Genomic DNA, 110,854 nt, shown 5'->3' with positions numbered 1-110,854 from the left:
TGTAAACATAAATGGATTATTTGTATCAGTCAAGAATTTTCTTTGGATTATTCCTGTTCAAGTATACCAGAGAGATAATATTTGTACTAATATATATAACTGTCTTTTAACTCAATGACAACTTTAAGAACATTATTCTGGAATTATTAGTAAGATTACAGTACTTTTAGCGCGTAATACAGTTCAGTTACTGGTACAAAAAAATTATTTCATCAATGAAGAATAAAAAGATTCTGAAAAAGCCACTAAAACAGACAAAACACACAATTCAACTTAATCATTATTTTGCAATGATTAACATATAGAATTAGAAAAATCAGATTCTTTCCCTAAATATATCCTAAAATTTTGGAACACTGCTAGTGAAACAAATACTTATATTTTTGTCTCCAAATTCACCATTAGCTCTATTTATAGTTTCCCACTGCAAATCTAATAATCTTCATTATGACCATAGATTAGTATAGCTCATTGCATTTATTCAAATCCTCATCTCAAATTATATCTAAGAGTAGGGACAAGAAGCGTATTTCTAAAATAATCAAGAATGGCAGCAAGGACTGTGATGTGGAGGCTATTGTACATCTTGGCACTAATGATCTGTCCCAAAAAGATGTACTCTCTGTGCAGAATGATTTCCAGAGCTTGGGGAAGGAACTTAGCAGAATAGGCTGTAGGCTTACTTTCTCAGAGGTTTTACCAGTGTATAAGGAGCAAAACGGCAAAGGCCAGCGCATAGCACAATTCAATATGTGGCTAAAGGAGTGGTGTAAAGGGGAAGGCTTCGGATATATTAGTCACGATGTCAGTAGCTGGTCCAATCAAAAGATGTACAAAAGAGATGGTTTGCATCCATCAAAAAAAAGGGACTGAGTTACTCGGCTATAAATTCACAGATTTTCTGGAGGGAAATTTAAACTAAACAGCGGGGACAGGGAGTTAATTGATACGGAACAACCCTGTCCCCTGCAATTTAAAAACTATAGGGCTATCAGTGCATGTAGCATAGATGTGTGTGTGGACAAGAATACCAACCTTGCTATCAAGCAAAATGAAGCCTCTAATAGCGAGTGCCACATAAAGTGCACTAACCAAATAGGTGGGAAGACAATAGGGGAACTCAGGCACCACACAGGTTATGTAGAAAGGAAACACAGGGCCACCCACAAAGGACTCAAATGTTTATACACCAATGCACAGAGTATGAACAGCAAACCGGGTGAACTAGAAATTCAGGTTAACGAGGGCAGATACGATATTGTTGCCATTACGGAAACATGGTGGGATGAAACTCACACATGGAACACCCAGCTAGAGGGATTTAAATTATTTAAAAGAAACAGACCAAATAAAAGAGGAGGTGGAGTTGCTCTCTATATAAGAAATAACTACATCTCCACAGAAATAAAGTACAACAATGATAAAACTGTCTTGAATGCATTTGGGTCAATATAAAAGGGGGGGGGAAATGACACTGCCATAGGTGTATACTACAGACCACCCAACCAAACAGAGGAAATAGATGAACTTTTTGCTAGTCAGCTAACTAAGGTATGTAGGAAGCACACCACAATAGTAATGGGGGACTTTAACTACCCTGACATCAACTGGGAGACAAACTCGCACCAATGGAGAATCAAACAGGTTCCTGGCAAACCATAGCAGACAACTTTGTCCTCCCAAAAAAGTAAGAAGGGAACTAGGGGGTATTAGCCATTTTGGATCTAAATTCTCACTAACAGAGATGCATTATAGACGGTTTTTGAAGCCATAGGAAAAAAACCCTGGGGAGGAAGTGATCATGCAATATTAAATCAACATTATAGAAGCACAACCATAGAACCAGTCAAACTAGAGTCTTGGACTTCAAGAGAGCTAATTTCAATAAACTTAAAGAGGGCTTGGGAAGGATTCCATGAATGAGAATCCTCAAGGGGAAAACAACTCAAGAAGCTTGGGAAATTTTGAAAAATGAGATAATAAAAGCACAGTCTAGCACAATACCAACAAAGAGGAAAAACAACAGCTCTCAAAAGAAACCAGCATGGCTGCATAAAGAACTCTCTGACAAATTGGAAGATAAAAAGGACAAGTATAGAAAGTGGAAAGAGGGGAACATAACTAAGTCAGAATATCAGCAAATAGCCCGAGCCTGCAAAGATGAAGTGAGGAAAGCTAAGGCTCAAAATGAATTAAGGCTTGTGACCAAAATCAAAAATTACAAAAAAAAAATCTTCTTTCAACATGTAAAAAACAAGAAAAAAGTGAAGGAAATGATTGGTCCATTAGTGGAGAAAGTGGCAAGAAGGTGACAAGCAACAGGGAGAAAGCAGAACTATTTAACTCGTGTTTTGCATCTGTCTTTACACAAAGGGAAAAAACAGACCAACCTATCAAAAATAGTGCCATAAAAAAACAAACAGAAACACAAGTTAAGATAGGCAAGAAAATGGTTAGGGAGCACCTGTCCAGCCTAGATGAGTTCAAATCGCCAGGACCAGATGGATTACACCCCAGAGTTCTCAAGGAACTGGCAGATGTGATATCGGAGCCACTGAACTATATTTTTCAAAGATCCTGGAACACAGGGGAACTACCAGAGGACTGGAAAAGAGCTGATGTAGTTCCCATCCTCAAAAAAGGAAAAAAAAATGGATCCAGGAAATTACAGACCTATCAGCCTGACCTCAATACCTGGGAAGATCCTGGAAAAGATAATCAAACAACGAATCAACGAACACCTAGAGGCAAACAAAGTCATTACTAAAAGCCAACATGGGTTTGTCAAAAATAGATCATGCCAGACAAATCTTATTGCATTCTTTGACCAAGTGACAAAATTAGTGGATCAGAGGAATGCTGTGGACATAATTTACTTGGACTTCAGTAAGGCATTTGATAAAGTAGATCACAACCTACTACTTGACAAGATAGAAAAATGTGGGGTAGACAGAACCACCACCAGATGGATCCGTAGCTGGCTGACCGGCCGTACTCAGCGAGTGGTCCTCAATGGAACTGCATCTATATGGAGGGAAGTGTGTAGTGGGGTGCCCCAGGGCTCTGTTCTGGGCCCAGTACTCTTCAACATCTTCATCAACGATTTGGATGAAGGGATAGATGGGGAACTCATCAAATTTGCAGATGACACCAAGCTGGCAGGAATAGCCAACACTCCAGAAGACAGGCTTCAGATACAGAAGGATCTGGACAGACTTGAACACTGGGCACTAACTAACAAAATGAAATTCAATGGTGAAAAAAGCAAGGTTCTACATTTAGGCAAGAAAAACCAAATGCACAAGTACAGCATAGGTGGCACCATGCTCAATAGTAGTAACTGTGAGAGGGACCTCGGAGTCCTAGTAGACAATCACTTAAATATGAGCCAGCAGTGTGCTGCAGCTGCCAAAAAGGCCAACACAGTGCTAGGCTGCATTAACAGAGGGATAGAATCAAGATCACGTGAAGTATTAATACCACTCTTCAATGCCTTGGTAAGGCCACACTTGGAATACTGCATCCAGTTTTGGTCACCACGATGTAAAAAAGATGTTGAGACTCTAGAAAGAGTACAGAGAAGAGCAACAAAGATGATTAGGGGACTGGAGGCTAAAACATATAAGGAACGGTTGCGAGAATTGGGTATGTCTAGTTTAACGAAGAGAAGGACAAGGGGGGACATGATAGCAGTATTCCAATATCTCAGGGGCTGCCATAAAGAAGAGGGAATTAAGCTATTTTCCAAAGCACCTGAAGGCAGGACAAGAAGCAACGGGTGGAAACTAATCAAGGAGAGAAGCAACCTAGAACTAAGGAGAAACTTCCTGACAGTGAGAACAATTAATCAGTGGAACAGCTTGCCTCCAGAAGCAGTAAATGCTCCAACACTGGAAGTTTTTAAGAAGAGACTGGACAGCCATTTGTCCGAAATGGTGTAGGGTTTCCTGCCCGAGCAGGGGGTTGGACTAGATGACCTCCAAGGTCCCTTCCAACTTTACTATAATTATTATTATAGTTATCCTTCTGTTCAGAAACAAATGACCTGAACTCTCTCCATCAAAAAATAAAACAGAAATAACAGCATGGAGAACCAGTTTAGTGTAGTGGTTAAGGCACTTGGCTAGAAATTGGGAGATTGTGAGTTCCAGTCCCACTTTTAGTCCCAAGTCAGCTGGGTGACCATGATCAATTCTCTTATTTTCAGCCCAGAAAGGAGACAATGGCAAACCACTGAAATTTGCCAAGAAAACTGCAGGGACTTGTCTAGGCCAGAGGTCTCCAACTTTTCCGGGCTCGAGGACCGGAGGGAAGGAGAGCAGCTCCAAAATTGGTGTGCATGCGCGCACACATGGGGCCATGCACATTGGCGTGGCACTAGCAGCCCCGTTCACACATGCAGCATGTGCTGGTGCCGTGTGCATGCGCGAACAGCTGTGCATCCCCCATGGCAGCTAGTGGCCCGTTCCCGCAGGTGCGAACGGGCTGCGCAAACTGGCTGGGCTAGCAGTGCATGAGCAAACAGGCTGCGGACACCAGCCCCGCCCCGCACTAGCATGCCTGCGCACATTTGCAAACAGGACCGCAGGGGAAATGCATGCCCATGTGTGCGCGCACCAGCCGTTTCTGTGGCCTGCTGGCCAAGAGCCCACAGCCCGGTCTCGGGCCGCGGACCATAGTTTGGGGACCCCTGGTCTAGGTAGCCTCCAGGAGTCAACACTGTCGCAAAGGGACAAAAAAAAAAAAAAACAAGCAAACAAAACATCTAGCATGAGGCACAAGGAGCTTATTAAAAAGAATCAAGCCTCATCACTGTGACAAAAACAATAGCATCTTTTAGTAGTTCAAAGCATAATGTATTCAGTGTAGCATAAAGGCTTGTGGATTACAGGCTATTTCATTAGGTGCATAAAATGCCTTCCTGAATTCAGATTACCTTAGCTTCAGATGGTAGTGGCAGATTAGCTCTTGATGGCTGCTTTGTCCTTGATGCTTTTGGTAGACGCTTAACTGGTACAATATCTGGTTTCAGTTGAATTTTGCTAGGTGATGAAACTGAGTAATGTCTATTTAGTATTTCAGTAGGTGTTCTTCTATGTTTTAATTTGTGCTTAAAAATTGAAGCTTTAAGAGGATGAAGTTCTCTGGATGAAGGACAAGCATCCGTGGTCAAGTAATTGATAATTTTTGCTGCAGCACTAATAGTAGTTTGTGGACTAAACCAGTTTGAAATGTCCATGCAATTGCTAGTAAAATTAGAAGAAGTTGCCTCTGGGATGTGTTGCCTGAGATATTTATTTACTGATAGTAAGTTGTTGCTTGATGCTAAATATCCATATGTAGGGAAGCATCGGCACTGGCTTATTATATGTGAAGATCTAGCCAGGAATCCCAATAGTTTCACTGCCATCTTTTCATTGAGACCTAAAGAAGAGAGTTACAGGACATTAATTTTCTAAAAAGGAAAAAAAATATTAAAAGTTTACAAAAGAAGTGGGCAGAGCATCTTACAAAAAATAATTATTATAGTCAGTTTGTATTTGTAATCTCAGTTTTAAAGAAGCCAGCAAGGAAACTAATTAAGGAGAGAAGCAACCTAGAACTAAGAAAAAAATTCCTGACAGTTAGAATAATTAATCAGTGGGAACAACCTGCCTCCAGAAGCAGTGAATGCTCCAACACTGGAAGTTTTTAAGAAGAGACTGGACAGCCATTTGTCCGAAATGGTATAGGGGGTTGGACTAAATGACCTCCAAGGTCCCTTCTAATTATTATTATTATTATTATTATTATTATTATTGAAGTATGTAGTGGGGTGCCCCAGGGCTCTATTCTGGGTCCAGTGCTCTTCAACATCTTCATCAATGATTTGGATGAGGGGATAGATGGGGAACTCATCAAATTTGCAGATGATACCAAGCTGGCAGGAATAGCCAACACTCCAGAAGATAGGATTACGATACAGAAGGATCTTGACAGACTTGAACATTGGGCACTATCTAACAAAATGAAATTCAGTGGTGAAAAAAGTAAAGTTCTACATTTAGGCAAGAAAAACTAAATCCATAGATATAGCATAGGTCAGGGGCAGGCAACCCAAAACACTCAAAGAGCCACTTGGACCCGTTTCCCACCAAAAACAAAACACCGGGAGCCGCAAAATCCTTTTGATATCTAAAATTAAGATAACACTGCATATATCCTTTTTTACCTTTATTATAGGTGTGTGTGTGTGTGTTTGTGTGTATGTATGTATATATATATATGTATATATTTGTTTTCTGACCTACATATGTATGTATGTATGTATGTGTGTGTGTGTGTGTATGTGTATGTATGTATGTATACACACACACACACACACACACACACACATGCACACACACATTAAAAATAAAAATATGACTTTTGGGAATATCCATACTATTAAAACAATGATCACCAAGAGAATGCTTTAAGAGAATAAAATTACATACACACACAGGTAAAAAAAGGATATTTGCAGTGTTATCTTCATTTTAGATGTCAAAAGGGTCTCTCTTTCTGTGTGTGTCTCTCTCTCTCCCTCCCTCTCTATCTGCCCTTGGTCTGCCACTCCTCTCCCCCCACTCTTTCTTTCTCTCTCTCTCTCCCTCCCTCTCTCTCCCCCCCCCCTCCTATCTGCTGCTCACCTGGCAAGCTTCAAGCTGTTGTCCAACAACTCAGGGGTAGGCAACCTCGTCTCTTTTATGACTCATGGACTTCAACTCCCAGAATTCCTGAGTCAGCCTAACTGGGCTAGCCAGCTCTCTCCTGCCCTTCCTGCTTCCTGCTTCCTGCAGAGACGCAGCAAAAGGAGGAGCTCCGCCCAGTAAGTTTTTCAGATCCTTGGAGAACACTGTGAGTGCATTCTCTTTTACACCTACACACACAAACACACACACACAGTGAGTGAGTGAGTGAGAGTGAGAGAGAGAGAGAGAGAGAGAGAGAGAGAGAGAGAGAGAGAGAGAGAGAGAGAGAGAGAAAAGCAGGGAAGCGCAATTGCCTCTCTCTGTCTCTGTCTCTCTCTGCAAAGGCAGAGGAGGCTGGGAGCCACAGGGGAAGGCTCAAAGAGCTGTATGCGGCTCCGGAGCCGCAGGTTGCCGACCTGTGGTATAGGTGGTACCTTGCTCAATAATAGCAACTGTGAGAGGGATCCTGGAGTCCTAGTGGACAATCACTTAAATATGAGCCAACACAGTGCTAGGCTGCATTAACAGAGGGATAGAATCAAGATCATGTGAAGTGTTAATACCACTTTACAATGCCTTGGTAAGGCCACACTTAGAATACTGCATTCAGTTTTGGTCACCACGATGTAAAAAAGATGTTAAGACTCTATAAAGAGTACAGAGAAGAGCAACAAAGATGATTAGGGGACTAATCATATAAGGAACAGTTGCTGGAATTGGGTCTGTCTAGTTCAGTGGTTCTCAATCTTTTTAATGCCGCGACCCCCAACCGGTCGTAAGTCGAGGACTACTCAACCGGTCGTAAGTCGAGGACTACTCAACTGGTGCAGCACCGTTTGCAGAATGGGACTTTTGGCGGGCTCAGCAGGGCAGAGACAGCCTGGACAATTCCTATTGGCTTTTGAAAGCCAATAGAATTAGACTCTATTCAAGAGAGTCTATTCTATTGGCTTTCAAAAGCCAATAGAATAAAAGGGAGTAGCACAGCTAAGGAAAAGGGGAAAAAAATGGCGGACTGCGTTGTTTGGCGACCCCCGTGAAATGGTCGTTCGACCCCAAATGGGGTCCCGACCCACAGGTTGAGAACCACTGGTCTAGTTTAATGAAGAGAAGGGCGTGGGGGGACATGATAGCAGTATTCCAATATCTCAGGGGCTGCCGCAAAGAAGAGGGAGTCAAGCTATTCTCCAAAGCACCTGAAGGCAGTACAAGAAGCAACGGATGGAAACCAACCAAAATTAGTTCCCAACTTATGACCATAATTGAACCCATAGTTTTGATCGTAAGTCGCATTGATTGTAAAGCGGGCCACTATGTAACCACACCTAATTTTATCTTTTTTGCAGTGATTGTTAAGCAAAAGCTATGGTCATAAAGCAAATGCCGCTGTCATTAAGTGAATCCATTGTTCTATATAGGATCGCTTTTGCCAGAAACTGGAAATAAAACCAGTTTCCAGTAAAAGCGATGTAAATCATGATCACATGACCACAGGGAACTGCAAATAGCTGTAATAACCATAGATGCTGTTTAAGGCTGTTTAAAAATAGCTGCTTAGAAAATGTCTATTTCTTCCAAATGTAGATTAAACACAAGTCTATTCAAATATACACATGGTAAACAATATCATGTATAATAAAATGTATAATATAAAGTTATTATAATATACTATAAATACAAAAGCATGTATGGGAGTACTAATGATAAAATGATAGAGTTATAATATAAAGTTATATAAAATAATATAAAGGAGTGCTAACAATATACAAAAAAGTAATATTGGAATGAGCGCTTTAAATGTTAGCACCAAGGAAGGAAATTATAAGAATGAAATTACATTTATGAGAATGTTAAAAAAAATCAAGTTTTTAAGCATAGTATACATCAAAGGTCCCTAACCTTTGGGGCACCAATTCTGTGGAGAGAGGTTTTTCCACGGACCGGATGGGGTATGGTTTTGTGTGCTGCCTGCATCCGGCAGATGGGGTTTTGCTTGTTTGTGCGGACCGGTTGCTGGTATGCCATGACCCAGTACTGGCCCACCGACCGGGGGTTGGGGACCCATGATATACATGGTTTAGCTGGCAAAAAATTTAAATATGGCCATTATGTAACTTGTTTGCGGCATAATAACTGTATAGAGGAATAGTAATAGCATTCTTCCAAAGGGAAAAGTAGGAAGAATTGATGCAAAAACTATAAACAAAATTGTTATGTAATACTGGAAAGTAATACTTGCAGAATTCCAAATGAAAGGGTACAGGAAATGACAATGAGCAATATTTTCAAGAACAGTCTGAATATGCTCCTCAGTAGGTTAATGAGAAAAGAAGTTTACTACATATTTACTGTTTTAAAGACAACATAGTCAGGTGACCAATCTTGAACTGTGAAATATTTTGCAAAAATGTCCCTAGAATGTAAACTGCTAAATCAGGTGAGATTGATGTATCATTCATTCATTCATCCATTCATTCTATATGCTCCATCTCACCTGAATAACACACAATAAATAAAAAACCAAGACTCTAATAAAAACTAGTTAAAAACAAATATACAGCATATAAAGCCATCAATAATCACTTAAAAATAACCATGGTGAGCAGCAATCCATCCTTGTGTCAGTTTAACACAGGCACTGTGTTAAGTGTGCTGCAGCTGCCAAAAAGGCCAACACAGTGCTAGGCTGCATTAACAGAGGGATAGAATCAAGATCACGTGAAGTATTAATACCACTCTTCAATGCCTTGGTAAGGCCACACTTGGAATACTGCATCCAGTTTTGGTCACCACGATGTAAAAAAGATGTTGAGACTCTAGAAAGAGTACAGAGAAGAGCAACAAAGATGATTAGGGGACTGAGGCTAAAACATATAAGGAACGGTTGCTAGAATTGGGTATGTCTAGTTTAACGAAGAGAAGGACAAGGGGGACATGATAGCAGTATTCCAATATCTCAGGGGCTGCCATAAAGAAGAGGGAATAAGCTATTTTCCAAAGCACCTGAAGGCAGGACAAGAAGCAACGGGTGGAAACTAATCAAGGAGAGAAGAACCTAGAACTAAGGAGAAACTTCCTGACCGTGAGAACAATTAATCAGTGGAACAGCTGCCTCCAGAAGCAGTAAATGCTCCAACACTGGAAGTTTTTAAGAAGAGACTGGACAGCCATTTGTCCGAAATGGTGTAGGGTTTCCTGCCCGAGCAGGGGGTTGGACTAGATGACCTCCAAGGTCCCTTCCAACTTTACTACTATTACTAAATTACATTCCCCACTATTACTGGAATACTAAGCACAGTAGAAAAGTCATATCTTCATGGCCTTCCTAAAGGCTGGAGGTGGGGGGTCTGGGCCAATCTAAGTTTTGGGGGAATGGTATTCCAAAGGACAGGTACCCCAGCAGAAATGCTTCGTCCTGTTTCTGCTAGATGATATTATTTCATACCTACTAGATTATACTCTTTCATAGATGGCACCTGTACCATGTTTCTCCTGTCAATCCTGAGATGATGGCTAGATATAACCATGAAGAGACAGTCCCTCAAACGAGGAAGTAAAACCTTTTTAGCTGTTTGATTTATTTGTGAACAAATATATAGTATAAGGGATACTTGAAGCCAGAAGTGTGTTAGTGGAGATATCTATGTATATGCACCTATCCATAGATGATGCCATGTTGTTGGCTGAAAACCTATCTTACACAAACTGCAATATCTTATAATAGGTTTAGGTTAAAAGATGCTGCATCTTTCTGAGGTTAAACGCCAATAGTGTTATACCATCTTAATTCAACGGAATCCATTCCCTTTAACCCATGTTCAGGACCAACATGACCCAAAATATTTCCTTGTATAAAAATTTAATCTCCTCTCCCTATAGTACTACTGGTACTTGTCCATATACTTAGATTTGTCAAATGTAGTTATCTTGTTGGTCCTGAGTATGGTACAAAAATTATTCCAGAGAAAGTTATCTCATAAGCCACAGCTTTCAATCTCCTATTTAGAAAATTCATTTTGCATATTTCTTCCTATCTCTAAAGCACTTCATCAGTATTTTCTTGATTTAAGGTATCTGCAGTCTTCAGTTATGACAGATACTTCATCATGTGGACTACATATCCATAACAAACCCAACTATCCATTTTTCTAATGAGTACTTGGAGCAAAGTAGTCATTTTTGGATTATCTGGACCTGTGGTAGTCTGGATTCCGGCCTCGACATAGAATGGAAACACCACTAGTTGTACTCACAGTTAACTTTTGTAGGACTTGTAGGGAGGAGCGTGACCGTCCTTGTACTGCTGGACCTCACAGCAGCCTTCAGTCCCGTTACCCATGCTTATTCTTTGTTTTCTTTCTTTCCTGAGTTGAGCCAATCAGTGTAGGGAAAGAGAGGCTGGACTCTTGGTCTCTGTTATAAAACAGAGTTTTATTCTTTATCCTATCCTGCTTAATATATACATGAAACTGCTGAGGAAGTCATCATTAATTTCATGATAAGAGATCATCAATAGATAGATGAAGTCTGTTATGTATCTCCATCTCCAACCCAAAGCCAGATGTTCTCATTTGATGTCTGGATGGGAAAAGATGAGCTCAGGCTCAACCCAAAGAAGATGGAGGAGCTGTTGATTTAGAAACCTACTAATTGCAAGACAATACTAACCATGACCCTAAAAGGGTTTAGTACAGAGAGAAATACTTGCAGTCTTGGGTCCTTCTGGACTTTCAGTTCTTACTAAAAGAGCAGATGGTCAGGAGGGCCTCAGCTCATTGCACTGCAAACAATTTCTCATGCCCTTTGTTGCAGAGATTATTGTAATTGACTTTACATGGAGCTGCCCTTAAAGACAGCTCAGAAACTTCAACTAGTGTAAAAACAGCACTCCATATGCTTACTAGGCAATCACATTACTAGCATATTACATCACTGCTGTGAAGCTACTTGTTATTCATACACTTCTGGATGTAAATCAAGGTGCCAATTTCCACTTTTGCAAGTTCATTGGTGCATTTCTGGGAGATATTGAAGATGCTGTGGGAATTCCCCCCCCAACAACCTCCCCAAGGATAACTCCCAGTGTCATGACCTTTGTATAAAGAGGTCACTTTTCTAGAGGATTTTTGGAAGTTTTAGTATTATTGCCTGTAGTACGGTAGCACCTGTACACAGCGATAGTCAGAACCAATGCAGTAGATAAAATGCACAATTAAATAAGTTAATTGAATTATTCTACACCCAAATGAACTACTCTCATTCTGGATCAAAGTTTGGAAGCAGTAAAGAACTGAATAAATGTTAAATGAATCTCAACAATACTGAAGTCCTATAAGTGGCTTGTTCTCAGGTACAGGGATTGGCTAATCATATTGTTTTGAATAGCGTTGCCCTAACAGTTTGAGGCTAATTATCCAAAAGAATATTTTACAAAAAAACTGAGCATGTTCTTAAAATTAGGCCTTTTTGCTGTTCCATTAATAGAAGAATGCATTGAATAAGGCCATAAAATAGATTTTTCTCAGTTGAGCAATCCACAAAGTTGAATGTTCTATCTAAAAACATTCTGTTGCCAAGTCACAGATCATTCAGTAAAAAGTGTAACTTTTATTAGATCTGAGGATCTACTTTAAGAATCTATGGTATGGGGGGTGTCCAATATTACAGGGATATATTTAATCTGTCACATGTTTTCATAAACAATAGATCCACATGAAAGTAAACCAATAGTTTAGCGTCATCAAAAATAGATCCACATGAAAGTAAACCAATAGTTTAACGCCTGCATTCTGAAAGAGTTTCAAGAACTGTTCAATGCAGACCTTATGGGAGTAACACAGTGGTTCTCAACCTGTGGGTCGGGACCCCATTTGGGGTCGAACGACCATTTCACGGAGGTCGCCAAACAACGCAGTCTGCCATTTTTTTCCCCTTTTCCTTAGCTGTGCTACTCCCTTTTATTCTATTGGCTTTTGAAAGCCAATACAATAGACTCTCTTGAATAGAGTCTAATTCTATTGGCTTTCAAAAGCCAATAGAAATTGTCCAGGCTGTCTCTGCCCTGCTGAGCCCACCAAAATTCTGCACCAGTTGAGTAGCCCTTGACTTACGACCGGTTGAGTAGTCCTCGACTTACGACCGGTTGGGGGTCGCGGCATTAAAAAGGTTGAGAGCCACTGGAGTAACATAACCTACAAAACATAGTGGGCTGTACTATATTAATGGCTACAACTAGTATACCGAACAGTGTGTCATCTTATCCTCTCTGAGCTCACATTTTAAAGGAAGCTTGATTAAGTCCCATCCAAACCTCTGCCCAAACCATCCAACTGGGTTCCCATTTAGTTCAACAGGCAAAGAATTTAGAATCACAATTTGATGTTCGAAACTGTATTGCTCACAATGCCTTGTCAACTGCAGGTAGAAAGTCAAACCTCAAAACAGCAGGGCACGAGCTTGCCTACTACCGATCTAGCTTTGTTTCGTCCGTCAGTTTGCTGACGCTATAATTAAACCTCACAGCTCTTGAATACCTCCTGGCCGAAAGGTATTGAAAAGGGAGGCCAACTCAACCCCGAAAACCTTTGCAGGCAGATATTTATAGGGAGGAAGAAACTTCGTAAATGTTATTTTCTGAAAATTCATCTCCTTGGGAAGCGCAGACCCACTAGCAAACGGTGCAATTGACTCGACCATGTCCGATTAAATAAAATCTAAAGCTCTTCCCGATTCTAATCGTGAGAGGGAAGCAGCCACGGCCCGGGGTGGGGGGCGCGGGGAATCATCCCCCTTCCATTTTAGCCATATATTGATCCCAACAGAAAAAGAGAAGCTAAGCAGCCCATCAGAAAAAAGGCGTTTCCTTCATATATATCTCCGGGCTCCAGCTCCGTTACCTGTCCGCCAATCCCGCTCTCGCCTCTTAAGATCGGCGAAACGCCACACCGATTTCGTCCCCGTCCGCCACGCGCTCGCTTCGTCCAATCATGTTCTCCGCCTCGCCTCTGTTTGGATCCACCCCCACCCAAGAGCGCGGAAGAAAGCTCGCGCTTCGCCGTCAGGTGACCTCACGTAGCTTTTCCGCCTGGCTTCCCTCCACTCACCCGCAGCCTCCCCGTGTCTCTCTCTCTTTTTTTTTTAACCAGTATATACGCACCGAGCCACCGACCAATAGGAAGGAGAGTTTGGCTTGGGAAGTTGCGCAACCGGAGTCTGCGGGGCTGAGGTCATAATGATTAAAATGGCGACGCCGCAGTTGGTGGGGTTACCGGCTTCTCTTGCGGGCAAGATCAAGGGGTGCGTTTCTTCTTCTCGCCGGCTCCTTGTAATTTGGAAAGGGGAAGGAGGGGGGAGAGAAGAGGCAGGAATAAAGCATTGGGATTGAGAAGGTTGAATTGTAGAGTGCCACAATACGAGGAGTTTCTGCCCGAGTGTTTTTTTTTTTTTTTTGAAATCCTCTTTCCTGCTCTGCTTTGCGGCTGCTTGTTTGAATTGCGAAGGCTTCCAGGAGTCCTAAAGCGTTGGGAAAGCATCAGGTTGCGGAAGACTGCGCCACTTTGCTATTTTCGGCTATATTCCGGTGACATGCTTAACTTACCCATGCTTAACCGAACAGGGTTCAATTTTTGTGGGTTTGCACGAGGCACTAAACCATAAACGAAACCCAGCAATTTGGGCCAATGCTACGAACTTTGCCTGATTTTAAAAGTGGCTACGTATAAATTTATCAGCTGTGTTTATGTTGTTCATTAAATTACTGGTGCTAAAATCGAGCAAATGTCATTATTGATCTTTTGCAGAAATTATAAAAATGCGACCCTGATATAGATAATAGCTTGGTCTCCATAATGTTCCCAATGTTATATTTGTATTTATTGAAAGTGTCAGGAATTTCATTATTCCAGTCAGCCAGTTCATTTTTCAAAGAGTTGCTTTGGTGTAATAATTAAATGTGAAAGGCTAGAAACACTCTTATAGTTCTACGTATCATAGATGCAAAACCAACTGGGGGACTTAGGGCAAATCATTCTCTCTGAAAACCTTGCTGAGAAAATTGCAGACACATATATATGACCTGTTCAGATTGAAGAAGATATATAGTGCATAATAAGCCCATAAAAGTAGTTATTTTTTTATTTTGAAAGTTTGGACCCTTGAAGGGTCTAAAATTAGTGTACAATTAAGACCAAACAATCAGTTCATAGTATCAGAGTCTTCCAGCTTTATTAGGCGCCCTTATTTTTAAAGCTGGAAGGCTCTGACACTGAATAATTGGTTAGACTTAAATTGTACACTAATTTCAAGCTTTTCAAGGACTCAAGCTTTAAAAATAAAATTGACATTCTAATTCATGTTGAATATTTGGTAATATTCAAGCTATTTACAAGCCTCAAATATTGTTTTTTATAGATCTTTTGCATATAATACAATTAAAGACAGGCTGCCTCTTATCCTGACTCGTGTTGTTGATACTTTACATCGACATAAACATGAATTCTTTGAAGAACATGGAGAAGTAAGAAACTCCCTTTCTGTTTTATTCGTGTATGAATACAAATGTTGACTTTGCTTACTGCTTTCTATAGTTCTGCATAACTGAGACATAACTTTCCTGTTTAAAATGTGAAGGATGTACTGGATTGGCCAAGGTTTGTCTTGTTGAGCATCATCTTCTCATTTATTTTTGAAATCTTTTAAAGTCTTCTAAACTAATCAACTCTCAGAATCTTGTGTAGGCCATTGTGCATAAACATGTAAGTGCCTTTTATGATCTATAATCCTTACTAATTAATTTAATTAAATGAACCTGAACACTAGAATCATTAGAAGAAGAAAATGTTTTTCTTTTCTTTCGGTGAATGCTGAACAATGCTATTATTTTAGAATAATAATTTAGAAGTAGGAAATACAAATTAAAATAAATTATCTTACTGGGTTATGCCTCTTTGCCAGCTTCTTCAAAATTAAAAAAAAATCAAACCCCTCTTTTCTATCTGTCTTTGGGATAGACAGCATCACCACTAGATGGATTTGTAACTGGCTAACAAACTATACTCAAAAGAGTAGTCCTTAATGGTACTACATCTATATCAGTGATTCTCAACCTTTCTAATGCCGTGACCCCATAATACAGTTCCCCATGTTGTGGTGACCTCCAAGTGGGTGTGGCCACCAATAAGAGGGAGTAGGACAGCTAGGGAAAAGAGAAAAAAATGGCAGACAGCATGGTTTGGTGACCCCCGTGAAATGGTCATTCGACCCAAATGGGGTCCTGACCCACAGGTTGAGAACCACTGATCTATATGGAGGGAAGTAAGCAGTGGGATACCACAAGGTTCTCTCTTAGGCCTAGTACTCTTTAATATCTTAATAAATGACTTAGATCAAAGAATAGAAGGAGAACTCATCAAATTTGCAGATGACGCTAAGCTGGCAGGAATAACCAACACCCCAGAAGACAAGCTCAGAATCCAAAAAGATCTTGACAGACATGAACAATGGGCCCTATCCAACAAAATGAAATTTAATGAGAACAGGAAGGTTTTATACTCGGGCCAGAAAAACCAAAGGTACAAGTACAGATTAGGCGAAACCTGGCTCAAAAACTAACTCTGAGAGGAACCTTGTGGACGATCACTTAAGCGTGAGCCAGCTGTGAGTGGCAGCAACCAAAAAAGCTAATACAATCCTTGGTTGTATAAATAGAGGCACAGAATCAAAATCACGTGAAGTATTAGTGCCGCTTTATAAAGCCTTAATAAGATCACATCTGGAATACTGTATTCAGTTTTGGTCTCAAAAAAGATGTTGAGACTTTGGAAAGAGTACAGAGAAGAGCAACTAAGATGACCAGAGACAAAAACATGAAGAATGGTTGGAGGATTTGAGTTTGGCTAGTCTAGAGAAAAGAAGGAATAGGGGGGACATGATAGCAGTATTCCATTATTTGAGAAGCTGCCACAAGAGGAGGGGGTCAATTTATTTTCCAAAGCACCAGAGGGCAGGACGAGAAACAATGGATGGAAACTAATTAAGGAGAGCAGCAACCTGGAATTAAGGAGAAACTTCCTAACAGTGAGGATAATTAACCAGTAGAACAGGTTGCCTTCAGATGTTGTGAGTGTTTCATCACTGGAGATTTTTAAGAAGAGACTGGACAGTCACTTGTCTGAAATGGTATAGGATATCCCGCTTGAGCAGGGGGCTGGGAACTCCCGAGGACCCTTTCTGTTCTGTTTCTGATTTTTCCTAGGAAAAGTCATTCCTTCATATACCAGTTTCATTAGGTTACATGCCATATATCCAATAACTCTTTATTGCTCAATGATCAGTACTTTATAAACCATTCTAAAATGTAAAGCTTGGAAGGAATCTTCGAAATAATTTAGTCCAACCTATCTGGCAGATATCCACTACTACAGCATCTTCAAGAGGTCACCAGTACCTACATCCTGTATTTTCCTTTAGTTTTCCCTATCCATAGGTGATACTTTGCATTGTCCTCATTAATATTCACATTGGCTGATCTTTAGTCAGTCACTCAGCTTCTAGATCCTCTTGAATTTTGGTGGAAGTTTTATGCAGGTGTTCGCTATCCCCCATCTTTGTCATTTGCAAATGTGATAATCCTATGTTCTGATTCCCTCATCCAAGTCAGTTATATATATGTTGAACAGCACGGGCCTCCAATAGTGGCCTGCAATACAGGTAGTCCTCAACTTATGACACTAATGGAGTCTGCCCATTACAGTTGCAAATCATTACTTTGGTTAAGCGAGGTGCCCATGTGATCACCTCACTTAATGACACCAATCACTGCTCTCCCCATTGTGATAATTAAGCGGAGCGCAGAGTATCTTGGGTGGGGAAGGCCCTGGGAGGTTTAATACAGACCCATGCCCAAACTGCAGCATCTTGCCAGTTCACATGCCTCAGTTCTCCCAGGATACTCCCCCAACTCTAAGGCTCCACTGGTTCCACTCCACTTCCGATCCCACTGGGTCCCTTCAGATCTTGGACCTGCTTTCCCACCCCACTGGGTCCTAAGTCTAATGCAGTGGTTCTCAACCTTTCTAATGCCGTGACCCCATAATACAGTTCCCCATGTTGTGGTGACCCCCAAGTGGGTGTGGCCACCAAAAAGAGGGAGTAGGACAGCTAGGGAAAAGGTAACAAAATGGTGGACAGCATGGTTTGGCGACCCCCATGAAATGGTCGTTCAACCCCAAATGGGGTCCCGACCCACAGGTTGAGAACCACTGGTCTAATGTCTTCCATATTTTGTCTAGCTCTGGCATAATTTTTCTGCCAAGCAGTAAATGTCTTTTTATTTCATGGCTACTATGATCTCCATTGTGCAGTTTTGAATCTAGGAAGGTCAACTCTGTTACCACTTCCATTTTTTTCCTATGTCTATTTGCACTAGTTTGTCTTTCCCTGTTGACATAATCTGTCCCTTCTCTTTGTTATGGAATAGCAGGCTGGCTTTTGCACCCCTTTTCCCCCTTCAAGAAGATATACAGTATCTTAAGCATTCAGCATTTCATTTCCTTTAATTATTTTCAATAAAACATCAGGCAGTCATTTCATCTTTTTACATTTTGAGGGAGTTTTGTTTGCTTCATCTTTAATGATGTTACATTAACGACATCTAAAGGTATTCTAATTATTAAAACCATTAAACCTATTCTTAGTTTCCCCCTAAAAGGATGTGGTGGAACATTGCTGAGATTGGGTCCTGTTGGTCAGGCAATTTTCTTTTGTCTAGTAGAGAAGGAGTCTGTGGCACCTCAGTTACAGACACCACTAGGTTTTGCTTTTGCTGATTTAATGGAGCGTCTCCAACTTTACTTTCAGAGTATATAGTTTATATTGGTGTGCTCCATTTAATGATGTCTATACATAATCTTTTTGGTTATTGGAAGAAGATATTTGTTATAAATAATGGAATCTTCTTAAAACACATGTTGGTTTCTCCCACTCTGTTTCATATTTTTTCTTTCTTCTTGTAATCCCAAATTTTAGTATTTCAATAACCTGGTACTTCCTCTTCGTTTCTGACTGAGCATAGATTTGAATCACTATAATAACAATTAACTTGCCTTGGACTCAAAATTATTCTATCTATTTTTGGGACTGTATCTGAGTAAAGGCAGTCCTCGACTTACAACAGTTCATTTAATGACCGTTCAAAGTTGCAATGGCATTGAAGTGATTTATGACCATTTTTCACACTTACGACCATTGCAGCATCCCCATGATTATATGATCAAAATTCAGATGCTTGACAACTGTTGCAATTTCCCAGGGTCATGTTTTGTAACCTGACAAGCAAAGTAAATGGGGAAGCGAGATTCACTTAACCGTGTTACTAACTTAACAACTGCAGTGAGTCACATAATAACTGTGGTAAGAAAAGTCATAAAATGGGGCAAAACTCATTTAACAAATGTCTCACTTAGCAACATAAATTTTGGGCTCAATTGTGGTCGTAAGTTGAGCATAGCACAAATATTTATTTGGTTATTAGTTTAATTGACTATGGTCACTAAAATGGTTGCCATACTGAGCTATGGGATCTTTTGTGTCTCAACTCCAATTTATTAAATATGCTTAAAACATATGTATAAAATATAATTTATTACAATGTAAATTTAGTAAGCACAAACACTTGAATTAAAAACATTTTCACTTTATTTTAGAAAGGCATTGAAGCAGAGAAGAAAGCTATAGCTTATCTCTCCAAGTTGCGGAATGAGTTGCAGACAGACAAGCCACTGATAGCACTGAATGATAATCTCCCCGATACCCATCTGTGGAACCAGTACTTAGAATATCATAAAAATGTATCAAATGAACCACCAAGCTGGTTTCAATCTCCTTGGTTGTATACAGAGTGCTACATGTATCGTAGAATTCATGAAGCGATTATTCAGAGGTAAGCTTGTATGATATTGTCTCTTTTTGTTTAAATATTTGAGGGAAAAGATACATAAAAATTACTCTCAAGTCAAGCTTGATCCATGCAATTCTCTTAGCAACAATTTCAAATAGTGCTTGTTGTTGCCTTTTTCCTGAAGGCTATCTGATTTTCCACTCCAGAGAACAGCCCTAAAATTCCAGTTGTAACCAGGTTCAACTTGTTTTAACTTTTGAGATCATTCAGAGTTCTATTAAGTATAGGGAGGGGGCTAATAAATATCATTAATCTTGGCAATAGCTTGCTACAAATATTGTAGTACTTTCTTCTATTTGTACAGATTGGTAAACAAATTTAAGCCAATTTCACTGTGGTTTCAGTCTTGTCTGAAATGAGCCTCCAAGTTTCATTAAATCCACTTCCAATCATGATGAACCTGAGCATGGACTCAAATTTACATTCACTCATTGCAACTGAACTAGAGAAGGATTTTGCCAGAAAACTAACCTGTTAAAAACTGCAATATCATTCAGGATTGTATGTGAAGTGAAGTTGTTTGGTAGTTCAAGTTAAAATAAAAATAAGAAATAATGAATTTTCTCTCTTGCTTATTCACTCATGCAAAGATGCTTTGTAGCCCTGTTTCATGTTCTCTTCTATATTAGAATACAGTGGTTGATCAGTAGAGTAACATGAGTTTATATAGGCCTTTTTTATCAACATATTTTTAGTTAAGTATTCCTTTAATTATTTTAGCCATTGAAAGCTGATAAGGAACAGCAGCAACATTAGGATGTGGGGAGAATTAAAAGTATTTTAACTTGTTTAATTTAAAACAATGTATGTCCATATGTATATATGAATGAGGGGAAAAAATTAAGAATAAGATAAGCCATTGTCAAACCCATTTCAACCTTCTTGTGATCAAATGAAAGATCTTTTGTCAAATATAGAATGAAACTGTATTTTCTCCCAATATAGATTGCTATTGCAAAATAATATTAGGTATCACTGAACATGTTAATTCTGTGCGTTTCTAATAAAAGGTTCATTTAGTCCAGTGGTTCTCAACCCATTTGGGGTCAAACGACCATTTCGCGGGGGTCACCAAACAACGCAGTGCGCCATTTTTTTCCCTTTTCCCTAGCTGTCCTACTCCCTCTTATTGGTGGCCACACCCACTTGGGGGTCACCACAACATGGGGAACTGTTTTATGGGGTCACGGCATTAGAAAGGTTGAGAACCACTGATTTAGTCAAAAATAGTTAATATGATGTTGTGCAATGTGATATACACTCTGAAGGAAAAGAAGTTTAATATGCATAGGTTTTAGATACTAATGATATCAGAAACTAATCTAAAGAACATATTTTGTTTAGTCCACCTATCAGCAACTATGATGTATTTAAAGAAGAAAAGAATCATGCTTTCTTTGAATCTCAGCAAGCCATGATTGTTTTAAGTACTTGTCTCCAAGAGATGTTGAAAAATAGAGATGACTTAGATGAAAAACATTTGAAAGAGGAATTTTGTAAGCTGATTCAGGTAAAAATTGGTGCTTGTTTATATTTCCATATTTTGAAAACTGTATGCAATACCATGTTTCCAGTCAGAATTGCTGCAAAACTGTACATACCATTAGAATTTAAAAAATATTTTTAAATATATTATCAAAACTGTTTAAAAACTATGGATATGTAAAGCATGTTTTAGAACAAGAATGGGATGTTCTGATTTTGTTTTGGACCACACTGATCCAGTACTGGTTCCATAATTTTTCAGCAGTTTGGGAGGAAGCTGTACAGTATGTCATTTCCTTTTTCTTTGCAAGAAATGCAGCTTGCTTTGACTGGCTATTGGATTAGATTTAGCAGATCAAAGAATCACCTGATTTCCTGAAAATTAACAAGCAATCTTTTTTTTTTTTTTTTTTTTTTTAGGTTTCATTATGGGGTAATAAGTGTGATCTATCCATTTCAGCTGGGGCGGATAATTCTCAGAAGTCTGACCCATTACAATCTGTGGAAGAATTAAAAAAGTTCATCTTGGTGGATCACATGGAAAAACTTTGGTCACTGCTTATAAACAAAAAGAAAAACAAAACACCAACTAGACTTGACGTAGTCCTGGATAATGCGGGTTTTGAACTTATTACTGATCTTGTTTTGGCTGATTTTTTGATATCCTCAGAATTGGTTATTGAAATTCATTTTCATGGGAAAAGTATTCCATGGTATGTGTCAGATACTACAAAGCATGACCTGGATTGGACAATTGAACAAATGAAGGCAGCTAATCATAAATGGATGTCTAGATGTGGTGTCTCCTGGGAGGGCTATCTGAAAAAAGGTGTTTGGATTTATCATGATCACATGTTCTGGACTTTGCCACATGAATTTTCTAGTATGGCTCAGATTGCTCCAGATTTATACACTGAGTTACAGAAATCAAGCTTAATTATTTTCAAAGGTGATTTGAACTATAGAAAGCTAACAGGTGATCGAAAGTGGGAATTCACAGTGCCATTCCATCAAGCCTTGAACAATTTTCAGCCTGCACCACTCTGTAGCTTAAGAACATTGAAATCTGATACTCAGGTTGGTTTGAAACCTAGGCAAGGTGAACAGCTCATGAATGTTGATCCTGAGTGGATGATAAGTGGTAAATATGGAATAATTCAGTTTGATGCTACTTCCTGATAGATTTGCAAAGTATGAAGAATGGCACTATGCTAAAAACTGATTTGATGGTCTAATTTGGAAGGCCACTGATTTTCAGTGTGCACTACTATTTTCTTCCAAGAGCCATGCTGTTATTTTAAAGTGATATGCAATTGTGACCTCTTTCAAATCATCAGAAAAAATCGAATTTGTCCTCTACCATACTTTATTTTTAACTAATATAGAACAAGAGGCAACAGCCAAAGCTACTATATTAGTTGACATGTGTTTGACTCTGCTGTGTTAGCATAAAACACCATGCTGCTTGAGCTTAATCTTGTTCAGAAAAACTGATGTTAAATAAAATGAATTCTGAAATGGCAAAATTAAAGGCTTTGAATTAAATTATCCAATATGAGAACTACATGCGTTGTTGCACGGTATTAAAAAGATATTAAAAAGAAATAATCCAGTCATGGGTTCCTTTGTCTCTTCAGGCTTGCTCTACCAATTAACATTGTAGGCAAACTGTGATCAGAGACACAGACTTTGTCACGATACACTATGTGTCAAGGTGATGGGTGGGACTACATCTTCTCATCTACCTGCCTTCTCATGCTAATTTATATTATTAATGGCATGTTGAAAAGGGTAAAAACTCCAGGAATGACTAAGAAGAGTGCCAGAAATGAGAGGGGAGGGAAGGAAGGAAGGAAGGAAGGAAGGAAGGAAGGAAGGAAGGAAGGAAGGAAGGAAGGAAGGAAGGAAGGAAGGCTTTATCTTGTCTGGCTTAAGTGGAATCCTAATTAACAACCGCGGAGGATATCTATTTATATATTGGATTGTTTATTATACATATTAGGTAATACATTTATAGTCTGTTGTTACTGCCTATTTTAAATAAATCTATCCCATGGCTATTATAATGATTCCACCTAAGCCTGGTTGGTGAGTTATAATGGGCCTTAGAGAATTGTTTATCACTGCCACTCATTTTTAACTGCAGTTTGTTCAAGTATTTTGATGGGTTTTTTAAAGACAAAGTTTGTTTCTTTTGAAGTTATTGTCTGTAGGCTTATGAGAATATTTTTATGTTGCTTCTGTCAATCCAGTTGATAAGGCAGATACCCTAGCACAGTGGTTCTCAACCTTTTTAAATCCGCGACCCCAACCGGTCGTAAGTCGAGGACTACTCAACCGGTCGTAAGTCGAGGACTACTCAACTGGTGCAGCACTGTTTGCAGAATGGGACTTTTGGCGGGCTCAGCAGGGCAGAGACAGCCTGGACAATTCCTATTGGCTTTTGAAAGTCAATAGAATTAGACTCTATTCAAGAGAGTCTATTCTATTGACTTTCAAAAGCCAATAGAATAAAAGGGAGTAGCACAGCTAAGGAAAAGGGGGAAAAAATGGTGGACTGCGTTGTTTGGTGACCCCCGTGAAATGGTTGTTCGACCCCAAATGGGGTCCCGACCCACAGGTTGAGAACCGCTGCCCTAGCAGAACTATATATTTAATTTTATATCTTAAATCAGAAAATATTTCTGAAGCAAAGTTTTATTTTACAGTGATCGTTTGATTATTTTAATGGGAGTCTTATTCTATATGTTGCGCCACAGGAAATGCTGAATGTACAGTCTGACATATAAAGCTTGGGAAGGTTATTTTGAAACAATATTCTTTGTTTTGGGTCTGTGCTCATCACCTGTTTTGGTCCTGTTTTAATTACTTCTTCCTTCACTTGGAAAAGAATACTCAGTTTACAAAATGATTTTGTTATTCTTAATTGAAGAAAATGGAACTGTGTTGGTAATTTTTTATTACTTTGATAGCCATAACAGGAGTGGGCAACTGTTTTGTTTTTTTTTTTTTTTGTTTTTTTTTTGTCTGTGAAGGCTCTGCTTCCCTTGGAGATAGACTGTTGGAGATTGTGGTGGGCAGTGCTGAAGTAAGCAGCAGATGGAGACAGAGCCTAATGGAGGTTTTGATACTATTCTTTTACTTAGCCCCCTTTTCCTCTCATCTTAAATAACAGGACAAGGATAAGAAACTCTTACCAAGACCCACTAGTTTTGTGCTTTATAACAACAGCTGAGAATGGAAAGCACTAACTTTCAAGTGTGCTTTATGAAGGAAGGAAGGGCAGGATTGCAGACCGAATTAAGAGTCTATATGAATAATCTACATCTTCCCTAAAAACAAAAATCCTGCCTGCCCTGAGTCTGAATTACCCCAGGAGCAGAAGAATATATAGGTTAAATAATAGTAGCAATTATTTCATTTTTCTTACGCTTTTTGGCATTTATTTTAACAAGTTTTTAAAAAATTAAGCAATCTTTATAAAGTGTTACAAAAATATGAGCATGAATTACAGTTAGGAAGATAAGTTTTGCCAGGGAGAATGCTTTTTGAGCCTATTAAAACTTGCCATCAATCCTGGTGCTTTGAATTCTTCCACAAAGAAATGCAACTTTAGAAAGCATTGTGATCACTCTAGCAGAGAACATGCACAAATCTTCAATAATTTCTGCGTTTTAATTGTACTTAATATGTCCAAAGGCTCTGCAGTAGAAGCAAAATTAATATTAAATGCCTCATATGCATTTGATATTAGTTTTCACTATAATGGAAGCTATTGTATGTGACTGTATACAAGACTTATATGTATGCTCACTTACCTGTTCATCACCAGAATGTGTTTTGACTATTGATTTATGCCAGTATTGTATGACAAGTTGTTATCTGAGCAAGACTCTTATCAAAACTCTTATCAATATTTTGCTTGTATGTGGCTATTGAGACAAAGAGGTTAGTTGAGAACAGAAACAAATGCTTTTTCTTCCTGGCTGCATTAGACAAAAAGCTTATAAACTCATATTTTTCGTTCGGCACTAATTTGTAACGGATTATATTTAGATAGTCTAATATAGGTTTTCCATGTTTTTCTTTTCAATTTTTTAAAACAATATAACTTCCTTTTATTTTTTGTTACATAATTTTTGCCACTTCAAGCTTTTTCATGTCAGTATTTCAAACAGAATTTTTCTTTAAATTTAAGTGCCATTGTTTCTAGATGACTTTTAGTAGTTACCATCTTTTCAATTTGCAGGTAGGTGGATTTTTGATTCAGGAAAACTGAATGCTAAGTGAGCTTGATATTAGGTTGGTATTCATGCTGCTGCAAAGTTTAATGGACACAAAAGCGTAAAATTAATTTTGTAGTGAAATTGTGGTGGAATTATTTTGCATCTTTAATAGGCTACAACTTTGCAGAAGTCCATAGAAGCAATCTATGTCTTTTCAATTATCTGAGTATAAATTCTATGTTTAGTATAGTGGAAAAAATAAATCTAAATAAATCTTTTCTCTCTCTGCCTTTTAGACATGAGTAGAGTTAAACCTAGTCCATCACTTTATTTAATTCTATCAGACCCAAATTGATCCTTCTTGCCTCAAGACAAAGCCCTGTGCAATGCCATCAAACAACAGACATTCCTCACTTCAGCCCAAGGGCAGCTTTACAGGGAATTGCAACATAGAGAAACCCAACCTTCCATCTGATCACCTCAACATTCCATCTCCTTCATCAATGGACTTCCCAACTCTACTGCCCTCCTGAAATAGAATGCCAAATATATTGACAAGATTCTGCCTAGCTTCCCCAAAAGGGCTAGCAAATCAGGTCCCTGGGGTTTCCCTCCTTGTAGCCCTCAATGTCTACAAAAATCTTTGCTTTTCCATCATTCAGAGTCCCCTCTTGTAAAGGTGGCACCCAATGATTGTTGTTGTAATAAAATCTGTCTCTCTTCAGTGTTGTGCTCCTTCAGATTGAATCTATGAAATTTACTCTAGCACTTTAGTAAATGCTAAAATTCTTTGTGTTCACTAGAAAAAAATAATAAAAGGAATTACATATTTTCTGCAGAAAATAATGCTTTCCTTTGACTCAACAACAACTTTCAAAACAAAATCTCTGCATAGTTTCTATGGTTACATTTGCATGGAATTGGAAAGCATAATTTTTGAGGATCATTATTATTTGCAAACATATGCACAAGGACCCATATTAGAACAGATTTGAATACAACAAATATGAAAAAGAGGTAAATATTTGCAAAGTAAATTTTTCAAGATTCTGGCTTACCCACAAATGGACAGCATGTTAATACAGTTGTGTGCCTGAACTTTTGGTCAACAGGCGCACTTAATTTTTTTCCCCAACTCTGTCCATGTTTTGTTTAGTTTGTCACCTAAATTAGAAACACTGGAGTATGCCTCTTGGAACAAGATAAGATCTGAAGATACAGCATGACAGCATTATATTCATTTGTTAATAACCAGAATTCTGAAAAATTCTCTTTTATTGTTCTCTGTAATTGTGACCTTTTATTTTTCTTTAATTTATTTTAAATATTTATGTAAACAGGATTCTTCATAAGTTTTGAGAGAAAGTAATAAATTCTGGATGCTGGAATGTTTACTAGTCATCAGAAACATTTTAAATCTGCTTGTAACATCCTCTCCAAAGTTCTGGCAATCGTCATACACAAGGCAAAGTGGTCCACAAGAGGAACAAAGGTTTTGTTTCATTGTTCTGACTTTATTAATAGGATGGATAGTTCTCCCTTGGGAAAGGAAATTAGCAGACTTTAAAAAAGTCAGCTGAAATATATCTAACAGGGTCATGAAAATCCCACACTCCCTCTACTAATAAATAATTAAAAAATAGTAATCTGTAGTGGAAATTTGCCAAAGTAGAAAATTGAAACTGCTTTCTAAGTTTCCACAAAAAGGATTAAAAGCTTATCTAAGATTTTTTTTTACTAAGTGCTCTGGATTTTACAAACTTTTACCAGTAGACTTTATAAGCTGAAAAATGATTTTTAAGGAAGATGACCTACAACAGTAATGCATTTCTTAGGCTGCTTTCACATTTGACTTGTGTAATTAAAATCACAAATAGATGCTGTTTTTTTTTATAACTAGATTGCTCCTAAGATCTTTTTTGATGTATTTTTCACATGAGTAATCATGAAGCATATAAATAAACACAGAAGTTTTGTTACAGAAAACAATTCCATACTGTTAATATCTCCTACATAAGACAACTAAGTCATAAATTCTCATTTACAATTCATTCTACTGAATTGTAGAAGTGAACAAAGAGCAAAGAGGCTGAATATTTCAGAAACAAATAACTTGAATTAGAATAGCTTTAAGAAATGCCCATTTTTGTTCTATGCACAAAAAAGTATTGATAAAATGTAACTTAGGATAATAATAATAATAATATAATAATAATAATAATAGTTGGAAGGGATCTTGGAGGTCATATAGTCCAACCCCCTGCTCAGGCAGGAAACCCTATACCATTTCGGACAAATGGCTGTCCAGTCTCTTCTTAAAAATTTCCAGTGTTGGAGCATTTACTGCTTCTGAAGGCAGGTTGTTCCACTGGTTGATTGTTCTAACTGTCAGGAAGTTTCTCCTTAGTTCTAGATTGCTTCTTTCCTTGATTAGTTTCCATCCGTTGCTTCTTGTCCTGTCTTCAGACACTTTGGAAAATAGCTTATATTGAAGAGGACAAAGAAGAATGAATTTTGAACACAACTATTAAGCACTCCTAATATGCTGTCAACTAGAAGGATGTTTAAAAATACAGCATGTGAAAAAATCTGAACTGAAAGTTTTTTTTTAAACTTGCTTTTTTATTCGATGGATTATGAGACATTGTACTGAATTTTATACGAAGTAGAAAAAATAACAATTGAAAACTATTCAATTATATCCTTAAAAGAGCACTAAATAATTCATATTAAAATGGGGGGGACTTAACATAAAAAGAATGAACATAGCTCTTTTTTTTACAATAAATAGAAATAATTTCTAACCAACAAATTAAACCTAAACTATAGAGTAGTTTTGCCTCATCTTGCCTTTCCATCAATAAAGCATCAGTTCAAAGGCTGAGAGCTCACTAAACTAACATTTCAATCTGATATGAGTGTTTCTTTCCAGGAACACATAATCACATATTTTTGCAACAATCCAAAAGCAATATATCCCAATATTCTAATGTTTGGGAATATGATTCAACATGATTATGTCTTTAAACCTTAAGATTCTTCAACTGACTGGTGTACCATAGTAATAATATCTAACCCAAAAAGAACTACCAGTGGAGAGACTAAGACACACTAAAATCAAATTTATTACATTTCCAGGATAGGAAAATAATATTTCTTGAAAATCCATTCAAGAATTCAAAAATATCCCCAAAAATATTTTGAGCTACCCTAATTTTAAACTGTAAAAAGCCAATATTATTAAATTCAGCAGCTACATGCAGGAAAAAGGATCTATAAAATATATATTCCAAAACATTCTGAAATCAGCCTTGGGATTTAGTGTATACAATGGTGAAAAAGTAGTGTGAATTGAGACTACTAATATGTATCAAATCTTGGTAATGTATAAGGGACAATTAAGCCAAGAGGCTGATATACTTTTACTATAAAAGCAACCCATCAGTACAGTATGTAACATATTAAAAACTAATGATTTTAAAAGAAGATTAGGAGGAAACATATTGAAAATCTCCTGGGAATAGAAAAGTTCCGCAAATGAAATGCTTCTCAGGATTAATATAGCAAAAGGGAATAAAGGACAGACCAGTTACATTCTGTTGGCAAGACAGCCCAAAAATGAATTAATTTGACAAGTGTTGCCAGAGAACTCTGCATTGGTCACTATTTAGCTCCCTGCCCCACTTTCCTTTAAAGCAGGAGAGTCCAAATTTGGCAACTTTAAAAATTGTGGACTTCAACTCCCATAATTCCCCATATAGCTACCTGGGGAATTCTGGGAATTGAAGTCCACAAGTCTTACAGTTGCCAAGATTTTAAAGACCCTTTTTTAAGTAGTGAAAATTAGCATGCTGTAAAGCGAAATACTTTGTTCATGGTCTTTTTTTATATCTACACATGGGGGGGGGGTATGCTGAGCTTAATGGGGGGGGGGGAAACAGCAAGGAACAGTTTCACCAGATGGTTTGATTTCAGACCACAAAACAAATAGATCTTACTCTTTTTGCTTTTTGTTAAATGCATTTAATTGACCAGGCTCAGTCAAAAAGGCTTTTTGGTAAAGCCTCTGAAAATCATAAAGGGCCCACTCAAATACAGCTAAAAAAAATTGTTTCCCCTCCCCCCCATTCTGGGATATTTAAATATTTTTAAAAAGGAGGTTGTAATGCCATTTCTACAAAAAAAATGCAGTATGCTATATATATATATATATATATATATATATATATATATATATATATATATATATATATATATATATTTAGGTAGGTTTTGCTAACAAAGAATAAAGAGAGAATGGTATAGCTATTTCGGGTTCCTTTAACCCTCATCAGCCAAACTTACTCTTCTGAGATTCGAACCTGGGCTATCTGCATGTTAGGCAGATGTTATAACCTCTAAGCCACGGGTTCTCTCCCACTTTGTTAGCTACCAGGAGAGAGACAGGGGGAGGAGATTTTTACCTTGAATGATTTTTATATATGTGTGTGTGTGTGTGTGTGTGTGTGTGTGTGTGTGTGTGTGTGTGTATATATATATATATATATATATATATATATATATATATATATATATATATATATATATTTAGGTTTTAGGTTTTGCTAACAAAGAATAAAGAGAGAATGGTATAGCTATTTCGGGTTCCTTTAACCCTCATCAGCCAAACTTACTCTTCTGAGATTCGAACCTGGGCTATCTACACGTTAGGCAGATGTTATAACCTCTAAGCCACGGGTTCTCTCCCACTTATATATATATTCTGAGGTTTTCACGAGTGTTTGTATGTAGGTCTTTGGTTATTCGGGTTTTCTCCCGCGTCAAATTGGAAGTGTCTTGGCGACATTTCAACGAAGTCCCATTTCATCTTCAGGCTGGTGTTTTCAGCTTCGTGCTTCTAGGAGCAATGTGTGATCATAGCTGTTTCTTCCTCTTAACTGCTAGTGGGGGTATGAACTGATTGGATGGGAGCTTGGCTGTGTTCTGATTGGGTGGAGGTGTGTTCTGATTGGTAGGGGCTTGGCTGTGCTCTGATTGGATGGGGGGGTTGGCTGTACTCTGATTGGATGGGGGAGTGTTCTGTTTGGGGGGCTTTGTTGTGCTCAGGTGGTCATGCTTCATCTTCATGGTGGGTGTCAGTTTGTTTCATGTATGGATTAGAGGGGTTTAAAGTGGCTAATGATGCAGCTGTGGTCTGGCTTCTGGTTTGTGGTCATGCCTCATCATCTGTGTGGGTTTGGGTTTGCTTTTTGTGTGGTGGTGACATCATGTGTGATTTTCGTGATTGTGGGTCTGGTGTCATTCTTTGTGTTAGAGACTCGTTTGTCAATAAGGGCGGGTTTCCAAATGGCTGGTAGGCGGGTGGTATCATCCAAACAACAGCAATGCAGCTCACCATCTCAAATCCCCCTGCAACTCAGAGCACAACAAAGCCCCCACCCAAACAGAACACTCCCCCATCCAATCAGAGCACAGCCAACCCCCCCATCCAATCAGAGCACAGCCAAGCCCCTAACCAATCAGAACACACCTCCACCCAATCAGAACACAGCCAAGCTCCCATCCAATAGCAGTTAAAAGGAACAAACAGCTATGATCACACATTGCTTCTAGAAGCAAGAAGCCAAAAACACCAGCCTGAAGATGACGAATGGGACTTCATCGAAACGTCGCCAAGACACTTCCAATTTGAGCAGGAGAAACAATTTTTCAAAGGTGTAAAAATAAAACATTGCTAGCATAAACCAAATAGATTCTCTCTAGAATAATACTTTATTAAAGAATAAAGGATTACTTTTAAAAATGCAGCTTTTGAATGATGAACACTATTCTTGATCATCTTTTTTCAGTTTCCTAAGGGAACCTTCCCTTCCCATTTTCTTGTAAGTTTGGCTGATTTCGGTTTTCGTGATTTGTTAATGTGGCCTTAGCCTCCCCAAGTCGATGAACCGAATGATCCCCCCACCCCAAGCTGGATGGTGGGGGGAAGCTCGCTGAACACCTAATAAAACCAAACTTTAGGATCCCGCTATTTTGAACACGTCTCGCGAGAATAAGCGAGCGGGCGTGTCCGGTCTAATCTACAGCCTGAGCTGTGTTATCCACGAGGCGGTTGACATAGAAACCCAGGTAGCCAAGCAAACCTGGCGCTTAAGGGACGCGCCTGGCTGAGTTATTCCGAACGCTGAAGTAAAAGCAGCCTCGCGCGCACTCGGCGGGAGCATGAGAAGCGCTAGCAGTTCCCGCGCGGGCTCTGCCTGCTCCAGGCTCATCGACGTGACGAGCAACGCACCGTTGCTGCGCTCGCCCACCAGCGTTTCAGCCTCTTCAGAAGCGGAGGTATGCTCCTCGGGCTTGCCTTCCCCATAGTCACACCTGCGGCGTGTCTGGAAGTCGAGTCGGGGCGACTGAACTTCTTTTCTTGTGGGTTCGAAATAAAGCAGCGCAAATGTAAGCAGCGCCGCTACTAAGCAGCGCCACGTTTCGAACCCGTAAGGGAAAGAAGTCCAGTTGCCCCGACTCAACTTCCCGACAGCTCTACCTGGTTGGCTGAGAATTTTCATCAACATCTGAGAGGTGGTTTGGCCGAATGGAGATTTCCCCCCCCCCCAATATACATTCGGTGCGTCGAAAACCCACTGGTAATTCTTCCTATGTAGGTGTTGCATCGAGCAGCACAAGGCTGCTCAGCGCTTTCCTGATCTCTCTCCACCCACCCCAAAAACTCCCGAAGTTCTGGATTTTAATTTGCCACTCAGAAGCCTGAAATCCAACCGGTGTCCCTTCTTACTCTTTTTTTTTTTGAAACTGGATAGGGAAAAACATGAATCTGAGACACATTTATCTGTTTATAAAATGTATAGCCCGAATTTTGTTGAGATACAAAGTAGCACATGGCTTATTTCCCAGATTTTAGCTGCTAAGAATATCAGTACAGTATAGTTTAAAAAAAAAAAAACTTCTGGTGAAAGTAACATTAGATAAAATCCGACTTAGTTTATATTTTTACAATTAGACAAGTACCTCTTGATCGATTTTAACTGCTACTGTTATACAAGTAGCCTTAATCAATCATGTCAGAATGATAGAACGTGGGTTACATAAACAGCCTTTTACAAACAGCCACACCATTCAGCAGAATAGGGGATGTCTTACCCACAGAAATTCTTCAGCAGATAAAAAGGTTTGACATCTAGTTAATATTCGAATTCATGCCTTAGAGAGGCCTCTCTGGGTTACACATATGCCTGGAAAAGAGAGCTGTGTTGAACCCAAGTTCCATCCATTTTCCATTATGACTAGTGGATCATTGGAGTTGTAGTCTGGCACATTTGAAGGATAACCATACTAAGCCTGCTTTAGCCAATAAATGGATGGGAGAGAGAATATTTTCACCTATAGTGATAATTTATCTAATTTGGTCTATTGCTTTATGATAATAAATATTCATAGAGCTAGTTCATTGTTGCACTGGATTCAGTACAACAGCATAATATTTTTTTTTCTTTGAAGTGTATGGAAGGTGTTGCAATGTCAGGCTGTATTTTACTGATTTGGACATTTTATTACAAGTGATTAAATATTTCCATAAGTCTTCCATCCTCATTCCTCTTTCTTGGGAAAAAAACCTGCAAACACTTTACGATTATTTATGCCTTGTCCAACCTGTAATGTTTCTGTATTTTCCCCAATCCCTTCCAGCCTTAAGGAATAGTTAGTCTTAGCTTTCTTTGATTTGTAGAACTTTTTGATCTTCTTTTAATCATCTCATGGCTCAAGAAGTTTCTCAATATTGGCAGCTCCCAGGAAAGTAATCTTACTCAGATCTAAGAATATTTGTCAAACTTCAATCTGTAGACTCAGAATGTTTTTTCAGAAATCCCTAGCATTATATCAAGAAATGAAAACTATGTGCTACATATTAGTTTTAAATCTTAGCATGTATAATCATGTCATATATGTACTTCAAATAAAAAATATACTTAAAAAGTGAGGTTGCCCAGTAATAAATCAGATTCTGCATTGAAAGACATAAACTGGAGGGTGGGCAAGCTATCAAAGTTTATTTTGGTCAAACACAGTGGTGGGATTCAGCCAGTTTGCACCACTTTGGCAGAACCAGTAGCTATTTTTTTTGGCCCAGAATGGACTTCCAGAAGCGGCACCCACACAGAGAACCAGTTGTTCACATATTTGAATCCCTCCACTGGTCAATATGTTAATTAAGGAATCCAGCAGCCAACAAATACGAAGTGGGTGGGAAGTCAATGAAAATATCAGTTATATTCTAAGAAAATATAAAATGTTTTTTTTTTTTTTTAATTTTCAGGGAACCACCAATCTCATCCTGAAAGAAAATATAAAATGTTGTTGGACTCTATTGCTGGCAAATAGTCATGTAACATTTGACATAATTGGTCCCATCCAATCATAGCTTTGAGATAATAAGAAAAGCTTTAATATGTAACATATTATTATTGTAAAGATTTACATACTACAAGTATTAGCTGCTATGTGAGGAAATAATTTAAATGTATTAAATTTATAAACTGCCCAACTCCATTATATGACTCTGGGCAACATGCAGTACTGTATACAATATTTAAAATAAAACTTCTTGATTTATTTTATTTATATATTAGTTTACCCCACCTTTATTACTTTATAAGATGTCAAACATACAGAATACTCCTTCCTCCTCCTATTTTCCCCACAATGACAACCTTGAGGGTGGGTTGGGCTGAGAAAAAGTGACTGGCCCCAAGTCATCTGACTGGCTTTCATGCTTAAGGCGAGACTAGAACTCACAGTTTCCTGGTTTTCTAGCAAGATACCTTAACCAGTGAACCAATTGGCTCTTTATTACAATTAACTCTCAAATCATTTTATTTTTCATTTTTCCTTGTCACCTTAAAAAAATTCTCATGATCAATTTTGGAAGTCTGTGAACTACATCCAGGGCACTCAGAGGCCAGACATGGCCCTAGAACAGTGATGACGAACCTTTTAGAGACCGAGTACCCAAAAACCTGCCTGCCCCTGCTCCCCACCTGCCCCTACCTGCCCCCCGGGCCACCTACCACCTCCAGGACTCGCCACAGCAGTTCACCCAGGCGGCCCTGTAGCACCATGGTGGCCACACCCTCCACCTGCACCCTGCATCATCTGTGCGTGATGTCCCTACTGCCCAGCTGCCATGTCCTTGGCTGTGCTGCTCCGCATGGGCTGCGCCTGGGGGCAACTCTCTGGGGGGGGGGTTGCTGGTGAGGAGAGGGCTCTGAGTGCCGTCTCTGGCACGCGTGTCATAGGTTTGCCACCACTGCCCTAGAATTTTTACTTCTAGGTTTAGCCACTGTATTATTATCCATCCATAAGAAGGAACGAGGAAGCTGTCCCAAAGGTGCTTTTCCAAAAAGCTACTGGACTTTCTTGGTTTCTTTTCTTTGAAAACATTTCAATTCTCATCCAAGAAGCTTTTTCAGTTCTGAACTGAAGAATCTTCTTGGTTGAGAAGCGAAACACTTTAAAAGAAAAAAACAAAGAAAGTTCAGTTGCTTCTTCTTTGGGACAATCATGACCTGGATGATGGAGAATCTCCCTAGAACGAGGAAGTTGCTTAGCTACTCTTTAGTATAATTTGCTTCATTTAAATTTCAGTAATTTAGACAATAACAATAATCCCAAATTCTGCTGTCTCCAACCATGGGACCTTTGGAGATATTGATTGGGGATGTATGAGAGAGATGGTCCAAAGTATCAGGTAACACAAGGTTGGGGAAAGCTGTTCTAATGAAAGTATTGGAAATAATGAAAAAGGAATTGCCTACATTGCTCCTTGAAGTTTCATTCTACATCAGTACTTTTAGATTAAACATTCAGTTCATAGGACACTATTTCAACAGCTGTGATACCTTACACAATGCCCTAACAGTTATAATTTCAATTATATTTCGGTACAGTTTTATCTTTTGGCATTCAAGGACTGAGCTGTTTCTTATTAGACATAGCAAAGGGAGTACGTGTATTAAAGATTTCTGGTTTTCTGCTCTTTATCTTTCCTTCACCCATGCTTTGATCTAAAGTTCAGAGAAACAGAGGAAGATTTTTGCATAGCTTCCTCTTGGGATCCTTCCAGGTCAGGGCCCTAAAATCAGGATGTTAAGTATAGGATAAGGCAGGGCTTTTCAACCAGTGGTACGGGTACCACCTGTGGTACATTGGCACCTGGCAGGTGGTACGCAACCATCCTAGAAAAGTGATAGCGGAGGAGGGGAATGAGCTGAACTGATGGCAGCACTCACAAGCCTGAGCGAGAGATGGCTGGAGCTGCAGGGCTGTCAGGGCTCAGCGGAAGTGCCAGGATCAGTGCTTCTTTGGGGCTGTCAGGGCTCAGCAGAAGCGCCAGGATCAGCGCCAGGCTCCAGCTGGAGCTCGGCACTGATCCTGGCGCTTCTGCTGAGCCCAGAAGAAGTGCCGATCAGCTGGAATGTTGCAGCATCTCCAGGGTCTTGTGATTTACATTCAGATGCCTGGCAACTGATTCATATTTATGACAGTCACAGTGTCCCAGGGTCATGTGAAGTGACCAAAACCTGCTGCAATGAAAACCTCAGACAGGAGGAAGAGCGTCACTGGGTGGGCAGGCAGGTGTCTTGCTCGGCTGTGGCTTGGGGAACACTTTTTTCAGTGCCATTGTAACTTTGAACAGTCACTAAACAAACTGTTGTAAGTCAAGGACTACCTATACTTAATCACTTTTTTCCTTTTTTTTTTTTTGATCATCAGGTTTTTGACACCTTGCTAGGCGACTGGTGGTACTCGGATATTGCTGTATCCTAAAAGTGGTACAATGGGTAAAAAGGTTGAAAAGCACTGGGATAATGCACCCAATACTTGCAAATACTTCTATATAGCTCTGAATAAAAGTGGAGTAGGGATAGTCAACATAGTTGAAAAGTGTATTCCCTTTATCTAAATATTGCATTTTTCTCTATTTTTATAGGAAAAAATACATGTTGAATGTTGATAAGTGGTAACTTCCATATTTTAAAAATAGTATACCAGATATAGAAACATGTTTATTTATTTGGCCTTATTTCAACTTACGAAGGCATTGAACAACTTCAACTGATTATATGTGACATAGTTTATATCAATGGTGCCACAGGCTCAGAATAGATATAATGCCTATGTGGGAATGCTGTGGAAGACGATTAGTAATTCTGGCATTGAAAGTTGTACAATAAAGCAGTTAATATGGATAATGTGTATGAGACTAGGTAATATTCAGATGTTAGGGACAAATGTGCTGACTGTTTCATGAATCACCTCAACAATGTAGCTCAGTTTTTCTCAATCTCAGCAACTTGAAGCTTTGTGGATTTCAACTTCCAGAATTCCCCAAACCAGCATGATGGCTGAAGAATTCTGGGTTGAAATCCACACAGCTTCAAGATGCTGAGGTTAAGGTACACTGATGTAACTTGTTTAATTTCCTCAGTGCACTTTTAAGTTTTAACAGAATGTTAAACAGAAATTCAACATGCATGCAACGAAGTATTCCCTTTTGTGATAAGCAATTTTATGCAAAATGCAGAAAACGAATAACCAATATTAACCCAAAGAAATTGAAGGCATGAGGTAAGGAAATGAAATATGGTTAAATCTGGTTTATCCTAACCACATTCATTCTATCTCTCCATAGCTTTCTGTCCTTATAAACCATATACTATTTTGATTCATTGCCTTTTGTTCTTTGAAAAAGAAAAAAACATTCAGCAAAGAGGATTTTTCCTAGGGCTAAACGTGGAAGAATCTCATTAGTTGAAATAACATTTCTTATTTTTGAAAAAAAAATCTTTATTAGAATTGTATTTTTATTGTGGTATTTGTGGTTTAGTGATGCCTCCAGAAGCAACTAACCTGAAATCATTATCAGCACTGCCCTCAAAACTAAGGACTTTATGATTGCTTATTGTAAAACTCTTAAAGGCATAGGAGCCAACCAAGAAAACATCCTGGAATCATTTCTAATACATCTAGTCCTCAACTTACAACAGTTCATTTCATGACTGTTCAAAATTGCAATGACCCCAAAAAGGTGACTTATAACCATTTTTCACACGACCATTGCAGCATCCCCATGATTGCATGATCAAAATTCAGATGCTTGGCAACTGATTCACATTTATGACGGTTGCAGTGTTCCAGGATTATGTGATCACCTTTTGCAGCCTTCTGACAAGCAAAGTGAATGGGGAAGCCAGATTCACTTAACAACCACGTCACTAACTTAACAGCTGCAATGATTCATTTAACAACTTTAAGAAGAAAGGCAAAACTCCCTTAACAAATGTCTCGCTTAAAAACCTCCTGTCTGAGGGTTTCATTACAGCAGGTTTTGGTCACTTCACATGACCCTGGGACACTGTGACTGTCATAAATATGAATCAGTTGCCAGGCATCTGAATGTAAATCACAAGACCCTGGAGATGCTGCAACATTTCAGCCGATCGGCACTTCTTCTGAGCTCAGCCAAAGCGCCAGGATCAGCATGGAGCTCCAGCTGGAGCCTGGCACTGATCCTGGCGCTTCTACTGAGCCCTGACAGCCCCAAAGAAGCACTGATCCTGCTGCTTCTGTTGAGCCCTGACAGCCCTGCAGCTCCAGCCATCTCTCGCTTAGGCTTGTGCTGTGCTGCCACTGCTTCAGCTCATTCCCCTCCCCCGCTACCACTTTTCTAGGATGGTTGCGTACCACCTGCCAGGTGCCAATGTACCACAGGTGGTACCCGTACCACTGGTTGAAAAGCCCTGCCTTATGGCCCACGGACCATTTGTAGTCTGTCAAAATGCAAGAATTTATATTTCTTTAGGAAAAATGACACAATAATAATACATATAGCACATACAGACTGTTTATATTAATCAGCACATATTATAGTAGTAATGGTAGCGAGTCTATTCGTTAATCATAACTAAGTGCATAGACATAGAATAAAACCACAATACAAATTATAGATAACTCAAAGGTTATACAAACATTAATTATTCTTAGGCATATCATTTTCTAAGGCTTTAATGTATTGTTTAAACCAAAATTTGTTTAATTTTATGTACATTTTAAAAATATGCATCTTTCTTGATTTGTCTACATTTTTTGGGTTACATTCCTTTTTCATGCTTTTTTATAGTGATTCGGGATTTTTATCTATAGCGAAGGAATTATCAGAGATGCTGAATAATTTAAACAGCAGTTGGCACAATGGTCAACAGAAGGAGAGGCCAGAGTTATGGTCCTAATTCAATCACTTCTTCTATTCTGCCTTAAAAACCACAGAATGGGACGGTATCAAAGGCAGAATACTGAACAATATATTAAGCATGTGTTTCAAACAGCGGTTTGAATGAATTACAAATGGAACTGAAATTTGATTTAAGCTCCTTTGGATAATGGGTAGAAAAATACCACAACTCTTTCAAACAAAACCACACTTCTTAGATAGGTTACATGTGAATGGGTACGATTGTTGTAACAACAGTGCTCTTTCCTCTTTGGCCTTCAGCAATATGACTAGTTTCCTGCAATTAGGGAGGGGGTGAGGGTCAAGTCAGGGAAATGGTAGTCACAGCTTTGTGTTACCTGGAAGATTTACATACCTAAAGGTATACTTGGCATAAAGCAATGAAATTGAAACCATTTCTTCAATGCTCCTTCCTGAAAAAGCAGTCAAAATTCAGGCAGTATCTATTCAGTAACATTTGCACAATCCAACCTTTTCGGGGGGGAAAAAGTTGCCCTTTGCGCATTGGCTGACTAAAAGGCTAATTGCCTCATTGAATCCTGGCTATGGAGACTGGGTGATGCTACTAACTTTCCAACTTCTACAACTAGGCTCTTTAAAAGGCTGCATTCCCAACTCGGGAACAACAATCAAATATTGCAATGAAAAGTTAAATTCTCAGCTTTGTGCTGAAGTTTTTGCACAATTTGAACAGCACTTAAAGATGAATCCTCAATCCCATCCCTCTGCATTAAGTCAGAGTTGCACTGTTTATGCTTTCTTGTTAAAGTTAAATGAATAAATAAATCAAATTCTCTTCTGAAAACATTTTAAGCTAAAGGTAAATAGACAAGTGTAAAAGCTGGGCAGACATCATGTTAAAAACTCATTTAGAGCACACAATGTTGATTCTTCTCACTTTCCTCTTTTCATAAATCCTTGCTTTATTTAAGGTAATTGGGCTTTCTGGGATAAGTGCTGCCAGCTGTTCTCAGAATAGAAACAATATTCAGGATTCTGACACCGAAGAGCAAAGTGGGAGAACGGTACACACATTGAAATACTAGCCAAAACCCTGATCGCAATCAGCATAAAAAGGATGAGTCCGAGTACATATGTTGTATATTTTGAAGTATAAGCTAACTTCCATATGCTACAGTTGAAAAAAAATAAAGCATGTATTTTTTCCACTTAATTTTTACTGTTGAACAGTAATAAATAACCCGACAGCAATAATCATCTGTGTCTTACTTTTATGTTGCATTTGGTTTGTGACTCACTCATGGAATCAGGGAAGTCATTTAAATTAGTGTGATGCAATAATTTCTGATTCAAAGAAAAAAAGATGCAGTTGCTCTAACGGATTGTTGTCAGGTGCTCCATAAGCTTCTCTGTACACCCCAGAGCATCTTTTCCCCTTCAGATCTGAAGCATTGCACAGCCCTAATATAAGTCATAGTAATAAGAAATAAAGCTCAGCAGCAGACTGTACAATTCTGACTGGAACATACATTATATGTATTGCTTTAAAATAATTCTTCCAACCTTAGTGATCACCAAAGCTGCGAGTGTTGACATATTCACTTCTGAAGCCTATCAAACATTAGGCTGCAGGCTGATCAAACTTCCCCCTCCCACCCAGTCCATACTGAAAACAGTAAAGAGGAATTCTGATTAATAATACTAGAAGGAAAGAACAAGTTAACCATATTTTCAAATAAGGCAGCTGTGTATAGACCAGTGGTTCTCAATCTTTTTAATGCTGTGACCCCCAACCGGTCGTAAGTAGAGGACTACTCAACTGGTGCAGCACTGTTTGCAGAATGGGACTTTTGGCGGGCTCAGCAGGGCAGAGACAGCCTGGACAATTCCTATTGGCTTTTGAAAGCCAATAGAATTAGACTCTATTCAAGAGAGTCTATTCTATTGGCTTTCAAAAGCCAAGAGAATAAAAGGGAGTAGCACAGCTAAGGAAAAGGGGAAAAAAATGGCGGACTGCGTTGTTTGGTGACCTCCATGAAATGGTCGTTCGACCCCAAATGGCGTCCCAACCCACAGGTTGAGAACCACTGCTATAGACAATATTAAGATACCAAGCTCTTGTCCAGTTCTTCAGAGAGTATGGCACAGCCATCTTCTGGGGGCTCCATCTGATCCCATCCTTGGGAACCGACATCCATGTCAGCAGTGTAAGAACTGATTGCCACAATCAAGCCCCTGGAGCATCCTTTGGAATGGATGCCTAAGCAATGGTAACTTGTTCAGTTTCCGTGTTAAAAACTATGCAAAGCGATAATTGAAGAAGTAACAATAGTTGTAGCTAGATCAGGGGTAGGCAACCTCGGCTCTTTTATGACTCATGGACTTCAGGAATTCTGGGAGTTGAAGTCCATGAGTCATAAAAGAGCCGAGGTTGCCTACTCCTGAGCTAGATTATAGATGGCTCCCTTTTATGTTTATATATTTTCTAAAGTTGGATACAACTGTTGGTTGAATCAGAGATTACTTGTGTTGACCCAGGACTGATGAGATTCAGGCTCAAACCTCTACTCAACTGGGAAACTCAGTGGGCAATTCCTGTCTCTCCGCTTACCTTATTTACGGTATCCCAGTCTTTTCTGGAGAAAGCTTCAGCTTATTGGTCTTCAGACACCTACTCAAGTTTTCTACCACCTCTATGAGAGTACTTGAAGGAAAAAGAGAGAAAAGAAGTTGGGTGTTATAACCGCGGATCATCAGCTCAAATTCCAGGTGGTGTCCCAGAAATTCGTATAGATTTCAGTGCTGGGTTCCTGAAGTTTAAACCAGCATTTATTGACCATGAGGAAAACAGAAGTCTTCCATACAATACGGACTCTACTACAGATGAGAGCCATGATCATCCCACTGTAGTAGAACTACTGTAAAAAAAAAAAATATTAGTCAAGAATATGAAAGTTAATAAATATTCAAGCAAATTAAATCCATTGCGCTCTATTGTCTTGTGCCAGTTATCTTCCAAGGCAGTTTTCCTTCCCCACCCAGATTGGAAGGAAGATCAAATTTAAAGTTATCTGAATTTAAAACTAAACTGATTTAAAACAATGCCTTTTAAAGAACTGAGCAAAGCAATAAAACAAGTAATAAGAATTCTGATTGTTTGCCATTAACCCTTGTTTTTTTGTAAAGCAGAGAACTCATAATTATTTGCTACTGGATGTTCCTGACACTCGAGAGCAGCTAGTCCATTATCGGAACGCAGCAGAAACAGCCAGCAGTGAGCTTGCCGCACTCCTAGTGAAGTACGAATGTGCCCAAGCAGAGGTATGTTTTGAAACAAATGTTTTCTCCTGCATGAAAATATTGGTTAATAACAGAGTATGTTTACTGCATGGTACATACAATTAAATGTTTAATTAAAGCTCTCTTCTTTGGCCCAGTACTTATGCATTCTAGCTATTACAACCTGCCTGTGTTTAAAGATTCTTTTTAACACTTCCAAATTTTCCATCAGGTATTCTAGAATCAAAGATATGTGAGGATCGAAGAGGTCAACTAATCCATTCCCCTGCTTGGTGCAGGATCTTTTAAAAATATTTTTGGGCAAGTGCCTGTCCAGTCTGTCTCTATTCCAGCGGTTCTCAACCTATGGGTCGCGACCCCATTTGGGGTCGATCGACCATTTCACAGGGGTCGCCAAGCAAAGCTGTCTGCCATTTTCCCTCCCTTTTCCGGCGGGTGCCTTATCTTCCTTGGGCTGGGCCAGCTGGTGGCCCAGCCGGTGGTCGGCCTGCTTCGTCTCTGCCGCTTGCCAGCTACGCCTCGGCCGGCGCAGGGGGCAGCACCACACGCAGGGGGCAGGGAAAGTCCTCGACTTACGAGTGGTTGGGTAGTCCTCGACTTACGACCGGTTTAGTCCTCGACTTACGACCGGTTTAGTCCTCGACTTACGACCGGTTGGGGGTCGCGGCATTAAAAAGGTTGAGAACCACTGTTCTATTCATTCCCCCTCCAATGAAAGGGGCTTTACTACTTCATGAGGCAACCTATCCCACACTTTCTTAGTGTCAGGAAGTTCTTAGTAACCTGCCTGGATCTGCTTCTCTATAGTCTCAAACCATTGGTTATAGACCTATCCTCCAGAACATTCCTCTTTTTATGTGACAACCTTTTAGATATTTGAAGTCTTACCTTCTGTCCATTTGTCCTCTTCTGTAGGCTAAAAAAAAAAAAAAAAAAAAGTCCAGTTCCGCAGGAATGGGTTTTCACTTCCTTCACCATCTTGGCTTCTCCTTTTAAACCTGCTCCAGTTTGTCCATGACCCTTTTAGATTGCAGTTCCCAAAATTGGACACATTCCATGTGGAGTCTGTTCAGCATAGACTAGGACAGTTATTTCTTGTTCCTCTATCACAATAGTCCACTGATTTCCTCCTTCTCATAAGTGTTTTGAATTTGACTTGTGTAACACTCAGAAATATCTTGCATGTTCTGCATCTGTGAAGTTTATAGTTCCTTTCCCTTCTTTGCTTCTTACATATATTTTATAACCTGCTTCAATAGTGAGATGGGTGGCATATAAATTTAATAAATGTGTACCATTAGCCTCTTCCAATGGCAGATTTGCAATGGGTTTTTCTTTGGTAGCTCACCCGTACTCAAGGAAAGAACATGACAAAATGCTTCACCTGTTGCCACCAACATGTTTTCTTACTAATTGTGGCATACAGCTAAACAAGGGTTGCATAATGAGGTTTGTTTTATTTGCATGGTTTTACTAAATAATTTCCAATACAGTTTTTAAAACACACAGCTGTGACGGCTTGGTTTTAAAAATGAATAGAATGATCCCAAAATTAATATTATTAGTTTTTGTATGTGTGAGTGAATTTTCTACTTAGAATATTTCTGAGACTTCTGGCTGGACAGAAAGATACCCTGCTCTGAAAAGTATAGGAACATTAAGCAGCAGGCATTAAAGCAGTATTTTAAAGCAGAGCTCCCCAACCTTTTGGGCACCAGGGACTGGTTCCGTGAAGAAAGGTTTTTCCACGGACCGGGGGGGGCATGGTTTTGTGTACTTCCTGCATCTCGTGGATGGGGCTTTGCTTGTTTGTGCGAACTGGTTGCTGGCATGCTGTGGCCCAGTACTGGTCAATGGACCGGGGGTTGGGGACCCCTATTTCACAGAAATGAATTCAGCATTCTCAGTAATCAGCTTAAAACAAATTTCCAGTCCTTCAAACTGAACCAAAAGCTTTACGGTATGCATTGTGACGTCTGAGCTAGTCCTTACTTTCAGATATATTTGTTTTGGTTTGGAGTGCTAGTACAGTTTCAACAGCGACTCTTCTTCCATTTGGTCCTTTTTTGATAGACGAGCCTTGTACTGTAATGTTCTTGTGCCACAGCCCAATCTTATGCAAATAATGTCTTCACAACTTCTCTTGGCCTTATACCTAGATCAGTGGTTCTCAACCTGTGGGTCGGGACCCCATTTGGGGTCGAACGACCATTTCACGGGGGTCGCCAAACAAGGCTGTCCGCCATTTTTCCCCCTTTTTCTTTGGCCACGCCCCTGGCACCCGGTGATGTATAAGTGGTTGGGGGGGTCACCACAACATGGGGAACTGTATTATGGGGTCGCGGCATTAGAAAGGTTGAGAACCACTGACCTAGATTCATGGATCTGTAGCCTAACAGAAGGACACATTAATGTGCCCATCATGTTGAGGAGTGGAATCCTAGCCATCACAAAAGTAATACTGCATAAGAAAAGAGTTCTGAAGTTTCTTAAGTTGGCTCTTTAAAAAAAAAAAGATCTAGACTATTTCTGAAAGAACAAGTGCTGCGAAGGATTGGTTCCTTGTCTAGGTTTTTTGTTTGTATGATTTTTGTCTGTGTGATATTTTGAACATTATACTAATTCCTAGATTTACTGCATGAGTCATTAATTGTGCATTATGTATGCAGTTGTTCTTGGCAGACTCTTAATTCATTTAATTAATGTGAGAGTCAAAAGCAATTATCATTTTTTATTTCATTCTGTTAACAGCTCCCAAAATTTCAAAGAGAAAATGTAGCTTTCAACATAAAGCAAATGTTTATTATTTGTTTTCAAGCTTTTCAAACTCCCGCCTTTGCCAATTCTGTTAATTTCTGTAAACAATATATTCATTTATTGCCCAGAATAATGTTTAATTGCTTATGTTGTGAAATACAAGGAGTTTGTTATATCTTTGTTTCTAGTTCCCTTTTTAAATCTATTTTTGAACTGGACTTTGTTTGATTACACACACACACAAACACACATATGTCACAGTTATATATTTAATTCATTTTCATTATAGTTTCAGAAAACAACCCTTATCGCTAATTCTTGGCCCTGATCCAGACAGTCCAATAAGAGATAAGCCTCAGCTTATGGTTGAGCAACCATTTGAAGTTGCGAATGAACTGCAGCACCGCTGCAGTCATGTGATCACCTTTGCCCATCTGGCTTCTGCATTCCGTGGCCCTTGTTACGATAGGTTACCTGTGTGGTCTACTTGCTTCCACTGCTGACTAAGCCTGACCAGCCTGGCCTTTCGCAAGGCAGTTGCTAGCTACACGGGGTTTTCTTCTCAAGGTTGCACATCGTGGTTTCCTTGTGAGACCTGGAGAAGATGACCTCATGGGGCACCTGCCATTCCCCAAATAGTGCATCCTGTTCTTGTGATGCTTTGGAAGACTTCAGAAGCTTTCCAAACATTTTCTGAAGGATCACGAGAATATAGCGCACTGTTTGGAGGACAGCACATTTGAGAATAGTGTGCATGGCCTCATGAAGAAGGCCTAGCACGACCAGCACTGCATTACAGAAAGCAGGCCAGGCATGTCTAGTCAACAGCAGGAGGAAGATGGCAAAGGTCAGCTGGGTGTGGTAGACTCTGTGGAGTGCAGGGCAAGAAAGTAGCTGGGGTTCTTTGCTTATGGTACTGGAGTGGCTGGCCATGGTGTGGTGAGGCTCCTCAGCAGTGGGGCTGCCTGCACTGTGATTAAAGTAGAGGTGAAAACAATTTGTTTTTACCTATTTCCAAAAAGTTATGATGTCTTCCTTTCTCTTCCTGATGCTTATCCATCTTAATTATTTAATTAATTGATTTACCACCCATTTCCAAAATTTCTAATGACTGACAATAAAAAAAAGTATTAAAGGAACCATTCCAACAAAAAACCAACTCCTCCCCAATAATGATAAATTCTAATAACCATGAAAAAAAATGAAATCCTATGTGCTCCAATGCATTCTGGCATTCATAATGTGCTTTTCTTTGGGCCCAGATTTTGTGGGAGCTTTGAGAATAGTCCTGAGTCCTGAAAAAGACTTTAAGGTTTGAGTAGATTCACAAAGAAGACACTTAGTTTTCCACTAAGGTTTCTATCAGAATCTATTTACTATGAAGAGCTACTTTTATAAGAAAATAGTTATTCAGATTGCTTGTCCTTGTTGTTGTTGTTGTTAATTGTGAAGTCGTGTCCGACCCATCGCGACCCCATGGACAATGTTCCTCCAGGTCTTCCTGTCCTCTACCATCTTCTGGAGTCCATTTAAGCTCACGCCTACTGCATCAGTGACTCCATCCAGCCACCTCATTCTCTGTCATCCCGTTCTTTTATTGCCCTCAATCTTTCCCAGCATTAGGCCCTTCTCCAGTGAGTCCTTCCTTCTCATTAGGTGGCCAAAGTACTTGAGTTTCAACTTCAGGATCTGGGCTTCTAAAGAGCAATCACGGTTGATCTCCTCACTTTTCCTTCTACATTTTATCTATTCAGTCTGATAATTGTGCTCTTTAATCACATTTGAAATATTTAAGGAACATATAAGGAACGGTTGCTAGAATTGGGTATGTCTAGTTTAACGAAGAGAAGGACAAGGGGGGACATGATAGCAGTGTTCCAATATCTCAGGGGCTGCCATAAAGAAGAGGGAATTAAGCTATTCTCCAAAGCACCTGAAGGCAGGACAAGAAGCAACGGGTGGAAAGTAATCAAGGAGAGAAACAACCTAGAACTAAGGAGAAACTTCCTGACAGTTAGAACAATTAATCAGTGGAACAGCTTGCCTCCAGAAGCAGTAAATGCTCCAACACTGGAAGTTTTTAAGAAGAGACTGGACAGCCATTTGTCCGAAATGGTGTAGGGTTTCCTGCCCGAGCAGGGGGTTGGACTAGATGACCTCCAAGGTCCCTTCCAACTTTACTACTATTATTATTATTATAAGTGAAAATTCAATTGCTTGAGCAATACATGGGATGCCCGCGTTATAATGCTATTAATCTGCCTTTGCAAGAAAAATACAACCAAGTAATATTTTTATTCCTATTATATTTTATTACCTATTTTTATTTATAGATTCTAGAACTTAAATCCAGAACAGCCTCGCAGGAAGTAGCTATACAAGAATTCAAAGCCGAAATTGGGGGCTATAAGGAGAATGATGCTCGCCAATCTTCTCTCCTTTCTTCCATGCAACACAAATTCCAAGAACTTGAGAAGGAATCAGGCACAATTGCCGTTTCCAAACATCAGGCAGAGCTAAAATCACAGGCTATTCTCCAGGAGAACTTGGAGCTAAAGGAGAAAATCCATGAACAAGAAGAGCAGATCAGGTAAGAACAGCAGGAGACACTACCTTTTAATATAAAATAATTGCCATGGAGCAGTAAAAACAGTACTTGTTATGATTGTTAAGTGAGGCTGCTGGGCTGAAATAGTTGAACTCGTTTTCATACATACATACATACATACATACATACATACATACATACATACTGAGTTTGAAAGTATTGCGTGTATTTTATATTTGTATTGTATATTTGTAACTCCTCAACCCTTCAGAATTGCACAAGAGAAATTTTAGCTAAATGAAACAAACTGAAACTTGAGTTTCAACCCAGGTCATTAAAAAAAAAAAAGCCATTTGGATTTGCTTTGTTTCTCTGATGGCAGTGGGAGATATCTCATTACTGAGGAAAGGAAGTATTTTATTGTGATATAAAAGTCTCTTTCAAGGCACCGTATGTTGCATCATGAGCACCTGTTTAGTATTAGTTACATTTCTGATGTAAGGTACGAGATTTAGGTTTGGAGACTTTTATTTAACTTCTTTGAATACTCTCCTCTTGTTCTGTTCTCAGGGCTTTTTAAATGGAAAATTTTGAACTATTTACAGTCATGAGAAACTTAGATGGAGTGGGAAAATAAAAAGGGATTTGGGGAGAGTAGGGAACTCCCATTTCCTTATTGCTACATTGAGGTCAGTATGTAACTGACTCCTCCTTTCAGTGATTCGGTCTTTTCTCACACCTCATTAATTTGTATGCTTGAGAATCCCACAGAGGGCATTTTAATTTTTTGGAATGACACCTGCCTCTGCAGCGGACAGTAGGGTCTACCCCACGCTGGGCGAGGAGTTCTTGAAGTTGAAGTCCACATCTTAAAGTTGTCAAGTGTTTGAGAAACACTGCTCTAGCAATGCAATTGAAATTATCCAAATTATCCGGAATCTTTAGAGCAGTGGTTCTCAACCTTTTTAATGCCGCGACCCCCAACCGGTCATAAGTCGAGGACTACTCAACCGGTCATAAGTCGAGGACTACTCAACTGGTGCAGCACCGTTTGCAGAATGGGACTTTTGGCGGGCTCAGCAGGGCAGATACAGCCTGGACAATTCATATTGGCTTTTGAAAGCCAATAGAATTAGACTCTATTCAAGAGAGTCTATTCTATTGGCTTTCAAAAGCCAATAGAATAAAAGGGAGTAGCACAGCTAAGGAAAAGGGGGAAAAAATGGTGGACTGCGTTGTTTGGCGACCCCCGTGAAATGGTCGTTTGACCCCAAATGGGGTCCCGACCCACAGGTTGAGAACCACTGCTTTAGAGCCCTGCCTATTGGAAAAAATGGTTGGGTCATGAACTTGTAAGAATTTGCAATAGTATTTGATTCATTTATTCTCTTCCTTTTGTTAACTTAGTGTCCTCTCCTCTCTCCCCCTCCCCTCCCCCCTCCCCCCTCTCTCTCCTCTCTCTCTCTCTCTCTCTCTCTGAACACATCCAGTTAGGGGACTAAGTATCTCACAAGGAGATAGTCTGATGGGCTATTCCTTGTCTGGCTAACTAGGGACAGCAATCTGATTATGCTATGCAGAAAACCTGTTCCAACCAAACCAGCTGCTTTCATTCCTCCAAGGATCTCTTCTGGGCAGTTATTTCAGCAGTAAACCATAGAGGCAGTGATCTTCCTGAATATGAAACAGCTTTTATTCTCCCCTTCCCAGCTAGGGAAGTTATTGGATATGAAATCACACCTCATTAATCCTTGTAGACCTGACTGAGCATAATGAGAGCGGTAAGGGCAGCACATATAACACCGCTGTTGCATGAGTTGCATTGGTTACCAGTTTGCTTCCGGATCCCAATTCAAGGTTTTGGTTATTACCTTTAAAGCCCTATATGGCATGGGTCCAAGGTATCTGAGGAGTTGTCTCACTGCAATGGGGCTATCCCACACCACACACACCAGCAAAAGAGGCTAACTACCAACCCCATCTGCTAAGGAATTCTGGCAGGGAGAGTCAAGGAGAAAAGCCTTTTCTGTTGTGGCCCCATCCCCGTGGAACACTGTACCACCAGAGGTGAGAACTGCTCCCACCTTTTTGGCCTTTCAGAAGGGTATTAAAACTTGGTTTTGCCAATTAGCTTGGGGCTCTGGGGGGACATTTACCACTGCAGGTGGTTGATAGGGTGAGCAGACCTCATCCCCGTGCCCTCTGTCTCTTACGCCTGGTTTCTTTTGTATAATTTTAAATTTTTATTATAATAAATTTTAAATCTGTAAGTCACCCAGTGACACAGGGGAGATGGGTGGCATAAAAATGAAACAGATGATAGATAGATAGATAGAGTTCCAGCACCATCCCATGAGAAGAAAGCATGAGCTGGATATATGTTCTTAAACATGAGAAAAGGGGTGAAAGTAATATGTGATCAGTTCCAGGAGGAAGGTCACACCAGAAGACTTATCAAGGATATAGTTGTCCAGGAAGGCTCAGAGAAGTACAAGAGCCTTCTAGTAAATCTAGGTGTATTTCTTTCTCCCTCCCTCCCTCCCTCCCTCCCTCCCTCTCTCTCTCTCTCTCTCTCTCTCTCACACACACACACACACACACACACAGAGAGAGAGAGAGAGAGAGAGAGAGAGAGAGAGAGAGAGAGAGAGAGAGAGAGAGAGTACAAAGGAAGAGAAGATAGTCCAGGCTTTTCTTCTGAATCCAAAAGAACGGCAGGTCTCTTTTTCTTCTACACCTAGCAAGTCCAAAAGTTATCTCCTAAGAAATCTAAGGGTGACCAGAAGAATACAAATCTGTAACAAGTCAGGGATCTTCCCGTTCATTATTTTCATGCTCAGCAAGTCTCGTTAACTCTGATTTAAAATTGCATTACAGTTTGGTGGCCATACAAAAGGAAAGAATCAACCTCTAATCAGTCTTTTCTCTGCCATTTTTTTTTGTAACTTTGCTACACTGAGTTACAGTCCTTATGTGTGCAAAGCAAGCCTGAGATGGAAAAAATAATAATCCAGATGCTTAACCAAGAGTTAAGGAAGTTCCTGGGGAGTGAGATATCCCTTTTCCTGGATGATTTGACAAAAGTGTCGAAACCTAAATGGGCAATGCTTGCTCAGAACAAATGAATATATAAGCTGGTTAACATGGCCTACTTCCTGTGTAACAAAGTCATGGAGCTTTCAAGTTGTATTGGTAGATGTTCTGGAGTTATTCTTGTGTTTCCTGCAGTCATCCCTCCAGAAAGAGGAGGAAGCCCCAAATAGTTTTAGATAAGATAAGATAACCTTTATTGTCATTTTTATACTGTGGGCACAATGGCACACATAAAAAATGAAATTTAGTTGCCCACTCTCAAAGTGAAACACTACATGACACACACTAAACATACTATGAACAACATATGTATAGACCCACTTCCCTACATATACGTAGCAAATAAATATTAAATATTGTCCATCTTGAATATATAACGGAAGGAGGAAGCTTGAGAGTTCGCAAGGTTAATGCTGTATGGAATGAAACTCAAGACTTCAAGGAAAGCCTGTGTGGCATCAACTTCAAACTGGCTTAACGTATGGGCAAAAAAATCTACCAGTCTGCAGCCTAAACCAGTGCGCTCACAAAAATTTCTTATGCAAAATCCTTTATGGCTGATTCTTTGCTTGATATTATTTAATTTGGCACAATGGCTATTAACATTCTGACCAGAAGTTGTATTTGGCTGAGGAACTGTGAGATAAACCCATATTTATCTGTCAGATTAGCAAGTTCTTCCTTTATGGAAACTATCAATGAGTTTTTGAATATAGTGCACATTGAGACAGCAGATTGTTAATCCATACTCCCATCCAGAATATAAAACACAAGTCCAGATTCCTTCAATCTTTTAACTCCTTATAGGATTAAACCTCTGGATAACAAGGTGAAATTCAAGAATTATAGTCAAAATCTCTGCTCCTCCCTCCTCTGCTTATGTTTGGAAATGCACTAAGATATACAACTCTGTATGATGCCAAAGCAGTCCATGGAGCAATAAGCAACCTTCTCCTAGACTTCGCACACATTTACCTGCAAATCATTTAAAATCAGTGGGCAGAAGATACAAATTCAAAGGATCATTCACTGGAATTTGTTCTCCAGTTGCCAGATTTCTCTAGTCAAGTTTCTGCTACTTTAGATCTCTGCTACTTGATTTGGCAGATGTTTCAAAAACATGGCTTATTTAGATAAGAATTATTACTGCAGACAAGACTTCAGCCAAGAAAAATACTTGATTGTCTACTGTCAATTTGCCAGTTCCTCTTGTATCTATGAAAGTTGAAACCCCTAGTTCTTCCCCCTCCCCATAAATTAATGGACTCTCGGGACAGTGCTTGGTGGCCTTGAAGTTGCCAGTTGTGCTTATAACTAGTGTAAGAACTCCTGGCTCTCGGCTTGACACTCCATCATCTTGTCTTCCATTCCTTTCTCCCTGTGTCAAAACACGTCTGGAAATACTTGGTGTCTGTTCCCTGTCCCAACTTCAACTAGACAGAATGGAGTGCTTCCTCTCTCCGCATCACTATGGCCCAATTGTGAAAATCTCACACATTCATATTTCTCTATCCACCAGTTTTGGATGTTGCTTTGCCTGTCTCCCTCATCTGTTATGTAAAGTTTCTCCTCTCCCTGTCACCCTCGCATCAGAACTGCTAGTAGCTGTAAAAACATTATGGCATGGCCTTTCCAGTTTCTTGGATTTGTGAAAATACTTAGAATGAAACTGCCAACAGATGTTAGGACATATTGGAGCAGCATTGTTCTTGTGGTGAAGGACAAGCAGGTTGATGGCTACATAATCCTGAATACTTTGTCCCATTATGACCCACCTCGCCAGAAACTTTGTCTCCCATTCCATCCAGACTGTTTCAGCTGGGAGACTCTGGAGGCAGGAAGATAGATTCCTGGATTCACCAAGCATTTGTACTCAGTAACAAGACTTGTATTGATGACCTTCCAAATCAACATATCCCTTTCCTTAGGAACAGGAGGGAGAATTGCAACCCAACAGCCAGCTGTACATTCTTCTTGCTTGAGGGAAGAAATACTGACTCTCTGCTATAATAGCAGGCCAGCTGGACTTTTGGCTTATTTAAACTACAGGATTTTTGGTGGTCTCTTGTCTGAGTAGATATCACATCCAGTGTGTTTTCCTAGTCCCTTCTATTGCTCTGCCAAGCATTTACCAACCAAATCAACTGATCTGTTGTAATTCCTCTTCTTCTCTGAGGGCCATACAATACTATTTAATTTCCCTCCCTAATCTTCCATCAGTCAAGAGTTTAGACATACAGTTGTCATGGATCCCATTTTGAAGATTGCTTATCTTATTCCATGCTGAAGCTACCTTCTAAATCAGAGAGTGCTTCCTTCTACATCAGCCATGTTTATCAGTCCCGAGGGATGTCCTCCATCTTCCCTTACATAGAGGCACCCAGTTTATGGTCCATTTTTGGAGGACTTTTTCCCCCAAATGTTACTTTGGAGCAACGTGGTTTGTGTGTTTGTATGTGTGTGTGTGTGTGTTTTATTACATACACACATACACATACATATACATATAACCTGACTGCTATCTCAACTTACAACACAAGTAAGCCCCAATTTTCTGTTGTTAAGTGAAGCAGTTATTAAATGAGTTTTGCCCTATTTTACAACCTTTCTTGCAACTGTAGCCAAGAGAATTCCTGCTGTTGTCAAGTTAGTAACACGTTTGTTAAGTGAATCTAGCTTCCCCGTTGACTTTGCTTTTCCGAAAGTCGCAGAAAATGATCACATGACCCTGGGACACTGCCATAAATATGAGTCAGTTGTCAAGCATCTAAATTTTGATTATGTAACCATGTGGATGCTGCAATGATCGTAAATGTGAAAATCCATCATAAGTCACCTTTTTCAGTACTGTTGTAACTTTGAACAGTCACTAAACAAACAGTTGTAAGTTGAGGACGATCTGTAGTCTGAGCATCAATAATGTAAATTGCCTGGCAGAAGCTACAATGTTGAAGTGTGCAAGGGAAAAGATGTATTTTTTACCCATATGAAAAGCATATGTATAACTTCCTTAGATGGAACCTCAGCTGGGCTCTTTTGACACTTAGGAGGAACTTTTTAAATCTATGACTAATGATCTCATAAACCGTTAGGATTAAAGACGGCTTTACAGCTTGCTGAAATTTCTCTTAGATAAGTTGCATAGTTGGAACCACTTTCTGCTAATTTCCACTTGTGTATTTTTCATAATGATGAAGTGGTTCTTAGGCCAGTTTTCTCCTTCATTCCAGTGTTGCTGCTTAGAACTCAAGAAATTTCTCTTCTTCAGTCTGCTTTCATCAGTCTGACCTTCAGGAGCATGCCCGATATAAGTGGGTTTTTGATAGCAGACTTTGCTCTTATTTGGACAGGACAATTTCAATTGCAGAAATCTTTGCTTGGTAAAGCTATCGAGTGAAATGGGGGGGGGGGGAGAGAAAGGCTTATTTTTCCATGGACAGGAAGAATGCATAGAGAAAGCATACAAGGCTCTAGGGAACAATTTCTTCTTGGAGGAACAGTTACTGTGTGCAGCACTTTTATGTTCATTAACTTGTTTTAATGGTGGGCAAGCTTGATCATCAGCTTTCTTTGAGCTCTATAATATCGGTTGGTATAATTTTATTTTGGTTGCATTTGGGAGAAGATCCTGCAGATGTTAACTGAAATAGTATTGTAGATTCTAGGCCAGTGATGGTGAACCTTTTGGAGACCGAGTGCCCAAAAACCGCCTCGCCCTTGCCCTGTCTCCGTGTCTCCTGCCCACAGGGCCACCCACCACCTCCATGGCCCACCACAGCAGATCGCCCAGGAGGCCCAGCAGTGTCATGGCGGCCACGCCCTCTGTCCGCGCCCTGCAGCATCATCTACACGCGATGGAGCATGAGGGCGGAGTCTTTGCCCAGCTGCCATGTCCTTGGCTGTGCTGCTTTGTACCGGCTGCACTCAGAGTGAGTCTCCTCCAGGGGGGCTGCTGGTGAGGAGGGGGCCACGGGGGGGTGGCGGGGCTGGGGCGACAGCGTGCATGCCCACAGAGAGGGCTCTGAGTGCCGCCTCTGGCACCTGTGCCATAGGTTCGCCATCACTGTTCTAGGCTCTCACTCATGATACCTTACTGTTTTTCAATCCTATTTATTGATGGTATGTATAACAATCCTGACAGTACAATTAATTAGTTAATAATAAATACTATATGAATGAAACGTATCATATTCTAAGTTACATATAATTGATTATATGGATACGCCGCATATATTTTATATCAACATTTATAAAAGGATGCTTTTCTATATATGTACAGCATTTTTGCACTTTTATTATGATTTTTGTTTAGAAAGAAAATTCATTACTGTTTATTGGTGTTCTCTGAGTCCCATGAAATATATTTTCTAATTTGAAAATAGTATTTTTACTGTAAACAGAGATTCATTTTGACTAGGACCCCTTTCAGGGAGAGACTATTCCCCAGACCAGAACAGAAAAGGAAGATCAACCTTGACCAGCACACAAGTTTTTTTAGAATAGAAAGGGAAAAAAAGGAAGTATAATCTCTCTCTCTCTCTCTCTCTCTCTCTCTCTCTCTCTCTCTCTCTCTCTCTCTCTCTCCCTCCCTCCCTCCCTCCCTCCCTCCCTCCCTCCCCCCTCTCTCCCCCTCCCTCCCTCCCTCCCTCCCTCTGTATGAATTTGATCTTGACTCCTGACAACTGCCCAAACTAATCCTTGCAGTTTTCTTGGAAACTCACAGTCTCTTGGTTTCTAGTCTGATGGTTTAACTACTACACCAAACTGGTTCTTATTCCACTATCTATTCTCTTACGTATTCACAGTTGAGGATATGATTAATTAAATCCGCAGCAATATGTGGTAGATATTTGCTTAGCTAAGTTAATGAAATTATGTATTCTTGGTCTGACATAATGGTATCGTGTTAATCACAGTTGATATAAACCACGATAACATTATATTTTTCTTATGTATAAGATTATTTCTGCTTTGTTTTGAATCCTAATTAGAAAATATTTGAATAAATCTGAAGAAAGCAAATCCTACGCATCTAAGATCAGCAGAGAACAAAATGAATTCATTGCACAACTTTGTCATCTTCTGGAGATGGACATAAGAGGAAACGAAGAATCACCAGAACGTCTGCTCTCCAAGGTTTTCTTTTAAAAATTATATAATAATAAAATGTGCCTCTTCAAAGTAAGCTGCAGAAATAGTAGCAAAGCACCTAAAGACATCTATAATACGAGTGGAGTCTTGTGAATTAAATAGGATGTCAGATCTTCCTTCTGGGACTTTTTATTAAAATCTATTTCCACTCTGGGCTGTATTGTAGCCTCTCATGTGGGCCCTTACTATAAAAATGTTATAAATGTTGTTTTAATAAAACGCAGTATTAACCTGAAAACATCATGGGGCCAGCTGAAAGATAATAAAAAGCTAGGAAGGATAAAAATGAAATCTTCAGCGGCAGCTTAAAGCTGCCAGAGAGAAGGTGTTATTAGGGAAGAGAGTTTTATAGTCCTAGCAGTGTTGATGTGCATTCTTCCAGTCCTCAGGTGAGCAGAACAATATATCTGCATAATTTGCACTCTCCTATACTGAGCTCTAATTTACCCCAGTAATAAAACTTGTGAATGATCTTGTCCTTATACTTTACGAGCAGCAATCAAGAGATTCCCTTGGCTTCGTGTCCCCTTCCATCTGTGTCAGCGGCCAGCAGGAAAAAGCTTCACACTGTTTGCTCTCCTGTAAGCGTGGTGGAGTGGGCTTAGGTAAATGGAAGCACTGGGGAAGTGCTGGGGATGAGGCAAAGTCTGCATCATGAAGACAGGTCCTGTGGAAATAATTATGGGACATATTTGTGCTGCAGTTAATGTAATGTAGGCTGCATTAACAGAGGGATAGAATCAAGATCACGTGAAGTATTAATACCACTCTTCAGTGCCTTGGTAAGGCCACACTTGGAATACTGCATCCAGTTTTGGTCACCACGATGTAAAAAAGATGCTGAGACTCTAGAAAGAGTACAGAGAAGAGCAACAAAGATGATTAGGGGACTGGAGGCTAAAACATATAAGGAACGGTTGCTAGAATTGGGTATGTCTAGTTTAACGAAGAGAAGGACAAGGGGGGACATGATAGCAGTATTCCAATATCTCAGGGGCTGCCACAAAGAAGAGGGAATCAAGCTATTTTCCAAAGCACCTGAAGGCAGGACAAGAAGCAACGGGTGGAAACTAATCAAGGAGAGAAGCAACCTAGAACTAAGGAGAAACTTCCTGACAGTGAGAACAATTAATCAGTGGAACAGCCTGCCTCCAGAAGCAGTAAATGCTCCAACACTGAAAGTTTTTAAGAAGAGACTGGACAGCCATTTGTCCGAAATGGTGTAGGGTTTCCTGCCTGAGCAGGGGGCTGGACTAGATGACCTCCAAGGTCCCTTCCAACTTTACTACTATTACTATTACTAAAGTGAGGCTAAACCATAAAGGGCCTACCTCTGGTACTGAACAAGTCCCATCTCAGGTATAATTCAGATGAATATGGCATAATTTAATCCAAGATTATTCCAGGGGCATCTGCCTGCCACTATCCCCAAATAATAAGTGTAGAGATCACATAACTGAGTTTTGATGTTACATTGCTTGTCTGTCTTCTGCTTTCTTGGTAAGGTAGTAGAACTGTATTCAAAAATAAATTTTCATGAACAGATAGTACAGCTTACAAGTCTTTTTCTTTCAAGAGTTACACCAATCCAACCCTTTCTCCATGTGCAATTGTAGACCTATTGTCAGAGTAGTCCTCTCCCCTGTCCCTAGCTGTCAATTGCCTGTTCTCTTAGCAACCTTTCTTTCTGGAAGTGATTTGTAAGCCTTTATTCTGAATCCAGAGGAGCAATACAGGTAGTCATCGACTTACAGCTATTTATTTAGTGCAGGGGTTCTCAACCTTGGCAACTTGAAGACTTGTGGACTTCAACTTCCAGAATTCCTCAGCCAGCTTTGCTGGCTGAGGAATTCTGGGAATTGAAGTCCACAAGTCTTCAAGTTGCTAAGGTTGAGAACCCCTGATTTAGTGATTGTTCAAAGTTACAATAGCACTGAAAAAAAGTGACTTACAAAGGTTTTTCACACTTACAACCGTGCAGCATTCCCAAGGTCACATGACAAAATTTAAGCGCTTGGCAACTGGCATGCATTTTATGACAGATGCAGCATCCCAGGGTCATGTGATCATCTTTTGTGATCTTCTGACAAGCAAAGTCCAGGAGGAAGCCAGATTCACTTAACATCTGTGTTACTTACTTAACAGCCACACTGATTCACTTAACAAATGAGCCAAGACAAGCGGCAAAACGGGGCAAAATTCATTTAACTCTCTTGCTTAGCAACAGAAGTTTTGGGATCAATTGTGGTCGTAAGTGAAGGACTACCTGTAAAATACCTTTCCTGATGGAGCCATTCTTACTATCTGGGCAGGTGTGTATATGCCCAGGGAATAAAAACACATTCTCACCCGATTCAGGACCTTAAATGCTAGAACCTGCACTTTGAATTAGCCTTGTAAATAATGCAAAATTGGTATTATATGATCAACCCAGATAGTTCCCATATACATTCTGAGTTATGTACCAGTCTACAGCTTTAATTTGTTTTCAGCTCTTCAAAATAAATAGTAATCTGGTCTGGATGTAGCCAATTTATGTCAACTGCAGCCAGCTTTTTTTTTTTTTCTTTAAATAAGGCTGCAGCTCCTAAATTCAACCAAGTTGGTTGGGAGCTCAAATTTTCAATATGAGCAGAAGTATCTTCAGCCTGTTTCCCTTTTGTGCCAGATCTTGGTTGCAGAAAGTCAAATAACTGTGATGGCAGCAGAGAAATATGGAACACTGAACTGTTTGCTGCTGTCTATGCTGTGGTCTGGAGTTCTGCAGCCAAGATCTGTTAGCTCTAGTTTGCTTCATCTTTGGGGACAATCTCTTTTGAAATTGACTGTAGACTTCCACCCAGATCAGAATTTCTATCGACCCATAGAATGTCTTGTCTTAGCTACTTGTACTTTTTGGGAAATTTTTCTTGAAGTCTACTGAACGTGTCTTTATTTTTATCCAGTTGTTGACAATGCATCAGAGAGAGGGAGTGTTAAATCACAGAAAGCTTTTTTATTATTTCTTGACATCCCAAATCAGTCTCTTCAGGATTGATGAAACCAGAAACTAGGGACAGCAGGGGACAGTCTAAAAGCAAACTGCCTAGAGTTGCCCCAAACAGCAAGATGGATGATATATACATTTAATAATAACAAAATAAATCAAATAAATAAAAGCAACTATTCACCACTATTGCACACCTTCTCTTTAACATATTTAATAATTGTTACTCTTCCACCTGGGCATTCAGTAAAGCTTTAACACATCAGTAAGATTTTATAGTTTGTGAACAAATCTAAGACAATCAGGAAAAAAAACACACAGCTCATACATTGTAATCATAGGAAATATTAAGTGGGCAGAAGGCATCATGTTAAGACTCTCATTTTCAATGGATTACATTCAATATAACAGCTGTAAGAAAATCAGATAAAGAACAAATTAAAATATTATGATAAATACTAATACTTTAGTCAGTACTAGCGTTACTATTATAATTATCATAAATAAACCATTACAAGTGGTGAGTCTGGAAAAAAAAACCTAGCTAGCAGACAGCTTTGGTTTCAAAGATGTACTAAAAAAAAAAAGGATGTAATTATGGCAATAAGACAAGAAATGAAGACAATAACTGGGACCATGCATAATGCCATAAAGCCTTAATGTGGTTTTGTGGCTTAGCATGCTGTAAAAACCAGCCATTGTGGTTTGTAAACCAGAGTTTGTAGCTTAACACAATGGGTGACCCTAGTCAATTGTGGCGGATACAACAGATCAATATTTTCTGAGCCCTGCCTTGGCCTGCTGGGGTGTCCCATGGCATGTTCAGTGTAGCTTAATGCCTACTTTTGATCTAGACCAGGGGTAGGCAACCTTGGCTCTTTTATGCTGGCTCAGGAATTCTGGGAGTTGAAGTTCATGAGTCATTAAAGAGCCAAGGTTGCCTACCCCTGATCTAGACTGCAAGGGATGACAAAAGGAATGATTCAGACTCTAGTTTTACTGTTCTACCAGACAAAATCTAGATTACCTTTTGAGTCCGAGCTATAACTATGCAGTTGTCTAGCCTAAAATGTATCTTAATAGATACATTTTATTTTACTCTTGAGTCCCCTCTCAAGAGGATACTTAGAAAACTGTCTTCTTCATATGAGGAGGAAGAGATGAGTTTTGTTACCTCTTGCACAAAGACCACTTGGTTCCTGTGGTCTTCATGCAAGAGGATTGAAGCCTGTTGCTCTCACTTACTGGTACACACTTCTCATACACCGGTTGCCAGAAAAGTTGTCGTTCACCCGTGGGTGCAAGCTATTGGTTTCTAATCTCTGATCTGTTATTTTAAACCATTTTCTCCACGTTTTAATTACAAGCGGTAGAAAATTCTAACCAGATCTGCATTAGAACCACTTTGGTATCTTATGCATTGTAAGTTTTTCCCCAAAAGCAGTTTCTTTTCCTTGGTGGGAAGATATTAATGAATGTACTGTGGTATCTGTTGCATTATCAGGCAATCAAATGGTATATACTGTGGTGTAGGGCTGTAACAGTAGAAGTAAGATTCCCAGGTGGTTTATTCTTTGTGTTCTTAGGGTGCACACAAAGTACTATCTTCTTATCTTGCTTTGCTTTACTTTATTTTGGATCTGGTAATTATATGAGCAGCTGTTCAAGGAATATAGGCTTCCCAATAAAGATTGTGGGTTAATCACAGCTGTGCGCTTGTGTCCATATGCACTGACAAATAGCCTGTGGTGGAGGGGGATCTGTGATTTCCTGCTTGTAGATCTCACTTCCTCCTCTGGAAGCCAGAGAAGAATGTTTCTTATCATTAAAACCAGTCCCACTGGTGAGAGTGATATCATACCTATAATGGAAGTTGCACAACTGGAACTTGGAAAATGAAAAATGCAAAAATGATCATAAAAACAGTTTGGACGAAATGGAATATTGGGGGAGAAATAATGTTGGGGGTTGGAGACTGGAAAATGTGGTGTAAAAATGAACTAAATTTGCAACAGCAACATACTGTAAATGCAAGTGAAGATGATTCCCCAGGTCCTAATAGCAAGCAAAGCATCTATTTTATAAACTAATAGGGATTCTCCTGCATCTCTAGACAAGGAAGTCTAGATTAAATTCTATCATCAAGGTGAAAGTATTAACATGTGGCCACAGAGGACAGTGCAGACACTAAAATGCTCAATTTCAAATCTCCCTTTTAATGGTACAACTGAAATACTACGAAACAAAACTATTTAACTGATGGTTTAGTGACACTGAAAACAACATTAAATTATCCGTTTGAACACCATATCTCACTTTGGTGCTTCCAGATCCGCGGAATGCGTAAAGAAAATGACATGCTAAAAGAACAAATAGATACCTTCAGAGAGACCGTAACAATTCATGAGATGGAACTGAAAGCCAACAGAGAAACCATCATGAGGCTTGTCTCAGAAGTGAACAAGGAGCAAAAAAAAGCAGCAGCTTGCTCTCAAGACATGGAAAAGCTAAGTGATGTATGTCTTTTAGTGCATCTTTGTGACCTTGGGGCTTTCTTTATATGTGAGGTGTTGTTTAATTGTTTGTGCACTCAGTCTGCCATAACAATGGGTGTGAATTCCCTGTAAAGTCTATTCCAAAATGTTTTCTGAGGTCTTGCCTAGATAAGAGTACTAGCGATCTGGGATCAGAACTATCTTTTTTTTTCATTTTCACAATTATTGAAATGTACAGGAGCCTCTTATTCAAATTGGGACTACAGCATTGGTGATGTGGATCAACTTTCCCCATTTTTTTCCTTTTCTTTGCGTCATCCATCAGATAGCTGCTTTTCAGTATTGGGGGATGGTTACCAGTAAGCCAAAGTTAGACAAATTGATGTCCTCCTGACATTTTAGCTCCCTTCAGATCCAACCATCCAATCCCTTGTGCTCGGAGACAAGGAATTGAGGGAGCTGAGGTCTAACTGGGTATTTAATTTGGCATTCACACAAAAAGTTTTTCCCAAATTTTCTGAAATGTTTATCCTATACTGTCAATTCTTTCTGCAGCTGAATTTGTAAAATTACAAATCCAAACTGTTCAGTAAAAGCAATGGAAGTTGGAGGCAACTTTGACCTCAAAGTAATGTAAATTAAAAAAAATCACATATAATAGGTTCATTCATATGTGCAAAACACTCAGTGTTTCATTAAAGATGTATCCTCATAATAAAACCTCCATCTCATGGTTGGTCTTCTGCTGAAGAAGGCTACTGTTGGACTAAGGATGTTTTAGTATAATGCTTTCCACCTTGAGCCAGCAGAAGACCCAGCAAGCAGACATATAAGTCCCATGGAGGAGCCTTCAGAAGATGGCAATCTGTTGCACTCCAGGTGGCTCACTGCATGGTTTCCTCCTCTTATCCAACCACTGCCCTGAAATCTTTCCGTGTTGTAATGTGTGTAAGCAGCAACACCACCCAGCCCCATTGTCAGGCATAGTAAATGTAGGCTGTGAAGGCAGCACTCAAGTATGGGAGTCTGTGCCTCCATGGCCATTCTTGCTAAGATTGACAGAGGGACTAGGTATTTCATGGACACTGCCTGACTATCCTGATTTTTGTTGTTTGGATATGGGGATATTGACCTTATGAAAAACTTAGCCAGGGGTCTTCCAGGAGGTTGATATTCTCATTGTGACCGAAAACTGATGGCTGCACTGGATTGCAAGGTAGCCTCTGATCCTTGTTGTGCACAAGGGATGACATTTCCCTGAAGGACTTTTTTCCTCCAAAGGTTGGAGTCACATACTGTACCAGTTTTTAAAAAGTTGTGTCCATAGCAAAGTCAAGGCATCAATCAAAGGATTGTTTTTTATAACAAATTTTATTAATTTTTCAAATTTTAACAACCAAGTAATTAGGAAGCAGCGTGGTGATAGGGTAATCAATAATCCAATAACAAAGTAATACATAGATATCTCAGTTTACATCAATAAAGATTCTCTCTCTATTTCCCTTAAATATTATATCACATTCATATTAGTACATTTCTAACTAAAATTCAATCAATCTATACATTTATCAATAACATTTTATTTATACATATCCAAATCCTGTTTTTAGGTTTTATTTAATTCCAATTATTATATTCCAATTTAGTCTTTTATAACCAATATTTATAATTTGGATAGGTTTAGTTTCCCTCATTTCATTATAAACTAATTCTCATGACTAAAATACAACTATTATTCCAAAATTTAAACTCTTTCTTTATTTACCAATATATTCTATTTCTCATCCTAATAATTCCTTATATACTAATAATATATCTCTCATTATCACAAATCCATTTCCCTATAACCATTAAGACTATAATCTATCAGGTTATTTTAATTTCCCTTATTAATCTAAATCCTAAATATTAAATCAGTCGATATCTCTAAGATCAGTCAAAATCTCTACAACGAAGCTGCTTAGCCCTCCAATGAATTTTTAAATCCCATTTTTAAATCTAACTGTGGCTTTCTTTTTATGCCAGGCAGGCTTCCATACCAGTGCCCTTAAATCCTCCAATGTGTCTCCCTTCATTCTCACGCATGTTGCTTGAATCAAGGGAGAGCATCCAATTATCAGTTTTTCAACGGAACTGGCCCTTTTGTAGTTATTAGATAATAGTTCAAATCTCGATATTTGGTTTGAAATGCTTGTCATCAATTCAGTCTGGTCTTCTTTTTTCTGGGTGAAGCAAAGAGCCATATCCAATGTTGTAGTTGTTGTTTGGTCATCCAAGTTGTCTAGGTTCCCAATCTGGTATGTCTGTAGATCAGATCCTGTTGCTTTTGGAGTTACAGGTATTTTAGTTGACATCAGTATCTGTTTATCAAAGTTTTCAATAAGTTGTACATGCTGTTCAGTAGGGTCCTCTTTGATGTTAAATTGTTCCTCTTCTATTGTTTTTTGGCTAATAAGTTGAACAGTTGGGGTCTGGGATTCAATCTGTAGTTTTGTGAAAATATCTTCGGCTTTCACTTGAGATTTTATTAGCTCAGTGGCTTCAAGGATTTTTTGAAGTATAAGTTTCTAATTAAGCTGTGGGTGGATTCCCTCCGTTTCCATGGTGATTAGCGATAGTCTTTTAGTGGAGGCTATGTTTAGTAAAGATCAGCCAATGTCCACCTCCATGCTTTTAAAATTGTTTTCACCACCCAGCTGTTTCCCAATCTTATCTTTTTTTGCTAGTACAGCGGTTCTCAACCTATGGGTCACGACCCTATTTGGGATCGATCGACCATTTTTTGGGGGTCGCCAAAGGCGGTGATCCACCATTTTTTGCGGCGCCGCGCACGCGTGCCGTGCGCAGGGGCGCCACCGCGCATGCGCGTCGTGCATGGGGGGCGCCGTGCACGCATGCCACGCATGGGCCCGTCGCGCATGTGCGTCGCGTATGGGGGCGGTGCTACGCATGCGCACCGCGCATGGGGCCCCGCCCCCCATGTGCGCGCCGCCGCGCATGCGCAGAACGTTTGTGTGACGGGGTCGCCGTCACACAAACGTTGAGAAGCACTGTGCTAGTATGAAGGCCAAATCAAAAGAGTCAACAAGCCTCACAACTGAAAAAAAAGAAAAAAGATTCCATTTGCTATGTTAGTTTTCGCCACAAGATGTCCCCCTTCGACCACAAAATCCTTTCCCAGACGCCAATTAGCTGAAAAAAGAGGATATTTTCCAAAGTTAATGATTAGAGAAATAATAAGTCTCAGTGGTTGGATCTTTTAAAGTCCCGAAGGTATCCAAAAGTCAAAATTCCATTTATTTAGTTATTAAAATTATTTATTCTTTTCTTTCCTTCAATGTTTAAATTCCCAAGTATAGAAACGCCGCTGCGTTAACAATGGGGAAGAGATTTAAAAAGGTTTTCACAGGAAGATAATTAGAGTAACAAAGAGGAAAAGAAGGGTCTCACCCGAATCTTCCACAATGCTTCGCTGTGCTTAGATGTAAGTTTGACTTTCGGCTGCTGCGACTAAGTGAGCGGCCATGTTAATGGCCGCTCTTTTCTTGCTCAGTCCTGAGGAGTTGCTGCAGATCAAACGGAGAGGCTGCCACCCCTCCGTGATCTGGAGAAGTCCTCCCCAACGGTGGTCGCCCCTCCAGGGCGACTTTCGACCCTTTCCAGGGTCTTCCGAAGAAGGAAAACCAGACGGCGGGGAGATCGATCTCACTGCGCGTCCACCAGTGCCGTAAACTGGAACCAGAAGTCAATCAAAGGACTGTTAATGAAACCTTGATACTTTTATCTTTGGTTAAGACGGAGCTTCTGTAGGAGCTGAACATTCCAATGAATTTAGATTTTGCCAAAGCCTTTAAAATCTCATCTGAACTCAGCGGAATACAGAAACATGTAAAGTATTGGAAATTAACCTAAAGAACTCAAAGATACCTTTCTTTTTGGGGAGACAATGTTGCTAATTATTTCATTTATGAAATCCCCTTCCTGATAGTTGGATTTGGATTGATGCTGGTGTGTAGATAGAGCAGAGGTAGAAAAGGCTTTCTCTTCTTCAAGTTTGCTTTTCAGCACAAGTCCTGAAAAGTGATCAGGATAGTTGATACCCCTGTTTACAGGAACTGTCGAGCACTTAAGAATTCTTTTAAAGTGTGGCATTTTGGACTATAGGTTTTGTACATATACAGCATCTGACAAGTATGTCTGGGCGCCAGATGGATAAAACCACAATGGAAAAGACGGCAATGACTTTACTACAAACGTGAACATTTTGTTTTATTTTGTTTTTGCCATTAACCTTTTATGAGGCATTGCAAACTTAAACAGATGTTAATATACAATGTGTGAGTTTCTCCTCACACAACTGTCATTTGCTTATTGATGAACTGTACTTTCTGTTTTGTTATAAGATAAAAATGTATGTTTTTGTGGACAGAAATGATATGCCTTGGTAAACTGCGTTAGATTATATTATATTATAGTGTATATCGGAGGTGGTGATCCTTTGAGAGCTGTATGCAACGAAATTTCATTTTGATGTATGCCTATTGGTGTCCTTTCAAAGTGACAAAAAAGTTATTATTATTATATTATTATTATTAGTTGGGCTGGGGTGATAACTGAGCCTGTTCTATTGTGTTGGGGAATATTTATTTCCGGTGTTAGCTATCAATATACAGTTACGATTTGTTATACTGATTTTACATTTTTTGATTTTTTGATTTTTTTGGTTATTATTAATATATACCACCTAGATGCATAAATTAAGAGTTTGGAATTCTTATATATTATATAAACAGAGAACATTTTTTTCTAAAGGATTGCTTTAAAAAGACACTTTTATGTTTTTATTATGTCTCAAAATGCAGACTGGTGTCACAACTACATCTTATAACAACAAAGCTAGCCTGTGGTAGAAGACTATCCTTTTTAAGCAAGTAACACACTTTGTACATAATTAACATTGTACATGCAATAGATCTGGTAGCTGGAAGAATTCTGTCCATATCTGAAACTTATAGACACTTGAAAACATCTAATAATGAGACACAAGGTTGCAAGTGACAACCCTTAGCATCCAAGTCAGAAAAAAAGTGAGACTTTATTCACAAAGTGATTTGCAAAGTAGCACAGTGAGTGTTTCAATAGTCCTCCAATCAGTTCAGTAAAGAAGATACAACAGTGCTCAGATTTATGGGCCAATCAACTCAACTTTTTTACAAAGATGCTCAGGATTTCTTCATCTACAAAATGGATAGAATTAGAATTAGAATTCTTATATTATTTTGTTGCTTTAGAACTTTTAATCAAGACTTTCCATTTTTTAATCAGATCTTCTGTTTAACTCCCCTGTTGGTTTGATGCATTAGTTTTGCTGCTTTTTTTTCCTTGCAAAGTTTTAAAATGTTTGAAAAAACATTTATCTGTTCAAAAAACATAAAACTCCTTCAGCTTCATATGGTATTTCTTTCAATCTTATCACGTTGCTCCTTAATTAATTTCCCCTTTGTAAGTGCTTCAAATTACAATGCCAAGAACTATGTTGTAATGCTTTATCAAAGAAAAAAAACAGCATATTCTGGAATGCTTAGTTCATTGTCATTAAATCCATGCTGGCTGTTTGTAATCATTCTGTTTGCCTTAAGTATTTCAAATTAAAAAACATGCCATCCAGCTCCCTCAATGCATTTTAATTCTAAAAAAAAAATATTTTTCAGATGATCAATTTCTTTAACATATATGGCCAATCAAGAAGCTCCCCTCCCCAAACAAAAGATTGTGAGAAGAGCCTAACTATGGGATTTAGCTTCTTCTCTTTTGCGCATTTATTTGGAGCAAGACCCTTTTGTGCTTATCTACCATACTGTTTTTATGGAATCTGCTGTTTCTAAAAATAAAAGCAGACTAACTACATACAGAAAGATCCTGTTCTTTTTATATTTTTCATATATTTTCTTTCCAGTTCAGTCTGTTCAGCTCATTTATTAGATTTATTTTATTTTTATTCTATTTTGTTTTAAAGTAATGTTACATTTTAGCAACTATGCATAGACTGGTAACCACTTTTCTAGATCTGATGTAGGAATATCTAGGTTCATGGAGATATAGAGTGAGAGAGCATGCAAAAAGAACTTCTGGAAATCTGGATAAGAATGTACGAGTTTAACATTGCCTGGATTTATTCAGAAAAAATACACATACCACAAAGTCTTCAGTAAAGGAAGGAGGCCAAATACAACTTCCCCACAGAGGAACTATCCTCCTTCCTTTATTGAAGACTTCGTGCTATGTGTGTTTTTTCTGAATAAATCCAGGCAATATCTAGGTCCATGCCCTACTCAAGAAGGAGTAGCAGAACCTTGGGGCAGAGTTAAAAGAGGGAGCAGCCTAGAATTCCTATGTAGCCACAAGCAGATTAAATCCACCTCATCCTTGAATTCTGTTGACCCTTACCTAATACAAAGATGATTAGGGGACTGGAGGCTAAAACATATAAGGAACGGTTGCTAGAATTGGGTATGTCTAGTTTAACGAAGAGAAGGACAAGGGGGGACATGATAGCATTATTCCAATATCTCAGGGGCTGCCATAAAGAAGAGGGAATTAAGCTATTTTCCAAAGCACCTGAAGGCAGGACAAGAAGCAACGGGTGGAAACTAATCAAGGAGAGAAGGAACCTAGAACTAAGGAGAAATTTCCTGACAGTGAGAACAATTAATCAGTGGAACAGCCTGACTCCAGAAGCAGTAAATGCTCCAACACTGGAAGTTTTTAAGAAGAGACTGGACAGCCATTTGTCCGAAATGGTGTAGGGTTTCCTGCCTGAGCAGGGGGTTGGACTAGATGACGTCCAAGGTCCCTTCCAACTTTACTACTATTACTATTACTATTTCCAAGCAAGTGCTAACCATTCATTGAAAAGATTCCTGTGCATAGGCATGAGTAGCAATAAATCTGTTTAGTACGACCTTCACATGTGAACCAGCTCTTTCGTGCCTGACCCCCATCTACTTCATGCAGCATTGCTGTTGTGGGAATAAAATGAGTGTCGTTTCCCATGGAAGTTGCCTTAAACACTAAGAAGAAATATGGAATATAGATTTAACAAATACCTGCATGCACAGGGGAAATATCCTCCATGCAAACAAGAGTGAGTTAGCAAAGTGTAGAGAATAATGGATACAGTGTGAATTCTGCCACCTCATCATACTGTTATAATAAATCAGGCTTTGGAAAAAAAAAAGAAAAGCCAAATGGATGTTTAATTTGGTCTCTGGGTTGGCCATCTTTCTCTTTATTGTTCAGACAGTTATTTATTTCTCTTGAGATAATTAACATACTTAACAATAATCACATCCCTTCCTCAAAAGTCACTTTGAGATCCAGTCAGTTGTTTGAAAGTTCTTCAAATGTTGTAATAATTCAGGTTTTAATTAATGTAGATTGATAGGTACTTTAGTTTTTATAAATAGCATATTTTCCCCTTTCTGGATCCTATCATATTGGGTGTGGTATCAATACAGAACATTTTTTCCCCAAAAAATAAGTTAGCAGTTCTTATAGTTTATAGAGTGAGGAAGCAATGTTGTACTTACCTGTGACAAAAAGGAGAAACGTTGGAATAATACTGCGATCTGAAAATGTTTCCTTAATTTCCATAAGAACTGCAATTTATTTCTTGTCACTAGAGTAATTTTCCCCTTCCTGCCAAATCTTTTTAAGAAAAGTACCAGGGAAATTAAATTAAATTAAATGGAAGCATGCCAAAATGCAGAAAAGCAGATAATATTGGCTGTGATAGCCTCAATTAGAATAAGTTTGAATGGTGACAACTATGTATTTAACCGGTTTTGGTTTTCTGTAAAAAAAAAACCCTGCATTTAAGATGGGCACAATTATATAAATAATTCTGATCTTTCACAGCTCAAATGTCATTTTGGCTTTTGAAAGTAGTCATCTCCTAACACACACACACGCGCGCGCACACACACACACACACACACACACACACACACACACACACACACACCGGCAGAGGCAAAACAATCAAAATCAAAAGTCTCTAGCCCAGTGGTTCTCAACCTGTGGGTTAGGACCCCATTTGGGGTCAAACGACCATTTCACGGGGGTCGCCAAACAACGCAGTCCGCCATTTTTTCCCCCTTTTCCTTAGCTGTGCTACTCCCTTTTATTCTATTGGCTTTTGAAAGCCAATAGAATAGACTCTCTTGCATAGAGTCTAATTCTATTGGCTTTCAAAAGCCAATAGGAATTGTCCAGGCTGTCTCTGCCCTGCTGAGCCCGCCAAAAGTCCCATTCTGCAAACGGTGCTGCACCAGTTGAGTAGTCCTCGACTTATGACCGGTTGAGTAGTCCTCGACTTACGATCGGGTGGGGGTCGCGGCATTAAAAAGGTTGAGAATCACTGCTCTAGCTTCTGTTCCATATCAGTTGTTCCCACCGTTTTCTTTTCAACAAATCCAAGAGTGCTTTTGACCAATTGTTTCTATTCATATCATTAGATCTGGCAGAAGAGGCATATTATGGGTCCCATCATTTAAAGAAGTCATCTGGAGGGATCCAAGAAGAGAGCCATGTCTGCCTTTGAGTTTGTCCTATGGAACATCATCCCCCGCCCGAGATCAGATTGGCCCCCACCTTGGCTGTATCTGTCAGTCAGAGCCTGTGAAATGGTTATATGTTAATTGTAGTTTGATTTTTTTTTTACTTTGCTGCCAGTTATGTATTTTATTTTAGTTGTCAGCTGTGTTTTTACCTTTTGTTAACTATCCAGAATAACTATGGATAGACAGGCAGCCATCTAAGTGAATTAAATTCACTACAGTAAAAATCTTCATTTAACAGTTCATTCAAAGTTATCTAATGATCCTGAATGTTTGTTGAGCCTAAGATAAATTATTTAGTAATAAGTACTAAATCGTATTAGTACTAAATCGTATTAGTAATTCATTTGTATAACAAATAAAGCAAATGACACCTTTCACACCAATTTGAATAATGGTGACATTCTACAAATCTCAGGAATTGCATCATTTGTGCCAATTAATGTCCTTCGGGGAGTTAAAGCAATGTGAAGAGTTTGGCAGGAGTTAAAAAGTAGCGCTTTCAGCCTTGTGGTTTGGGTGGATTGACTTTACTCAGTCTGGCAAGAAACAAATCAAAAATTCCCCCTATTCCTTTGCTGATACTGAATCATTCATGGCTTGGATCCACAATGGTCTTCCATAAATAAAAGGTCTTTTGTACTTATCAAATTATTGGATCCAGCCTACATTATATTGAAAGAAAATCATGGCAGAAGTCAATGGCAGGACTTTGAAGGTTTATTCAACAGCACCTATTGAGGTGATTGTTCCAAATCTCTGGGTTCATAATTTATTTTCTTTCAGCAGAAACTATCCATGCATCTCTTGAAAGCAAGTTTTAGTAATAGTGCACATTGGGTATCTGTTATTCTCCTGGAAATGTATTGTGAAATAACCATTGTTTTTCTCTGTAAATATTATTATTGTTTTTATTTTAGGACCTAAGCAATATTGCAGGAGCTAAGCAGAATCTTGAGGAGGAGATCAGAAGCCTCCAAGACAGACTGGCAGCCAGCCAACGGGCTTGTGAAGAATTGAACCAACTAAAGGTCCATTGCAATGAAAAAGAATCGGAACTGAGAACTTGTTTAGAGCAGGCCAGGGAAGAAAAAAAGCTGCACAATGAATTCAAAGACAAAATGGGGACTTTACTAGGATGTAATCCCATTGTGGCAACTCCATCCAAGGAAGACATTCTGGAAAAAATCCAAGAGTTGTGCCACAGAGAGGAGAACAAAAAAAGAGTATGTTAACTTGTCTTCTTTTTCTTCAGTGTCCTTAATTTATTCCTGTGTATAGATTTTATTTTAGTTCACTTCAAATTAATCCACGAATTGATAGGATTGTCTAATTGTAAGTGGTGACAGAATGACATTTGATGCAATTGTTCTAAACCAGTGGTTCTCAACCTGTGGGTCGGGACCCCATTTGGGGTTGAACGACCATTGGCTACTCCCTTTTATTCTATTGGCTTTTGAAAGCCAATAGACTAGACTCTTGAATAGAGTCTAATTCTATTGGCTTTCAAAAGCCAATAGGAATTGTCCAGGCTGTCTCTGCCCTGCTGAGCCTGCCAAAAGTCCCATTCTGCAAATAATGCTGCAAGTTGTCTGCAGTGAAGGCGAGCTGTCTGGAAGTTTCCATCCCTCCCTGCTGAGCAACTACTAAAAATGTAAGTAAAAGAGGGCCAGAGGTGGGAGGCCAGCGGGCGCAGGGCCTGGCGGGTGCCTTACCTCCCTTGGGCTGGGTCAGCTGGTGGCCCAGCTGGTGGTCGGCCTGCGCCATCTCTGCCGCTTGCCAGCTACGCCTCGGCTGGCGCAGGAGGCGGTACCACGCATGCGCGGCAGTCCCGGGCAGGGAAAGTCCTCGACTTACGACCGGTTGGGTAGTCCTTGACTTACGACTGGTTGGGTAGTCCTCGACTTATGACTGGTTGGGGTCGCGGCATTAAAAAGGTTGAGAACCACTGTTCTAAACTGACAAGACATACCGTTGTTTTATTTTGATATAATAGTGTATATAGCAGTTGCTCTGTATCTAATGATTTCAGGAGAAATCACAAGAAAAAAAGCAGAACCCATTAAAGAAAAGCACATCTTTAAATTGCAGTCTATTAAAAGGAGCACATGGTGACACATATTTATTTATTTTACATTATATCCTGCCCACTTTGAACCAACTCTAAGCAGAATAAAATCTAGAAATAAAATGGGGGGAAAGAATCCCTAGACCCATACCTGTAATCCCATCCTTAAAATCATTACAAACAAAGGGCAATGAAAAGGTGATCATTTGTTGTGTATTATATAATGTTCAGTCCCGGTTAGTAATTTAACTGTCATTGCTAAGGTTTTTCATATCACAATAAATATATTGCAGTTCCTTTTTTTTTTGGCCTTAACGCGACATTGCCACCTCCATCCCCTATCTTAGTTGATGTTGTTTAGTTTGCCTCCCCCCTCCCTCCTCTTTTCAGCTTGACTGTTCATGTCTTGGACTTTACTATATTTACATGAAAGAAAGGATGCCCCGAATTTAAGACAATTTCTCTCTCTAAATAAACTTCTAGATTAATCATCATCATCATCATTCACCAACACAGGCAAAACTTACTGATAATCAGTCAGTAACTACTGATTAATACTAATTGCCATCTCTGAAATGCAAGGAAAATTCCTCTCCTCACTTATACTAACGAAATTACATCATTCCAACCTACTCAGAAGTGTGCAAATACAAATGTATGCAACGTGTTCTTCCCTCCTTGCCTTTCAACAAAAAGAGTAAGAATAAAATACAATTGATAAAAAATATGAGGTGGAAGAAGGAAGGAAAAAGGAAATAAAACATGAATTGAGTGTTCATGTTTTGAGCAGCGATGTTTGCGGCTGTGTGTTCCTCCCATTCCCTTCTAATGTTTATTAACATTAACTCTTAAAACCACCTTCCCTATCCAGAGGTAATATAATTTGAGGGAAAGCCTTTTATTATCTTTTCCTCTGGTAATAAATGGTAGAGTAGGAGCTGTTGGAGCATCTAAACTTAGAGCCAAATCTAGCAGTATCCTAAAATGAGAAACTCGACCTTTTAACAAAGGGTGAAAACCATCCTTTCCGAAGGGACCATTTTATCTTGGTTGGATTGTATACTTTATAGGTCTTCTACTTCATGATCAATTCTAGAAGATGATTGATTCAGCATTAAGGTAGTCTTACCTAATTCTGAAGAAAAGGAAAAATAATCTGGGTGGTAGTGCTCACCAACAAACCGACCCTTCTTTCGGGGTCAGATTTTAAACTGCATGAGAATAAAATAGAGCCCTTTGGTATATAATAAACAGCTTTAATCTAGTACAGTCCTGTGTGCTGGGGCTATAACCCAAAAGATTTCCAGCCACTCTGGTCAAATATTCTGCTTGAACATGAACGTCCTATGAGTAAGTAGCAATGACAAAGAACAGGCCTGATTTAAATATCTCTTGCAGGTATTTTTTAATCAACTGTTGAGATACCCCTGGGATAATAAATCCAGCTCCACATTTGTTGACACAGTCTTTTTATAAATGCATTTGCTTGGATTATATTTCTTTACAGGCGAAATTAGTACAGGTAATCCTCCACTTACCAACAGTTCATTTAGTGACCATTTGAGGTTACAATAATAGCATTGAAAAAAGTGACTTATGTCCATTGCAGCATCCTCATGGTCATGTGATCAAAACTCAGATGCTTGGCAACTGGCTCATATTTATGACAGTGGCCATGCCCTGGGGTCATGTGATCCTCTTTTGCAATCTTCTGACAAGCAAAATCAATGGGGAAACCAGATTCACTTAACAACTATGTTACTAACTTAACAACTTCAGTAATTCACTGAACAACAACTTAACAACTGTGGCAAGAACTATCATAAAATGGGGCAAAATTCACTTAACAAATGTCTCACTTAGCAACGGAACCTTTGGACTCAATTGTGGTCATAGGTCAAGGACTATTTCAGGATGCCTCAAATGCCTCTCAATACAGTCTAGTTTCCTCTGCATTGAGGATACATTATGTCACAGATCCAGTAGAGGTTGCTCATGGACACTTTTTAAATGTCTTGGTTTTCTGTATGATGACCCAATTGTAGTTTAAGTAACTTTGGATAATCCAAATGTGCTATAAAATGCTTTTTTTTTTTTAAAAAAAATTCCTTAACAAGTAAACTTCCAATTAAATAATCCAAGCTTGTGGTCAGGAAACTTAGTATAGCTATTAGTGCAGTAAAAAGGGCCACTAAACTTTCAGGATATAAAGTTGAGTGCTTGATGTTTAGTAAACAGTTGCCTCTGATTTATTGCAATGAGTTGGCTCAATTTTCTATGCTGCAATATCACAGCTATTTCCTGAATAGTCCTGAAAATACTCAGTTGCAGAGAAATACACATGTATGGTTGGGAGAGAGAGGCAGAAATACTTTACGCCAACCTGCTTTTGGCCGCCTGTCTTGGGACTCTTAACTCCCACAATTCCCAACCAGAATCCTGCGAGTTACAGTCCAAGCACATATGGACAGGATCAGGGTAAAGCGGAAATGTTGTAAAAGCTTTCAGTATTCTCTCTTCATTTCTGACATTTTTATGCCACTCCTCTCCCAATGGCTTTAAGCAGCCTATAGCAGAAAGATGAAAAATAATCATACCAAATATCCTAGTTATGCTACCGCTTGTGACAAAGAGTATTGTTAGAAATGCAAAGGATGATAAAACTTATGGAACCTTTCAAATTCAGCAAGCTGCTAATGTAATCCCTTTACACTGATAACAGGACACACTTGACATCGTATTATAGAAAGAAAACACATTGAGGTGACATCCCCATGGGAAGAAGAATGGATGCCTTGGTTACAACAGAAAGAGGGTTTGGGGCTTCATTAGTGAAAGAAGAGCACATTGCTAGGATTGACAATGGGGTTAAGTGCTCCACCTGTACCTGAATACATTTGGCAGAAATGTTTAAGGGTACTATAACGGGCAAAAGGAAATTGCAGTTTTTCATAAAATCAAAGGTGGGGGAAAAAAAGTCAAATGCATTTGCTGAAAATCTGTAACACATTCTTACCACAGAATAGATTTGAAAAAGATGAATGTCCTATTTACATTGTTCCGGAATGATGTCCACCACCAAGGAGAGCTTGAATTTGGAGCTCAGGAACTCAGACTATTATACAACAGTAGAAGGGACTTGAGCATGTTGTACTATTATTCCTCAGGAGGAAAGAACATTGTGTTCTACATGGTTAGTTTGGACGTATTCACAAATTTAGTGAGCTTAGACTTACTGAACTCCTGGCTTACTGAATCTAGAAAAGTATGCAGCAAAACCATGTATGGATTTTTTTAACACAGAGAAATATCATCTACATGTGGTATATGAACACACACACACACACACACACACGCACGCACCATATACATGCCTATGTATATCATTGTGTATAAAAACGTATTGTTATTAAATTATTTCGTGTACCTGGCTATGCTTCAGCATCTTGCAAGACTTACTTTTGCTGATGGTTTGCAAAAGGGAAATACAATGTAATGTTTGTGCTATAGCTAACCATTTCTATCCCTTGGACAAAATGTCTTTAAATTATTTGTTCTTCACTTTGTTTGGTCGGAACTAACTTACGATAGCCATCTGTTTCGAGTTCCTTTCAATCTTATTACTGAAGAAATGTTACGGTGCACAGTGTACTTAGAGAGTTAAAATGAAAACTTGCATGGATTGTTCCTTTGCCTGGACTATTATCCTTGCTGAACATCTGGGAAATGAGTATCTTTGTTGAAAACAAGTTCTCTTATCTCAAGCTAAAGAATCATTGCAGTTTTAATAGCTATAAATATACTGCAGGGCATCTGAAGTCCTTTTGGTATGCTTTCAGCTGTGTGGGGAGCTTATGCATCTTGGTAGAGAATTGGCAGGCTTTTCTCTTCTCTTTCCTTTGCCCATTTTTTTTTCTTGCTGAGAACAAATGATCTCGTTCATCTTTTTGGGTCTGGAATTCCACAGATGGTTCCATCTGTGCTGGCAGGGAAGAATGAGAGCTCTCACCTAACACATCTGGAGAAACCAAGGTTTAGAAGCTGGTTGATGTGTGCCTAAGGTTTAGCTGGTGTTCTTAGCTGCAGTTCTTCCATTTGCTTGTCTGTACTGCTGTTCATACATTTCATAACATCACCATACAGCCTTTTTCTTGGGGTCTCATCCTGAGTAACGTTATCTATCTGTATCTGAGATTTTGTAATTTTAAATGCTGAAGCTTTTAGTGAACACTGCCTGCATAAAGGCTAGCAAAAATGAGGCCAGCTTGTAGACACAAGGTCTGCATTTGCTAGTCAGGGTAACTATTTAAAAAGCTTTCAAGGGAGGGGGTGAGGGACTGAATAGGAACAAAAAAAATAAGCTATAAAGTTCCGCAGAGAAATACAATTAATTTTGAACAATCTTATGAATAGAATCCAACAATGTTTATTTTATCCATTTGGAGATTTATGGAAGCTTCATACAAGTAATAAAGCATATTTAAGACAGATGTTATTGTTTCTATGGTTTTGGGTAATGGGATTTGTTTTGGTTTTGGCTATGACTGCACTAGATTAGGTTTTATTTATTACCTTCTGTTGGCTTAAAATCTGTAGCATCACAACCATGTCAACCTTAATTTTAAAATGTTTTACTACATTTCAACTGATTGAGATTCAATCCTACATAGCTATAGAAAGTAAATGTTTGCCTTATATCTTAGAATGGGGGTGTCAAACTCGCAACGTCATGTGACGTGTCATGATGTATTGCGACTTTTTTGCCATTCCCGGCAATGGGGTGGGCACAGTTTCGCTATGATGCATCCGGCCCATGGGCCGGCAGTTTGACACCCCTGTCTTAGAAGGTATTACGCCAATGTATTCAATAGCCATACCCTTGATTCTGGATGTGGGCATTGATCAGAATATGGTCTTATTGACTTCTTACATAATAACTTTGAAGGAAAGCCCTAGGAGACCTATGTACAGTATGTCTTTATTCCAGGTCCTAGTATAGACAGTAGAGCTTGGAATCTCACCTTCACTTGTGTCCTATTTTCCTACCCATCTTCTTATCATTCATTCATTTAGGAAACCTCTGTACTTTTATATGCAGTGTCTTTTGAAATAATTTTTTTTAAAAAAAGATTTTCCATGCTCATATACAGAAAGAGATGGTATTTATCCAAAATCGAACTGCATCAGCCATTCGGAGCAAATAGTTCCTAAAAAAATGCTGTGGTACCGGCAAGGGTTTTATCTGAATTTTATAGAATTTTCAAGAATTAAATGAAAGCATGGGACATTACAAGGGAAGCACTATACACCAAAAACTAACATTGCATTAATTTCTCAATTTTCCATAACTGGAAGCTTAATAATTGGAATAAATATTGCTCTGAGATCCAGTTTTGTCTAGTGTTAGGGCAACAGGCTAGAAAACAGGAGATTATGAAAACAGGATTCTAGTCCCTCTAGTCACTTTTTCTCAGCTCTAGGAAGGAGGTCATAGCAAACTTCTTCTCAAATCTTGCCAAGAAAAGTGTGGGGACTTGTCCAGGCATTCTCCAAGAATCAGACATAATTGAACAGAAAGAAAGAAAAAAGTTGTTTAATGTAAATAAATATCAGATTCTGGCATACCTGTAAATATTCTTGCATTAGTGTAACAATGGTTATCTGGCAGGTTTATACCATTATTTATCAATAAACTTTAAGTGAGTATGTATTGAGCTATTTTCATTAGCAGAATATATATTTGAATTTTCAAGGTGCATATGAATATAATGTCTGCTTCACAGGTTGCTCTAATTGTGGTTTGTTTGCAATTGGCTTAGCATATTGTGTGAATCTAGCTTTTGCAGTTCATAAGCTACAATGTATAGCTTTGTATGATATTATATGACTTCAACCAATGAAGAAAGTGTTTTTTTTTTCAACTGATCCAGGGTAAGAAATTGTAGCTAGGTGAGTTTTGTGAATTTGACCATAGTCCATATATGCTACGCTGTGGTAACTGTTTATTTCAGTACATTAAGTCCTTCTGATTAAGTGTTCATGTTTTTCCTGTTTGTTGAGTAGCATTTTACTGCTCCTTATAATTGGTGATTTTTCTTGTGCCACAGATTAGTTTCATCCTCAGTCTCTGATTTAAGTTTCCTTTTGTTTCCCAGATGGTATCCCAGCTTGAAGCCCAAATAAGCAAACTTACTGAGACGCTGGAGACTCAGACAATGTTGCACCAGGAGGTGTTGCAAAGAGCCAAAAAATCAGAAAATAAATCAGAAATGCTTCATGATCAGTTGATGCGTCTAGAAGGAGAGCTGGTGTCTGGAGATGTGATGCGAGATGCTTGGAAACATGAGAAACAACAAGTAATATCTTATGTTTATAGGAAGGGTACAAGGCAAGGCAGAGAAAGCTTAGTTTAATGATGTAGTCCTGATTTTACCAAAAATAAATGTATGATCCCATTACATTGGTATACAATAGATGTATTCACATTAGTAAAATTTGTTGGAACAATCATTTTTCAGTATGTTCAGGATGGTGATTTGAACATAAAACGTGTACATATCCATTCAGGGTTCTTTGACTATATCATAAAGCACTACAAAACTGAAGTCATAGGCAGTATGGTAAGTAACAAGCAGAGAAAATATCTAAGAAAATAATCTTGGATCTTGTAGAGATAATTTACTGAAAGATTTTTCAGTGCCAGCTTTAGACCCCAAAAGGCAATCTGTTTTGGGATTAATATTCCAGGTAAATTTTTCTGGAAGTTGCCAGCACTAGAGAGAATATATCAGGGGAACTTAATATATTTTAAATGAAAATAAAATGTTACTGAGAAAACAGCTCTTTACCAGAAATTGAATAACAGAATCCAAAGTAGGTCTCATTCAGCTAATTATATTATTGAAACTTAAAGAAAGTCCATGAGTTTCATGGGACCCTTGCAAAAGATAAAATATTTGTTCAGTTAGGATTTTTTTAACTTTTTTTTTACGTATCTTCCCTTATCAATAAGGGCTTTTTTGCCTAACTTCAGCATATAAACCTGATCCCAACTTTGAGTATGTCAAAATTTCATTGATTCCGTTTTCTGCAATTTTCTTCTTTAGTTTTACAATGATCAAACTACAGTGACACAGCTTACGGCCAGTTTGGATCTAAGTCATTGGAGGCAAATAAAGCCTCCAATGACTTAAAGAAGCAATTGTTTCTTTGCTCATTCTGTTGAACGATCCTAAGTGGGTTGATATAATGTATGGATAAAAGAATTTTGCCCTAGCAAAAAAGCTTGGAATAGTTTGCCTCTTTTTGTCTCAAACCCTATTATTTATGTACTTGAGTGCCTTCTTAATGGAGCACAGCAAATGCACATTTTTCTGTCCTTCTCACAGAAGACCAATGTGGTAGGTTAGATAGAAATGTGCCTGTTCTGAGTGCACTGTCCAAGCCTGACTATAATGAAGTTTCATGATGTAGCTTTTGATACAACTGGCAAGAATCATTACTTTCGCTTATCAGAGAAAGCCTTGGAAATATTCATCTCTCCAATAGGCATTGACTCTTTGGGAGGCCCAGTGTCTCATCCCCTTCCTTAGGACACTACAGGGCCAGCAAGGTAGCTATAAAAATTGTGTCAAGCCATGGTCTTCCATCCTGTGAATATAGATGTTATGGATCAGACCTAAAGATTAGAACACATGCATACTTCACAAACTATGTATACCATCCGGGTGCATGCATCTCTTTAAGAAGAGTTATTTTTTTTGTGTCCTTTAGAAAACATTAGTACCTTTACTGTTTTCATTTGTTTGCTGAGTGAGAATGGAAGAATTCCAGAGATACAACCATTATAGCATTTGGAACACAAGAGTTTTGTGGTACCTTAAATGTTTTTTTTAAAAATTGTGCTTCTTTCATTAAGCTTAATTCCTGCTGACTTCCTGGAGATGTCCACTCAGTTTTCTTGATAGAGTCAAGAAGGGATAGCCCTCACTTAACAACCAGTCATTTTACAAATGCTCAAAGTTACAATGACCACAAAATGGGTGCTTTAACAGCCCATAAAGACCCCCAACCAACCTAAATAGTTGGGCTACCCCCCCCATAACTGCCTATAGTGCAGATCAGCTTTATGAATGGTTGTGGCATTCAAAGTCACATAACCACAAGTCATAATGAGTTGTGGCTAGTTTACAGCATTATTTTCCAGTTTCCAACAAAATGCTGAAATGAACATCACACCCAGGAACTCTCTGCCCCTCAATCTCCCTGTCATGGGTTTATGCTTACCCAATTCAGTGGGCTCCACAACACCAGAGAGCCAACCCAACAATACAGGCCCTAAACAATATCCGCACAAGCACTCACAGGCTGGTACTCACAGGCCAGTATTAACTGCTCTTTGTTCCACTTTTGCCCACCACTTCTACATCTCCAGCTATTGCTTCTCCAGTACTACTCCTTATAGTAGTAGTCCAGTCCCAGCTGCTTTCATGCTCAGCTTTTATAGTCAACAGTTGCTATGCTGGCTAGGTAGAGCCTTAATTGGAATAGGCAACAGCAGCACAGGTGCTGGCCATTTTGTAGGCAGTCTGTTCTCTCATACTCCCTATATCAGGGGTTTCAAACTGTCGGCCTGCAGGCTGGATGCATCATGCCGAAACTACACCCACCCCATTGCTGGCAATGGGAAAAAAGTCACGATATGTTGCGACACGTCACGTGACGTTATGAGTTTGACACCCCTGCTTTATATAGTAGGCCTTACATCTGCTTCCCCCTCCACTGGGTCCTTCACTTCATCCCTACTCTCATCATAACTCGGTCACTTATGTTTTCCATAGATCTCCTTTGGGAAGCAGCCATTCCATTGCACAGCATTCCAACACGGAGGTCCCATAATGCTGTCCTGGGAGTGAGCACCATTTTGGAGTGGCCACGTTGTGGTCACTCATTGTTTTCATTGTGGCCTCTCCCAAAATGGTGTCCACTTCCAGCACAGCATTATGAGGCCTCCGTGTTGGAATGCTGTTCAATGGAATGGCTGCTTCCCAAAGGAGATCTATGGAAAACATAAATGACCGAGTTATGATGAGAGTAGGGATGAAGTGAAGGACCCAGTGGAGGGGGAAGCAGATGTAAGGCCTGGGGGACCTAGAGGGTAGGATGAGGAGAAGATAGTAGCATCCCTGAAGTTGGGCATAAGGACAGGCAGATGGGATGTTGTCTTACCTGAACGCCTTTTCTCAGCATGATGATGTAGATTCCACTGGATGGTAATTTCAGCCTTCCTGCTCAGAAGAGACTAGGTCAGAACTTTGGCCATGCCTCCCTCTGGGTGTGTCTTCCCAGTTTTGACGAGGCAAAGCATCCCTGACGAAGTCCGGCGCAATGGCTCCAATCATCGTGACACTTGCCTAGACTACCCTAACGGGAGGGTGTGGATTCTACATCATCATGCAGAGAAAAGACGTTCAGGTAAGACAACACCCCTTCTCCAGCATGATGAGTGTAGAATCCACCGGATGGGACATACCAAAGCTGCTCATGTCCCTATGGGGGAGAAAGTCTAGGCTTGTGTCCCTTGAGAAGAAACAACCTGTTGTAGGACCCGTCTGCCAAACATGACGTCTGCTGCTGCAAACTGGTCTATCCTATAATGCCTGACAAATGAGGAAGGGGAGGACCACGTCGCTGCCCTACAAATCTCCTCGACCGAAGCTTGTGTGGACCAAGCCGCTGACGTAGCTGCGCTGCACGTCGAGTGAGCCGTGATGTGTGCAGGAACTGGAAGTGACTGAGAAAGATAGGCCCAAGCAATGCATGCCCTTATCCACCTACCAATGGTTGAAGATGAAACCTTCTGACCCATGGCAGAGGGTTGAAAGCACACGAACAAGGCCTCCGACTTGCGAAATGCCGAGGTTCGCTTGACGTAATGACGCAGAGCCCTGCGCACATCCAATTTATGCCACTGTCGTTCTAGACTGTGTGAAGGATTTGGACAGAAATTTGGAAGAATTAAGTCTTGGGACCTGTGAAACAAGGTATTGACCTTTGGAATGAAGGAAGGGTCCAATCTGAGGACCACCCTATCCTTGAAAAAAGTGCACAAATCACTCCTAACTGAAAGTGCGGCCAATTCTGGGGAAGAGAGTAGAACTCTAGGGTGAGACCGTACTTGACAGTTTCCCTGACCCAAGAGTCGGTGGTGGTCATCTCCCAAATGTCGCTGAACAGCGCCAGGCGACCCCCGATGGGAGAGTCCTCCTTGGCATCACTTGGACCGCCTGTACGGGCGGCCACCCGATCCCCAGAAGGGGTGTTTGGATTGGAATTGGCCCTTGGCTCCCATGCTCTGGCGGTCCTGTGGACGATCCTGCCTGGGGGGAATGGATCACGAGCCTCTTGACCAATCCCAGGACTGCCCTACCCAAAAGGGCTGCCTCCATTCCCAGGAACCACTGGGATGGAAGGTCTGCCTACGGAACTCCTGCTGGGGCCGCCTATCCGATCGTTTGGAGGGATGAGCCAAAATCTTGTGTTTATCCTTGCCCTCAATAATGTGCGGTTCGAGGATTGGCCCGAACAACTGTGTACTGCTATATTTGGACGTGGACAGATGCCACTTTGATTTCAAATCTGTTCTCCACTGTTTCAGCCATAGTAATCTACAAGAGGCAACCGTGGCTGCAATGGATCTGGCAGAGTACCTGGTCGAATGAAGAGAAGCGTCTGCCACGTGCTCTGAAGCAGCCACTAGCTTCCCTAGTGTCTGATGTGTCCGAACCTGATCCGGTGGAACAATTGCCTGCAGTTTGCGAAGCCACATGATTGATGCTCTGGCAAAGAAAGAGGATGAAGTCGCGGCCTTGATCGCCCATGCCAAAGCCTGGTGCGCTCGGCGGAAAGAAAGTTCAAACTTCTTGTCCTCCGCTTTCAGGGCCTCAGCCATATCCCCTGGAATAGCAGATGTGGAAAACAAAGAAGTCAAGGGAGTATCTACAGAAGGCACCTCCAAGAGGGAAGCAAATGAAGAAGAAACATTGAACAGTTTCTTCTCTGTACTATTAGGAGAAGGCAGAGTGGCCAGGGATGACCACTGTTTCTCCACTATAGTACGGAAAACCTGTGGATAAGGAATCTGCTTGTCCTCCACAACCTGTTCAGCGAACAAAGGGTTAGACTCCTGATTGGTGGAGGTAGAAGGTTTCTCCTCCTGTACCGAAGTGAGGTTGACGGTGGTAACGGCCTTTATCAGTAGAGACCTGAAAAGAGAAGGGTCAAAAAGCCCCAAAGTTGGCTCCTGTTCGGGCGCTGCCTCCTCATCCTCTGACATGGACATGTCAGCTATCTCCAGGTCAACAGATCCCTCCTCCCCTAGCTGGGAAGAAGTCTCAGAAATGCCTGAACCGGGGACTGTGGTATGTCCCGCTTGAGAAGGAGGTGTAGAAGGAGGTGGTGATGGTCGTTGTCCCCTAGAAGACATGAATTGCATAAACGCATTGTGCATGAAGGTCTGAAACTGATCTGACCACATATCCCTTTGTTCCATAGAACTAGCACCAGCCTCAGCTGGAATAAATGTGGCCTCAGGGCCTTGATGAGTAGATGAGGAGAGGAGCGAGGGGGACCAACCTGCTCAGTTTCCCCCTGAGGAGACCAAGCCCTTGGGACATCATGAGAAGGTGCAAATGGAGGCTCAAATGGAGAAGTGTCCAATGGAATGGGGGAAAACCACTTCAGCTTCACTGGACATGAGCCTTTGGGCTTTGGAGAGAAGATGTCTCGCCAGATGTCTCCTTGAGGCCTTTCGCTTGGCTGACTTTGAGGGCTCTTTAGTAGAAATGTGTTTTGTCTTGGCCTTTTTCTTTCCCCCCGTGTCCAAATCAGTAGATCTGCGCTTTGTTTGTGCCGGGGGAATACCAGAGCCCTGTGATGCTGGGGCGAGGAACTGTCTACCATTGCAGTCTAGATAATCCGGGTAGGAGATATCCAGAAGTGGGGGGAACCCAAACATGCAGATTTAGTTGACAGAGATGGAAAACAATCCTCGCTCTGCACAACAGCAATGGCAAAGGACAGCCAGACAGCTCCCTAGAACTGCCTGTCTAGGCCTGTGACAAATGCCACACACTAATTGTAACAGGTGGAGTTAAAATAAATTCCCCTTTGCTCAACTCACCCCAGAAACAAGGATATGTGATAGAACACAGTGAGTAGTTAGAATAATAACACACAATACAGATCAGGAATCAGCCCTGTGATTCTCCTGATGACACACTGAAACTTCCCCCGGTGAAAGGACTGACAAGGCAGACCAGTGGTGATAAAAGGCAGGCCTCAGTACATTAGCAAGGAACACGAGGTCCCTCAAAATGGCTTCCATGCTCAATGACACACTCAAAATAGCGACTGCCTAAAGACACTCTCAAAATGGTGGCCGTTGTTGATAACCCATTCAATATGGCGGCCGCCCCCAAAGCATGTGGTTAAAATGGCAACCGCGCCTGTTTAGTGCCTCCGAAGAAAAACGATCATGCCAAAGAGGAGAGTAGGAGGGAATTGAAACCCCCTGTCAGAAACAGACTTTAAAGCCACAGTCAATATAATCAAAGCACTTTCCCCCTGAGAGGCACTTGCTGTTAGGCGCACCACCTCCGCTGCGATGCAAATTCTGAAGCCAAGAGAAGCCTCGTATCATCGAAGCCAAAAGGGAAGCCTCTGAATTGCCTGAGTCTCTGAAGACTCCAATCACTGAAAGTCAGCTGGTCGGCTGGTCCGCTCCCCCGCTGATCTGCTTATTTGGAGCTGAAAGCCCCCACCTGAAAACGGCCTGCAGCCTTCTCCACAGGAGCCTGTTAGGCTTGAGGCCAGAAGACCTAAGTCAAATTTCAACATTCAATTTTGCCAATTGAGTCCCAAATGAAAAACAACACAATTTAAATATATCCAAATAAGATTAAAGTCAATTAGATTCAATTAGATTCAATTAGAAAGCAATTAACCTAGCCTAGCCTAGCCCTACTGAGCCTGAGACTAAGTCAAAACTGGGAAGACACACCCAGAGGGAGGCGTGGCCAAAGTTCTGACCTAGTCTCTTCTGAGCAGGAAGGCTGAAATTACCATCCAGTGGATTCTACACTCATCATGCTGGAGAATACCAAGCAACCAAATTTTGTTTGTGTGACTGTGGGGACATTGCAGTGGCTATAACTCTGAGCAGGAGTTTAATTTCAAATGGTCTCTTAGTATATGGCCTAAGTCAAGGACTACCTGTATACTGCCATAATCCTTAATGATTCCAAGCCATTGACAGCATAAAAATGCAAACCATACAACAATATACAAAAACAATATTACCTGGATAGTCAAAAGATAAATAGACAGTGCCAAATGCTCTTCAGAAAAGCTTTGTTCTGACCAGTTTCTGTAAAGCTCAAAGGCTTAACCTCTGGAGGGAAGCTATTCCACAGAATAAGACCCATCCTTGAGGAAGACAATTTCATGGTTTCAGCCCTCCTATCCCAACTTCAGGAAAATGAAAACAGATTCTCTTGAGATAAATGTACTGGGTGGTGGGTTCTGATGGGACAAAGTTGTTTGAAAATACTGGGAGCTTAGCAAGAAAGGACTTTATGTGCTAAACCAGTGCTTTAAGTTGTACCCAGAAATCTACTGGAAGCTAAAAGAAGCCCTGTTGTGACTTTTAGGAAGTCACAGTGACACAGATTTGGAAAACTGTGATATCTATATTCAGAACTTTACAAAAACAAAAACTTTTGCAATGGGGCATAGCTTGTATGCTGCACTTAATGCAGATTAAATATTGGCATTCTCTGGTGGGCTGCCTGCTCCAGTTTTATTAGATGGTGTTCTCTTTTAAAGTCTGAAGACATGGACAAGAACGAGACAGAATGAATATGGAGAGAAAAGAGAATCTTTTTTTGGGTCCAGCCCACTGTAATTAAAAAGAATCAAACAGACTTACATGTGTTGGTTTCTTTAGTCTTGGCCATAAAACTCTTTTAGAAAGCATGAATTAATTAAAATAGTTTTCACATGATAGATTAAATGCAACTCCTTTGAGCCATATTGGATTATTTGCAAATGTCTGAAAATATATGCCTTTTAATAGGCAAGAAAACACGAAACAATAAAAATGTAACATTTTTATTGCATTAATAAATCTTTATTTCTGTTAAAGCAGTTGTAAGAGGCTAAGAATGCAAGCTTTGTTCTGAGCAAACTGGATGCCTTTCTCCTCATATTTTCTTTCCAAAGTATCTTAAGTTTCTGGATCTGCTCTCTGAAAAGATGAACCTGGACAGCATAGCAGTGGAGATTGGATTTGACATGAGGTTGGATGCAGTGCTGGCTCGTGCAGAGCAGTTGATCAAGCTGGAAAGAGGCACATTGACTGACAATAAGATCATGGTCCGAAACTTGCAGAGGAAGGTGAGAAAAATATCTAAACAGCAGAGGTATTAATGCTTGGTTCATTTTTTACAATATTGTAATATCAAACTAGGGCTGGCGTAGTATTCATTTAAGTCTCACTCAAATCCCATCAAAGTAAGGAGAGGGGAAGAAGTAGGCTCCGCTTTTTCCCTGGAGAAAGAATAGAACTAAACCATAATAAATAAACAAATATTTACTATCACAGGTGACTTTTTTTTAATTTGGAAATGTAGGTAAAAGCTCAGAAAGAGCAACTTGAGAACAAAGAACTGCATGTGAAACTTTTGCGTCAGAAGATCATCCAGCTGGAAGAAGAGAAGCAAGTGCGCACAGCCCTGGCAGTAGAAAGGGACGAGGCCAATCTCACGCTCAGAAAGTTACAAAAGAAAACAGAGAGACTGCAGAATGAACTTTCTTTGGCGAGAGAAACCAACACAGATCTGAAAGTTAAGCTTGCTGACATGAATGAACTGAAGGTGGGTAATAAAGCCAATAGTGCAGGCATGTCAAAATGCCAGCCCGTGGGCCGGATGCGTCATGACAAAACCGTGCCCACCCATTGCCAGCAATAGGGAAAAAGTCGTGATATGTCACACGATGTCACATGACATCGCGAGTTTGACATGCCTGCAATAGTGTGGTTAAAACCATATTTAGAGGGGTATGGATAAAAGTGAATGGATTTGCATTTAACTTCATAATATCTGGAAGTTTTTAAGAAGAGACTGGGCAGCCATTGTCTGAAATGGTATAGGGTTTCCTGCCTGAGCAGGGGGTTGGATTAGATGACTTCCATTCCAATATCATCATCGTTGTTGTTGTTGTTGTTATTGTTATCATTATCATCATCGTTATCATCATCTATACCAATTTCTCCACAGTAGAAAGCAATTTTGAATTGATTAGCCATGTGCCTTCTTCAAGAACCTGAAATTTAGGAGATAGCCCATACTTGACACAACTTCCAGTGTGCACTACTCCTCCTGCAAGTGAGCCTTATTTGGGTAGTTGAGGCTCAGGGAAAAGTGAAATGCTTCTTGCCATCTTACATGATATTTCCCTTAGACCACTTGCATGTTTTCTTCTTTGGATTTTGTGTTCAGATCAAAGCACTGGAGCAAGACAAAACCATAGAAGAACTAAGCAAATTACAAGAGAAACTGGAAAAGATGAAGACCAAAGCCGAGAAGCAATTAACCTCTGTCAAGTGTGAGTTACATGTTACAGAACGTGCAGCAAAGGAAGATAAAGAAAAGGCTAAACACTTGCTGGAGTCTGTGACTACAGAAGCAATAGCACTTAAATCAACTCTTGAAGAAGTCATGAAAAGAGAGAAACAGGTATTTGCCAGGATCACCAATAAAATGTTATTTGCCATCTTTATCCAGTCATCAGTCTAGATATTTTCCCACTCACAGAGCAGCTAACAATCTATTACAAGGAATAATAAATATTCTAGAATAATAAAAAAAAACATCTTGCATTCAGAGTGATTCATATACCACACAATCATGTCCCTGAAGATAAGCTCACCAATTATCTTGATGCACTATTTGAGGGATAACCAGCTTTTCAATCCCTACGAAAGAGTGATAGGGTTGGGGGGTCACCTGAATATTGATGGGTTAGGTGTTCCATAGGGCAGGGCCTATTCAATAGAAAGGATTCAGAGCATGTCTGCCCTGTCAGGGATAGGCAGAAGTAATTGGAGATAGGTAATCCTTACAAATAACATGGCCTTGTGCCATGAAGGACTTTAGGGGTAATAGCCAACATCTTGAATTGGACCCCAAAATCCACTGGGGCCAAGGCAGTTCAAAAATACTTCCTAGCAGTTGGTGTTACTGTGCCATGTACACTCATAGCCATTCACAGCACTGCATTCTGCACCACCTGTAAGAAATGACCTTCATTGGCAGCTCCACGTAGAGCAATAATTGCAGTAATTCTGATGGAAAGCGTGCCAGTTTGGGTTTTGAAGCAATTTTGTAAGATCTCTTTCAATTGAAAAGAGCAAGGAAGAGGATATAGGCAGTAAAAGCCTCATCTAATTATTCCATGTGAGAATGCTAGTGTGTAGTGCCAGTTACCTGGGGAACAAGTGGGGCTTGAAAAGAACACGAATCATTGCATTCCCAAAAGCATTAGTGCAACCCATAGGATTCATTGGCATGTCAGAAGGTTAAAGAAATCTGCAGTGAAACCATTATGGTTGATATAGGGAGCTTCATGGGACTTTTCCTAAGGCGGGACTCTCCAGGTACAACAGAGAAATGTGAATGGAATATCACCTACAGGTTTTTGAGCATATTTCAAGATGTTTAATTAAGACATAGCAATAAAATGTTGCAGTCCAGTGGTCTTTTCCACTACCGATATTGACCAAATCACAGCTTCAGTTATTCTGGGTCAGCTTTGTGCTATGGGGTCAGCTGTGTTTTGTTGTTTGGAGACTTGTGCAAGTAAGAATTACTGAGAAGTTCTGTATATCTCTCCTCACTTCTGTTATGTGGTCTATATTGGAAAAGTCCTTATTTTAAGAAAACAAAAAACTAGGGCAGTGGTTCTCAACCTTTTTAATGCCGTGACCCCAACTGGTCGTAAGTCGAGGTCTTTCCCTGCTCGGGAGTGCCGCGCACGCGTGGTGCTGCCCCCTGCGCCAGCCGAGGCGTAGCTGGCAAGGGGCAGCGACGGCGCAGGGCAACCACCGGCTGGGCCACCAGCTGGCCCAGCCCAAGGGAGGTAAGGCACCTGCTGGGCCCCACGCATGCTAGCAACTCTCCCTGCGCCCACTGGCCTCCCACCTCCCACCCCTGGCCCTCTATTACTTACATTTTTAGTAGTTGCTCAGCAGGGAGGGGTGGAAGCTTCGAGACAGCTCGCCTTCGCTGCAGACAACTTGCAGCACCATTTGCAGACTTTTGGCGGGCTCAGCAGGGCAGAGACAGCCTGGACAATTCCTATTGGCTTTTGAAAGCCAATAGAATTAGATTCTATTCAAGAGAGTCTATTCTATTGGCTTTCAAAAGCAATAGAATAAAAGGGAGTAGCACAGCTAAGGAAAAGGGGGAAAATGGCAGACTGCATTGTTTGGGGACCCCCATGAAATGGTCATTCGACCCCAAATGGGGTCGTGACCGACAGGTTGAGAACCACTGAACTAGGGCATGGAGGATGTCAATGCTGCAAATACTGTATATTCTTGCTTTGACACTCTCCATGCCCTAGTTCAGTGGTTCTCAACCTGTGGGTCGCGACCCCATTTGGGGTCGAACGACCATTTCATGGGGGTCGCCAAACAATGCAGTACACCATTTTGTAGCTCTGTAATAAAGACTTTAGGAAACATGCCTGAAAGTTCTTTGAAGTGCTTCATTAGTCGGAACCTGTGACAGAGAGTGTTTTCCTCTTAAATCTTCTCTTACTTTGCCATTATTATACTTTTGCACAATCTAATTTAGGCCCAATATGTTTTTGAAATTTCATCCTAAAGGGAAGGACCCATAGATCCACGATAGGTGTCTTCATTACCACATTCCCAAGAGAAATGTTTTCTGGGAACAATATAGAATGATCAAATGAGAACCTTTGAGCCACAAATGCCCAGTTATGGAACAGACATGCCTGGTGATCTGTGTGAATGTAACTGTAATGTTTATAGGTAGAGTTTTACTTCATAATGCCACATGAACTTACTTTTCAAAACTTGCCTTTCTTTCAAAAACAAAAATATTGCAATCTGTTACATCAAATGTCATCTATTTTAATAGCACAAGGCTAAAGAACAAACAATAATTGTAAGCATTTGGCATGTGACCTTTCAAACACACTGAACCACAAATGATGGTCTGAATGTATTTTAAGATAATTCAGATCATGCAGTGAGGTGTGTAATATTAAATATGTGACTGCAATGCAAATTACACAGAACTTTAAATTTTCCCCTCTATTTTGATTTTTTTTTGAAAAATCACAATATGCTCCAGTGTTTGCCACAAAACAATTACTTTCAGCTTCTTCCTGTCTTAATTCCTGTATTAATAAGTAGATTGAATTGAACATTTATCCATTTATCTACCTGATGTCACTCTGACTTTAATGAAGATATTAAATCTAAGCCCAGGCACCACAACTTCAGACAGGAGAAGGAGAATGTGCTTCTCTTGGGCGACATTCTTCCATAGTTTTTTTGTTTTTTGTTTACAAAGTGTCATGAAGAAGGGTTCCAAAACATTTACTGATTGATTTGTTGAATTTATGTTGGTTGCTTTTTAGCATATAAAACTGAAAACCAGCATTGAAGTACCGAATATAATAATTTAAAGATTTCAGCAACATTAACACTTAGGGTTTTTTATTTTTATTCTCTTGGGTAGCAATTTTTGAGAAAATAATTTCTTTTTACAGGTGAGTAAATATATATGTGAGCCAGTTTGATAGAGTGATTAAGGCACAGGCTAGAAACTTGGAAACCATAAGTTCTAGTTCCATCTTGGGCACAAAGCCAGCTGGGTGACCTTGGGCCAATCTCTCTCTCTCAGGCTTAAGAAGGAAGCAAGTGCAAAATCTTGCCAAGAAAATTGCTAGGATTAGTTCAGGCAGTTATCAGGAATCAACAATGATTGGAAGATATAGAAATAAATAGCAACTACAGGTAACCTACAACCACAATTGAGCCCAAAATTTCTGTTGCTAAGTGAGACAGTTGTTCAAAGAATTTTTACTCATGTTATGACTGTTCTTGCCCTATCTGTTAAGTGAATCACTGCAGTTATTAAGTTGGTAAGACGGTTGTTAAGTGAACCTGGCTTCCTCATTTACTTTGCTTATCCAAAGGTGGCAAAAGGGGATCACATGACCCTGGGACACTGCGAGCGTCATAAATATGGGTCAGTTGCCAAGCACCTGAAATTTGATCACGTGACCATGGGGATGCTGCAATGGTCGTAAGTGTGAAAACCGGGCATTAGTCACTTTTTGCAGTGCCGTTTTAACTTCAAATGGTCACTAAATAAACTCTTCTAAGTCAAGGACTACCTGTATATTGCTGTGAAACTCAGAATGCGTAGCTCATCACCTACAGAGGTACTAGAATATGCCACTTAATTACAACACATACTGAGGTGCTTAGATTAGGTTTCACTAGTTAGACTTCAATTCCTGTAATTTAGAGAATTCTCGAGAAACAAACAAAGTCATTAATTTTGCTCTGTGGTGAGTTCAGTGTAGTTACAGTTTGGTGATACCACTCAAGATGCTCATCTGCTAGCCACTCCTGACATCTTTCCAGATTACAGGAATATTTAGAGGAATTTCAGAAGTAGGTTGTTGTAAACCAGCATATTGGCTTGGGAGTAGACATGCAGCTATATAGTTCACCTTATTTGTTTTCCTTTGCTCCTGCAGCTGGCAGATTTCCGAACAGTCATCTCTCGCCTGTTGGGTCTCAATATCGCCACTGTGGCTCTTCCTGACTATGAAATAGTAACTCGTCTTGAGGGGTTGATCCATTCTCATCAGCATCATTGCTCTCCCTGTGCCTGCTTCAAATGTCAGTGAGAGAAGATGGACTCTCACAACGTCTCCATTGGGTGCCTCCATTTTTTTTCCCTACAAATAATAGTTAAAACAGTGGAAGTCCAGTAGGATGTTCCAAAAGTTAACATTTTGTTAGAATTAAAATATTGCCTACTCTGAGGAAAAAGAACATTAAGAAGTACCAATGAAGTATCTTAATAAACAATATATATATAGAATTGGGTGAACAGCTTATGCTGTCAGCATAAAAAATGAAACAAAATTCTCATAATCATCATAATCATCCTACAGACTATCCTGAGGATGGATGGGCAGAAAAAGGAAAATCTCCTTTGAACAGATCTTTCCCGATGCAACAGATCCTCCTAGAATACAAGCTTACAATAGTGGCCAAAATTGTGGAAACCTTTTGGGAAAAATGTATTTTTGAGGTTTGATGGCTAATAACACGACTTTTTTTGAAGTAGTACCATAAAATTATATATCAATGGAAAGATAATTTAATCAAGAATGTAATGCAACAAACTTTGTTCAATTATCTGTACTGTATTCTATGAAAGGTTATAGCCAAATAACCAGAAAAAGGAAGCACAACTTGCTTAGGTTGATATCGGTAGTTTTCCTTTATCTGATTGTAGCCAATGAGCATGAGTGTTTAGAGAGCCAATCATGTGTCATCTTGTTTTGGCAATGAGCCAATCAGATCACAGTAGGATTCAGTTATTGATGTCATGTGTTGAAGCTGAGAGGAGAACATTTGTCAGTGTGTTAGGTAATCACTATCAAGTTGTTTGGGATTTTTTGTGTTCTTTCATTTAGTGAGCTTGTAAAACGTAATAAAATTAAAGTAATGGTGCAAAGAGTTGACTGGTTGCCCAGAAAGCGATGTAAAATAGTATTATTAAGTAAACAAGGCTACAGTTATAAAGAAATTAGAAGAAAAATTGGTGGAAACTTAACCAAAGGTGGCATTTCTACTGTACACTTTTCCCAAAAGGTTTCCACAATTTTGGCCACTACTGTAGACTATGTGTCAGTGCACTTGCTTTGTAAAACAAGAAAGAAAAGTAATTGGCAAGTAATTGACAAGTTACAAAACTTGTTCCCATGTCTGCAGTTTTCCCGTATATAAAATATGTCTGTTTTTAGTCTGTGAGATTGTATAGGAAGTTCATAAGAACATCAGTCCATTTTTATGTGTTTATAATAGTGGTTTAAATATTGCAAGAGTTCTTTAACATTGCATCCAATTTTAGCATGTCAAAGAATTACTAAAATCTGAAGAAGAGTATTAGGCTAGATGCATTCCATATGGAAATTTCAGTGCTTAAACTAAATGGAAGAAATATCACATTGGCACCAATTAAATAAATATTAGCACTTGGACAGCTAAAATTAAAATAACTGTTTTAAAATTTAAAACACCCATTTTGGCTGCAGCCCCATGGTCCATGAAATACTTTCCACAGGGTCCTTAGATTTCTTGAATCTTAGCTTCTAAGAGCAGAGAAATGTTCATTTTAAAGGAGAAACCTCATACCACAAGCTTCCTAGATGAAATAATAGCAATATCCACATTCAGTATTTCTCCAGTGTCAGGATTTGCCAAGACAGGCTGTGAATAAGTAGTATTCCAAGCCATTCCATGCTCCACCATGACCCAGAATTGGTGAGAATTATGTTAAACCTTAAATAAACTTTGTTCATTTCTCTCTTTTTGGCAACAATAGAAAGAAAGTTAAGACAAAGAAAAATCAACATAGGAAGGGACATGGTGGCAGTTCTTTCTTGTTTAAATACATAGATACTCTGAATTTCTAGCAACCTTCCAAATTAACAAAGACTTAGTAATATTAACAGGATCAGAGATTTAGAAGTGACCATTCATCACAGTTCAGCTCCCAAAACTCAGTATCCGGCAGAGATTTAGAAGATCAAAGATTGAATACGTTGCTAATTTAAGAAATCTGGAATCTACTATTCTGAACTAAATCCCCTTTAGTAATTTAAATAAATGCTTTGAAAATGTTTGCGTAAATCAGGGGTGTCAAACTGCCGGCCCACGGGCTGGATGCATCATGCTGAAACCACGCCCACCCCATTGCCGGCAATGGGAAAAAAGTCATGATACGTCGTGACACGTCACATGATGTTGCGAGTTTGACACCCCTGGCCTAAATCAAGTCTCGTCTAGTATTTTTTTTTTTTTTTTGGGTAGAAAAGCTGAAGCAATAACATTTGGATAACGGCTGTCATTTATAATAGCATTTGCAGTGTGCATTTTAAAAATAGACATAGATTTGAATGAGAATAAATCATTGCTGGATAGAATGTTGGGGGTCAATTTCTTTCATTCCCTTTGGACTCCTGCTGAAACAGTCTCTTCTGGTTACATGTAAAGTAGAGAGTAACTGAGTTGTATATCCATTTTCTAAAAGAATATCTAAATATCTGTTTAAATGTCTGACATGTTGAGCGTAATAGAAGGTCAGATCAATAGAAAACACAGACTGCAACCAAAAGAGCTACCGTATATGCCGGCGTACAAGGCGACCCGGCGTATAAGACGACCCCCGTCTTTATCGCTGAGCCGCATTCCTAGAATGTCGTCTTATACGCCAGAAACCAGCAGTATTTCCGGCGTATAAGACGACTCGGCGTATAAGACGACCCCCATCTTTGGCGCCGATTTCAGCGCTCGCGGAAGTCGCCTTATACGCCGGCATATACGGTACTCAATTTCCTGTGAAATATTTGGATGGTTTATAAGATATCTTTCAATTGCAGGGAAAAGTGTCTTGTCTCTGATAATGGTATAAACCTGCCAGATTCCCCCTGGCAATTCCACCTTCCCATCCCTTCTACCTGATTTTTTTGACCTATGAATATGGCTATTTCCCCAGGTCAAAGCATTATGTACTGGCATATTAATATCTGTTCTTTGCCCCTTGATCTGTAATCTCAAGGGGACAGAATGAAAGACCCATTTTTCCCGTGATTAAGTTTTTAAATAAATGACACTTATTTTGGAATGTAACTATCAGTATCAAACAAGGCAGTTATGGAATAGGTATAATAATACAAGGAATGGAGTATTTTTTTTAAAAAAAGAAATAAGGGCAACCTTGAGAAGATAGGCTAGTTATAACATATCACGTAAATCAAAGATCTGCATGTTAAAGCTAATAATCTGTAAATAGGCTGAGCAAATGAGGCAGGGAGGCAAAGAACACATACTGAGTCAGCTGAATAGAAAATAAAAGATCACTCACAGAGCTGCCTACATTTTTCCTGCCAAATTTGTGTAATTAATTCCAGTTTTTCCAGAGGCATGGAGGCATTGGGTCTGAAATCCACACCTAATCTGGAAAAGACTGCAGTTCTACACTCTGTTCATCCACCTGATCACCTGGGGAAAAAAAATTTCTACCGTAATATATTCACTTCCTGATTCCTATCCCAATGTCTTCTTGAAAGTGTGACTTTAGTTGTAAAATATTTAAAAGATGCCAGCTAACAAGCCATTCCCTTAAAAATAACCAGTTATCTAAGGTATCCTTAGTGCTCTCTGAGCTTGATTGTTTTGCAGATGTTTCATTGCCCAAACTAGGTAACATCATCAGTGCTCAGTTATCTTGCAAGCCGGCAGATCCACACAACATTTTACACATTTTTCTACAAACCAGAGTGCTTTCTTTTCCTATTGTGTCTGAAACTTGACAGATTTAATGTCTTAAAAGAGTAATAAAATGCCAGTGTAAACTTTAAAAAGTGTTATGCTGGTGGGTGAATCTTCCACTACAATCAATGACATACTAAAACAAATGGGGATTCAAGAAAATGAATAATTTTGGATTCTTAGAGATAAAGAGCTCTTCGTACTTAAGACATTGTACAGCCAGGATGAAAAGGAAGAATTGTTGTGGAAACATGGGAGATTTCCAGTTGGAAAGCAAAACATAATTACATTGAATAAAAATCGAAACAAATTGAGTAATTAAAGATTCTGGCACACTTTTGATAGGTTTAAAGGACTACAAGAATCAAAACCAACCATAGGTGGTATTATGCATTATGGTTTTATTGATTTATGTCTCCATATGTATACCTAAGCAAGTAAAATAAGAGATTTTGTACTACCTGCATTTGCTGGTAGTGTAGGATGTGGCTCATACCAAACTGACTTTTTCCAGATGTTTTTAACTGCAATCCTTGAAATTGATTAGCTAATGTGGCCAAAGATCAGGGAATATGAGACAAGTAACCCATAACTTCTGGAAAAGGCATCTAGATTCTAATGGGAAGTCCTCAAAGAAGGTAGAAGCATTCTGATAAATAGCAGACATGTCAAACTCGCGAGGTTACGTAACGTTGCGCAATGTATCGGGATGCTTTTGCCATTGCTGGCAATGGGGTGGGCGTGGCTTCCGGATGACGGATCTGGCCCACGGGCCAGCAGTTTGGCACCCCTGGTGTAGAGGGATTTGCAGAAGTGACAGTAAACAACATGTGGATGAATTATGCAAAATAAGTTTTGTTGTATGCAAAAGGATATATTGTATGAGGAAGAAACAGCAATCCTAAAAAACCTTATTTGTTGTAAATCTACTTCTGGCAAGAATTAAGGATAGCTGTTTACTAGTACCCAGAGGATGCTCAGAATGCGAAGAATATTGCTCATAATTACCAAGTGGCATGTAGACATTTTCACCCATTTGCTACTGATAGTCCTCTAAAGAACAATCTTCAAAATATTTTGGTTATGCTGCAGGTGATTAATTATAGGGTACTGTCAACATGAACAATGTTTAACAAAAAAGGCTTTGAAACGGTAGAAAACAATGAAATAGCAAAGAGACACTAAACAAAATCTACTGGAAAAAATATTTGGCAGCTTTAAAGGTCAGAATCTGATTTGTAGAATGTATGAAGACCACAAATACTTTCTGATTTTCAAGAAATGTTGGATGTAAGTTCTGTTAACAGTAGGCCTATGATATTTCATTTAAGAGAGAAAAAGAATCACAGCTAACCATCATAATGGTTCTGTAGGAGGCTCTAGATTGGGAGAGGCTAGGAGTATATTTCCATATTTATTGGCAGCCTCACTGGAGATTCTGGGAATTCTCCAACACAGTGGGAGGGATTACTTTTTATTGTTTGCTGACAAAATTAAGATGTTTCTAACTTTCCCTATTTTGTAAGATCTCAAAGCATGTTATAGTCAATAAAACCAGTAAAACCATTGAAAGTGGTTCAAGAAAGCTGACCACTGAACAAGTTTTTTACTTCTTTATTTCATCCCATATGAGTAAAAAAACATGTAAAGAATGTACAACAGTGCTTAACCTAATACTAGAGTTCATAAAGGCAGGTAATTATGACCTATATGTAAACACAGGTAGGTCTTAATTAGTCCAGCCTTAAAAGAGGTAGTGGTATGCCCCTACTTTGAGAGGCTGTCCCTGGACTCAGTGGTTTTATAATTACTGCTCTGCCTCCACCTTCCCTTAGGAAAAATATTGTAGCTGCAGAGAACCCTGGAGGAAGTGCATTATTTAGACTCATTTCAGTCATGTTTTAGGCTGGGATTTGGTATGGAAACTATCTTGGTTACATTTGTATATATGGTGGTGCTGTATGCTCTTCGATATCTCCATGGATTTCAATACTGTTGACCAAGGTATGTGCATGAGCTCCAGAAATTGGAATGGAGTCCCATTTTGCAATACTCTCTTCCTTCAGGATCAGCTATTTGGAGTGATGAAGTCAACTCTCTAGAGCTCTCTCCTCTGTGGGGTGCCAGAAGACTTGACTCATTCTCCTTCTTTTCAACATCTATATAAAACTACTGGATAAGGAAATTGCAGTTTGATGTCACAGTACACTGATGATACTCAAATTATGATTTTTTTGATTCCAGGTTGGTTAAATGAGGCAGTCAAATTCCCGTTTCAGTGCCTGGAGACTATGTGGACCTGGATGGGGAAGGGAATTATCTGATTCTGAAACTGATTGGCTGTTGATATTGGGGCTACTAGTTATGAAGATACTCCAACTTCAACTTTGGGATTATACCTCCCCATTAAAGAATGGTATATGATTTTTGGGTCTTCAGATGGGCAGGTTGCAACTGCAGCCAGGCCTAATTTTATCTGGCGTACCAGATGCATCCTTTTTGGGACTGGAACACCCATCAATCATTCATGCTGTAATAATCTCATGGCTAAACTATTGCAACATGCTATACATGGAGCTGCCCTTGAAGACTACTTGAAAACCTCAATTGGTCCATAATGAATTGGTGTAGGTAGTTAAGGGCATGTGCTGGTATGCTGATGTGGCACCTTTGTTCCACATGCAACATTGAAATCAAAATGGCTCTCATCCTGCCGGTGTTTTGGAAAGTCACCAACACTTGATTGTTCTTTTGGTCTGGACCCCCTCTATTGGATGTTAGATGGTGGGGTGTTTGAGGATGTCTGTATAAGTGGAAGTTTCCAGGCTACCTCAATTAGTAGAGCAACTGGATGGATTTGAAAGTCAACTTTTTGCACCTTGGTTTTCCCATCCTTGCATTAAATTTTTAAACTAATCCTTGCTGCTTTTATATTTCATTTCTTCACCTCTTATCGCTTCCAGTATTCCATATCTTCAATGGAAACTATAAAGCTGCAGATTTCCACATCTTGCTATGGTATTAACTCTATAGCCAATTAGGTCACCTGACTTTTTCAAATAATTTGGTGGGTTCTGAACCAAATTCATAAAGTGTACTGTATGTGTGAATGTATGCATGTATGCAGCATCCATACAATGTATATAGACTTGCATGCGTAAATATGCATTGTAATAACTAAGACCACATTTACCATATTGTCGTCTTTTCACAGATGATGAATACAACAGAACATATGGTAAAATTATACATGGATCAGAGCACTTCCACACAGCTAATTTAGCATGAAACAAGCTTATTTGTGATTGCAGCAGTCTACAGTGTGTGCTTCGTTGAAAATAATTGACTATTAGCATATTCAAAGGTACACCTATCTTATTTCTGAATTTTTAGTAAGAACTACTGTGCCAAATCTTGTGTCAGCTGTTGAGAAAAGCTGGGAGTTGGAGAAAATAAAGTGCATGGGAACAAATTTGGAAATATTTAATGGAGAAAAGATAAGTTCATCATTAGCTTTTCAAATAGCTTGCTGTGCTAACATACGGGATGAAGTGTTAACACCAGCAATTTGTACTGGTATCACAAATACCAAGCGAATATAATGAATGGTAATACAAAGAGATAAAGATGAAATAAAGAAGATCTAGAATCAGGCATGTCAAACTGCTGGCCTGTAGGCCGGATGCGTCATGCCAAAAGCGCACCCACCCCATTGCTGGCAATGGGGAAAAAGTCACGATACGTTGCGTGACATCATGTGACATCTCGGGTTTGACATGCCTGATCTAGATGACTATGAACAGCAGCACTCTGGATATGAATCAAAAGATGAAAGGAGGTCATGGACAAACCAGCCATTAGGCTTCTGCAATAATCCAAGGATAGCAAGACCAGGCATGAATCTTTTTATATGGCTTGACAAATTTTTATTAGTTTATTAAAGTCTAAAATACAAACAAAAATGAAAATAATGGGAAAGTAGGGAAGGAAAAAGGGAAGAGAAAAAGTGTAGGGGAAGGAAAAAAACATTGACTTCTGACTCTTTTTAGCGCAGTAAAATAAGGTAATAACATACCGCCTCAACTTTTTACTTTTGCATAATAATATATACTAGCCATTTCTAGACAATATATCATGGATTAGGACTCCTGATTTTCTTGCAAACCAAAATATCTGTTACTGGCAGCTTTGAAAACCAAAAGAACACCAAAACCAACCAAGGGAGGGATGAGTTGATGTGACTGGAACAGGATAATCTTTGTCCTATGCATGCTCAATTTAAGTCAGAAACAGCATGACCATCCAGTGAGAAATCCTGGCTAAACAGCTGGGAAGAGATGTTCATTCTGCATTATCCAGAGAAGGCCCACAGATGGATAAAGTTTCAAGTCATCAGCGTTACATTTGATAACTGAACTGAAAGGTGGGGGGAAAGATTCAAAGAGCACATGTTAAAAAACAACAACACCCTGATGAGGTACCCAACATTGGGCCCTAAAGAACTTCTATTTCATGAAATGGAGAATGTATGTAAGGGAGAGAAAACTGAAAACATGGAAATTTCATACCAGCAATTTGTCAAGGGAGGTTAATTATGTTTATACTATTTGAAGGTTCAAGGTATTAAATGAGGCAAATGGATTTAGAAGCCCCAGTATGGAGAGTGCAGGGATTACCTTGGCCATCAACAAATCATTAATGACATGACCCAATGGAGAATTTGCTACAGGAGGTATCTGTGGCTGAAAGATCATCAAAAGAAAAGTGAGAAGAAAACAGAAATATTAACATTATCTAAAAAGACAAAAAGAGATAACAGAGATGAAGATAGAGCAATAGAAGGATCACAAAAACTCCCCCCCCCTTTTAAAACAAAGGATCTAAATCTAAATACCCAGAACAGGAACTAACCAGCCTGTTTAATATAAACAAGCCTGTGGTTAAGAAGAGTCACTAAGCTTTCGTCCAGCCAAAAAACTGCCGGCGTCATCAGAGTTAGAATAGCAGGAGATCGGGAAGGCAGCTCATATAACCTCCTGCCTCTGCGCCTGGCTCCTTGAGCGTGTCATCAGCCCATTGATTGTGTTAATCTGTATCGCACAGACACGCTCAAGGAGCCGGATGCAGAGGCTATATGAGCTGCCTTCCCGATCTCCTGCTATTCTAACTCTGATGATGCCGGCAGTTTTTTGGCCGGACAAAAGCTTAGTGACCACAGGCTTTTTTATATTAAACAGGCTGGTTTATTATATCCTGGTGTTCGTTTGTTCTTTTATTTGTTAGCATAATGCCCAGGATTCGTATTTTTAGTATTTTAAAAGACACACACGTACACACACAATAATAATAATAATAATAATAATAATAATAATAATAATAATAATAATAATAATAATAATAATAGTAAAGTTGGAAGGGACCTTGGAGGTCATCTAGTCCAGTGGTTCTCAACCTTTCTAATGCCACAACCCCATAATACAGTTCCCCATGTTGTGGTGACCCCCAACCACTTAAACATCACTGGGTGCCAGGGGCGTGGCCAAAGAAAAGGGGGAAAAAACGGCGGACAGCCTTGTTTGGCGACCCCCGTGAAATGGTCGTTCGACCCCAAATGGGGTCCCGACCCACAGGTTGAGAAGCACTGATCTAGTCCAACCTCCTGCTCAGGCAGGAAACCCTATACCATTTCAGACAAATGGCTGTCCAGTCTCTTCTTAAAAACTTCCAGTGTTGGAGCATTTACCGCTTCTGGAGGCAGATTGTTTCACTGATTAATTGTTCTCACTGTCAGGAAGTTTCTCCTTAGTTCTAGGTTGCTTCTCTCCTTGATTAGTTTCCACCCGTTGCTTCTTGTTCTGCCTTCAGGCGCTTTGGAAAATAGCTTGATTCCCTCTTCTTTGTGGCAGCCCCTGAGATATTGATTACTGCTATCATGTCCCCCCTTGTCCTTCTCTTCGTTAAATTAAACATACCCAGTTCCAGCAACTGTTCCTTATATGTTTTAGCCTCCAGTCCCCTAATCATCTTTGTTGCTGTTCTCTGTACTCTTTCTAAAGTCTCAACATCTTTTTTACATCGTGGTGACCAAAACTGGATGCAGTATTTCAAGTGTGGCCTTACCAAGGCATTGTAAAGTGGCATTAATACTTCACGTGATCTTGATTCTATCCCTTTGTTAATGCAGCCTAGCACTGTGTTGGCCTTTTTGGCAGCTGCAGCACACTGCTGACTCATATTTAGGTGATTGTCTACTAGGACTCCGAGGTCCCTCTCACAGTTACTACTATTGAGCAAGGTGCCACCTATGCTGTACTTGTGCATTTGGTTTTTCTTGCCTAAATGTAGAACCATGCTTTTTTCACCATTGAATTTCATTTTGTTAGATAGTGCCCAGTGTTCAAGTCTGTCCAGATCCTTCTGTATCTTAAGCCTGTCTTCTGGAGTGTTGGCTATTCCTGCCAGCTTGGTGTCATCTGCAAATTTGATGAGTTCCCCATCTATCCCTTCATCCAAATCGTTGATGAAGATGTTGAAGAGCACTGGGCCCAGAACAGAGCCCTGGGGCATGTAGATGTGGTTCCATTGAGGACCACTCGCTGAGTATGGCCGGTCAGCCAGCTACGGATCCATCTGGTGGTGATTCTGTCTACCCCACATTTTTCTATCTTATCAAGTAGTAGGTTGTGATCTACTTTATCAAATGCCTTACTGAAGTCCAAGTAAATTATGTCCACAGCATTCCTCTGATCCACTAATTTTGTCACTTGGTCAAAGAATGCAATAAGATTTGTCTGGCATGATCTATTTTTGACAAACCCATGTTGGTTTTTAGTAATGACTTTGTTTGCCTCTAGTTGTTTGTTGATTCGTTGTTTGATTATCTTTTCCAGAATCTTCCCAAGTATTGAGGTTAGGCTGATAGGTCTGTAATTTCCTGGATCCATTTTTTTTCCTTTTTTGAGGATGGAAACTACATCAGCTCTTTTCCAGTCCTCTGGTAGTTCCCTGGGCTCCAGGATCTTTGAAAAATATAGTTCAATGGTTCCGAGATCACATCTGCCAGTTCCTTGAGAACCTTGGGGTGTAATCCATCTGGACCTGGCGATTTGAACTCATCTAAGCTGGACAGGTGCTCACTTACCATTTTCTGGCCTATCTTAACTTGTGTTTCTATTCTGTTTTTTATGCCACTATTTTTGATAGGTTGGTCTGTTTTTTCCCTTTGTGTAAAGACAGATGCAAAAAACAAATTAAATAGTTCTGCTTTCTCCCTGTTGCTTGTCACCTTCTTGCCACTTTCACCCACTAATGGACCAATCATTTCCTTCACTTTTTTCTTGTTTTTTACATGTTGAAAGAAGCTTTTTTATTATTTTTGACTTTGGTCGCAAGCCTTAGTTCATTTTGAGCCTTGGCTTTCCTCACTTCATCTTTGCAGGCTCGGGCTATTTGCTGATATTCTGACTTAGTTATGTGATTTGCTGATATTCTGACTTAGTTATGTGTATTCTGACTTAGTTATATGTAAGTATGTGTATATATATATATGTAGGTCTTTGGTTGTTCGGGTTTTCTCCTGCGTAAAATTGGAAGTGTCTTGGCGACGTTTCGACGAAGTCCCATTCGTCATCTTCAGGCTGGTGTTTTCAGCTTCATGCTTTGAGCAGCAATGTGTGGTCTTAGCTGTTTCTTCCTTTTAACTGCCAGTGGGGGTATGAACTGATTGGGTGGGAGCTTGGCTGTGTTCTGAACACAGAACACAGCCAAGCTCCCACCCAATCAGTTCATACCCCCACTGGCAGTTAAAAGGAAGAAACAGCTAAGACCACACATTGCTGCTCAAAGCACGAAGCTGAAAACACCAGCCTGAAGATGACGAATGGGACTTCGTCGAAACGTCGCCAAGACACTTCCAATTTTACGCGGGAGAAAACCCGAACAACCAAAGACCTACATACAAATACCCGCGAAAACCTCAGACAAACACACACACACACACACACACACACACACACCACACACACACACACATATACATATATACATATACATATACATATACATATATATATATATATATATATATATATATATATACACATACATATACATACATACATATATATATGGTGAGAATAAAATATGATCACCAGGAAAAGTTAAAACATTAAAAGTTTTAATATAAAACAGAAGTTTTAAATAAAAACATTAAAAGTTTTAAAAATTAGCAACCTAGCTTTCGTTGGCTCCTGCCAACTTCATCAGGGCGTACACAAATCAATGGGAGTAAACATTTATATGTAAGTTGACGCCTGTGCTCGACTCCTGGACTGTGTAATAGGTCCAGGTCGGCCAATCATAGCATTCCCTGTAATTGCTGCATGATTGAATGGCTCATCTACTTGTATCACACGTCCCTCATCAGAGTTTAAGCAAGCCTCCGACTCTCCAATCATCCATATCCGTGGTTTAGGAGGATCCTCGAACTTATTCCAACTCGAGATGTCATCCCCACCACTAAGTCGTCTCCCCCTTCTCCCTTCCTTTGAACTCTCTGTGAGTTTATGGCCCTCCCCTTCTCCACCATTCTGACATCTACCCTTAACATCATGATGTTTTTTACAACGAAGCCTCAATCTGGGTAATGTACTTGTGCTTTCACTGCATGGTTCTCCCCCACGCACCATTTTCCCAGTATTCCCAGCCTCGCTAGGTTCCGTAACAGTTGTTCTCCCCTTTTTTTGAACAGCTGCCAACACATTGCGGGGGTTGGAATGTAAATCATGTTGGCCAGTCAAGATCCCCAAAGGTAGTTGCTTGCAAACTCCAGTGGGTCGGCTCTCCTCGCTTCTCCCCAAAGAGGGGTGTGATGTAAAACGCGAAGCGGATCCTGATGAAATGCACATGCTGCCATTCATCCCGGCTAGTAATGCTGCCCTCCGAGATCGTGTGATTATTCCTTCAGCAGGGGGTTTACGGTAGCCTTCTCGTATGTCTGTAGGGGGTGTGGTCAAACTGTCAATCTGAGCTCTCATTATATTCTACGGAGGTGAGTGCATCTCCAATCGACCGACATGCAGGTTGGTCATCCTGGGAATTTCTGAGGAGGCGGAGAAGATGCCTAATGTGTTGGGAATTAAATCCTTAGCCTCGGCAAGTGTTTCTTGGCATAGTGATCACATTTCTATTGCGGTGCTCCGGGGGGTCTCAAGCCGTCGGCTATCATTTGACTGGATATTAGTCCTTTCCGGCAGTAGAGTGAAGTTATCTTTACTGGGCTGCCGGTAATGGAGTGAATGGGTACGGGCTTCCCACGCTCTTAATGTTAGGTGTGCAGGGCGCAAGTCTATATGCCGATTAATCGACTCCTCTTGCGAAAGCCACGCTTCTTTAAGCAACCTGCCACTCTTTGTAACGTCACTAGCAACCACAGTCACACCCTCAAAATCGAACTTGTGCCCAAAGTCCATCATATGCGTAAGGATCTGGGAGTACTGTTCTCCTCTCCTTATGGCCAACTTGTGCTCCTGGACCCTTGTTTTTACCCTCTTAGAGGTTTCACCCACGTAGTTAGAGGTGCAGTCCTTGCAGCTGATTTTGTAAACAACCCCTGATTTATCTGCCATGGGGAGTGGGTCTTTTGGCCTCATAATACATGAACGTAGCAAGCGGCCAGGTTTATGTGCCTCCCTCACGTTATGGGGTGCCAGTATTCTGGCCGTAGCTGACGTAAGGGAGGGTGACACGTGTCGTCAGGGATGCTGGTGCCTCCATCTGTTGAACATGAGGGGGTCTATAGAGTACACCATGTTGTTTGATAAACCTGGCTGGATACCCATTGAGCCTACAAATGTGAAAGAGATATTTCTTCTCTTCCACTTTGGCTCTGGCCGTATTGCAGTGGGAGTCGATCCTCTTAAAAAGAGTTCTAATGCAGCTGACTTTATGGGCCACTGGGTGATTACTATGATAATGCAGGATCCTATCAGTGTGTGTGGGTTTGCGGTAAACTTTGGTGCCCAAGGTGCCATCAGGACGACGATGAATTAAAACATCTAGGAAGGCCAATTTACCCTGGCATTCTTCCTCCGCAGTGAATTGTATGTCCACACACACTGAATTAAGTGTGTCCACAAAGTCAGCCATCCGGCTCCTTTTAATGACAACAAAAGTGTCGTCAATGTAGCGGGCCCAGAACGTGGGACGGTACTGGGTCATCGCTACGTATTCTAGCTGCTGCAAAATGGCCTCAGCTATAAAGCTCGAAATTGGGGATCCCATGGGGGTACCTTTTATTTGCTCATATGTGATGCCCTGAAACGTGAAGTAGGTTTTTAGGCACAAGCTCAAAAGGTCTACAAGATCTTCGGGGCGGAGGGAGTCCTGATACCGGCCCAATCCCTTACAGTGGAGGAGGTCCCTAACAGTCTTGACAGCCAGGTCTTGTGGGATAGAGGTGAAAAGGGAGATGACATCAAAAGATACCATCACCTCATCATCCTCTATCCTCAGAGTCCTGATCCTGTCAAGAAAGTCTTCGGCCGATCTGACGGTGGTAAGGCTGTCATCGACCAAGTGGCTAATGCGATCCTAAACCACGGATATGGATGAGTGGAGATTCTGAGGCTTGCTTAAACTCTGATGAGGGACGCGTGATACAAGTAGATGAGTCATTCAATCATGCAGCAATTACAGGGAATGCTATGATTGGCCGACCTGGACCTATTACATGGTCCAGGAGTCGAGCACAGGCGTCAACTTACATATAAATGTTTACTCCCATTGATTTGTGTATGCCCTGATGAAATTGGCAGGAGCCAACGAAAGCTAGGTTGCTAATTTTTAAAACTTTTAATGTTTTTATTTAAAACTTCTGTTTTATATTAAAACTTTTAATGTTTTAACTTTTCCTGGTGATCATATTTTATTCTCACCATGTATACACCCAGGAATCATGCTTCTATTTTTAATATCCTTTTTAATATATATATATATTCGGGTTTTCTCCCACGTAAAATTGGAAGTGTCTTGGCGACATTTCGACGAAGTCCCATTCGTCATCTTCAGGCTGGTGTTTTCAGCTTCGTGCTTTGAGGAGCAAAAGGTAAGAAAAGGGGGAGAAGAGATGAATAAGGAGAAAAAGAAAAAGAATCAGAAAGATTGATAATATAAGGAACTTCCATTATTATTTTCACCATCCCCTCCCCAAGAAAAAGGGAGGGAAGGAAATACTCTATTACAGCCAGATAAGAAAATTGCATGCTAGCTTTTGAGTCAGTGAGATTGAATTAAGTAAACATGAGGAATGGAAGAGAAGAGATAGAAGAAGAAAACAAAAAGAGAAAGAACTGTTTAATCCACAAAATTAAACTCTATTAGAATATGGGAGCTATGTAAAAGATATGGAAATTGGCCAGCACTCCAATGGTTTCAAGTTGTGTCAACGTTGAAAAGAAAAAGACAAGAAATGGGGTTTTACTTTTGACAGGCATCCAGGTCTGATCCACAAGGTGACAGCAAAGAGTCATTCTGTATCTCTGTGTCATCATCTCATAGAGGTCTGGGTTTTTTTTGCTACCTACATAAGGTAGGCCTAATTTTTCAGAGTGTAAAAAAAAAAAAACAGCTGTTCCCTTGATGTTGTTTCTTTTGTTAAATAAACAGACACATTGGTGGTGGAAATCTAAAGCACAAACACCAAGGAAGTTTTGAACACTTGTTTCAGAAGAGGCTTTTCCCAATTTAAACGATTGCCCTTTGCAAACTTTTGACCTGGCTTCTGACAAACAAAAATTGATGAGGGAAGCCAGGTTTGCTTAACAACCATATCACTCATTTAACAACTGCAGTGATTCACTTAACAACCGTGCAAATAGGTCACCGTAGTGGGTGTGACACACTCGAGTTAAATTTAAATTTCACTTAACATTTCTTACATTTTATTTAAGAATTCTCTTAAAATTGCTTTAATTTATTAGCAACAGAAGTTCTGGTTGTGGTTGTAAGTGGAGAATCACCTGCAATACAGGCATATTTTCCCTTTAGCCTACTAGGGCAGCCGATGGCAAGTATTTATCTTTAACAGAACGATCAACCAAGGCTTTGCCAATCTGATAAAGGTCAGCTCTTGAACACCCAAATAGGGTCAGAACATGAAGTGATTTGGACATACTGTTGATTTGGGGGGAAAAAACCCACCCTGATATGTAATTAAATTTAATGGAAGTGGATTAAAAATAATATAGAAAAACAGAATGCAGTACTTAAGTAAAGATTTAATAATTTTATTAGCCGTGAGAATTGTGTACCTTGGAATAAGATTCCTCCGCTTAAATAGGATACAAATGCTGAATCCCAGTGTCGTGTGTGTGTGTGTGTGTGTATGTGTGTGTGTGTGTATGTTTATTATGAATGGATGTATGCAAGTGCCACTTCTAACCAAACTTCCACTTTTGGAATGAAGGCTGGTTCCAAAACAAAGGATCCACTTTGAGAGAGTTTCGTTGCTAATGTTCCAGAACTTTCCTTTCAGTTTGTCAAGGAGAAGCATGTAGACTTTCAGGTACAGTATATTAAAATTAAGTCTTAATGATGTCTGTTTCATTTTAAACTAGCTTTGTGGAAATCAAGGGCCGTTAAAGGAGCCGTTTTCTGGGAACAGCAAATATTTAACCAAAGGCATTAAATAGCTGCAGTGTGGCTGGCAAAAAGCACCTGGACATTAATATCTCTCTAAAGAAGCAGTAAAATATTTTCGAATAGCAGTCTGTCTGTTTCACAATTATTTATGTATACAGACTGTATCTTTCCCAATTATTTGACTATTGCAGAAGGGTTTAAAAGGGCATTTCATCTAGACTATGGCTTTGCTTGGTTAGCTGTGCATAGCTGCCCAATTAATTGCCAGATTATTAAAAAAAATTGGTTCCTTTAAGCTACCTTCCCACAGATGCTATTTTATATGTCTATAGACTTTCGTAAGAATGTACAGCAGTTCACTGGTTTTATATATTTATGTATCTCAACCTTTGAAGCAAGTTGCTATTGGAAAAGTTAGCCTATCAAATATAGAATTGTCAACTTCAATAGACTTCATTCAATCCTGAACATCTTTTGTTTCACCCAATACTTGAAATAGATATACAGGTAATCCTCGACCTACCACCACAATTGAGCCCAAAATCTCTGTTGTTAAGTGAGACATTTAATTGAATTTTGCCCCATTTTACAACCTTACTTGCCACAGTTGTTAAATGAATCACTGCAGTTGTTAAGTTAGTAACCTGGTTGTTAAGTGAATCTGGCTTCCCCACTGACTTTGTTTGTCAGAGGGTTGCAAAAGGTGATCACATGACCTTGGGACACAGCAACGGTCATAAATATGAACCAGTTGCCAAGCATCTGAATTTTGATCACATGATCATGGGGATGCTGCAAAGGTTGGAACTGTGAAAAATGTTCATAAGTCACAGTTTTCAGTGTTGTAATTTTGAATGGTCACTAAATGAACTGTTGTAAGTCAAGGACTACCTGTATGTATGTACATCTATTTATATATTCATGCACATAAACACACATAAGCACACACTTCTATAGTTCCTCTTTCTAGTTTACATGATGGTTGTCTTAATATATGTTGCAATCATTTACAATAAATGGCGGAATATTAGTCAAAGGAAATATGCTACTTCATTCTCCCTGACTTTTGGTCCACTTATACCTCACTCCAAGTTCCTCCAAACCTCCTCCTTTTAAACTGGCAAATGAAATGACATGAATGGCAGTACGACTCTACTCTGTTCCTTGACAAGTACTTTTCAAAGAGAGACTAAAAGCAATCTCACCATAAAGCGCTTGCTGACTTTAAGTATGACTTGTCATTTTGAAGGCAGTGACTCACCGTTTTTTCCCTTCCTGTTAGCAGAAATGAGGGAGGAAGAGAGAGGACTCTTCCTCATGCTGCGGCCCTCCTCTTTTGCCAGAAAAAATGAATAGAGTGGTCATACTTTTCTTTTAGCAAGGATTTTGTCATTGTTCAACTGAAACATTATCCCCCTCCCCCCTGCTCCATTAGCATCATGTCAAGAATAAGATGACCCTCTTATGCCTTTCCCCCACTTAGCAAAGGAGAAAGTCATCAGCAAGGAAGTGAGGAATTTTGTGGAAGAGTTTCTGTTTAAGAGCCAGAGTGGTAATGGTTCCAGACTGGGAGTTGAAAGATCTGAGTTCCAGTCCTCCTTAGGCATGGAAACTAGCTGGGTGTCTTTGGGCAGTCACATGCTATCAGCCCTTCAAGGTGGATCAGACTAGAAAAACAATACTTGTAAGTGAATGCTGCTTTAATTGTAGAGCTATAGTATAGTATAACTATAATCCTGCAAGTCCCCTTATCGTTGTTTGAACTCTGGGAGGAGCTTGTCTGAGACTTTGCACACATTACAGTCTTGTCCTGGACTCAGCCCCCTTTTATTTGACCCTTGCCTTGATAGCAGCTCTTCCTCCTGTCTCTAAAAGCCATTCCTTCTTCTGTCTCCTCCAAATCAGTATCAGCTTCTATGACAGAGTGATTGAAAAACAAACCCCTTGTAGCATCATGGACTGGGTACATTGCTACGAAAGGTACGAGAGCACAGTATAAAACAAGTGGACCCTGAAAATAAGCAAGGATAAGAAGAACCAAGCAGTTTCTCTGTCAGGAATGTTGAAGTTATTCTACAGATAATTCTTGCTTAATGACTATTTGTTTCAAATCACAACGTGCTGAACAGCAAGATTTACAACCTATACCCAAAATTATAGCTGCTGCAGTGCCCCCACAGTAATGTGATAAAAAATTCAGGCAGTCCGCCAGCATTTATGATTGACTAATTGGGGTGCTGCAACTGCACCAGTCCACCAATTTCTCCACTATCCCCATCTGGCTAAAGAGTCTGGCCCAGGCCTACTTCCTACCCCATTGTGCCCAGGAGGCCTGTACCAGCTACTGTACAGGGCCCAGTGGCATGTGGAAAACTACTTCAGGCTGAGATACCTGCATCTTCTCCCCATCCCACCAAGCCCAGGAGACCTGGGCCTGCTTTTTACCCCACCATAGCTGGGAGGCCTTGCAGGGCCCAGCAGCACATGTAAATTGCTCCACTTATCTTTCTGAAGTTGCTGACAGGCACAGCTAGCTGATGTGGGGAGTGGCCTTTCTAGAGAGGCTGCTTTGCACCATTCTGTAAGCAGGCTGCAATTTTATAGTCATTCCAAACAATCGTGAGAATGGCTCCAGTCCTAGACGTGTGGGATGGGGAAAAGGTCTGGATGTCCTGGATGTGATGAGGCAAGGAGAAGCCCTGGGTCTCTTGGTTCATAGCAAGTTTCCACAGCTGCAGCTGGTCCAGGCTTCCTGGACCATAGCAGTTTCCAGGCACTGGGGGAACTCTATATGTCTGTCCCCGGACTTCGAGAGCCTCTCCCACTGGCTGAGGCACCCAACATTGTGCTTAATAATCTATATCACAGGTGTCAAACTCGAA

General features: G+C 39.8%; 2 protein-coding genes across 4 annotated transcripts; both read left to right on the top strand.

Annotated features, from left to right (window-relative positions):
- Positions 1 to 13,827: 13,827 nt before the first annotated feature.
- On the top strand, positions 13,828 to 22,758 carry ARMT1 (acidic residue methyltransferase 1). The gene is made up of 5 exons (XM_039356327.1): positions 13,828 to 14,009; positions 15,123 to 15,228; positions 19,415 to 19,650; positions 21,013 to 21,178; positions 21,574 to 22,758. Exons 1-5 carry the CDS (start codon positions 13,945 to 13,947, stop codon positions 22,330 to 22,332), a joined length of 1,332 nt encoding a protein of 443 aa, XP_039212261.1. The 5' UTR covers positions 13,828 to 13,944; the 3' UTR covers positions 22,333 to 22,758.
- Positions 22,759 to 31,496: 8,738 nt separating this feature from the next.
- Positions 31,497 to 92,152, top strand: CCDC170 (coiled-coil domain containing 170). 3 transcript variants are annotated; one of them, XM_039356329.1, is made up of 11 exons: positions 31,497 to 31,718; positions 41,833 to 41,964; positions 47,034 to 47,290; positions 55,333 to 55,477; positions 60,809 to 60,994; positions 70,512 to 70,817; positions 77,815 to 78,015; positions 85,940 to 86,113; positions 86,350 to 86,592; positions 87,220 to 87,456; positions 91,523 to 92,152. In XM_039356329.1, exons 1-11 carry the CDS (start codon positions 31,602 to 31,604, stop codon positions 91,673 to 91,675), a joined length of 2,151 nt encoding a protein of 716 aa, XP_039212263.1. In that variant the 5' UTR covers positions 31,497 to 31,601; the 3' UTR covers positions 91,676 to 92,152. The 3 variants fall into 3 exon arrangements, with proteins under 3 accessions (XP_039212263.1, XP_039212262.1, XP_039212264.1); XM_039356328.1 differs by having other exon boundaries at positions 41,830 to 41,964; XM_039356330.1 differs by lacking the exon at positions 31,497 to 31,718 and adding an exon at positions 41,088 to 41,412 and having other exon boundaries at positions 41,830 to 41,964.
- The last annotated feature ends 18,702 nt before the right edge of the window (positions 92,153 to 110,854 follow it).

The sequence above is a fragment of the Crotalus tigris genome, unplaced genomic scaffold (genome assembly GCF_016545835.1).
Source record: "Crotalus tigris isolate CLP2741 ecotype Arizona unplaced genomic scaffold, ASM1654583v1 scf7180000018818.712119, whole genome shotgun sequence".
Lineage (NCBI taxonomy): Eukaryota > Metazoa > Chordata > Lepidosauria > Squamata > Viperidae > Crotalus > Crotalus tigris.
The sequence above is the reverse complement of the archived record's forward strand: the minus strand, read 5'-3'. Positions and strand labels throughout refer to the sequence as shown.

Coding starts and splice junctions, on each gene's coding strand:
- ARMT1 (XM_039356327.1), top strand. CDS start 13,945: ATGATTAAAATGGCGACGCCGCAGTTGGTGGGGTTACCGGCTTCTCTT. Junction 15,229..19,414: donor TCTTTGAAGAACATGGAGAA/GTAAGAAACTCC, acceptor ACTTTATTTTAG/AAAGGCATTGAAGCAGAGAA. Junction 19,651..21,012: donor CATGAAGCGATTATTCAGAG/GTAAGCTTGTAT, acceptor TATTTTGTTTAG/TCCACCTATCAGCAACTATG.
- CCDC170 (XM_039356328.1), top strand. CDS start 31,602: ATGAGAAGCGCTAGCAGTTCCCGCGCGGGCTCTGCCTGCTCCAGGCTC. Junction 60,995..70,511: donor ACATGGAAAAGCTAAGTGAT/GTATGTCTTTTA, acceptor TTTTTATTTTAG/GACCTAAGCAATATTGCAGG. Junction 87,457..91,522: donor TCATGAAAAGAGAGAAACAG/GTATTTGCCAGG, acceptor TTGCTCCTGCAG/CTGGCAGATTTCCGAACAGT.